General features: G+C 41.6%; 7 protein-coding genes across 11 annotated transcripts; 4 read left to right on the top strand and 3 right to left on the bottom strand.

Moving 5' to 3' along the window:
• The first annotated feature begins 33,593 nt into the window (after nt 1-33,593).
• jag1b (jagged canonical Notch ligand 1b) lies at nt 33,594-61,269 on the top strand. Its single transcript, XM_028604390.1, has 26 exons — nt 33,594-33,990; nt 34,287-34,592; nt 41,344-41,395; nt 44,075-44,326; nt 44,807-44,867; nt 47,556-47,686; nt 47,777-47,896; nt 49,654-49,767; nt 49,860-49,973; nt 50,065-50,178; nt 50,614-50,660; nt 51,155-51,328; nt 51,781-51,931; nt 52,856-53,020; nt 53,149-53,262; nt 53,390-53,503; nt 53,647-53,760; nt 54,212-54,328; nt 55,067-55,094; nt 55,474-55,559; nt 56,169-56,282; nt 56,371-56,480; nt 57,393-57,632; nt 58,264-58,395; nt 58,658-58,799; nt 59,400-61,269. Exons 1-26 carry the CDS (start codon nt 33,934-33,936, stop codon nt 59,873-59,875), a joined length of 3,645 nt encoding a protein of 1,214 aa, XP_028460191.1. The 5' UTR covers nt 33,594-33,933; the 3' UTR covers nt 59,876-61,269.
• Nucleotides 61,270-61,814: 545 nt separating this feature from the next.
• On the bottom strand, nt 61,815-94,935 carry slx4ip (SLX4 interacting protein). 2 transcript variants are annotated; one of them, XM_028604394.1, is made up of 8 exons: nt 94,658-94,935; nt 93,870-93,952; nt 85,605-85,694; nt 85,145-85,271; nt 74,500-74,577; nt 72,190-72,278; nt 64,015-64,121; nt 61,815-63,920 (listed from the first exon to the last, which is right to left on the bottom strand). In XM_028604394.1, exons 2-8 carry the CDS (start codon nt 93,894-93,896, stop codon nt 63,149-63,151), a joined length of 1,290 nt encoding a protein of 429 aa, XP_028460195.1. In that variant the 5' UTR covers nt 93,897-93,952; nt 94,658-94,935; the 3' UTR covers nt 61,815-63,148. The 2 variants fall into 2 exon arrangements, with proteins under 2 accessions (XP_028460195.1, XP_028460196.1); XM_028604395.1 differs by lacking the exon at nt 94,658-94,935 and adding an exon at nt 94,468-94,585.
• Nucleotides 94,936-95,148: 213 nt separating this feature from the next.
• Nucleotides 95,149-101,492, top strand: mkks (MKKS centrosomal shuttling protein). 3 transcript variants are annotated; one of them, XM_028604392.1, is made up of 5 exons: nt 95,149-95,224; nt 95,327-96,365; nt 99,839-100,020; nt 100,616-100,726; nt 100,815-101,492. In XM_028604392.1, exons 2-5 carry the CDS (start codon nt 95,384-95,386, stop codon nt 101,241-101,243), a joined length of 1,704 nt encoding a protein of 567 aa, XP_028460193.1. In that variant the 5' UTR covers nt 95,149-95,224; nt 95,327-95,383; the 3' UTR covers nt 101,244-101,492. The 3 variants fall into 3 exon arrangements, with proteins under 3 accessions (XP_028460193.1, XP_028460194.1, XP_028460192.1); XM_028604393.1 differs by having other exon boundaries at nt 95,155-96,365; nt 99,839-99,894; XM_028604391.1 differs by having other exon boundaries at nt 95,155-96,365.
• Nucleotides 101,493-104,989: 3,497 nt separating this feature from the next.
• Nucleotides 104,990-106,961, bottom strand: srd5a2b (steroid-5-alpha-reductase, alpha polypeptide 2b). Its single transcript, XM_028604285.1, has 5 exons — nt 106,687-106,961; nt 105,636-105,799; nt 105,401-105,502; nt 105,177-105,327; nt 104,990-105,056 (listed from the first exon to the last, which is right to left on the bottom strand). The coding sequence occupies exons 1-5, from the start codon at nt 106,959-106,961 to the stop codon at nt 104,990-104,992; spliced, it is 759 nt and encodes a 252-aa protein (XP_028460086.1).
• A 1,627-nt stretch (nt 106,962-108,588) lies between these two features.
• Nucleotides 108,589-116,557, bottom strand: memo1 (mediator of cell motility 1). The gene is made up of 9 exons (XM_028603604.1): nt 116,080-116,557; nt 114,604-114,685; nt 114,451-114,519; nt 114,168-114,280; nt 113,501-113,612; nt 112,513-112,655; nt 112,283-112,359; nt 111,755-111,859; nt 108,589-111,023 (listed from the first exon to the last, which is right to left on the bottom strand). The coding sequence occupies exons 1-9, from the start codon at nt 116,138-116,140 to the stop codon at nt 110,892-110,894; spliced, it is 894 nt and encodes a 297-aa protein (XP_028459405.1). The 5' UTR covers nt 116,141-116,557; the 3' UTR covers nt 108,589-110,891.
• Nucleotides 116,558-118,485: 1,928 nt separating this feature from the next.
• On the top strand, nt 118,486-122,897 carry LOC114571938 (spastin). Of its 2 annotated transcripts, none has more exons than XM_028603255.1 (16): nt 118,486-118,820; nt 118,914-118,997; nt 119,081-119,164; nt 119,258-119,421; nt 119,536-119,669; nt 119,787-119,880; nt 119,975-120,049; nt 120,183-120,254; nt 120,358-120,433; nt 120,533-120,624; nt 120,725-120,804; nt 120,896-120,938; nt 121,065-121,144; nt 121,233-121,303; nt 121,406-121,446; nt 122,091-122,897. In XM_028603255.1, the coding sequence occupies exons 1-16, from the start codon at nt 118,718-118,720 to the stop codon at nt 122,214-122,216; spliced, it is 1,419 nt and encodes a 472-aa protein (XP_028459056.1). In that variant the 5' UTR covers nt 118,486-118,717; the 3' UTR covers nt 122,217-122,897. The 2 variants fall into 2 exon arrangements, with proteins under 2 accessions (XP_028459056.1, XP_028459055.1); XM_028603254.1 differs by having other exon boundaries at nt 119,078-119,164.
• Nucleotides 122,898-134,837: 11,940 nt separating this feature from the next.
• On the top strand, nt 134,838-143,762 carry LOC114572525 (opsin-5). The gene is made up of 8 exons (XM_028604196.1): nt 134,838-134,985; nt 135,096-135,292; nt 136,827-137,037; nt 139,340-139,545; nt 141,615-141,714; nt 142,718-142,822; nt 142,916-143,139; nt 143,307-143,762. The coding sequence occupies exons 1-8, from the start codon at nt 134,838-134,840 to the stop codon at nt 143,760-143,762; spliced, it is 1,647 nt and encodes a 548-aa protein (XP_028459997.1).
• The last annotated feature ends 417 nt before the right edge of the window (nt 143,763-144,179 follow it).

The raw sequence follows: 144,179 nt of genomic DNA, 5'->3' as shown, positions 1-144,179 counted from the left end.
GACCCTCCTCCAGTGCACTTTGGAGGAAGGCCTGCCAAGAATCATCAGATGAGGAAAAATTGCCAGACAACAGTGGGACACATAAAGAGACTTACAATCAGTACAAACTATGATTACACAACCAGAAGCCGTCCCTCTGGTACATGATGTTCTCATCTTTAAAATTGCAGATGCAAGCAATCTGAATGACAGCCTAAAACTTGACATGACAAGTAGAAGCTTGTCACATTTGGATCCATGTGTACTCACCTTGCGGCAACATACATTGACACACGTATGGATAAAAAGCATGATTCACAAGCTTTAATAGGAGTCCTTTCTTGACACATGATATTCAGTGTTGCTTTGTCAAAATGATGAAAGGTTTTTTTTATGCCATTCATTCCACAATGACAATGTAGATGATGACGGTACTTTATGAAACCACAAACAGGTACCTCAGGTAGGCTATGAAGATATTGTTTCTTATTGAAAAAGTAAGAGTCTACTGCCACGCTAGCAGTAGGTATAATGTTTACTATGGTCACCATGCTGACATTTGCATATTAATAGGGCTGTATCGTAGCCTGGTTGACACCAGACCCTTCTCAGTTGTAACTGAGCAGGGTTCATCTGGGCAAGGTTCATTCACAACGCATTTCCAAAGAGGCGTCACCAACGGACGCTGCTCAAATGCCTCTGGGCGCAATTGGATAGTTCTTCAACCAATCAGACCAACGATCCGGGTGACGTAGCAGCGATAGCGGCATCAACGGGCCGTCATGTTTAATGTAAACAAAAAGCTGCTTGCTGTCGCTGCGCTATTGTCATTGTGTAACGCACGCCTAAACGTTTGTGATTGGTACCTCTATTTGGAAAAATTGGAAAGGGGCTTGAACTTGGCCAGACGGACTTGCAGAGCAAATCTTAAATTTGCCACAAGTTCGTCAGGGTTTTCCCAGGCTAGCTGTAACATATAATTTGAAGCTTCATTCATTCATTGGCTGAGGACATTGGTTGTTTGTTTTTTGGGCGATTTTTATCATTTTATTTTGCTAATTTAATGTTCTGCCTCCGAAGAACGAGCTGTGCATTGTTTCTGTTGAGTTTGACTGAAGTGAGTTTTATGACGAGTTAACAAAGCAATTAAGCTGCTCTTGGTTCAGAGAGATACTTGAATTTAGAAGGTGCTGGGTTGTATTTTTCTGTGACTAAAAAACAAAAGTGTCAACCTCATGGAAGCGTTAGACTGTAAAAAGTAAGGATCACCAAACTCATCAGTATTTATCCACTGGAGAGACTACGGATGTTGATGTTGTACAAAGTTTAATGGCAATCCATCCAATAGTTGCTGAGGTATTTCTGTCTGGACCAACATTGCCACCCTTAGAGCCATGCCACTAGTCAAACATAAGGTTTTAAATACTCTGATGTTGGACGATGTTTTAGGTTCAGATTGGTTGCTTTTGATGTGAAGAACATTTTAGGTTTAACATCTATAGAGCTATTACTTTTGACCAGAAAATTTCCTCAAAGACCAAATCATTCCTCTGCACTGTTTTTGTACAGAAAAAACTTAACACACCAATGCTCCATTTCTCTTAGGGACACTTTGAATAAAACTGAATTAGTCACGCCTAGATGAGCCAAAGAAATGTTTTTATTCCTCCGCAGATGCATGTAGACTTCAGAGTAAGTTTTTCTAACGTACACAAAGTTACAGCATGTTGAGATTACGAGGGATTGTGATTATAAATGAAAGTGTACAGCACAGGCTTCAAATAGAACATTCTAGTAAAACACCTCTATGAACACTGTTGTTTTACTTCTTTATTTTTTTTTTTAACATTCTCTTTATTAAATTTTTTCTACATTGGCACACATACATACACACACACACATATACAAAAAAAAATACAGTGTGCAAAAATATTCTTATTTGTAAACAATTCACATTTTAACACAAGTAATAATATACAAAGAAAAATATGAATAAAAGAAAGAGAGAAAAAAAAAAGTAAAGTTGGTAGTAGTAGTGGGGTTAAGGTTCAATTATTGCTGTCTTATTAAAATAATTTATAAAGGGCTTCCATACTGCATAGAAATGATCAGTCCTACTCTTTAAGGAAAATCTAATCTTTTCAAGTTGAAGGTGGTGCATAACATCTCTAATCAGGGCAGAGCAGCTTGGTGGATTTTTTTGTTTCCAGTTGAGCAAAATCAGTCTACGTGCTAAGAGTGTGACAGCTCCAAGTACCATACACTGTTTTTTAGACAACTTAACATTGTCACTATTGACACCAAAAATAGCCATAATTGGGTCCGGGTCCAGTGGTTTTCCCAACACCTCTGACAGTAATTGAAAAACTGAAATCCAATCATTACGAATATTGGGACACTTCCAGAACATATGTCCTAGCAATGCTGGCGTTTGACTGCATCTATCGCATAATGGGTCCACAGAGGAGAACATCTTGGATAGCTTTAATTTAGACAAAAAATGAAGTCTATGTAAGATCTTAAATTGTATTAAACCGTGTCTAATACATAAAGAAGAAGAGTGAACCCGTTATTGTGCTTCTTCCCATTGCCAGTCTGCAATATCTAATTCAAGGTCTTCCTGCCATACTGCTCTTACATGCTCCAGTGAAACATCACCTTCCAACTGTGATAATTTATTATATATGATGGATATTCCTCCTTTGATAAATGGATTCTGTAAAAACAGTGTGTCCATCTGAGAGGTTGATGGTTTATTAGGGAATGATGAAAAATTCTTTTGAACAAAGCTGCGAGCTTGTAGATATTTAAAAAAATGTGAGCTAGGTAGATCGAATATCTGCTGTAACTGCTGAAATGTTGGAAAGCATTTATTAATAAACAAATTTTGGAAGGAACGTATCCCTTTTTTGAACCAGGTCTTAAATATTGGATCAATTTTGGAAGGGAGAAAAGAATGATTCGCAGTTAATGGAGTTAAGATAGAGCACTCCTGCCATTTAAAATGCCTTCTTATCTGGTTCCAAATTTTGAGTGAGTTGGAAACCACTGGATTACTCAGTCAAGCTGGACGGGGGGTAGACAAGGCTGAATAAATTATAGCTGGCCAAGAGGAAGGTGAGCATGACTTATTTTCCATATCGCACCACTCTATCGACCCCTCCTGTATGCAAAATGAGAGAGCTCTTATATTACATGCCCAGTAATACAGCTGAAAATGAGGCAGGGCCATCCCACCCTTCGGTTTAGTCCTCTGTAGATACATCTTCTTGATTCTTGATTATAGAATATTTTCTTTAAAAGGGTAGAAAAACATTTAGTTATGGTGATTCCTAGATATTTAAAAGAGTTTACTATTTTAAACGGGAAAGAGGAAAGTGTTTCAAATTGGGCCTTAGGGTTGATTGGAAATATAACACTTTTAGAAAAATTAATCTTGTATCCTGAGATTTTCCCAAATTTATCTAAAATTGACATTATGGTTGGCACTGATTGTGAGGGGTTGGAGATGTAAACTAACAGGTCATCAGCATATAAGGATACTTTGTGTTCTTTTCCCTCTCTCCTTATTCCACTATAGGCTGTAGATGCACATAGAGAAATTGCTAAGGGTTCTATTGCTAAAGCGAATAGCAGGGATAAAAGAGGGCAACCCTGTCTTGTCGAACGGCTTAATTGAAAATAACTAGAGTTATTATTGTTTGTTTGTATAGAAGCTTGGGGGTGAGCATATAACAATTTAATAAATGAAATAAAATTGGGACCAAAACCAAATTTTCCCAGAGTAGCGAAGAGGTAATCCCACTCAAACCTGTAAAAGGCCTTCTCGGCATCCATAGAAATAAGTACCTCGGGCTGAGTGGGATTGGTGTTTGATGTGTAAATGATATTTAATAGCCTTCTAATGTTAAAAAATAAGAGGCGATTTCTGATAAATCCTCTTTGATCCGTGGAGATCACCGATGGAAGAACCTTTTCTAGTGGCCAAAATTTTGGCCAGTATTTTGTTATCAACATCAAGAAGACTGATAGGTCTATAAGAACCAGGGTCTAAAGGGTCTTTATCTATCTTATGTATTAAAGAAACGTTTGCCTGATAAAATGTCGGCGGTAAATAATCATCATTATAAACCTCTAGAAGCAATGGTGAGATTTGATCTCTAAAGGATTTATAAAATTCAGTAGTAAAGCCGTCAGGGCCTGGGGACTTTGAACATTGCATTTTGGACATCGCATGATTTATTTCATTAATAGTTATTGGCTGTTCCAAGACATTCTTGTCTTCCGTATTCAAGGACGGGACGTTAAGTGATTCAAAAAACTGCTCTATACACGATGGGTCGTTAACAGATTCTGAGGAATATAATTTGACATAAAATTGTTTAAAAATATTGTTTATTTCTTGTGGGTCAGATGTAGTTTGTCCCGTCTCGTTCCCATTTTCAGTCTTGATGCTGCCGTCTCTTTAATTTGCCGAGCAAGGAGTTTACCTGCTCTCTCTCCATGTTCATAATATGTGGCTTTTGCCCGCATTAAACGATCAGTAGTTTCTGAGGTGGAGAGTAATTGAAATTCTGACTGGAGAGAGAGTCTTTTCTTGTACAGTTCTGGTGAGGGAGAGACTGCATACCCCTGATCTAATTCTAAAATTTGGTCTGTTAATTTCTTTTTTTGTTCTTTACATTGTTTCCTAATCGAGACACTGTGAGAGATAATTTGTCCACGCATATATGCTTTAAATGCTTCCCAAATTGTGGATTTGGAAACGTCTGTCGTATTATTTGTCTCTAAATACAATCCTATTCAGCTTCGGTTTGTTCTACAAATGTCTTATCTGCCAATAAACTATTATCAAATCTCCATTTAAAAGTGTCATATTTAGTTTCAAATAATATTTGAAGAACTAAGGGGCTGTGGTCCGATAATACCATTGCCTCATAATCACAATGTAAAACGGCTGGCAAAAGTTTATAATCTATTAAAAAATAGTCTATTCTAGAATAGGAGTGATGGACCGGTGAGAAAAATGAATATTTTCGTTGGTTTGGGAAGGTAAATCTCCACGGGTCTATTATTTTAAGGCTTTTCATAAACGTTTGTAGCAGTTTGGCTGATTTAGGTAGGGGTACCGTTCTATTTGAAGATCTATCCAACAATGGGTCCAATACGAGGTTAAAGTCACCCCCCATTATCAGTTGATGAGTATCTAGATTAGGCAAAATGTTCAAAATAGATTAAATAAATTGTTCATCATCTATATTAGGAGCATATATATTAACTAACAATATTGGTGTGTTGTAGAGCTTTCCTGCTACTATAATATAACGTCCACTGGAATCAGAAATAACTTTTGTTGCAGTAAACTGTATGTTTTTCTTTATGAGTATTGCTGCACCTCTAGACATAAAAAGTTAAAATTTGAATGAAAGATTTGTTCTACCCACTTTCCATTTAATCGGCCCTGATCCTGGTTTCTTATGTGTCTCTTGTAGAAACGCAATATCTGTCCCTAATCTCCCCAAATGAGCAAGTACATTACCCCTTTTTATAGCTCCATTAAGCCCTTTACAATTCCATGAGACAAACTGAACTGAATTTTTCTTAACAGCATTTACTTTCATTCTAGCCATAATCGATCATTCAAAAAGTACTGTAAAGAACGGATTTTTAGAAGTAATATAAAAAAAATAAAAAAAAAAAAAAAAAGACAGAAAAAAAATAAAAAAGTGCCAATTCGTTTTCCTAAACAACATCAAACAACTTGAACAATAGCTCCATTTACCTTTCCTTAACTGAGAGTTACAAAAAAAGGACAGAGCAAGTTTAGAAGTCCCTTTTTGCTCATCGTATGGTACAAACAAAAAAGTTAGCAAACGACCTGACTTTCCATTTAGCTCCTTTCTACAATAATAATATACAAAAAGCTCTACATAGACTATTTACATTCTTTTGTTTTTTATCTTTAACATGGTAGGTGATTAAGTTACATTTCCTTTCCCGATGAACTTGACTAATATACTTAGAGTCCAGAAATGAGTTTAAAAGTATAAACGCCTTACGTGCGTGCTGAAAATGATAACAGACATCAGCTTATCATTTATTCTAGACTTACTGTTCGGCCTTCAGGTTTGAATCTTCTTCCCAATAAATCTCGGGGGTGTTCAAACGTGTACCTGATTCCGTCCAAGGTGATTGCTAGCTGGGCTGGGTAGAACAAACTGTAGTTTATCCCGGCGGCTCGCAGCTTGGCTTTCACTGGATTGAATGCGGCACACAGTTTGGCAACTTCTGGGCTCACGTCGGGGAAAATATGCACAGGGGATTCTTTGTAGTAGAGACGTTCTTTATTTCTAGACAGCTTCAGGATTTTTTCCTTGTCAGAGAAGTAATGAAAACGAGCAATTATTGCTCGGGGCCTCTCTCCCTGCTTCGGTATTGGTGCGAGAGTCCTGTGCGCGCGATCTACTGTCATACTGGAATCTCCCAAGTCATCACCTCCGAATATCTCCAACAGCAGGTCCTTGATGAATCGATTCGGATTTCCCGCCTCCAATCCCTCTGGGACACCAACGAATCTTAAATTCTGTCTCCGGCTACGATTCTCCAAATCCATACACTTTTCATGCATTTTCTTGTGTTCTTTGGACATGACTTCGTGGGATTGCTCTAGTGCCGTCACCCTTTCCATCGTGTCATTTAGCACTTTTCCCATCTCTGTGGTTTCGTTTGTCGAGTTGGCCTGTGCTTTATGCAGGGCGGCAAGCTCGGGAAAGATTTCTTCTCGGAGAGCACGCAGGTCTTCTTTCATCTCTTCTCAATTCTTTTGCACCTCCTGATGAAGGTTTTCAATTTGAGATTTAATATCCTTAATTACAGCCTCTCGGTGCGTATGCAGTTCCGTTCTGAGAGCACGCAGTGAAATTGGAGAATCGTCATCTTGCGTTTGTTCGTCCATTTTCTTTTCACCGCTTTCTGTCTTCGTATTACGGATTGTCGGTGTAACTTTTTTGCATGAGCTCGGTTTCATGTCGAAAGGTTTGTAACAACAATTCTTTGACAAAAAAATTGTAACTTTTTCCACACGATTGACTATAGTATATTGAGCAATAATCATGTATTTATTCGAGGAGCTCCCTTTTTCTGCTACTCACTCCATGCGGGCGGAAGCGGAAGGCCTTACTTCTTTATAAAACATATGGTCTCACTTTGCAGTTAATTATTAGAGAGTGTTACATGTAGTGTCATGTCCGACAATTAAGTCACATGAGGACACACAGAAAGTACAGTACATAATCTCTGTCTTGTTAGGGTACCAATCAAATGATCTGGGTACACCACTGGGTAATAATTGTCATCTGTGATTACTTACATGAACTCATAGTCAGTTTATGAATGAATTTTTCAGGGGAAAGCATAAGAAGGATTCAACCTTGATGTTTGAATAAAAGGAGTAACTGAGGTCACTATCTTGAAGAAAAAAAAGAGAGAAAGTCCCTCTGGTAAATCTGACAGAGGTGGTTATCATGAGGAGGATAGATAACACATGGGAGCATGTGGAAAGAATCACAATCACAGACTCAAACACACGCAAACGCAGCCACACAAACTTCCTGTAGCAAACACTTCTTCCACACACTTATACACATGCAAGATGAAATTCATCCCATCTAAACACCCATATACACTAGCACTTTTATATCCTGTTTTACCTCACAACTCGCCTCTAACACAAACAAACGCTTGACTGTTTCTGTAAGATGACTTGTTACATACTGTATGGTCATTTGTGCACACACACACACACACACACACACACACACACACACACACACACACACACAGGCCTCCTTTCGTCCTGCACTGGAGCATGGACAGGCCAAAGCTCACTTTTCAAGAGGGGATGCTTTGAGTTCCAGAGGGGTGCACATGAAAGAGCAGCAGAATATAAAGGAGTGCCCAAGGATACACTGCAGCGCTCAATGTGAGGACAATTTAGCTCTGATGGAAAACCCGGATCAAAGGCCTGGCCTCCATAATTGCACATTCCCCAACAAACACTGTGCCATTTGAAGAGTGGGCCAGACCTCTGGACTCCTGAGACCTGTTCCTGTGCACCGACACAGGCAGCCCCATACTTTCACCTTGCTATGTTCTCTATCTCAATGTCTCACTAAAAGATTAGAGAAATGCTTTCATTCCAAAAGTGCTCATGATTTCTCTGTGAATGTCAAGATACTGCCCGAGGCTGAGCCAAACGGCCCTCAAATCTTCTTCTCTCTTTTGTTTATCAAGTCGTGTTTATCGCCATGGTGAGTCATTGTTCAAAAGGACAACACTCATATTTACAGACTTATCAGATGCACCTTACTCGTCTTATAACCTCTTTGCTTTGTCATAAGGTGAACTTTAGGTTGCCATGTTCTAGCATCACCAACAAGGACACCTAAGTGATTTGGTTACATAAGCAGCTCACAAATTAATGACTGCACCCCTCTGCTAAGACTCCAAAACAAGTTCCTGCTTTCCTGACTAATTCTAATGATATTAGGATGATCTGTTTAAACACGTGGGTTCATCTTTATGAGAGAATCCGTTGTGTGGAAGATATAGCTCTCTGTGTACTTGCCTGTCAGAGACGATGAGACGGGAAAAAAAATGAAACTAAAGGTTTCTTATTCCCTTGAGTCCCGCCAACAGGTTTATTTTCTCCTGCATGCAGGTTCAGCCACCAGAATGCAGTTTCAGAGCGTGTATATCTAGTTTGGATATCTTCACTGTGCTGCAGGTGGGAGACCTCTGGGTATTGTGGAATGTCTTGGCTCTGCTGCGAAGGAAACCAACAATAAAATAAACTGTCTCTTAGAGTTGTAAGTATTACAAGTGTATATGGCATGGGTAATCTTCAAGTAAAACTGACCTATGCTTCTGTGTTTGCATGTCGAAAACTTACACGACCACACTTTGTTTTGTGTGTTAAATATTTTTCTTGTAGTCCAGTTGCATTTTTATCACCACAACTCATAAACTGAATGACCTCAGTGTTGTGTGTCCTCTTGTTGTTCTATTACTGTAGGATGCATGTAGTGAACTGGCTTCCTTTTTGCTCTGTCTCCATCCATTACAATACCATACAAAATGTTATGATGTCTGCACTAAATCTCTCCTAACTCTGCACAGGCAGCAGCAGAAAACCAACATGGTTGAGCAGACACTGACAGTTCTGTCCATGAGAGCCTGTGAGTGCTTACTCCAGGACTTCTGATGGTGTTATGTTGCGTCTAGACTTTAATAAGTGGTTGTGTTTTCCTGAAAGCACACCCCAAATATCCCCAGAAAGTCCTATGGCGATGCTTTGGTAATAAAATACTATATGCATGTGTTGTTGAGCCGGACTCAAATAAACATGTTCCTAATAGACCCGAGTGTGGCAAACCCTACAGAAAGTGCCTTGTCATCAGAAATATCACTGTGTGTGTGTGTATATGTGTGTGTGTGTGTGTGTGTGTTAATACATCCTTGCACATGCTTTGAAAAGGTTTTTATGAAGTAGACGCCGCATATGGGAATACTACAATGTAGACAACATGAAGAACGTGACATTTTTGAAGTCATCGTGGGAGCATGGGGCTTCAAAAACAAACTTGCAAATATTATTGATCAACTGAAGTTCTACCTCTGATCTGTTGTTTCGTATTGCTTTAAAGTGAGACAAAACTTTTGAAAGAAGAACTGACCTGTTCTTTGAGATGAAACATTGGAATCATAAGTAATAAAACACACCCTTGTTCTATTCAATTCATTCTGGTGCTGCTACATTCTTACTTGGTCTGGTTTGACCTAGGGGGTAAGCTTCAAATCTCCTATGGAGCCATTTTGATGCTACAAAGCGATCACCTCCCGTTAGCATTCCATTGACTGCCATTCATTTTGACGTCACTTTGACAGCGAATAACTTTACATCTGAAGCGTTTAAAGACTGTATTTGTCCATTGTTTATTTCTAAAGAAACATGACAATGTCTAAAAGGCTCCATTACCTTGTACCCAGAGGTGTCAAAAGTATTCACATTCATTACTCAAGTAGAAGTACAGATACTAGGGTTTGAAAAGACTTTTGTAGAAGTTGAAGTATCAACTCAAGCTTTTTACTTAAGTAAAAGTGTAAAAGTACTGGTTTCAAAACTACTTAAAGTATAAAAGTAAAAGTAATGTAAGGCAGAGATCTTCAACCAGGGGTCCTCAGAGTCATTGCAGGGGGGCCTCCAAATTATTGTACATTTTTGAGTCTTTAAAAAAAATAAAAATAAAATGCCTTAACATAATTCCAACATATTATTAGCAAATATAAATTCCCACTGATTATATGCTTACTGGCCTATAGGTAAGGTAGTCACTAAGATATCAGCCCACAGATACAGTTAATCCTAGATTTACTATGCCACATACAGTATGTCACATACGGTATGTAACATTAAAATATGATTTGTAAAATCATGCCAACAATTAATATTTTAATAGCTTATGAAAAAAGGTATGTAAGAAGGCTTTAGGTTACCCTAACAGTTATTGTAGGCCCAGTTTAATATGCAACATAATTTCATACAATATGTTGGGGGTCCCTGCTACATCTCACTTTAAGTTAAGGGGTCCTTGGCTTAAAAAACGTTCATGACCCCTGATGTAAGGGGGGGAAATGCCATTAAGGACAACAGCTTAACTCTAAAACGCGGGGACAAAATCATATGACTATAATAATGTTACAGTATATTAAAATCATACCTGCAAACTCAGAAGGGCTGAAAAAAGGTGACACGTAGGCTACATCTTTTCTGTGTTTTTCAGACAACGGCAGCTACAGTCTGGTGTCAGACTCCTCTCCAGTGAAATATAGACACACTTTTACACCGTTTAGCTCTCAGCATTTTATCATGTTTACTCCATCTTCTAGCTAACGCTAGGCTAACCTGCTTCCAACTGTAGTGTTGACTAGCGTCCCGTGCGGCGATGTTCAGTTCCCTCTAATGTCCGTTTTGAGCATCGCGCGGCACCTAAGGCACCGAAATCCGTGTTGCTATTCGGTCCGGTAGATAACGGTCGTTAAGGCACCGGTGGCGTATTAGCACCGGGTCTGTGCAGGTGTTATGGATCGCGTACAAACCAATAGGGTGTCGGAATAGCTATGTTTATACTTCTCATCCAACCACAATCAAATTCACTCTCTCCGGATGGAGCGATTTGGATAGGGTTTTTTGTGTGTGTTTTTTTGAACGATGACTGACGAGCTGGAATGAAAACAAGCCGAACTGAAATATGAGTAACGAGGCTATTTTTAAAATGTAAGGAGTAGAAAGTACAGATAATTGCTTGAAAATGTAAGGAGTAGAAGTAAAAAGTATGCTGTAAAATAATTACTCCAGTAAAGTATAGATACCCAAAATTTCTACTTAAGTAAGGTAACGAAGTATTTGTACTTCGTTACTTGACACCTCTGCTTGTACCTCACGTTATAGCTCCATAGCAGACGTTTTTGTAAAAATAGGCTAAAAATTGTGTCATAACCAAGCGACTTACTGTTGCATAGTAGAGGAATTACCATATAGTACAGGAGAAGCTCGCAGGCAGTGTTGACTTACATTAGCTGTTTAAGTTTAATTACTAATGTTAACTAGCATTTTAGTTAGCAATAATTAGCCTGTGTCCATGTTATCTCCTTACATATACCTACGCTCTCCGATTCTGCAAGATTGAGAATGATTAAGATTTCTCTTGGCACAGCTACCAGAAGACTTACAACTTTCAGACACGTTGCTCACGTCACATTTATGTCGTCTCTCTCAGTTGGAGGCTGCGCAGTAACGCTAATATCCTTCACTGGTCTCCGTCCAGAGCAACGGGATCTGTTGGTCCAGTTTATATCCTGTCTATGGGTTTGACCAGTAGCTTAAAGTAGCCAATGTTAGCTAGTGTTGGCAACCAACTTTCACTTGGCTACTGTTACAGGTTTTAGCATTATCCCATAATTGTCACTTGTGGATGTGTACTGTATAGTTTCGCTTTAAGGATAATTTTAAAGCAGCTCATTTTATGTTTTGTAGAATCAAAATGAATACTTAAGATATCAGAGATCAGACATCAAGCTTTGACAAATCAAACCTATTTTTGGTCATATGTATAAGTTTTATTTATGATATTATGTACTTTATTGTATGCTTGATCCAGCACAGTGACTATAAATACAAATTAGCTGTACCTCTGGTGCAATTTTGTATAATGTATGGTCAAAATGGAAAAAGCAGGCAAATACTGTAGCTGCCTTCTTCATCATAATATAATTCTACAGCCTACCAACACTCGCTGGGGCCATTAAGATCTAGACACACTGATACACAAACATCTACCATCTGTGGCTCACCTGTGACCCAGTCCTATTATTCATTTCGACCAGATGGACTATCTCCGGAGAATCTGAAAATGTATAGGCCTTAGTCCCCCATTCAGTGCTGACCTATCATTAACCTGGGAGGATTTTCTTCAGTTGTCAATGAAAAGCATTTGAGTGGGTCAGATTGAATTTCTCCTTTTCTGACATTCAAGTTCAAAGCAATCATGTGGAGTAGGTAGAAAGGTCCAAGAAAATAACAGAATTTAAGAGCTGGTTTGGAATTTTTTCAAAAGAACCACAATGGGGTTATGATAAAGCATAATGATCATTTCCTTACCGCTCTAAGCTTTGAGGAGAAAAGAAGAAAAAAAAGCTGACTGAGCTTCCAAGTTGTATTCCTTCTTGGCTTCAGTAAAACCTGTTGAGGTGCTAATAACGAGACGCAGACTGTCCACAGACTCGGTTTTGACAAGTCCACAGTCTCCATTTCACTCAATGGGTAGATCACTGTAGAGATGAAAGCAGGGAGGAGAAAGGGGAGGCCTTTGGTGTTAATCAGGTGCTGATTGGCATCTTGGGAGCCATTAAGAGTTTGGAAAACCTGTAGAGAAAAGGGTAATTATCCCTGAACACCACTGCATTTCCCCCGTTATTGTTGTCATTGGCTAGCCTGGGAAAACCCTTACTAACTTCCGGCAAATTTGAGATTTGCTCTGCAAGTCCGTCTGGCCAAGAGCCCATTCAAGCCCATTTCCAATTTTTCCAAATCAAGGCACCAATCACAACCGTTGATGATGATAGCGCAGCGCCGGCAAGCAGCTTTTTTTTATATTCAACATGACGGCCACCGAAGCGCAGCAACCCGTTGATACCGCTGTCACTGCTACGTCACCCGGATCGTTGGTCTGATTGGTTAAAGGACTATCCAAGTGGCATCCGTTGGTGGGGAATTGGCTGCAAATGAACCTTTCCTCAGTTACAACTGAGAGTGGGTCTGGTGTCAACCAGGCTAGTCAGTGGCAGTACTGAGATCAGGTGAAAGAGGTAATTTCATTTGTATCCTGTTTAGTTCAGCAGGCTAGAGAGGCTGCTGTTTTCTAAAAGTTTCTCTCATGTCAAACAGAAATTTTAGCTTAGAAATATATACAGCGCCCCCTTTATTAGTATATGTGTGCCTGAATTTTTTGTTCTTCTTGTTAACTGGCTTTGGAGTGGACATCTTAAGTTGCTTATCCACATCTGTGATTTTAGCACTGAGACTGTGCCGCTCTGTGTTCCTAACCTGACTCCACCAGATGGATTGCTTCGCATTTGCTCAGCATATCCATCTGGGAACTTTCCGTTGGAGAACTTTTGGGAAGGGGCAGAAATACTGGTTAGCTGATTGGATGAACTATCTGTCTATCACCTATGTTGGTGATAGATGGGCCAAATCAACCAATCAGATCCACGAAGCGTAGGAAAATACAACCACAAGCCCGCCCCTGCTGCTGCAGGCAAAGCATAGCTCGTTAGCTCAGCATGCAAGCAACATGTCGGTAAAGGATATTTGCCGTTTGTGTAACGAAAATTTAGGAATAAAAGGCACCATTTCAGGTTCCCTGACCGCTGTCTGAAAATACTGGTTAGCTGATTGGATAAACTATCTGTCTATCACCACCTAACCCATCTCAAAACCAACGCTGATTGGCCCGGTCGTTTGGCTAGCGGCTCCAAATTTTCTCTACCTCAAGATGCCAGACTGATCTGCGAGTAGAAAACTGGAGCTTGTGAGATCAGGACGGTCTCACGGGGCTACAGAGTTCCAAGGTTACAGGAAATTTTCTAAGAATCATTTATCTATGGAATATTTTGACAGTCTGGTCATTTATTACTACCATATCTGGGCCCATTAAAAAGAGAATGCTAGCTAGCCATTCTTTCTGTTTTGCAGGACAAACACAACGCTGAGTGTGCAGGATCTGTTAATGACTCAGCAGATGTTGAAATAACATAAATGAGGAGTAACATCTAGTGGGACTCAGTGCTATTGTTACTAGCTTCCATTTTGTGAGTGGAATACAAACTTAAGCTTAACAGAGTATGCAAATGTTGACTGCGGTAAAGCGACAGATGTCTTAAATCGGTCGAAGCTTAAATTGTAGTATTCGTAGGATATACCGTGTGACATTCTCCAGTCAATAGTGCACCACAGACATTGACAGCGGCCCCCAGATGTCAGTTAATTTACCATGGGAAACACGCACCCAAAAGCTTGAAGCTTAAACGCTGTTTCCAACTTTTAAATCCTGTTAAAACCCCCAGCAGGTTAAACAAATTTAAATTGGACTCTTCTTTCCTAACTAAAGCCCAAGGACTAAAATATATGTCTTCCTATGCTAAACCAAACTATTCAGCTTATCACAGTAACTGAACCTTAGCGGGGACAAGGAGATCTCACTCTTTCCTGTCCAAAAAAATCCCCTCTCCAATAAATATGTTCTCGAGATCTTTTAGGAAATGGGACACAAGTTGGCTAATTGGAGGGGTGGCAGGGGTTAAACACTTCCCTCAACATTTCAATCTGTCACTCCACACCACTGCATGCTGGGACTAAAGCCTGGACCAGAATGTGGGAGTCCAACTGAGCCTTTCCAAGGACACTAAACTGTAGACACCCCAGAGAGGCTGCCACTGCAGCCTCAGGAGAAACACACAAACCAGCTGTGTGCCACACACACACCCAATCCATCACCTCAGCCTTCACCTCCTTGCTCTCACTAAAGTCTCAAATAAAAATGTGATTTCCCAATCAAAACCCGACAAACTGGAACTCACACATTTTCTTAATAATTGCTGTTCCATTTCCGTCTAAACTAATGTCATTCACCTCAGACTGCCAGCCGAGAGTTTTCCTCTTTATGCTGTTGGGGCCTCACACTGATTGAAGTCTTGTTCTTGTAGCTTAAGTCTGCATGTTTAACCCCAGGCCCTTGCCGGATATAGCCTGAATTACATCCACACACCGCACTGCTTAGATTGTAATCTTTTGATAATATACAGCCAATTTCCACCCTGTTATATACAGCTGATTGGTGCAGCCGTCCACGCCTTCCTTTAGTATCACACTAAGTCCCAGTGGTACAGTATAAACAATCAAGTAATGAAGCTTCTCATCAAGATGCTCTGCATAGTTTTCTCCCACCCTCTCCTTTGTCTCACAGACTAATCATTGTTTCTTTTTTAATTAGGCTAACACAGTTATTTGTATACACAATTATACATTTGTAAATTACACTTTGAGATGAAAGCAATGAAGATGGCTAAGGAGGGAGGGGCCTGTCACATATTTGCTGCTGTCTTTCTACACTAAATGAGGGGTGTTTTCTGTCTTTGGCAGTTTGTTTAACCACTTATATGAGTGGATTGTTCATTAATTCTCATTCTGTCACGTCCCAGCATTAATCATTTTTTAAATGTGCATTTAAACCGCCACCCTCAACATCTGTCTAATGATTTAATGTTGACATATTAAACAGTGAGTTGTTTTTCTGCCACTGATATATTCTGATGCTTTGATGCAATGAAGCGTTGTAATTCATTTTAACCAAATTAGTGCTCCATGTCAGATTAGATTTCATATGGTGAGGCTCGGGCACATTCTGTGAATAGCGTGCCTGGAGAGTCAGTCCAGAAATCTGTGTATGGCCCTTTACAGTTTATTTTTTTGTGTTTTAAAGGTGCAATATGTAATATTGTGTGTAATACTGGCAGCTAGCGGTTAAAATAGTTGCTGCACTACCAATTCAAAATACTGGAGAGTCGTTTCCCCCGCCCCCTCCTGCCCAGACTCGAAGTTCACGGGGGTTGCCAGGTTGAGACCGCAGCATTCACAACAATGTTGCTAGACGCTTTTCTCACATAGCCAGACCTTCCTCCACAGCACAGCGGAGTAGCTAACGGTAGATGCTGGCTATATTGACAGTCATAAAAGCCTGTGCTCACGCGGAGCTCTGTAACCAACTGACAGACACACTTTTTCTGCTTAAAATTACAATATGAACCGCTAAAAACACAACAACCTCACTGTCCTCTCCACACGCCAGTCAGGCACACTTCCTCGGCTTAGAATTACAATACGAAACGCTAAAAATACCACTACCTTGCTGACGGAACACACTTCATTGGCTTAGAATTACGGCAACAATCGCTAAACACACTGCAAACTCACAGTCCTCTCTTTCCGATTTACAGCCCCCCTCTCGTGGCTTAAAATAACTCACCGTTGTCGGCTGCAGCCGCTGAACTACACGTTGTAAACAGCCATGGGCTGCATGCCTGGTCCTCCCGGTAACGTTAGCCGTTAACAGGGTTAGCATGGCGGCGTTAGCCAGGACCAGTTGGGATCACTTTACTGGCTGTGTCTCAATTGTTTTTGCGAGTAACCAACTCGGGTACTCTAGCTATATAATTCAATGTGAGTACACAAATGTTGAAATGACAAAAAATGCCCATCCCTAGTAGCTGTGATAAATTAGCCTGAAGCTAATGCTTACCTGTTCAGGAGAAAATAAGGCAACTCTGTGTCCTTTTGGGATCTAAGTTGTCTCCATCTTTCAAATACATCTCCAATATTTACCAGGGGGTTGTTACGTCTCTGGTCACGCAACTGTTAGAAACATGCTGTTTTCTTTTTTTTTATGTCATGTAGAATCTATCTCCGTTGATCCTGTTTGTGTGTTTGCTGCTTTCATGGCTGTACTACCGTTACAGCTGTAGCGTGCTGGGTTTACATTTTTAACAGGTATAACTGGCAACCCGGCCTGCCTGTCAAACGGGGCCGTTGATAACAACACACAGATCAAAACATAAACATAAATTCCGTCACGGAATGTAAATTTCAATTAGCATTGTTTTCAGAAAAGATAGTATTTCAGTTTAACATGTTTCCTTAATATCTGATGAGGCATTGGTGTCATTTTTCGATTTATTACAGTACAAATATTACATATTGGACCTTTAAATGACCCAAAAAATCATTGAAAGCCAAAGTAGTCTTTATTTGTAGGAAACCCAACGACGAGCCAGACTGCTTAGTAAGACGTGAGAATGTTCAAGATCCTTATCATTATTATCATTAGCTCTCCCCCTCCCCTTTCCCACCACAACCTATCACTTATCTTGATAAACTGTCAACTTTGAATTAGCATTCAGCATGAGTCCGAAATAAAGAAATTACAATCTTTGCTGTTTTTTTTCGCTTCGTACCACTTTCTGCATGTGTTATAGTGCTATGATTTCCCAACTCTGCGGCCACTAGCCTCAATAGCCACAGCCCAGCTAACTGCTGGTCACCACACCTATAGGAAACACCCACAGGACATGCTTTATGCCTCAAAATATTGAAAACATTATCCACATCCATGTGTTGGGTAAACAAATATTTCACTGGCCAAAAAAATCCATTAACTTATGTTAAACATTCAGAGGCTTTTGCAACAGAATTGACACTGGCCTTGCTGTAACTCTGGTGAAACAAAACAAGAGAATGAAGGCCTTGCAGCTCTGCAAATCTTTGATTTTGCAAGTTTACTTTTTGCTGAACATTAGCTCCTCATCTTTTCTCCTATGAAACGTACAAACAGTGAAAAATCTCACCACGTTTCTCTGCAAATCTTTTTTGTGTGTGCAAGTTTACATTTCTGTAATATGTAAACTCTTTGTCCTTTCAACCAGACTAGCATTTCCAGTCAGGTTTTCTTACACATTTGAAATGCTCATAAAACAGGTGGAAACTCACTCCATTTTATGACCAACAGGGGAGTTAGAAATATACACACAGAGTCACAGAGGCACAGCACGTTAATGTCAACTCTGTCTCCTAAATATTACGTTCATAATCAACTAATTTGCATTGCCATTTTGTGGGAAGCATGCTGCGATTACATGTTTTATTGTCAAGACGAAATCTCAATGGTATAAGAATGTTACACTTCGGAACAAAACCTAGCCAATGAACACAAATCAAATGGCAAATAACTGTCTTCTCATACATATTTGGCAATGGTTGATAATGTATTATAAATGATGTTCATATTTTCATTTATAACTACTTCACACTTGCTTGTTCCAGCTTTAAGACCAGTATATGAATGGTTTGACACAGTGGAAGGACGGAGGCCAGCTGTGGTTCTGATCCAGCCGTTCACTTGTGTGGGTCCAGACAGATCAGTGTGAGGGAGGGTTTGCTGCTGTGAGGCTGCTCCACCTAATCCCAGGCTGCATTACTCAACCAGTCCAGTCAAACAGCACACAGACGCGGGGACTTCCCCTTCCCTCCAAAGACGTAGAGGAATACTGTATTGCCTCATGCACCACTGAGGTAATATCATTACTTCAGCAAAGTCTAACCTGAATATCGTCTAAAATGTCCAAACCACATTGTGTGAGAGTATATGCAAAGACCAATTTGTTCTCAGAAATTTTGAAGCATTCTCTATGAAGCAAAGTTTTCTCTGGTTGTAACATTAGTCTGCTGAAAGTTCTCCTACTGCCAGGAGTATCAAACAATGCTTTTAGTTATTTTCATTTTTTTCCCCGAATAGATACCAATCAAATCTTCGTGAGGGGAAATCCATCACATGGGTATGCAGCAGATCCACAAGGTATACTCTCTTGCACGCAACTCCAAACTGCAAATTAAATTACTGCTATCCACTGTTCCTGGCACTCTTTCAGGGTGTTGAGGAGTGTCATTTCTAAACGGGCCAGAACACTGTGGGTAACAATGTTAATAACTGTTGGATCATGGCTCATAAAATCCCCCACCTCTCATCATATGCAGTTCACAGGGGTATAATTGTATGTAAGTATGGTTCTTTAACTCTATTTTAGCTTAAATGATGTGAAAAAAGGTGAGGAGTCACAGTTTGAACAAAATCTGATATGTAATCCTTTTCATTAAGAAATTTGACTCTTAGCCAAACTTTTAAATCAGATGTTACTGTGTGTAACAAAGAAACAGGCAGGTTTATTCCTCTTCAGTAGCATAATAAGGGGAAGAGACTGTGTAAAAAGTACAATCTGGATCTGCACTGACATATTTCCCTCGATAGATAAATATGAACTCGAAGCAAAGCGTTGGGTCTATCTCTGAAAACAAACAGGGCCATATATTTCACTTGGAATAACAGAGATCAGCTGTATCAACACTGGTCCTCCTACTGCAGCCAGCCACCTCAAGAGAGAAACCATCGAGTCTGAGAACCGTCCTCTGAGTGCATTTAAGCAGACATGAGGCAAAGCCATTGTCATTCTGCTGAGTGGAATATTGAACTAATCAGGGTTTGATATCAATGATGAAAATCTGGTTTAATGACCAATCTCAATTTAAGACAACTGTCAACTCTTGAAAAGTGTTCAGACAAAATAAAAAATAAAAAACCTACAAAGAGACGCAGCTGAAGAGCACTTTATGGCTGTTATGATTTGATGGCAGCATTACATTAGCGAGGCCTTCCTAACTTTTCCCTCACAAATAATCTGAATGCTGTTTGCACTGGCACAGCTGTTTGCATTGCCTTTGTTCAGCTGTCTGTGCACTCCCTCCCTTTTCCCAGTTTGATAACATAATACTCTGAGTACGTTCCTAAAGGGTAATAAAATGAGAAGGAGCCGCTATCTGCTCTGTGATTGAGCAACACCAGACTTAAACACATCCAATGAACCTGGAACATTTTACCAGCCAATGTTTTCTCTCTCTCATACATCTTGAAGACGTGGAGCGTGCATCGGAGCTGAAAGGCTCAGAGAATTATTTTCTTTTTAAGGCAGAAGTCACCCTCAAAAAGATTCAGATTTGTTAAACCTTTGATTTCGAACGTGTCATTTTATAACAGCGAATATAGACCACAACCATGTCAAAGGGCTACAATCTAAAAACCTACAATTCAAATCACAGATGCCTTCGAGGGACACCTAAACAATCGTGTTGACTAAAGTTTCAGTGTCAGATATTTTTTACCAACATAACAAGGAACAATTTATATTGAACATATGTGCAATCTCTCCAATTTCAACACAGAATTTCACTAACTGGGTGCCTATTAAATGAGCTAAATGTGTACAAAAAGGATTTGTAGCAAAATTACCTTTTTTTCTGTGGAAAACAATGATTTTGCGAGACTGCTTAGCATAAAGAATATCCAACTTTTCACTGTGAGTCAGCAAGATCCTTATCGTTACTATCATTACGTCTCCCCTCCCCCTTCCCACCCCAACACACCACTTATCTCAATAAACTGTCAATGAATCAACATCCAGCATGGGGCCGAGGAATGGGCATGCTAATCTTTGCTTCTTTTTTTTTTTTCTTTGTACTGCTTTCTGCATTTATTATCGTCTCATGATTTTCCCAACTCTGCGACCACTAGGCTCAATAGCCACAGCCCAACTAACTGCTGGTCACCACACCTTTAGGAAACACCCACAGGACATGCTTTAGCCCTCGGAATATTAAAAATGGGGTTAACAATAATTACAGTGGCTAAAAAATCCATCGACTACATTTATATTCAGAGGGAGTTGCAGAAAGGCATTACTAGCTTTTCTCAAACCCTGGTAGATGTTGCTCCTTCCCACTTGTCCGTATGTTACTTTCTTGAATTGCCTTGACATGACAAATGATGTCATCTTGCCGATAGGGGACCTGTTTTGTTGTTTAATCTGTAGGACTGAAATGTTCACACCACACGCGTTCTCAGTGCCTGCAGAACGAATGCTATTTGTTTTCCCTACAATATCTGCTCCTGGCTACCAAAGCATAATACACTTATTAATAATAATGTTTAAGCACTTGCTTGAGGTAAGGCAAAGATCATGTTCTCAGTTAAATACATAAAAAGCCAGTGCTGATGTTGAAGCATAATCTTAACCTTTAGTGTTTTAGTAGGCTAAACCTAACAACACATGGGACACAGCAGGACTCCAAGTTACCAGTGCTATACATTGTACCACCCCCCTACAAATTCTGTGCAGTATAAGAACATCATACTTCCTGGATTTAAATAAAAAAACATTGCCAGTGAATGCAATCCGAGTGTGGCAGAGCAAATTGTAGTATATACAATTACTTTGAAGGAGTGGGGGCTGCTCCTAAATGTCCTTTACTGACAGTGAATGTGGGAGATGGGTGAGATAGAGCTGATACACAAAAATGGCTTTTTAATCTCATAGAAGGTCAAAGAATTGTGACCCGGCAGATCCACCTTTGACCTCACAAAATCATTGTCATTGTCAAGACTGTCTGGTCTTCTGCGTGCCATCAGTGAAGCTGCTGCAACAAGTGTTGATTGATGACAGTGGACTCTATATTAGACTGTTGTTTGTAGCATTTGGAGTGAGCTGTTAATGTACATACATCTAGACTAAACACATACAGGAAGAAAAGACACACAGATACTCAAAAACTTTGGGAGTTGAGGCGCTTATACAAGCATGACGGCGTGCTTAGTCACAGACCTGCAGGCTATGGTCTGGGAGGACTCTGTGTTTTGTTTCAATCATCAAAGCTATTGGGTTTTGGGTCTCCTCTCTGTGCCTATCACTCAGCAACACTCATGGCCACTCGGACCCTGAAATTTTACTCCGGGCTGCTGAGAGGAGCGGGCGGAGGGGGCTGAAGAAACGTCTCCCTGGCCTTGCTCTGCACTGCTGGGGGTCACTCTGCCATTCTTCTGTTACACAAAAGACTTCTTCAAGTGCCTGTGTGACAATGGCCTTTAGATCACCGGAGCGCAATGATTGCTGGTTAACGTGAAAGCACTCCGTATCAATTGAGCCAGAATTAATCTGAAGTTTTAGTGTTTTTTATGAGTTGGCAAGGAAACATGTTAATGCGTCCTGTTACCATGACTAAATGTTCATTAATTAATTTTTTTGCAGGATAGTTAAGACTGCACAGATTGGTCCCAGACTGGGACTCATTCTGAGCCTGTTAATGAACACAACCTCTCACTTTCAACCCGAAGAGATAACATAATGTCACTCGCAAGCTACTCATAATGAACGTGCACAAACCACATGTCCACAATAGCAGTGAAGCATGATTTCACAAGGCAAGCCTTAAACTTAGCACAAAGGAATGTCAAATGTGCTGACACAAAAGATCTCCCTTTCCCCCCCTTGATTTACATAAAGCATAATGCACTGAAGGAGATGAGACTTTCAAGCATTTGCACACCACATTTAAAACGCATTTGGGGATTCTGATTAGGGAAAAATGAAAAACATTATCAAATAGAAATAATTAAAACAAGGTTTGGAGTCTATGGTTTCCAGACTGTTTTTGTTTAGCCGTCATCATAAACAGAGTTAGCTGTGTCTGTCAGTGAATTAAGAAAACACTGGGCCCCTTCTGCTGCGCCGACCTCGATTCACAGATCCTGTGAGACTTGCCAACGGTTTGCTTTCTTTCAGCACAAGTCGACTCAGCCAGTGACAGACAGGCACCGTCATGTCAAAACACTGTCTGCTGTTGCCAGCCTATAGGCAGCCCCAGATAGCAAGCAGCACAGTTACACTGTCACCTCAACATCACTGACATATTTATGTATACAGTATGTTCTTGTGCATGACAACATATGCAATATATTAAAAGAGCAATAAGTATCATCATTGTAAGGCAACAAAGCAGCCAAGCCTCATCATTAGTCATATATTTATACTGGTTAGTGGTTTGTGAGGCTACTCCGTGCTCCTCTGCTCTACAACCTTTATGTTTTAGCTCCTCTTTCCAAAACTACGTTCACTTAAAGGTTTAATCTGTTAATTTTAAAACTTTGAGTCAGTCTAACATGTGCAGCCTTGTCAAGTTTTGCCTTTGCTCATCAGTGTTAAAATTATGATTTTTTTCTCTGTCCCATTGCTGCTAATTGGAACACTTTGCTTTTGGTGTTTTGGACCATTTAGTCTGGAGCAACCACGAGAGGACAGAATCAGGCAGAGATGCCAGTTTGTTGCAAACTGACACCTCTTCAAAGAGCCGCGAGTCTGCCAAGCATGCAGAGGTATCCTCTTTCTGACCTGAGTTCAAAAGGCACATCTCTCACACTTAAAACTTGTTTAGCTTGACAGTGCTATAAAGAAATAAATAGCAACATGCTTTATACATTTAGACATGCTTGAATGTCTACTTCCTTCACGTCTGTACTTGGCTTAATTCAAGATGAATTAATAGAGCAGAATACTGGAATAAATGTGCAGTCTCCATCTTTTTTTGTACCTGTGCACTTCGAAAGCAGCCAAATAAATGCAACTGGGTGTCTATTTTATTCCCACTTCAACCACTGGAATGCTCTGAGGTATAGGAAGAAGGAAATTATGAGCTTAACCATTCCCATTTCTCACTTTTCATAGTGTCTTTGATGCAGCGGCTGTTGTGCACAGAATTTCCCCACCTTCATGTGATGTAGGAAAAAATATGTAGCCAACATGTTCAACTGCAGAAATATGTAGGAATTGCTTAAGGACATAAAAGAATTGGCAATTTTTTTGGCCATGGGGGGGGCACCAGAGGGGGGGTGTCATATTTCAGGGGGCGTCGGTGCCACCCCGTGCCCCCCTTCTAGCCCCGCCCCTGATCCCCTGATATTAGCTAGACAGAATTATGTAGATAACTGGGATAAAGAGTGTCTGTACTTTATATTATTTTGTGCATGCTATGTTTTAACCAGCACCTGCAAAAAAAATTATGGATGTGCATTTGTCCTCTAATGATGAGCTTAAAAGGTAAAACAAAACAAAAAAAAGTTATATTAACCTATGATTAGCTCTTTGACCACATGACTTATGAATTGAACTTGTGTATGATTAAGTAACTATAACCTTGGACTCATTTAGGTTTAGCTCAGCCAATGAGATTGACGAGAACAAGACAGCAACAGCAAGAAAACTGTATGTAATGTAATACTCCAGATAATCTAACCAGCTAGTTATTTGTTATTTTCTCCTACACCAACAAAACAAGCAGCCTGCAGACTCCAACCCAATGAGCCAAACTGATAATTTGAAAAAGTTTTACACATTATAGTACAGTATGTTGTCTGTATGACACACACGCATGCTTTGCCTACATGCTATTTGTCATCATGCTGTGTGGAAAATATTGCTCCCTCTGACAGCTTTATGAGTACTTCACACAGAATTTTGAGAGGCCATGGCCAAGAAAAAAAAGAGATGGCAATAAAACACTCCTGTTGCCTTTTAAGCTATAGTGCAATTCAACCATACTGAGGTTTAGCATTGATCGTGTGTTACAGCTCCTACTGTACAGACTCAACAGAAGCATGACATTGTCGTTGCATTCACAAACTGTCTGAAGAAATATCTAACTTATCTACAATACTGGATACAGTAATGACATATAAGGTCTAAGCCTGTCAGCTCAAGTAAAAAAATAAAAAATTAACACTCAGATATACAGTAAGTATTGCAGCTTCCATAGCTTGGCCCGAGGCTGCCCATTATTCAGTTGCAGGTTTATTTAATGTATTTTCCTGTCTGCAAACATAGTTTAAAATAAAATCCCTCATTGGCCTGCTTATCATGTTAGGCCGTCAGTCCATATTAAAACCAGATTATAATTGAATGAACAGCATTATCAATACATACAATACATGCATATGCAAAACTATGCTCACTGTATCCTGAAAGTAAGTGTGCTAGCACTTCAGTGGAGGAAGACAAACACACACACTGAGCTGGAGAAGTGGTATCAAGCTTCTCATCTAACTCTTGCCAAGAAAGTGAAAGTTTGGACAAAGGAAACTGAGGATCCAACACATACAGCAAAAGTCAGCTCTGTTCTACCATCAATCTTTCTGTGTCAGACCTTTTAAACTAGCAGCACACCAACAATGGGAATGAAAGTAGGCTCATTAGTTTAACATTAGAGCTTTAGTGTGTAACTTTTTGATATTAATGAACGTCCGTTACAGTCAAGCCGTTGCCAAATGAGTTGCTACAAAGTTAATTAACACTATCAGCTCCCCAAAACTCTCTGTGTATTTCTCAGTATGGCTATGTAAAGAAGATTATGGCGTCCAGTGACTTAACGGCGCAGTAACTCAAGTGAAGATAATTACCTCTTCTGAAGAGTCCATCATGTTTTGTCCTCCTTGGCTACTAGCAACTGTGTGAAGGGGGCGGTGCGCAATCACGTAAGGCTTGTATCATGTGGACGCGCACACAGTTTTGTTGTCATTACTTAGAATTCTTCATGGGGGCGACATAAACTATGGACTATAGCTTTAACAGGTAGTTGACATGCTCCAGTGAAGTGGACCTGTCCAATATTCAGCTTTGCCATGTGTCTTGTAAGTGAGCTGTTCCCACATCTTTCCATGTTCTTTGTGACTGCTCCACTTCTCATGCAGCGCAGTCAGACACACATCTATAAACAAACTTAATATTGTCCTTCCCTTGTTAGTTGACACTGTATAATCTAATTGTCAGTATGTTGACTCACTAACTGTTGGCGTTGGGTCTAAGCCCAGCACTAAATATGACAAGAAATTAGTTTATTGTTGTATACAATTAACAGGGACTTACCTTGAACTATATTGTAATTAATTACCTTGAGGAAAAGTGTAAAGTAAACATTCTGACAGGCTTCTTCTATTGCATTTAAATCTCATATTGGTCATATTTTTACTTCCTACAGTAACACCACATATTGCTTTTTAATGTCATACATCCAGTTTCCTGAAATAACATTGTGGCTTTCAATCTGCAAACGTACAAAAACAACATAAATTCAAACCGCCTCACTTATGAGTGAGAAGATTGAATATGAAAACATATATCAGCTTGTGAATGCCTGTTCTATCTCAAGACTCATTCCTGGTGTGTGATCACACATTCTGTGTGTGTGTGTGTGTGTGTGTGTGTGTGTGTGTGTGTGGGAGAGCCGGTGGATTTTGTTTACTTTAGAGGAAAGTGAAATGCCCGGGGTCGCCTATATTAAAACGGACAAGCCCATTTGGAAGCAATCATCAAATGTGTCATGGAAAAAACGCTACGTCATGCTGCAAGGCACGTCAAGATTTTGCCAGCATCAATATTTTCCTTCAAGGCTGGCAAGGTATGCTGTTTAGACCGGGCTTACAGTATGTACATCAAGTTCCTCTCGACAAGTCTGCAGGTCTTAGAGTGTTGCAACAAGAGGAATAATTGTCTCTCTTTCTTTCCTCTTAACAAATGATCCAAAGTGTAACGTGATCGACAAAGAGGAACAAAAGAGAGGATGAGTTTTATCAGTATCACCTCCTCCAGATAGGAAGTTTGGGTAATTAGCTGCACTCACCTCAAGCGAGGGCCAATATCCTGTTTGAAGAGAGAACTGTTCTGACTCACTGATCCTGAGGGCAACACACACAGGCCCTCCGAACTCTAGGAGACCACCTTGGATGGTGTGATGGGCAAAGGACCTAATCTTCCTGCCTGAATAGTTTGCATCCTCCCACCTGACAGATTGTCACATTGATCAACGATTTAAGCCGTGAACGTCCCTCAGCATACCAGCTTGTTCTCAAACCTTTTCCGCTGCAGAGACAAATCTAATCAAACACACTTCTCTCCACAGTGAAAGTCCTGTGCTATGACATATTGCGCACTCACACACACACACACACACACACACACACACACACACACACACACACACACACACACACACACAGTATGAGAACTGGTATTGTTAGCCAGGTGGAAATGCTGCGCTGGTGAGTAGTAGGCTACTAGCCTAAGCAGGGATAATCTGATTTGTCTCACTGACTGCAGCCCTCTGGCCTCCCCTCCCCTCCCCTCCCCTCAAACACCTCCCAGGCCATTAAGGATGTGTGAGGACACACACAGACTGATGATCCATTCACAGGTTCTGAATGCAGGGTGCTGATCCAGTCGTCTCTTATGACGCTGTCAGTGTGCACGCTCAAAAGTAAATCCCTGTAGTTTCCCAGTGCCACTGACATACACTGTACTACTTTTGGAAGAAGAAAAAAAAACAAGAAAGAAAGACAACTTGAATAAACATGACATAACTGAGTCACCCACACCATCACCACAGCAATTAGGCACAGTTTGAACCAATGGAAATCAAAACCATTGCTCTTAACCTTACCCTCTATAATCCAATTTTTACTTAACCTCCACATAGCAGCTGGACTCCCCGCGCACTAACCACATTGAGGTACTTACCACAAACACACTCAGACATCAAAATACCATCACCTCACAGAACGGGCTTTCGAATAAATGTTGAAAATAACAAAGCGGCCACCTTTAACAGTGGAAAATAATATTTATCTGAGCACCGATTGCTGATACCATCTGTAACACGTTCTGTAAAAGCAGCTCCCATAAACACACCATGTAAACACTGATACTTTTAAATGGGACAAACACTGAACTAAGGAGAGATCCTCTCTTTCTGTAGTGGTCTGAACACTCACGTCCTCCTCAGATGTGCTTCTTCACCTCACACATTTTTCACTCACACGTGGATAGACTGACTTTACTACAGTAACCCACTACTTTACTTTATTTCTTTATGCCTGCATGTCTCTGACTTTTCCACCCATTTTAGCGGTTGATCGTCATTACACCAACACAACACCAGATAGATGAGTCAAACATTATCAGGCAATGTCGTGCATTTACTGTAAACCTAAAGTGATTGTGTTTACAGTATATTCCTACATTCTCTTTGTGACAAAGAATGGCAAATCTGGTGAGGATGGAGTTTTCACTGGAAACGACTTTTCTAGACAAAATATACTGTATACATTCTCAGTATTACTGCAATGGTGGAAAAGGTACCTGGATCTTTTACAACTAAAATATGTGCATTTAAAATCCTAAAAGGTACAGAAATATTATCATCTTAATTACAAGTAAAAATACTTGTTTTGCAGAAAATCTGCCCCTGTAACTGGTATAGCTGGTCATGGTGGAGCCAAACTTTTTCACGTCAAGGACCCCTAAACTGACACAAATTAGGGCCACGGATCCCCATTTGATAATATTTCGTCCTAGGGGCCCCCATCTGATATGAGTTTTGCTATTAGATGTTTTATTACAGAAAGTGTATGAAACCCATGACCAAAATAGTCATACATTCATTGTGTCATCAAAATGTAATCTGCTCTTTCCCCTTCACTGAAGAATCCAAAATCTATGAATATGCAATATAACATCAATATAAACATTCTCTCTTCTGTAGATACATGTGAAGACAACCTTTTAGTGTCAAACTCTACACATACATCATTCTGCACGGTGAAGCTCAAACAGCCAGATGAAGCAACACAAAGCTAAACGCATGTTTGAGTGGAGGGGTCCACATTGTCTTCACTATCAACAGTCTCGACTGGAAGCACAAAAAAGTTTGACATACATGTCACTTCCGCCACTCCCTGATGCCGAAAAGTAAATTTGCTGTTACTCTGTCACACGGTGCATTCTTGTTTCTCACTGTTGACTGTCCACAATAGAAGTCCTTGTTGATGCAACATAGCCAAATCACATTTGCATTCAAGAATACGGGAGGAAATGATTCTGTCATGGGAGCCAGACAATAATGACATGGAAAATAAATGGGATAAAGTTTAAATAGAAGGATGGAAGTTGTAAATCTTTTTAGGGGAGAGTGGACCACAGATTTTAGGAAAGGTAGGGGTGAAAGGAATGCTCACTAAGCACCTAATCCACCACATTCTTGTTAGGGGTCCGAGTTTGAATTCAGGCAGGCTTCAATGCCATGCACTGCGATAGGAGGGGTTGCAAAAGGCTGAGGTAATTGGATTGGAATACGGCACTGAGTGTCAGACAACAAAAGATATCCATCTCTCTCCTGGCTGTTCAGCTCTTTTGTTGCTGGCTGGAATTTATTTGGTCATTCACTCTACTCTTCCAAGCCCGGCGAGGACAGAAGAACAGGGGCAGGCCACCAGGCCACTCAGTCTGGTGGTCTCGTATGCGGGCCAGTGGAGTCACAACGCCTGTGCAGCCGATGTGTGAGGATGTGTGAACCACGGATCCCCCAAAGCCCAGGGGTCATTTGTGTGATCATTACCATAATCACATTAAGGCTGCAGGAGATTAGCACCATGGCCTCAGAGGAGATACCCTGTCTGTGCTCCATGACGACTACAGACCATACTTATAGGGAACAGTGAACATGCTGCTTAGATACCTAGTAGCTGTATGATAGACAGGCAAACTGGCAGTCAAGTGGAAAAGCTGGATAAAGCAAGGAGGCATCCTACCTTGGCTCGTCCTTTGTGCAAAATGTAGTTTTTCAAGAATTGAGACATATGACATATGACAAAATGCCAGTTTTTAAAATTGTGTATGTGATATATATATATATATATATATATATATATAGAGAGAGAGAGAGAGAGAGATTTTGTATATATTTTATAAATGTTGAAACAGAGGTAAATATCTTTTTGATTTATTTTGTAGTGCTAAAACTCTTGGTCTGTACAGGCTGTAGAAATGTATCTGTTTTGCTGACCAATAGATTAATTCAACAGGATTATATCATTGACGTTCAGTACGACCACCACTGTCTCCCACCCCTGTCATCATCCCAACACAATCATCACCTTTAGGCAGGTCATGGGGGCACGGTAGATGGGATCTACCCTACCCCCCCCCCCCCCCCCCCAAACCATCTACAACATCTAGACTCAATTTTGACTTTTGCCATCAAGGGAAAAAAAGAAAGCTCCATAGGGTTAAAAACCTCTCCCATTAACCCTAATTACCCAGAGAGAGCATTTCCGTGAGGCCTGTAACCTGAGATGTCTATCAGTTCAGCGACTGAGGCGGGCGGGGAGGAAGCCGTACCTTTCATCTTGAAGTTCAACCACAGGAAATGTGACATCTGAATATTGACAGCAGTGATTTAAGATGCTGGAAATAACACTTAAAGTGGACATATTATGCTTTTCCGTGTTTTCTGTCATATCTACAATGTTATAATGTTGGATTTTCATGTTAAACATGATCAAAACTTCAAATAATGAGGTATACGTATTTTAGACAAATCCCTGTGAGCTAAAACGTTTAAAACTATTCTCAACGCTCCGGTTTCAAAAATAATTTCTACTCTCAGCTAACTCTTACGCAGCTCTCAGCCGGCCTGCTATGATTGGTCATCTGCTCCAAGTAGGCAGGACTGGAGTGTTTTTTCTTTTCAAGCCACTGCGGTGTTAACATTGTCGCATGTAACTAGCTACATGCAAACGACAGTAAACAATGTCACCTTGGCTGCCAGCATCGTTACATTCTCCCCAAGTCCAGGTCACATTACTCCTGAAACATTTTCTGTTTATGTAGCTAGTATTTGGTTTAAAAGCCTTTGTTTGCAACTTTTGACTGTAGAAATTGCTGCTATATTCTATTTGTGTCAACTGCTAACTAAAGTAGCTACATGGCTAACGGCAGAAAACAATGTAATCTTGGCTGCCAATGTTGTTAAATTCTCCCCAATTCCGGGTCACATTACTGCTGAAACATGTCCGATTGGGCAGTGTTTGGTTCAGAAGCCTTTATCTGTGATTTTTGATGGTATAAAGTGCTGCTTCGGTGCGGCCTCTAGCTCACCCAGTAAGAGCGTGCGCCCCACGTAGGGTGAGTCCTTTGCAGCAGCCCGGGTTCAAATCCGACCTGTGGCCCTTTGCTGCGTGTCATCCCCTCTCTTTCTCTCCCCCTTTCCTGTCTATCTACTGTCACTATCAAATAAAGGGAAAAGCCCCAAAAAATAATAATAAAAAAGAAAAGAAAGTGCTGCTCGTTCCACTACAATCTAACGTTAGCATACTGCTAAATATTAAGTAGCTACATGCTAACACAACGTAGCTGTAATCTCAGCCAATGCTGGTCATTTCTCCCCAAATTCCGGTCACTTTACTGCTGGGACATGTCCGGTTGAGTAATATTTGGTTTAGAAGCCTATGTTGGTGATTCACGGGACAAAGTCCTACTATATACTCCGTTGCAGTAGCTCCAGCTTCAACTAGTGAAACACGTGGCGGAGGTTCCGGACATTCCAGGAAGCGCGCTGGCCAATCAGAGCAGACTGGGCTTTTTTCGGGAAGAGGAATTAAAGAGACAGGCGCTCCTACAGAGCATCTCATACATAGGGTGAATACAGATGCTGCAGCCATGGGCAGTATGAGAAAAATAAAGTTGTTTTTTTTAACATTAAAGCATGAAAATGCTATATAATAGTTGCCCTTTAAATTCTCCCCAATTCTGTTTATGTAGTATTTGGTTTAAAAGCCTTTATTCTATTAGCTTAGTGTCCACTGCTAACTACAGTAGCTACATGGCTAACGGCAGTAAACATTGTCATCTTGGCTACCAATGTTGTTAAATTTGGTAGAAAGTGCTGCTTCGTTCAATTACAATCTAACGTTAGCATATTGCTAACTATTGAGTAGCTAGCTGCATGCTAACACTGGTCATTTCTCCCCAAATATTGGTGATTTTTGGATATTTTATATACTCTGTTGCAGTAGCTCCAGCTTCAACTAGCTAGCTAGCAAGTGAACACTCCTGCTAGTCAGACTGGGCTTTTTCGGGAGGGGGGCTTAAAGAGACAGCGCTCCTACAGAGCATCTCATACAGAGGGTGAATTTTTTTTTTTACATTAAAGCATGTAAACTAGTTCTAGTACAAACACAAAATGCAAGTATAATTCTGAAAATGCTATACAATAGTTGCCCTTTAAAAACTTCCCTCCTTGTATATAAACATATTTTTGCCCAATACTACACCAACTACTATGGTATTTCAAGACAAATACATAAAGACATTCAGGGCTATCCCTGAAGTTACCGTACAAATCTTTGTGTCACTGAGGCATCGAAACTAAAGATAAGAAAAGCTTTTTGCTTTGCTGCTTTGGTTTAAACAATGAATAGTCCTTGGTTATTTTTACGGTTTCTAACAAAAATAGTTAGAAAATGCCAGAGCTTTCTGCTTATCAGGTCCAAACGCATATATGTGAGATGTGTGACACCCTCATAAACAGCTATAAAGTGTGATGGTGAAACATATAGTTACTGATTAATACGGTCCTGTCTAGGCAATGCCACAGTTCCCAACTGTGTTTCCTTGATTGTGACCCATTGCATGACCTGTGTAATTGGTCCACACAAATCACTAACCACAGGGGCAGAGGGGGGTTCCCATCCTCTCATATGAATGTGTGTGTGTTTGTGTAGTCACTGATCCAGTTCATAGATTACCTTCGTGCAGAGGTACACCCAGCTGCCATTGCCCTTCGACACCAAAAGGATACCCGGGAAATAATATCTTTCACCAGTCTGTCAGCCAATTCCTCCGTGTTTAAGCTGTAGATCTGGTCAACAGGGGTTTCACACAGACTAATATCCATCCAGGCATTATGTATGGCTATAAACTACTGGTTGGTTGTTTGAAACAGCCTTTAGATTGCAAGACATTTAAAATGTGTGACATTCCTTAGGCAGGCATAAAACCTGCAGGTTTGCCACTCTGGGGCACTGTTGTGTGCACTCCTGATAACATCATGTTGTCAGCTTTTACATTCAAAGTTTAGTTAAAATAAAGAAATGTAAGTAAAAGTATTTTTGAAACAGCAAAATATGCTGAAAATGTGCAAATACTGAGCATTTTTTCTACTATGGAATTTAATATTCTTTATCCAAGGCTGGCATTACACAAGGAAAGATGTCTAACATACCATGCATTTAACAAAATGCCCTTGACTCAGCCACTGGCCTTGATGCACACTCATTTTGCAGTCCACATGATTGAGCATGTTACCTAATGGAACAAATGTAGAGGAGAGTAAAACCAGCTAAAATCGGTCTACCCCCCTTTTAGGCTGACATAAATCTTTATGAGGTAAAATAATAGTATAAATTGTGGTGAGTGTAGTATGCAGCTAATGCAGGATGTAGGAAGATATGGCCTGGTAAATTGATGCTTTTCTGAAAATCCAATTCAAATGTTTAGGTTTGTGGTTGTGATGACTTGTGATTATCAATATGACTGCAGGTCATAGTTTATTTTCAATTATTGTTTTTTTCAACACATCACTGCCAAAGAGTCCTTACAGCAGGCAATCTTGAGTGTATGATGAAATTATCCTCATGAGATGGGCGGGCCCACTGCTCATGAATATGGAGGCTCAGGCTCCACAGACATTCCCTCCCTCTTGAACTTGTGTAGCCAGCTCCAGCTCAGGCCAGCAGTCAGTCAGTCAGTCAGTCAGTCAGCAGTGGGCTCGGCTGCCGCATGGCCACTGTGTAAACTTTCTTCAACAATAAGGGGAAACTGTCGGATAACGAAGAAGAGCAGACGCTCGGAGAGTTTGAGGAACATAATAGGAAGAGGTCTTCTATGAATCGGGAACCTGTGCTCCGCTGATCAAAGTGTTGTTTCCCACTCGTGCATGTTTTAACCAGAGGAGAGCTCTGGTGCCGTGTGTCGGCCAGACGACGACTAACAAACGAGTGGCAACAGCAGTCCGGAGGCATGATTTTGAGACGGGGCTCAGTCGTTGTTGCCTTTTTACTCTGCTTTCTGGCGAAGGTATGTGGATCATTTTCGGGGTAAACAGCGGGAAGGGTCACTCATTCAGCTGTTGGGATGTACTTGATTGCATGTGTGTCGCCTTTATGTTCGGCTATGCTAACATTACATGTAACCATGCCTCATGCAAAATTGTGTCCAGTTAGCCTGCTACAAGTGCAAATAATGTCAACGGCATAAAAGCCCGTTTGGTATTACAATTATTATTATTCTTTTATTTTTATATATATATATATATATATATATATTATGAGGTCAAAGTTTTCCCATTGCATTCACTATTTTGTCCTCAACAGGTGTCAGAGGGAACGGGACAATTCGAGTTGCAAATCTTATCGATGCACAATGTTAACGGAGAGTTGCTGAACGGCATGTGTTGTGATGGCACACGGAACACGGCGGATAGAAAATGCACACGGGACGAGTGCGATACGTTTTTCAGAGTTTGCCTGAAGGAATACCAGTCGAGAGTTTCTGCTGCAGGGCCCTGCAGCTTCGGATTGGGAGCTACGACTGTCCTCGGAGGGAATACCTTTTCTTTCAAGAGCTCTGTCAGGAATGACAAATCCAGGATAGTATTGCCCTTCAGTTTTGCCTGGCCGGTGAGTTGGAGACTTAAAAATATGTATACTTTTCTATGTTCCCGGGGCGCTTCTTTCTCTCTTCTTCTGCCTCGGGAGAAAATGTTTGTTTACAGGGCAGTTATGTGCAATCACTGTCCGTCAGACATTCTCACTCCCCGACAAGTGGCTCTTTTGGTAGTTAGCTCTCTGTGAATTGTCCTTTTTAGAGGAAGGACCCCGTGGTCTCCTCATTATCTGCACCTATTAACCAAGTGCAGGTATTTTTCTTCTTTAGGCCTACACGGTCTTTTCTATCTAAATAGTATTAGGATGTTTATAAAACTGCTTTGCATGTTAGATCATCATCATCAAACCTCACTGTTCAGTATGCATTGGAAAATCTAAAAAAGTGAGTAAATTATGACCTACAGTTACAAACCACTAGAAATCCATCAATAACATTAAAAATCAAATATTTCAAGAGATCCATTTTAGTTTATTCTCTCCAACATAAATCGGGTTGATACTACTTATAAACAGTGCATTATTGACATGTTCCTCGTAAATGTTTCCCTCCTTGTCTGACTTGATTCAACAAATGAAAAGTTGAGAGAAAAAGTTGGGTGAGCTGTATTCTCCCAGATTTCCTCCTCCTCTGCCTCCCCAGCAGCTGCTCATGTTGCACAGTTCACTAGGTCTAGAGTAAAATCCCACTTTCTGGTTTCCTCAAGTGTCAGCTCTTCTTCATAGAGTAAATAAATGTGCCTGACCGGCCTGTGGGAGAGTTGTAGCTCTGTGAGAGATATGATTCGCTATGCTGGAGCACATTTCGATGGAGTGAAAAAAGTAGGACTGTGCACACAGACTGACTGGCCCCACAGCTTGGCCCGCAAACTCCTCCACTGTGCCTGATGGGTGAAATGCACAGTCCGCTGGTATGTGTGTGTCCAATTACATCAAGGCTATTTTTACCTCAATCTTGATGGAAATTCTTGTTGTAATGTCAAGCAGCGATGGGTTCAAAAGGCCCGAACTGGAAGATTGTGTGTGATTTTTCTTTTTAAGTTGGACATTTTTATGTGCGTTACCTGTAGGGCAGAACAGGTCATTTAGATTTGTTTTCCTATGATCTGATGGCCAATAAAACAATGTTCTCAGCAGGGTAGCATGTAATTTAATATGTTCTGTACTTTTATTTGCTCTCCACTTAGACACTGGCGCCTCACACCTTTTTTTTAAAGACAAAGGTTTCTGTTTATGTTCACGCCATGGCAGCACTAACAGACCCAGATTAGTTTCATCTTACTGGTTGAAAATCCTTCCTACTTTAAAACAGCACTTGTTGACATTGAAATGAAACCTAGTGCCATTGAAGTTTTAGGGCTCTACTTGCTTTACTCCATTTCTTTTCTGACATATTGATAAAATGTTTACTAATGGCTGACATGTCCTAAACCTAATGAAGGATGTACTGTCATTAAGGGCAGGATATCTGTGGAAATGCCAAAACTAGGGGGTTATATTGCCAGCGAAACTTGTAGAAAATGTTGTTTTGTGTAGTCAATGTATCAATTAAGAAATGTCATGTTTAGATACATAGATTTGATAAAACTCTATTGTAGAAAACAGGAGTTTGGAGCAGCTATGCTGAGATTTTGGAAAGAACAGGGTCGCTCGTTAGATTCTCTCATTCTTAACTTCAAGTGCTTTACTTCAGTGCACATTAACAATTGTCAGGTTAGGTATGATATTACTCTTTGTCCTTTTCATCAGTTGATTGGCTGTTGTGGACAGATGGCAGTGTGGTGCAATTGGGTTGTTGGGTACTCTGAGTTCATGAAGCCCCCCCCCCCTCATCCTCTCTTGTGAGCTGCATGAAGTTGGCCTCTTGTCCAGGCCAAGGGCTTTGTTTAAGTCACGCTCGGTTGGACCCCAGGCATTTCATCGCTTTAACCTTGCCACCCACAGTAACTGCTGCACTTAATGAGGCTACACACATGTGCTTAGATAGACCGACAGGTAGGGCGAGAGCCAGGAATCCATCTGAATGCCGTCGGCTGAAACATCTTTAACATTAGCACATTGTTGTTTTAGAGCCCTGTATAGATTCGCCAATGTCACTCGTGCTTTTATTCCACAGAGAAGTGAGGGCCCTCACAGTGTATCAAGCAGGGACAATGGTGTGCCCTCAGTGACTACAGTGAGGATTACAGAGCATAATAGAGGCAGTGCAGCTGTAATGCCAGTGCAGGGCAAGCAACAGGAAGCAGTTGTAGTAGACTCAGCAGTGATGAAGTTGGCTCTCAGGCAAACTGACCTAACCTCTGTGGCCACCTCAGCACATTTGCCCATGTTGCACTTATACAAGGAAAGAGAAGACCCTTTTTAATTGGATTCCTTTCATATCTTAGATTGAGCTTTTATAAGCATGTATCTTCTCACTTCCCAACTGGTTTCTTTCTTGAGTAATCTCAAGCCTGATTTGACCCGGCACCCCTAATTATGCTCAAATCCGATTTAATTATGCCCACATTTAATAGCATCATTTTGCTCCCTCTTTGACTTAACACAATGCTAGCGTGTTCTCTCAGACCTGAGACATGCAGGCATCACTGTGATTGATTTTTTTTGACAAGTCAGGGCAGTCTGAGAACTGAGATCAGGTAAGTCGCAGAACAATAGTCAGCTCAGCCTAGAGGGTAAGCTCTGCCAGCAGCTGTGGGGGTAATGACATGTTTGTTTTATATACTCTGCTCTGATGTGGCAGTTAAATGCAAATTACTCAAGTGAAAGAGGGAAAAGAACATGTTCTTTCTTTTTTTCCCTCCCTACCTCACCCTGTCTTTGACTTTAGTAAGGACTTTTTCAGTGTACTTGCAGTGTTGTCAGTGTGACGTTACATAATGGCTTCGGAAGCTTCACTGCTTATCACAGTTGTTCCAAGCTGTATGGAAACGTGACATGCATTTAATTTGTGATCACCTATGCCCTGTTTTTTTTGCTTAAATGGTTAGTGACCCTTGCGAAAGACAATGACTGGCTGCTTGTTTAGTTAAACGCTTGATATATGACTTTAATTCCTGGTCCCGGGTTCATGTTTTGATCTTGTTTGCCTTGCGAGAGATCCAAATTCTATTTGCCATGTCTGCTGTTTTAGTTGGCAAATGGTGAGATTCTTCCGTCGGGGTGAGGTTTTGTCCTGTCCCTGGGCTGATGTACCTCTGCAGGTTATTTAATAAGCTGTTGATTGTACAGTCTTTCTCTTACTCTTGTTGTGATGAAAATCTCTTGCGAAACAATGCATTCCTTCATTCCCTCCCAGTCCACCAGTGCAGTCGGTGATTATGAGAGTTGTCTTTTCATGACTGAGCTGCCTGGCTTTTTGGCAAACAGGGGTGTTACCTAGCAGTCCCAATCATTGGTTGGATCTCAGTTTGATACAATTGAAGAGATTGACTCAGGGAAACTGATACAGAAGGTCAACATCCCTTTGACTGGACTATCTACATTTCCTGTGTGCTGATTGTAGGCCTAGATCAGTCTAATCTGTTGTGCCTTGCCTTTATTTAGACCTTTGGCTTTTGCCTGTTATCCCATGAGACATACCTGTGTGTGTGTGTGTGTGTGTGTGTGTGTGTGTGTGTGTGTGTGTGTGTGTGTGTGTGTGTGTGTGTGTGTGTGTGTGTGTGTGTGTGTGTGTGTGTGTGTGTGTGTGTGTGTGTGTGTGTGTGTGTGTGTGTGTGTGTGTGTGTGTGTGTGTGTGTGTGTGTGTGTGTGTGTGTGTGTGTGTGTGTGTGTGTGTGTGTTGGAAAAATTCCCCTACTGAGAGGATTCAGTAGTTTCTTTTGGCAAGTCATTGTGATTCGAACTGGAATGATCTTTATCGCTAATGTTACTTGTCTGTTGGACAGTGTCTGCTTGGCCAGGAAAGATAAGACATATGGCCACACTTATTGCACTTGGATGTGTGTGTGTCTGTTTGTGTGCTCTGTAGTTCAAAGAGAAGCTGGGAGCCTGGGAAAAGTGAACCTGGCAGTGGCAGACGGTTCCAAGCTGATAACCGCCAGAGAGTTATGGAGTGTTAGTGAATGAAGAGTCAGGCAGTATCTCACTTTCTGGAAACAGTTATTTGGTCTGGAACTAAACATCCCAATAATGGCAAGGCTTGTACTTGTTAGATCAAGCCAGTATGACCTTATTGTTGGAGAATACAAAGCCTGTGGATCATCGGCTGTAGTTTATGCGAACCTCAACTTTCAGACAGTAGGTTGAACCATAAACATTGGTATCCAAGGCCAAATTTTGGTTTAAGTGTTTATGGCGTGGGACGCCCTTTATCATGTTTATGTAATACGTGATCAGTCTGTGGTGATGATGATGCTGCAATAGCTTCCATGTTGAGGCAAGTCCAACTCGCTCAAGACATGGGTGTGTTATGTTGTTGTAGACCTGCCTTTAAAGGAATGAGTCAATAACGCATTAAACGTCACGCCTTTTTGACAACAGTTCCACACAAAGTGATTTAATGAATTTCTTTGACACAGTGTGAAGTTTCGTTGTGTAGCAGGTGAAACAGGCTTGTTGAAGTTTTCACTTGGCATTGTTGCTCCTAATGTAACTGCCTGTAAACGGATAACGTGCTGTTTAAGAAATGCTCAGATTGTTTGAGGGGTCACTAAAGGTCACTGAAAGGAAGACTTTACTGTAGTAGAATGCAAATTCTAGTTAAGTTGTTTTTTTTTCCAGCTTTCTCTACTTCTCATTGTGGTCACAGCCGCAGGACTTTTGTGTGTGTGTGTGTGTGTGTGTGTGTGTGTGTGTGTGTGTGTGTGTGTGTGTGTGTGTGTGTGTGTGTGTGTGTGTGTGTGTGTGTGTGTGTGTGTGTGTGTGTGTGTGTGTGTGTGTGTGTGTGTGTGTGTGTGTGTGTGTGTGTGTGTGTGTGTGTGTGTGTGTGTGTGTGTGTGTGTGTGTGTTCAGGGATGCTGCATTTTGAGTTCCTGTTTTTAGGATGAGCTCACCACGCTCTGTGTCATATACGTGGGATATATTTTGTGTGGCTCTCTCAAACACATTTGCCCCAACCCAAACATGTTTCAAAAGTCGCAGCTACTGGAAAGATGCATTTAAGTGCAGTTGCACAGGCTGGAAAAATGACTCCCCTAATGGGAAATTAACGGTAAAGCGTTATACACATAAGGTGACCACCAAAGTCAGAGGACTCTTGTTCTTGGTGTTAATGTAACTAGCTGTAGGTTGGGTCATAGTAGTGGGTGAGTAGTCACATTACCACAGACTCACTCACTCGAGTTTTGTGTCAACTGATCGCAGCCAATTGTGAGTCAGGATATACTGTAAAGACTGCATTTCAAATAATAGCTGCCCTGATTGCAGTGAAACACTGGCACATGGTGAGACAAATGTCTCCTGGAAAGATGGGAAGTTGAATGGCTGACAAAACAAGGTAAAGCCATGAGGAACGGTCCAGGAGTGAGTCATACTGCCTCTTTTTTTTTTTTTTTTTTTTTTTTTTTCTGTGGAAAGTGAAAAGGGGGTTTCCTTTGAGCAAGGTTTGTTTACCATGAAGTCATTGCAGCAACGAGGGCTATAGCGGCAATGCAGAATTTCTGAAATGCCTCCACGCAGTGCTGCTAGGGGCAAGCATGTGTGTGAATATAACAAGTAGGTGTTTTCTAGTGGATGCTCGAGCACTGTAAGTGGATTACACTTTCTCACAATCACATACTTTCTCTCTGACTCTGTCATGCGCGCTTGCAGACACATTGTTCGCTCCCTCATGACTGTGGCACAGGGCAGCGCAAATGTGTAAGCTGATATTGGTGTGAGCGCTACCGACCCTGAATCGGACAAAGCGTTTTTCGGGAGTGCTGAAATCAAGACAGGCCCTCCCGAGTGTAGCACTCTTTAAGTCTCTCTCTGCCTTTCTGCCTTTCTTCCTCACCTTCACATACACTTTTATTGTGTCTCCATTTTCTACATTCCTTGACTTTGCCTATAAAGCAGTGTCCTTAAGCACTTTGGTCTTCATTAATTTACATCATTCATAGCAATCACCACTAGAGGTTTATAAATGAGCAAAACCTTTAAAATCACATATTAGCCTACATTGTAAAACAGAACTGACTGTGTGCTTTCTCAGAACATTGGAAGTCATCCACTGACTTCTCTCACTGCATTTTGTAAATATGTGGAAACATGTTTCTAAAAAGTGAAGTTAGCGTATATAGACATATATTTTTGGCATTGCAGGGTGAAGTATCCTTTTCTACATGCTATTTGTTTTATTTTGACTCCCTCTAGTCATTAGTCCAGTGCAGCGCTGCTATATCTGGCTGGTTTTTGGTGCATCAGACACCCTCCTGCTGGGTGGGTGTCCAGCTAGACCAGACCACTGTCCATGTGTCTGTCATTCTAATCTTTGAGATGCAGAGAGCTCTGCACCACCGCGAGCTTATCCTCTCTTAATCAGATCAACAGGACCATTGTTATAAGTTAACTGTTAGCAGCTTCTGTCCCAGGCCCCATTGTAAACTAACTCAATGATAAGCAGATGAAACTGGCAAGGCTGGTGAGGTCATGGGAAACCGGAAAGTTGTGGATATTTTCTTTTTAGTTTGCATGGTTACTAGAAAAACAAAAAGCTGTCTGTGGTTCTCTGCACAGTAAGTTTTTGTTTTATCATTGAATGGCAATGTTTATGGTTTCTTTTATGATACAGGGATTGCTTGATGGCCCTGCTAACACTTGGCTATCTCTATCTTGTCTTCCTCAGAGGTCCTACACTTTGATAGTGGAAGCCATGGACTGGAGTAATGAAACCAGTGGTGAGTATTTGTCCTTGTCTGGCATCTCCATCTTGCCTTCCCCTCTCTTTTCTGCCCACCTTCCTTCACGGCACTGACTGGGAGGAGTCATGTTGAAGGTCAGAAAAGGAAGTTTATTCTTCCTGAACCCCCTGCACTCTTTGTGTGTGTGTGTGTGTGTGTGTGTGTGTGTGTGTGTGTGTGTGTGTGTGTGTGTGTGTGTGTGTGTGTGTGTGTGTGTGTGTGTGTGTGTGTGTGTGTGTGTGTGTGTGTGTGTGTGTGTGTGTGTGTGTGTGTGTGTGTGTGTGTGTGTGTGTGTGTGTGTGTGTGTGTGTGTGTGTGTGTGTGTGTGTGTGTGTGTGTGTGTGTGTGTGTGTGTGTGTGTGTGTGTGTGTGTGTGTGGTGTTGACAGGTGCCTGTAAGGCGGGAGAGCAGGACAGGGAAGCGAGGGGGAAGAAGTGGGGACAGGGCAGACGGAGGGGGGAGTGCAGACAGAGAGAAGGAAGTGTGGCGAGGGGAGGAGTACAGAAGGGGCCACGCTGCCCCCCTATGAAAATGTTTTTATTTGGCCGATGACTGATGGCAGGTGCTGCCAGCCAGGGTTGGGGTCACACTGTCTCACTGTCACTGAGGCGTGAAACACAGAGTTCACTATTCGCCCAGCCCGGCGCTGCAACTAGCCCGCAGTCACAATGCGGGGGGCCAAGGCCCCTGAGCTATCCTGTCCCGTAGGTTAAAGTTACCTCTGGTAAAGGTGGGCTGCTGAGTTCAGAGTGGAAGACTTTTTAGTGTGCTGCTCGAAAAGACTGTGGGTGTTCTTCCCATGAACGTGGGAAGTACGCGGTGATAACATGCTGGATCTAAATTCTGGTTGTTAGGGTTTGGTTTCTGCTGTTAACAATGCTGGGATTCCTGCTGGTTGGAGGTCAGATTGGCGACAGCGTGGTGATTCCAGGGGAGGGAGGGCCCTATCCCATGCTTGTTTATGCAGGTCCGTTCGAGGTCAACAAGGTTTCGGTCATTTCTGCTGTATTTGCCGCTCCCAAGAGAGCTATTAGGGCATTGGTGTGAAAAGCACCCTGAATGTACATAGTCAATGCTGGTTAAACCCCGTTGAGCTCCACCAGGCTAGCTCACAGCTCTGATAGCTTTATATGTTTTGACTATCCTAACTGATGCTTAAATGCCAGCTGATTCCTAATCACAATTAAAAGTGTTTTTAATATTAAACTTATGTACATTTCATGCACTTTAAGCATTTTTTTTTTTTTTTTAATTCGTACTCCAGAGCACTGTTCCATTAGTGTATATCCAGGGTTTAAGAAAAGTATTTTTTCAGTTTTACAGCTTAAAATGTAGAATTTCTCAATAGAAAATGAATTTGATGCTGGAGCTTGACCTCTCTAAGCTTTATAAAGCTTGTCTGATTTATGTTTAGCTCTGAGCCAGGCAGCAGGTAGTAAGGATGTGCTACTCCTGACACTGCAGGTCAGCAGTTGGTAGAGAAATGCCACACAACCGAGCTCTGGATTCCAGACCACTGCGAAATGTTACCGGGCACTGTGATCACCCCCCACCACCACCACCACCACCACCACAACCATACACACCGCAGCACAGTAAATAAATGACAGCAGGCCATCCCCCACTGCACTGCATTGCATTGCATCATACTACACAGAGGAGCGATTCACCCAGCGGTCAGCCACCTATGCTTGTGTGAGTGTGCACAGTAAATAATGGCGTTGACATATTTTTCATTCTCTCCCAGGTGGAAGATTTAGATATCAAGTAGCGAGTGCTACATGTGCAGGTGAATGAGTGGTGCTAATACTAAGGGCTTGTATGTATGTGTACAGTGTGGTGTCTAGAGACTGGGCTGAGCCTGTTTGCTCAGTTTTAGTGAGTTTGCTCTGTGTGTGAAGCTCATTACAGCCCTTGGCTCCCAGGTCAATCCTTGCCCGTTTGACAGAGCTGTGACCTCTTCCATGTTTGACGTGAAAATAAGTCTGTTTCTGGGTCTAGGTCTGTGTGTTTTTAAGTCTCCTTTGGTGTTGCACAATCACAACATAGGCTGGACCTTTGCTTCCCATCTGAAGTACAGATAGATACTTGTAAGTGTGTAAAAAATAATTGCTGTTAGTTCAATAATTTATGCGAGAAATAAAATTGCTGATGGCACATTGGCAGGCTTCCCAGCAGTGACTGCAACATTGTGTCCTCACGTTATAATTTATGGCGGCTGCAGTTCTGTCCTCGCCTGAGCAGATGCACAGGGCAGCATCTGAGACGGTAATATCCTCAAGCTGTAAACCTGAGAATCAGAAAACCAACCAGGGAGAGTTGGAGAGGGAGCGTGAGAAAAAAAGCAGTTAAGAGTGTTCATTACAGGCAGCCTTTTCCTTTTTTTTTCTGCATTTCCTCCTGTACTTTTCTTCCTCTTCAGTTGCTTTAATTACATATAATCTGCTATCTAAGAGATCTTCTGCAATTTGTGTTCAAATTTTTGGGTTCCCACTGTATGATCACGGAAAACATTGCAACTCCCAAATGTGTAATGTACTGTAGGATGCTGCATTCCGCGATTCTCTCCTTGGCTCTAACATTTGATGAACACTGACATAGTTGAGGAAAGAAATGTCATTTTGTTATGTTGATTGTGTCAAAATGTTTTTTTTTGTTTGTTTTTTTTACATGCAGATTGGAAGTTGATAGAGAAAGCCTCTCATTCTGGCATGATCAACCCCAGCCCACATTGGCAGAAGCTGACTCACAACGGCCCCATAGCCCAGTTTGAGTACCAGATCCGGGTCAGCTGTGACGAGCACTACTATGGCTTTGGCTGCAACAAGTTTTGTCGGCCCAGGGATGAGTTCTTCGGGCATTACACATGCGACTACAATGGAAACAAGACCTGTCTGGAAGGCTGGTCCGGACCTGACTGCAACACAGGTAAGCCCTGCTGAAAAGGCAGCATGTAGTGATGGGTGATGGAAACGCTGATCAAGACAGCAGCTCGAGACAGCCGGATTAGTAGTTATGACTATGAATGAGTCTTCTCAAACTAGCAGCCAGGCTGTAATCTGTGATTCATGCTGATACACTGTCTGCTAAGTGGTTTGCATTGAATGGAAGGCTTTGTTTCTTAACTCTTGCAGCCTTTTTTCTTTTCTTTTCTTGCTTTTCATTGCCTATATGGCCAGAAAATAAGCTTTGGTCAGTAGTCACTTTTTTTATTAAATATTTTACTGTGTTATATGGCAAGGCAAACTTGTTTTTTTGTCAACAGTAGCCTTTGTTCTTGCAGGCTGAAATGTCATAGCGGGTAGTAATTATAATCATTTACTGCTATAATTAAAACATGCTAAATAAAAATTGGAGCTAGGTTTGAATCTAGTTACCAGGCAGTGATTGTTCTTCTTCCTCCTCTAGCAATATGTCGACAAGGCTGCAGCACTGAACATGGATCATGTAAGGAGCCAGGTGGATGCAAGTAAGTGACCGAGGCAGCTCTGTATGATTTATTAGTCTGTTATGAATGATTTTACTGCCTTTTTACTATGTAAAATGTCAAACACGGTTTGTTCAAGTGTCTTTACTTATTATGGGGGCTGGGGCCAGAAACCTGTGGTGTGGATCATTCCAATATGCAGGGATTGTGTCAAAGCACCGCTTTGGTCATGGCATGGCTCTTTCCTGGTACGTGCTCTGTTTTCTGGCCAAGAGACTATCAGTACCAGGGCTTTAACAGAGATGCTGGCTGAGCTGCTTGTAAATCTCTCGTGCAGCTTTGGATCGGAGCTGCCAGTCTGAGAAAAGGGAGAGAACCAACTGCCAAGACTTCCGTGTTGGAAATGTAGGCTATGCGTTTGCCTCGAATGAGGCAAGTGTTATCAGTCAAATCGTGTGTAACGTTCGGATGAGCCTTAAAGTGTATTGTTTGTGTAGCTAATGGCTTCCTAATGCTGTTTATGCACACAGCCAGAGGAAAAGCCAGGCGCAGATGGATATCAGAGCTGGGGCATTGTGTGCAGTAAGAGTTGTATCTCATCCTCATCCTGGAGGGGGCCCTGCACTGGCTGACTCTTCCCACAGCTCAAGGCATTGGTTGCTTTCTTAGTTGTCTGATTTGGCTATAGATCAAGCACAGTGACCATCAGGTTTGTTCATTTTCTGCTGCAGCTTTGTTGTTTTTCCCAAGCTTTCGACATCATCAGGTTTCTTGAAAGTGCTTGTGTGGCCACTGGCAGAACAACAGGTCGAATTGCTTTAGTCTTTGCACAGGTGTGGCCATATTTAAAGCTCTGGGTTTAACTCTGTTTATATGCACTCTGCCAACAAACTCTCCTAGCCAGCTCTACTACTGTTGTAGTCGGGGAGTAGTTTCCTGTTGTTGGGCTGTTGCAGAGTGTTAAACAACAGCAGTACATAGCAACATTGGCTGCAGGCTAGGGTAGCCTCCTTGTCACTACCTCGATCAGTAGTAGATTTATGATACTCCATGGGATTTTCTTTTAGCCTTTAGTTTTTAATGATCAGCTTTCATTGTTACTAATAGAGTAGTCTCCCTTTGCCAGACCTTCCTCCACTGCGGTGCCGCAGAGGAGGGTCTGGCAGGTCCCCACAGCATTCCGGGATGGGAGAAAAACGTGCTCTGGGGAAAAGCCACGGTGCCGCTGCAAAATGGCCTCGGAAGGAACTTGTTTTGGTGGAACATGTGTATGTTTAAAAGTTGTTTTAGTCATGCAACAGAAAACTTAGATTGGACAGATAGTCTAGCTAGCTGTCTGGATTTATCCTGCAGAGATCTGAGAAAAGGTTAACCATAGTCCTCATAAATCGTCCGGAGTTTAAAATGCCAACACAAAGGAAGGCCCAAGGCGACGGATATCCGGCCTAAATGTGTGAAATCCGGCGGAATTTCCGTTGGCAACGGAGCAATCCCAGAAGTAGAATGTCAAGGATATAGACTAGTAATAGAGTAATACCAGTGCAACCGTGGACCAAGATTGACACTGTAGAAAAATGGTTTGAAAAGCATTAACTGAACAGCCACAACATACAGATTTGACTGTTTACTGTTTTAATGTTGAGGGTTAAAATCTTTATGTGCGTCAGCTGTGCTGCGCAATATAATGTCACATTCCCAAGTAATTTGGCTGTGTAATAACTGTAAATGATTTGAGATCCTGCTGAGGAACCCTGCTCTTCTTCTCATGGAGAGGATTAGCACACTTAAGAATAGCCTCTTTAATCACAGACAGAGGTTTACTTAACCACCGCGTTTATTTTTACAGTCCGTCCGTTCCTTGGGGCTAATCAGCGCGCTGCTCTCCCAGAGGGACACTATTTCCTGTCACTAGGCTCCACAGCAGCAACTGTATCACCACCTCGCCACCTTTTTGAGGAGCGGACTTATCAGTCAGGCTGGATTTCAGTCTTAATTATAGAGCCCTGGAAGAAAAGGGCAGCATTATCGGAGTAATTATGGACCTGGACATTTCAGTGGTCAGCAAGCTGCGTTCCCCTCCTCGGCCTTGGGGCACAAGCCTGCCTCCCGACTCATGGGAACCAGGATGAGCAGCACTGTAACAGCCGAACACTCCTCTCTGCAAGGATGTCTCTGCTGCCAAGCCACAGGCGGAGTGTTGTTAAAGGGAGCGTCTGGCCGCATGCTAATGTTAGCTGTGCTACAGGTCCCATTGGAACTGTAATTTAGTGTTTTGTTTTTTTCTGTTTGGTAAAATGCTAAATAGTCCTCTGTTTCCCTGTCCGCGAGTATTGTTCAAAAGCTGTTGCATAAACACCCTGCTACTTAAGATTCATTTGTGGTTTTTTAAGACGCAGCCCAGTGTTGAGGGCTAGAATACTGGCTCTTTGTTTTTTTTTGTTTTTTTTGTGCAGCTCCACGCTGTATACGCTAAGGTGTAGTTCATTAAATTCAGATTATTGGAATAAAGGAATTTGGAATAAACAGAAGATTAAGTGTGTGTGTGTGTGTGTGTGTGTGTGTGTGTGTGTGTGTGTGTGTGTGTGTGTGTGTGTGTGTGTGTGTGTGTGTGTGTGTGTGTGTGTGTGTGTGTGTGTGTGTGTGTGTTCGTGTGTTCGTGTGTGTGTGTGTTCGTGTTCGTGTTCGTGTTCGTTCTGAGGCTGACGGCATGGCTCTCTGTGTGTCTTGCAGGTGTCTGTATGGCTGGCAGGGCCAGTACTGTGACAAGTGCATCCCCCACCCTGGCTGTGTACATGGCACCTGTGGAGAGCCCTGGCAGTGCCTGTGCGACACCAACTGGGGCGGCCACCTCTGCGATAAAGGTTAATTCCCATCTCTAATTTCAGTTGCTGTAGGAGCGCCCTGTGTTGTGTCAAAACTAGTTAAAGCTGAATAAAACAATTCTTTTCCAGACTTGAACTACTGTGGTACTCACCAGCCATGCCTTAATGGAGGGACATGTATCAACACAGGGCCTGACAAGTACCAGTGTACCTGCGCTGAGGGCTACTCTGGTGCCAACTGTGAGAGAGGTGAGTGTCCGTAACCTTCTGCAAGATAATCTCTAGCTGTCTTTGTTATTGCTGGCAAACTTTTAATGTGCACTCCACTGATAAAGTTTACTTGTCATGACTACTAGTCAGTCTGTGAAAAGCAGGTTAATGTCCTCTTTAGCCCTGTTAGCAGCATTCTAAAGTCTGAGAAAATAACCTTGGATTGAGCCCATAACTTTAATTTTTTACCATTATGAACTGGGGTTGTGGTGTTAGAAAGGTGTGGGCAATAACCAGGTGTGGAAGTGTGGATCTAATGAAAGAAGTTATCATGTTGCATTGTGGGAAACGTAGGAACCGGTCTCTGTAGCGGTTGACTCATAAGAGGGACTAAAAGTCTGAATATCTTGTACCTTTTTTAAAGCTACTTACGTTTTTAGTGACTGAAGGAAGTCATATTGCTCTGGCTAAATCTTATTTTTTACATTTTTCGGCAAACAAAATAGAGGCTTCAAGATTCCCCAGAACCTTTTTTGTATGTGTTTTTTTTTTTTTTTTAGTTTATAAGACAATCTACATTTGGAACCTAAAATCAAAATATAAAATGTAATCTCATGGGGTCTTAAACTCATGCTTGCATTTATAATAAGTGGGTAGGTTCTTGTCTTTCTGAGCTTACAGACAAAAGGTCAAAGGTGCCTTGAGTTTGTAATCAGAGGAGGTGGTAACTTGGCAATAATCTTGTTTCCACTTCAGCGTGAGTGGCCCCCAAGTCAGGTAATCCACCAGTTTGATCTTCAGGGGCCGGTCATCCCTCTGCTCCTCAGGCACTCGAGACAGATGGGTGTGGTGCTAAGGTTCAGCTGCTGCGAACACTTACCATGGAGATGATGGTTTTTTCCTCATTAAATCTGAGCCTTGCGGGGTGCTGACAGCTTAACTGCAGAGATGTCAGGAAACCGTGCCCTTCGTAACAGGAGGTCCAGCGACCAGGGGATACGTCAGGCTATTGTAACACGGAGGCCCCAGGGTGCAGCGCTTCATCCTCTTCCTCCCTCCTCCCCACGGCATACCTAAAGCCGTCCACTGATCACCTCCAACCACCTAGTTATTCCCAGAGTGAATCATTCATTTTTGATTCATTTGGGACCCACTCATCCTTAACCCGTCCATAAAGGAGAAACTCCAGGGCAGAGCTCCCCCTGCCCGTTCGCCCTCCCGCCAGTCTCTCATCTTGTGCCGCCTCACAGAAGAAGAATGGCGGGGAGTCAGAGGGAAGTCACGGTGCGTTGGTCAGGTCAACTTAGCATGAAAGATGATTTCCTGGTGGTGTGGTCTGCCGGGCGGGTAATGAGAGTGAGATGGGGGGATTTTGAGCGGGCTTTTGGGACATGGGAGGGGGAAAGGAGTAGGTGATGGGTGAGGGAAGTCGACCCCTGGGTATGTTCTGCTGACAGGTCCCGGGCAGAGGAGTACGTGTGTTTTTTTTGTTTGTTTTTGTTTTTTTTGGAATGAGAGTCGGGAGCTGAAATGCATTTTTGCATCTGATTTGTTTTTCTTGTGAATAATTGGTCAAATGTAGATTACATGATGTCACAGTAAAATATTCTCATGTCAGCTACAATAGCAGAAAAACAATATAGTGATCTAGACTGAGATTGGCCAAAAAGGGTAAAATTACAAAATAAGTGTCATAAATTGAAAAAAGGAAAATCCAAGAGTAGATTTTTCCTTTTTTAAAAGTGACTCATTGACTGTGTGTGACATGTTTGCAAAAACATTCTTTCTCTTTCTAGCGGAACATGCCTGTCTGTCCAATCCATGCTCTAATGGAGGGAGCTGTTCAGAAACCAGTCAAGGCTACGAATGTCAGTGTGCACCAGGCTGGAGCGGCCCCTCCTGCACTATCAGTGAGATTGCACTCTACCTTTACCCATTAAATGTCAGTATTCCTCACAGAAAAGATCATGTTGAATAACCAGAGTTGACTTCTTCTGCTTAGATGTTGACGACTGCGCACCAAACCCCTGCAATCACGGTGGAACCTGCCAGGATATGGTCAACGGTTTCAAGTGTCACTGTCCTTCACAGTGGACGGGGAAGACATGTCTGATAGGTGAGCCACACAGCCTCTTTTCCTCTTTCCACCACGTCACGCCTGTCAACTGCACATGCAAATGCCTCTAATCCCTTCTCTCCCTCTCTAGATGCCAACGAATGCGAGAGCAAGCCTTGTGTCAATGCCAACTCATGCCGCAACCTGATTGGTGGCTACTTCTGCGAGTGCGTCCCTGGTTGGATGGGGCAGAACTGCGACATTAGTGAGTTGAAGGCTGTCAGCTGCAGCTGTGGAGCGGGACACCTGTTTTCCCTCCTTTTTTTTTTTCTTTCTTTCTTTCTCTTTATTCAGTACAGGCTGAATAAAAGCTGTAATATGAAGGCGTAAAGCAAACCGTTGGACAAGTGCAGCCTTTTTCCTGAAGTGTAAATTAATCTGCCATATCATTATTAGCCCTGTGTGTGGCCAAGGCTGTGGGGACAATCCCAGGACTAGTTTCACTTGGCAGCAGACAGGATTGCTCAATACTCGTGTGTTGCTCTGATTCTGTAGCCACGTAATCCAGCTCTCTCTTAGCTCTGACAACGAATTTTAAAGGCCCCTAGCATGGGGAACATAAAGCACAGGCTTGTTTTCAAAGACAGACTATTCAGTCAAGCTGTTAAGATTTAATCCACATATTTGTTTTTCCGTGCAGATATAAACGACTGCAAGGACCAGTGCCAGAATGGGGGAACTTGCAAGGTACGTGTCGGGTCAAAAACCGCCTCGCTTTATCTGGCTTCGCTGCTCTGTTTGCCAGCTTGTTTGTTTGTTTGTTTGTTTTATTGTGTCTTTTTGACGAAGACCGAGACATTTACAGATGTTGTATAAATAGCTGCTGTAAACTGTTCTCTCCAAACCGACAGTGGAATTGTTGTGGAATTCCTCTCTGAAATCAAATCTGAGGGGAGTGGGTTCAGAGGAGTTTCAAAGGGAGGGACACAAAAGTTCCTTGACCACACTAGATTGAATTACCATAAACATTATTGTGTTGAGCCCGTGCCAGGAAAATGTGTTGTAATAATTGCGGAGCTGTGATAATGTCCCTCCAAAGTTGGCATGCCCCCCCTTCGCTGTTCGCTCTGTTCCCTGGTTTGACAGTTATTGTTTGGACCCCACCCTTTCAAAGCAGTTAATCAAAGTTTTGGCTGCATGAGGTTTACCCTGGTTTCTGTCGGTCTCTCTCTTTCTCTCAGGACTTGGTAAATGGCTATCGTTGCGTGTGTCCCCCTGGCTTTGCCGGCGAGCACTGTGAGAGAGACCTCGACGAGTGTGCGAGCGCACCGTGCCTGAACGGCGGCCGCTGTCAGGACGAAGTTAATGGCTTCCAGTGCCTGTGTCTGGCTGGTTTTTCAGGAAATCTCTGCCAGGTGAGACACAACTCCCACCACTATCATGAACAAAATGTAAGCACACATGCATGCATTCCCTCTGCTATAATTTAGCATCTTAACCCCTAAGCCCACCCCCTCCCCAGCCCCCTCTTCCAGCATTGCTGTATCTTTGGTTTCGTTGTAAAGTTTTCCTGCCCCACCCTCCTTAAATGGCTGTTGTTCCACAGTCCTCCTTTTTTAAAAGGGAGTGCTTTGTTGAAGCTGCTCCTGGCTACAGCGGGATACATTCCTCAGTGCTGAAGCCCAGACTCGGAGGACGGCTCCTATGTCTCTGCCTTGTTTTTCCCCTTTCCTCCAAGTGCTGTGCGTGTGTTGTTTCCTGGCACAGCCTGTAGGGAGGATGCTGTGGGTTTTGCTCTGTTCAGTGTAGCAGAAACCATGTCGGCTATCAGGTTCACCACTCTCTATTCAATACCTTTCTGCCCTAGCTGGATATCGATTACTGCTCCCCCAACCCGTGTCAGAATGGAGCGCCCTGCTTCAACCTGGCCACAGACTACTACTGCGCTTGCTCAGAGGACTACGAGGGCAAAAACTGCTCTCACCTCAAAGACCACTGTCGCACCACCACGTGTAAAGGTACGTCTCCTCCTGCCTGCAACAACCGCAGGCTTTTCACTCTTTGTCTTTTTCCAGAACATTGCTGTAAGGTGATATGCATAGCGTGCTGTAGTAAAATGCTGAATAAGAACAGGTCTTCGCCATTTGCCTGAACACTTTGCCCACATTTTCCCAGGAGGGCAATACCTATATTTTAGTTTTTGTGTGCTGAAGTTTCCTGGCCAAGGTGAGCAGGATTTTTTATTTTTTTTTTGAGTGTAGCTCCCTTGATGAACGCCCCCCCTCCATCTCCTCAGCAAAGCTTTTCCAATGATTCTCCCCTCCTCTGAGTTCCCTGAAAATCTGGCAAAAGGCTGATAGCACTGTGTGTGTTCTTCGTAATGACTTGGTGGGCTACCTCTTCTTTTCCCCCCTCGACGACTGTGCACATTTTTCTGTGTGTGTAATTAAGTGAGTGGACCAACCACGGAGTCAGATAACAGACGGTGAGATTCTCTCTGCTCTTGGCAAGAATTAAGTGATTACAGGGGAGAAAATTCACCCTGTTCTCCTAACCTGATCAGACAGGGGGAAAGGAAGGGATTTTAGTGCAGAGTGAAAAAGATCACTCTGAATTGCTTATGAAAGCATAACAGCTTATCGCTGCTTCCATCATTCCTTCTTTATCACATTCTTACACTGATATGGTTTTTCTCAGGGGATGGGGATTTTTATCATCAGTAGAGGCCTGTACATCAGATAGATCTTTCCTAATCTCTTCCTTTCCCCTGCTCACTCTTTATCTCTTTGTCACTTTTTGGCTCTCCCACTCATTTTTTAGAATAGAGTAGCAAGCGGTTGTTCTCATTTGAATATCAGCAGTAAACTAAATTTGGAATGAATGTTCATTTAAACCAAGGTTTGTCAGTTGTTTCACTGTCTAACTGTCTCTCCTCTCCACAGTGATTGACAGCTGCACAGTTTCCGTGGCGTCCAACAGCACGCCGGGAGGAGAGCGCTACATTTCGTCAAATGTGTGTGGACCTCACGGCCGCTGCCGGAGCCAGGCCGGGGGCCAGTTCAGCTGCGAGTGCCAGGAGGGCTTCAGAGGCACCTACTGCCACGAGAGTAAGACCAGACTCCACACATGCAATACAGAATACAAGGCACAACTGATCGTGATATATCAGATAGGCCTCTGCAAAAGCACTCTCAAACTCACATTGTTCTGTTCTTTCACAAACAAAAACAATCAGATATCAACGACTGCGAGAGTAACCCATGCCACAACGGAGGCACCTGCATCGACAAAGTCAGCGTGTACCAGTGTATCTGCGGCGACGGTTGGGAGGGCGACCACTGCGAGATCAGTGAGTAGGACTGCTCAAACCCACACCTCCCTCATGGGACTGTTCAATCCATGTTTCAACAAACAAAGTGTGATGATGTATTTGATATGCTGCCCATGACTCACACTCTATCCGAATTCTCCACCAGACATTGATGACTGCAGCACCAACCCCTGTCATAATGGAGGGACATGTCGAGACCTGGTGACTGATTTCTTCTGTGAATGCAAGAATGGCTGGAAGGGAAAAACGTGCCACTCCCGTAAGAGACCTTTTTTTTTCCACACCCATGTAGTCTGTCTGTGCAGGCTTATGGTATGTGCTTATGTCTTTTATAGAGTGTGTGTGTGTGTGTGTGTGTGTGTGTGTGTGTGTAAACCCTAACATTTGAAATGCTCTCTCCAGGGGAAAGTCAATGCGATGAAGCCACTTGTAACAACGGAGGCACCTGCCACGACGAGGGTGACACGTTCCAATGCAAGTGTTCCCCAGGGTGGGAGGGTACGACGTGTAACATAGGTGAGTCACACAGTCACTGTGGTTTGGTTCAATGTTATATATTTACAGACAGAAGATTGCTTTGTGGGAGAGCTCAGTCTTGTTTCAGATATTAATCAGATCTGTCAGATCAGCGAGGTCCATAAACAGTTTTTATCCCTTCACTCTGTCAGCGCTCCCTCTCCTCCCATCTCCCTGCTTGCCCATTTCTCCCTCTCCCCTGAGTGCTGACAGATATCCGCTTAAAATCCCTGATTGCACTGACAACACACTTCAAAGTCATGGAATGCAGATTCCCTCAAAGAAAACGGAAACCCGTCAGGAAAAAAAAAAGAAGCCAAACCAACAGCAGTCCCCTGTGACAGTTTTGAAAGTTTATAAGCACTGATTTTATTGGTAATCCTCTTTAAAGTTGGGGGGGAAAAACTGACTGACAAAAAAAAAATTTCTTCTTCTTCTTTCTCTATTTCAGCCAAAAACTCAAGTTGTCTTCCAAACCCGTGTGAGAATGGAGGTACCTGCGTGGTGACTGGGGAGTCGTTTACCTGCGTCTGCAAGGAAGGCTGGGAGGGTCCCACGTGCACCCAGAGTAAGTGCTCGTTAAATAGTGGCTGGGATAAGGGTGGACAGCTATTGCTATTAAATGATGATACACCTCCTGCTACCTAGTGCAGAGGTAAAGTCTTGCATCTAATTAAAACTGACTCTCCCATCCCCTCTTGATCTGTAAATTTTTTATATATAGATTTGATGTCTTTCCTCTCTACCCTGGCTGCTGCCAGCCCTGAGAGGAGAAAGAGGAGGAGGAGGGAGAAAGGGGCTCAGGAAAGTGGAGACAGATGTTTCTCCACCTCCCCCTCCTCCTCCTCCTCCAACACACACCCGTCTTTCCCCTCTCATCGTTCTATTCCTGTCCAAACAGTGACATGTCGGCTCGTTCTACAGCCTTGCTCCATTTCCCTGGGATCCCTGCCATTGTATGCATGTACCCCAAAACATAAATTTTCTCATCTTTTGGGGAGGGAGAAACAGTCGGGGTGGGAGTCTGGGCGTGGAGGTGTTGGCTGTGGTGGTGGGGGGGAAAGCTGGAACTCCATTTTTTAGGGCGAGAGTCCACTCGATTGTTTGCTCTGTGTTGTTAATAAGGCAGAGTAAATCAGGCGGTGCCCGACCGGCCCAACACACCTTTGCACACACAAGCTCAGACGTGCTCTTTGCTGTCATGTGAATTTAACACTCGTACATTAGAGAGAAAAAAAAATACAACACTCACTACTGTTTGTCTCTCTCTCCCTCCCTTCCTCTATTTTTTTTTTTTGTCTTTCAGATACCAACGACTGCAGTCCCCACCCATGGTAGGTGGAAGCCAAACATTTCTTGTAGATTTAGACAGATGTAAACAGGGTGCTCCTCCTGTATCGTAGTTTCTCACCTGCAGGCATTCTCTCTCTCAGCGTCTCAATGCTGAGAACCAGGCGTACTCCCTTCACTGTCATTCCTGGGATGCAATCAGCTAAATCTTTTGTGAATTCCCAGACACAACTCTTATTTAACCACATACCACTGGAGCTCACTCCCATATGCATTTACACTAAAAAAGAACAAGTCTGATTGCCATAATTACCTTTTGAGAAATGACTATTGCTGAATATTAAAGCTTGAATAGATGTCAGTGTGTCAAACAAGCCTGATATACAAACTGAAGTCTCACCCTTTTTTTTTCCCCCCTTGCAGCTACAACAGCGGAACCTGCGTTGACGGGGATAACTGGTACCGATGCGAGTGCGCCCCAGGCTTCGCTGGTCCAGACTGTCGGATCAGTGAGTAGTAACCCTGCCTCCCACTCCTCCCTGATCCCTGTTTGAGCCATAAGTTAGAGCAGGTCCCGGGTCGCGGGACCATCGCAGTCGCTGCAAATGAAGGGTCTAGCCGGCCAATTATCTGTGCATTGGGCTGCAGGCCAGGCCGAGCCATTTCAGTGTCACTCCACCGGGCCCTGCTGCTGTCCCCGGGGGAAAACCGGCTTAGCAGGCCAACAGCTAATCAGCCATGCTCTCTGACACTGATTACACAGATTGTTTTCCCTCTTAAAGGCTTTCAGATGGCCACATTCTTTCCCATTGCAAACCCTTTGTTCTGCTAAGTCCAGCCTTTAGCTCCTGCATACCTGCTAATGATGCTGCCTTTAATAAAGCTGCATGGGGCAAAAAAAAAAGAAACCGTCCAGGAATGATTTAAAACATGTTTTTTTATTAACTGGTGTGCATGTGTATGTACTGTTCAAATGGCACATGACCTCCAGTGAATTTAGCCTAGGAATTAGATTTATGTGCCGACTGCTTAACCCAATGTTTGTGTGCTGTCTGGATGTGCTCTTTATTCCCAAAATGGAGCCATTTCTTACCTCTCGCTCTTCTCCTCTGTGACAGATATTAATGAGTGCCAGTCCTCTCCATGTGCCTTTGGCTCCATCTGTGTGGATGAGATCAACGGATATCGTTGCGTGTGTCCACCAGACAGGACTGGACCCCACTGTCAAGAAGGTAGAAGTCTTCACGAGATTATAAAGGACAAATCCACATAACAAACGCACCTTTCTCTGACCTAATGCTGTAATTGTATTTAACACAGTGACAAGAAGACCTTGCTCGGTCAATGGACACGTCACCCCTGATGGACTCAAATGGGATGAAGACTGCAACACTTGCCACTGTTCTAATGGGAAAGTTGTGTGCACAAAGGTATGTCCAAACATACTCTGCCTATACACGAAATGTGGAAGTAAGAAATGTATTTATGATGGCTCTGGACAGTTTTGAAGCACAATTTCATAGTTTAATGACTGAAGAATGGCTGTGGAGAATAATTGTGTGTTGAATTGGTTATATTCTCAAATGTTGCGTGGGCAGTTGCATCTCACTCCACGGTATTCAGAGATCTCAGGTAGGGCCATGTCGGGCCACAACAGCACTCTGTGTCACAGGGTGGAGTTTGGCTTGGGAGTGTTAAATTCGATACAGAGATGATGCACTTTGTTTTGAGAAAAAAAAAAACACATAATGGCACTGTTAGAAATGGGTGTCAGATGCCAGCCAAAGTCACACTGAGTGAAGATTAGGTGATATACAGTAGTGGCCTGAAGTAGTGCTATCATTATCCTGCTCGTCTAACCACCAGATGAACAATGGCGCCTCACTGATACTGCTCCCTTTGGGAAGCAAATGCATCACGGGGTGAAAATGATCTAGGGCTGTAAGGTACAGGCTGCCATGTTGGACATAGTCTGATATGGGAACACAATTTCTTCGTGGGTTTTTCCGTACTTTTGCTAGTAGCTCATGTGTTTCATGCGGATCACAGAAGCGTGTCCCTTGACATGCAATCGTCACAGAGACACTATTATCCTTGAATGGGAAAAACTGGTGCCATTGATTATGTTTTTTTTTTTTTTTCTATTCCGTTTACAGTCCAGTGTAGGGCTGGGTATTGTATCTCTGGTGTTCAGTAGTTTTTGAGATATTACAGTCAGGACCAATGTGGTGAGCCGACAAACCTTCATGAGCCCTAGTCTTCTTTATACTTGTTTATAAAAATAGAAAAAAGGTCTGTGACATTATCTAACATCGTTTCCCCCGTCATGTTTTTCTCTCCAGATGTGGTGTGGCCCTACATCATGCCACCTGGGTGCCAAAGGTCGAGGCGGGTGTCCCTCAGGCCAGAGCTGCATCCCCATCAGGGAGGGCCACTGCTTTGTGAAGCCCTGCCTCGGCCTCGGAGAGTGCTGGCGCTCCAACCCTCCCCCGCGTCCCACCAAATGCCACCCCAGCTCCAGTTACCAGGACAACAGCTGCGCCAACATCACCTTCACCTTCAACAAGGAGACCATGCCTCCAGTGAGTTACCTAGACACCAGGGAGGGAGAGATTGAATTAAAGGGTTTTGGGGTCATTTTTCATGCCCCCCCCACCCACCCACCACCACCACTCTTAAATGAATGGGGGCAGCAAAGTGTGAAAGATCAGGTTTTCAGAAGTGCTCAACCATCTCTCCCGGGCAAAAGGACTTTTAGTCTAAGACTCCTAAACAATTCAGTCATGTATTCAAATGTGTTCCAGGAAGAAAGAATGTGGGGATATTTTCTCAGCGCTCTCCCTGTTTTCTGTTGACTCTTTCCAAGTTTTGGTGTTCCTGAGAATCAGGCATTCCACGAATCCATGCCAGTCCCCTCTTAACCCGACCACACTGCAGGATTAATTTCAGGATCATATGGATTTGAGCTAAACAGGACCACTGGCGACTCTGTCACCACATAGGATCATCCCTCGCCAGTTGCCTAACAAGCATGACAGCAGATAGTGACAAGCATATGAGCCTGCGGTCTTTAATCTAAATGAGGTGGATCCCAACCAGATAGCATGTTGAACTTGCCAAAATGCAGGCCTGGAGGCCTAGAGCTTCCTTTTTCGTTCTATTTTTTTTTTTCCATCTGCATTAACATTCGCTTCTTTTTTTCTTTGTGTCCAGAGCTTGACTGTGGAGGATGTGTGTAAGCAGCTGAGGCGCTTGTACATAGTGAAGAATTTCTCCTTGGAGCATTCTGTGTCCATAACCTGTGACCCCTCATTCTCAGCCAGCAACGAAATCCACGTCTGCATCGTAAGTACATCCTCCCACTCCGCCATATGTTTGTCTCTCTCTATTAATGCATACTCAAAAAAACTCCTCTTTGATTTATAGCCTGCAGTGTGCATTCTTAGCAGCATTAAGACATGCTGTAATGGGATATGTGGTGAATTGAGGCTTGGTTGTTTTGTGTCAACAGTAGACTGCATGTTAACACGATTTAAAGGCAGACCAGATGGAACTTAAACTTAAACCAACAGATTTCAAACTTCAATTTTTTCTTCTTTACTTCTAGTCCACGGAGGACCATCGTTTGGACCGGAGCCCCATTAAAGAGATCACAGACCGGATAATCGACCTGGTTAGCAAACGCAACGGGAACAACACCATCATCACCGCCATCGCAGAAGTGCGCGTGCCAAGCCCCAGCAAAACTGGTATGAACCGCCTCCAAACTCTTGTTGTTGCCTGTGCTTTTCCCCCAGAGTTGCACACAGTGGGTGGGAGGATTTGGCTTTTTATTTATTTTTTTTATTTTAAAGAAGATCAGATTAGATCGAGCCAAGCCCTGAATATGACAGCAACGCCAAGCACTAAAGAAAAACGTGCGTGTGTGAAAAATAATTCCTAACCCTCACGCATAACTCGAGCCGCCCAGGTCTGCCATCTCAAGGCAGTTTTAATGGAGCATAGAAAGAATCTAGCCCGGATGAAAAGAGCAGAGCTGCTTGGCTATGTGGCTTTAGGTTGGCTCGTACTGCGACTGGCTGGACTCGTAGTCAGACTCCCACATGTGTCCGCCATTCATCAACAAGGTGACAGCAGACTGCCGCCACGGCCAAATAGAAGCAGCCTCGTCCCCTGTCCAGGGCTCAGAGGTCCGGTTGCACTGGCAAAAGCATGCTAATAATTTAGCAAGCTTGACGTAGTAATATAAACAAACCTTTTTGTGAATTGTTTAACTGGGACTTACTTCTTTTAACTTTTAGATTTGTGGCATCTCTTTGACCTCGGTTTGTCTTCTTTTCTTCCGTCAGACTACCTAGTGCCCCTCCTCAGCTCCATCTTCATTGTCATCTGGGTCCTCGTGCTGGTCTTCATTTTTCTGTGGTGCATGCGGCGGCGACGGAAACAGAGCAACCACAACGGGACGACGGCCACCGGCTCCGAGGACAACACGACCAACAACGTGCGGGAGCAGCTCAACCAGATCAAGAACCCTATAGAGAAGCACGTGGGCCTCGCGGTGGCCATCAAAGACTACGAAAACAAGAACTCCATCATTGCCAAAATAAGGACAAATCATCCCGAGGGGGATGAGGACGACAAGGAGAGGCACTTACAGAAGGGCCGCTTTGCCAAACAGCCAGCATACACACTGGTGGAGAGGGACGAGAAGACGCCCATCTCCAATCCCAACTCCACATCCAAACACCCTAATTGGACTAATAAACAGGACAACAGAGACTTGGAGACAGCAAACAGCATAAACAGGATGGACTACATTGTATAGCAGACAGCTGCGTTGCTGTGCAACCAAGACTTATGCCTTCACACCCCGGTGGTGGGTGAGATGGGGGAGCTTTGGCATGTGTAGTTAGCAAACTGTCGTGTCAGTGGTGACCCCACAGTATTTTCAGATATTCCCCGTGTTAATTTAAGTTTTGACAAGCTGGCTTACACTGGCAGTGACAGTTGCTTTGTTTGGCTGGAAACACAAGGCACTGATATACATTTCACTGTAGAACTAGTTGCAAAAGTGTCCTCTGCATTTCATTTCCCTTTTTGTTTTTTAATTTAGCGGACACATCGAAGGGGCTCCTGGTGTAATTGTTGTACAATGACTAAAACTACTCGACGTGTTCAACGCTAGAGCTAATTATTTTTAGTATTTGTTTGAATTCTTTCTAGTTCCGTTTAGAGAAAGCTTTAGACTTAAGCAACTGTCAAATGAGAAAAAAAGATCAACTTTATTATTTATTTTTATTTTTTCGGGCAGGTGGGGATAGGGAGGGATGGGTTCAATGTCAGCAGTTGCTGCCAATATGAAGAATTTATGTCAATTTAGAACATGTAGATATGTAAATTTTTTTTTATTAATCATTGTGTATATTTGATTTATTAACTTAATAATCAAGAGCCTTAAGATATCATTCCTTTTTATTTATATGTTCTGTCTAGTTTAAAGGTTTTGATAGCCGTGGAAGCCTACCATTTCTTTCAATGACTTTAATTTTTCAACGCATTCTATAAAAGCCAAATTTCAAAGAAGACAAAGGATGGGCACTTTTGGCCTGAAACACTTTTCTTTTTCTTTGTTTTACCACACATTTTGACATTTCATTACTTGTTGCCAGGACCTTGATTGAAGGCAAGTGAGGTTAAGATAACAAAAAGGATCAAGGCTGCTGCGAGGGATGGACATGGTGGCAGACATATTGCTTGCCACTAATGGATAAATACTTAAGGGAACAAAAATCCTTCAGCAGCTTCAGTTTAACCCATTGACATATTTCAAAGGCGGTCAAAATCCAACAACTTGCAAGGCAAGTAGCATCAATATGACACGCAAGAATTCCCATCTGCTTTAGTCAGCATAATATCTTAGGCTATACCATGAATACTTGAACAGTAGGGGGGCAATGGGAACACTGTAGAATCCGGTAAAATCCACTGCCTTGCTCTGCAAGTGCCTGCTTTTGTTTCTGTGCAAATTAGTTTCTTTAAAAAAAAAAAAAATGAGGCTCTTAAAGACAAACATGTTTTATCTCATTTGTTAACCCTTTGAGATCATGGCAACATTTTGTTCTATTTTTGACTTTGTGTTATGAACTTGAGAATTATGTGTTGATCTGGCAATATATTTTTGAAAGTCATATTTATTAAATATTTTGTATGAAAAGAGAATTAAAGTTGTCTTTGTTCTGGAGAGCGAGTAAAGAGTCTGTCTGTGATGCATCAAAGCCAAACATGTCGGAGCATATGAAAGGCTTCTCATGCAGCTGGCGTGGGAACCGCTGCTGGAGAGGCATCATAGTCTTGAGCAAGATCTCGGTCCAAATGTGTTTACAGCTAATTACGTTGTAGCAAGCCATCCTCGAATGAAGTCAATCCAGGGGACAAAAATACTCTTGCTCCTCATGATTCTCAGACAATGTTGCCCTTGTTGGTCTGGTTTAAGTAGCAGGCTTAACTAAAATCTTTTCAAATTAGCCTACGTTATAGAGAAACTGATTTTAAGATTTACTCCTCCGCAGAATGTGTTTAAAAGGATTAAATCCCAAGCGAGAGATTATTGACACCTCTTGAGAATGACCTTAAACCATACAAGGATTTAAAACAGTAGGGTCAATTCCACTAATCCACCGTGTTGTCTCTGTCTTGATAAGAGCAGAATTGGTTCCTGCGAGTGACTCCTCTCAGGTTACACCCGCTAATACAGATGGAGAACGGCCGCGAAAGACTGGTTTATTAGCAACATCACTGTTGGACAGACCGTCACTGTCAAATTGCCATGAGCTTCAGCGCCTGGACTGTGTGGGAGGAAAACAATGTGCAGAGCTCTACATGCAGTTTCATGCTGGCTGCTTCCAGAAGATAGTGTTGACTTTGGATCAAATTGACACGTTTTCAATTTTTCATATTTTCAGAAAATATGGGACGTATAAATAAGCGCTGAAAATGTGTAGAAGAAAATGTAACAATTTAAAATGTTGGAAACAAGCAAAAACAAACAAGGGTTTAAACAAAAGGTTGAGGGATTGCTTTTTTTCATGGGAAAAACAAATTTCTTTATATCATAAAATGTCTTTCCAGTCCAATAAAAAGAAAATCGGGAGTAATGTATTCAGGCAACATTATGTCATCAAGTGGAACATCTTGGGCTTTACATGGGGGTATGAGTGACTGTTGGCCGCTAGTTGCCCTATGCTCTCTGGATTGCTCAGCTGGCCCCGGCCCAAACAGCCCTGTCGAGTGTTGGGGCGACGACAGCAGCTACATTTTAACCTGTGATACTGTAGACGTCCTGCTACTCCCAAATGAAACCACTAATAATTCAATACTGCTCATAAACCCACACATATTTGGTTCAAGTTCAAAATAAAATCTGCATAATACCCTCAAATTTAAAGATACATTTCAGGTGCTTAGCAACTTATTATTGAGCAAATTGTATATGAATGAAATCTAACTACATAAGTACATTTTTGAGAATGGGGTGATGAAATAAATCTGGAAACAGCAATCAATCACACCAGAGCTTCAGCGGGGAAACTGGACAGTTTTCAGACACGTAGGAGCCAGTATTTCAGACTGAAAGCCATGACGTACTGCATGGCTCCTGCCTGTCTGAAATCCCCAATCTTTAACACAAAACCAAATCTAAACTCCAATTAAAGGTTTTTGACTTTCATTTGCGAGCCTCTCTTGACCACCACTACTTATGGGTGGAGGCAAAGTCTGTTTCAAGTGTTTGACAAAGCGTAACTCAAATGCTCATGTATCAATTGCCATAATGTGTTCAGCATTTGATTTGTGAATGTGTGTGTGTGTGTGTGTGTGTGTGTGTGTGTGTGTGTGTGTGTGTGTGTGTGTGTGTGTGTGTGTGTGTGTGTGTGTGTGTGTAGTGCATGTACAGCACATGTGAAAAGAATAGATATTATATAGATAGTAAAATGTGACACGTGTACAAATGCATGTCATGTGAGGGAAACATGTAGCCTGACACAATATCATCTCTATCTCTGTGGCGTCAGGCATCTTTACTGTAGCTCGTCTCTCCCCCTCAGGACCTCTTCAGTCGTCGTAATCTAGAGGTTCTGGGCACATTTTCACTCCCCTCCTCTCCGAGTGTGGATCTGGAACTAATAGAGGAGCCTGAGGATGCAGGCTTGACAGATAGGCCCCTCAGACTTGCGGCCGGGCTGTTTTGGTTTGTCTGTGCCGTGTTATTGCTTGTGAGGGGGAGCCTCTGGGCCCGTTTCCCTGGAGTAAGCAGCTCTACTTCCAGTGTGGTTTTCTTGCGCTCGGAGACAGGGAAAGCCTTGGACTCTGCCTTGGCTTCGACTAGGGGAAGGGGCGGCAGAGGAAGAAGGTCATGCCTGGATGTTTGTGTGGAGCACTCGGTGGATTGGGTTTGCATTGTGGCTGGAGGTCTTCCAAGGCACGTCCTCTTGGCCCTCTGTGTGCGAGGGTCTTCCCCTGCATCGCTCGACTTGCACCTCTTGCTCTTTCTTGTCTCCTGACTGATTTCATGTTGGCAGAAAACTACTGAGGCCCCATTTGGGCTGATGCTGTCTGGAGGACTGTTCTCAGTCTGCTGCTCCTGGGTCAGACCCTGCTTTTGAGTCGTCCCAATCTGAGCCACGGCTTCATTTAAAGTACCGGGGCAAGGCACTGTGTGGTCTGCCTCTGGGACAGCCTTCCATCCAGAGCTGAATTCTGACTCTCCGGCTTTAAGTTCCCCTCTTTGCTTTTTGGGACAGGCGCTCTGGTCCATCTGCTGCTCCCCCATTCTGGAAACATAGAGCTCTTGCTGGACACTAGCTTGTTTGGCTCTGAAAAAGTTAAAGGATAGGAGGATATGAACAGATACTTAAGTATCCTCTCTGACTGGTGGGGTTGGAAAGTTTTGCATTAGATCATACTTACATCTTTTGAAGCACAGTCTTCTTTGTTTTTGCGGGGCAGTTTAAAGGCTCTTGGGTTTCTCCCACTCTGGAAAAATATTCCGATCGGCTTTGTTCGCTCAATTCAGTCTAGAAAACACAAACAAAATCGGTGTAAACAAAAGATATTATTCCTGGCATCCACTGGAAAGATTTGGCTCCACAGCAGACTGCTGTCATCATCTGGCATTGCCGGACAAAACAAAACATGCACTAGACTGCATTACAAATGAGAAGATAGTGAATACAATTAAAAGTCAAAATAATCCAATATGATAAAAAGATAGTTTAAATACATTTATCCTAATTCTCTGGAATTCCAAATAGTGTTGCCTCCTCATTATTTGAACTATGATACAATTTTCAATTCAATTCAATTTATATACAAGCATCTATAATGCCTTTAGGGACACTTAGCAACACCCTAGCTGGCACTAATAATCAGCCCCCAACTTCATACTGTCCACAGCAACCACCTCAAAAGCTTTAGAAAATAACCACCAGCTTGTCATAGTGTGATGTGTGTTTCATAGTCTCTGCTATCTGAGGCTTGGAGTGATGCTCGCAGCCTGAGGCAGGATTACTAAACAGTGAAACCATGTTGAAAAGTTAAAACAGCGATAAAAAGGATCCTTATTAAGATGATGGAGAAAGACAGAGGAAAAACACAACTGAGACATGTGAATGGAAAAATGCTAAACAGAAAAAGGGTAAAAAAAACATCTCAGAAGACAGAGGACAAGACAAAAAAGTATGAGTGAATGTAGCCTTGTATTTAGTAGGCTGTAGCAGCACTTTGAGTTGCAGGTTTAAATGCAGACTACCCCATATGCCACTATGTTTGAGTACATTCTTAGTTGGCTAAAATGGGTTGAAAGTTCAATATAGCCACATACTAAGGGGACCCACTGAGGCAGAACAAGGAACGGGCCAAAGATTGGATCTCACCAACGTGTGCCCTCAACAGGCCACTAATGAAGGTTAATCACAGGTCTTTTCCTTGGCTGACCTAGAACAGACTCCGGATTTATGAGAGAACAAGAGACGCTGGTGGTAAATTGAGCAGAACTTAAAAAGGTTGAGAGCCCGACAATTTATTGTGAAATTAATTGGGAAAATACCAGAGTAACTCTGGTTTAGAAATTGAGTATATTTGTTTAACCAGAATAAGCAGCATACAGGTGAAGAGCTTCATGATCTGAGTGACACGCTGTAAACTAACAAGAGTTAAGAGTCCACAGAGACCAATCTATTAGGCTGTACTTAGGGACAGCAGTGCTTTAAACTTGATCATAACATCAGCATGCTCACAATGACATGTTGATGTTTAGCAGGCATGATTACTATGTTCACCATCATTGGCACGGTAGCATGCTAACAAATGCTAGTTAGCACTAATCACAAGGTACAGCTGAGGCTGATGGGAATGCCATTTGGTAATAAACCAAATACATTTTGATCTGCTGATGGCACCAGATGAAAAATGAAGGGATTACCAAAAGTTATTGCAATTCATCCCGAATTCCATGAATGCATGTACCACGTTTCATGGCAACAATCCAATAGTTGTTGAGACATTTCACTCTAAAGCACAAATGTCAACCTCATGTTGGAGCCAGAGGAAAAGTGAAGGGATCACAAAAGTCAGTACGATCTATCCTCTGCAAACCATGAACGTTGACACAAAACTTTGTGCCGATCCATCAAGTACATGGACCTGCTGGTGCACTTGATGATAGGTCATTAGGATTCATCCTCTCACCACCATGAAAGGCTGCACCTAATTTAATGGCAATCCAGCCAATATTTATTGAGATATTTCAGTCTGGACCGACCGACCGACCAGTGGTGGACCGACCGACAGACAGACATCCCCATCCACAGAGCAATACGTTTAGCATGGCTAAAGACACTCCGTAGACTTTTGCGGTGTGAAAATACAACCAGACAGAAAATTTGAATTTGAGGTTGTGGCCACTATGTTTATTTAATATCAGACATTTTTCAGATCATGACTATTCCATAAACTGGTTGGTAAAATGATCAATGTGCACTCTAAGATGAGGGAAGCCAATGTGGTAAGCTCTGGCCTCCATCAGCTGCTGTGAACACAGAAAAAAATCATTAATGTCCTCTTCCATATGCCATACCAGTGACAACATGTGACCCTACAGAAAAGGGGGAAGGAGTAATTGTCCCAAGCTGCAAGTGCAAGCTGGGGCATTGTGGCTTTGCACTGGGTGTTGAGACCTAGCTGCACTTTGGTCTGTGGTGTGGCGGATGGAATAAAGAGGCCAGCCGGAGGGAGGGGAGTGAATAAGGAGGCTGGGCAACAAGGAAGTAGGCGGAGACGACAAGAAATAATGGACGAGATACTACAGAATGAATTGGAGAAAGAGAGAGCGTTAAGAGGGGAGTACAACAAAAGAAGAGGCACCCCCGAGAGTCCTATCGTCTGACCTCAACAGTCTCTCCAGCATGCCCACAAACACAAGAATCCTCACACAGGAAGTTCTCCACAGGCTGCCCTTTGTGTAGAGATGGAGTCATGCTTGAGTGTGGGCAGAAGTTCACTCTTTACTTTCTCACATATCCAGAGCTACAGCTAGCCTTGGATTGGATTTGGGACAGTGACACACATACAAACTTGCATTCGCCTACGCACTCACACACCCACCCCAACAACAACAATTGTGAGAAAGATGTGGGTGCCATCATTTGCATCGTAATGACTTGATATGTATTCTCCTCTGTTTAATATGAATAAATGCTGTTTGAAAATGAACTTGAAAGAAAAATCAACAAGAAGCCAATGGGAGGTTCTCAGAGAAAGTTTTGTGCCTTTCTGTTCCTGTCGGCACAACTTCAAAAGAGCAACAGAGAGAGAGAGAGAGAGAGAGAGAGAGAGAGAGAGAGAGAGAGAGAGAGAAAGAGAACAGAGTGATGGAAAGGAAGAAGCATGAAGAGAGGATGAGGTTGGATATACATAGAAAGTAGAAGGAGAAAGAGGGATAGAAAGTCAGACAGAGAGAGAGAGACGGTGCATGAATTATTATCACCAGAGGTCCAAGGGTTGGACATTCTGTATATAGCAACTAGAGAGAAGAAAGTAAAGAGATTTAAGATTGAGAGAGAGAGTGAAAGAGAGAGAGAGAGAGAAAGAGAGAGAGAGCGAGAGCGAGAGCGAGAGAGAGAGATGGTGCATGAACATTATAATTATCACAAGCTATGTGGATAAAACACTAAGTATTGTGTGGGAACCGAGGTGGCCTAATCTCGTACGGAATGATGCAAACTCCCAATAGTTGGAGAGCGTCCCACGAAACAGAAAGAACATCTACCCGCCGCCACCACCACCACCTTTCCCTCAGCAACAAGGATTTAACCCCCCAACCGCCAGCCAGTCTACTCGCCCCCACACAAAGCTGCAAAACACTTCTCGTGATGCAACACGTAGGGCAGACCAACAGTGCCCTCCCTGGCCCTGGAGCCTCCAAAACAACATGGCTTCACCATGGGAGCTGCAACAAGACAGCACATCTGGATGTCAGATTATAGAGATAAGCCTGGCAAAAGGTTAAGGAGAGCAGAGTGAATGAATCATTTGGTTTAAAAGGATATCAGTACAGATTCTCATAGCTTGCCCCAACTTTGAGTGACTCCTGGAAACAACTTCAAAAAGATAACCAACTACAGGCTCCATAAAATACAGGGAATGAACAGTTTCTTCTCAGCCTTTTAAAGATAAGGTCACACAGATAGGAATATTATGTTGGCTATCTTTTAAGGCAGCTGCACTTGAAAATAATGTGCTGATAGGGCCGAATAGTCTCTGAGTAGTCTAATACTCCACTGCCATAGGATGACAAAACCTCTCTTGGTATGCATTTGGCATCTGACATTTCTTATTCATTATATTATGCTATGTTAACATACAGCAGGGTTTTGCTCTATATAATCTACATAAATGCCCATGGTCATTCATTTGTACTATAACAATTTTGCTGGATAAAAAAAAAACATTCAGTTTTTCAGGAACAGAGAATAGCTAAGAATAACAGTTTTTTTTTGCAGCTTGACAACCATGCATTTTTTTGGTTTATCCAATGGGTTTTGAAAGGATTTTTAAAAGCCAAAGAGGTCAGAGATCTTTCTCGACCAATCATGGAGGCTTTGCAAACTAAAACATAAAAATTACCAGAAAAACAAAACAAAAACAAGATGACAAGTCAGAAAACAGGTCACCGTGGGAAGCTCCGATCAACCATCAACTCATATTTGCTTGTGATCTGCCAAAGTTTGTTTTTGGATTACTCTAATGTCTTTGTATCTCACACAACACACACAAAACCAGTGATATGCAATCCTATGAAGCCATTATTCATTCATCTGTCAGACGGTAATGATTCATACCACTTGTAATGCTTGAATCCCTAAAAGTATTCAAGTTATAAAAATGGAATTATTCTTTCCACTGGAAAGCCTTTGAACAGTGGCACAACTAAGTATACAAAATCCTCAAACTGGCACCAAGAAACAACAACACTATTTAACTGTCAGGGCAGAAATACCTCCTGCAGAGATCATTTGTGAAACTAGTCCACAAACCCCTCTCCCTCCTCCCACTCTGCTCCCACAGAGGAAACATGCCCTGTTTGTCTAAGCTCATCACCACATCTTCCCTGAAACAAAGTCAACAAACATGCATGGGTACATACTTGTCTAAAATAGAGAACTTCTTATCCCTGAACAATGACAAATATTTTTGGATCCACCCTTGTTCAAGGATTAAGACAAGCTGTTAACAGTTGGGACTCACTTTGTGCAAATTAATGGACACAGCTTATGACAGGATGGAATGAAGGGACATGATTGTGTGCTGCAAAGAGATCATAGCCATGTATTTCGGCCTTGGTGGAGAAGAGATCTGCAGACAATGAAGGCTTGGGAAAGCGCTGCTTCTATCTGTTGCGAGCTGTGAAGAACAGAGGCGTGCTGAGGTCATGAGTAAACACAGGCTCGTCCATAGCTCAGAAGAGAAGGGGGGGGAGGGGTAGGGGGACTGGAAACACATCTGCTCTGCCTTTGATCCAAACTTCTGCGGCCCAGCACGCCACTCACCTCAGCTGCCCACTCTGTGCCTGACTAGAAAACATCGGCCACAGTCCTACACGATAGCTTTTCCTTCCCATGCTGCCCTCCTCACTGTTGGTGATGACTCACAATAGCAGCAACTTTTTATGAGGGACTTGGATCTTCAAATGACAAGAAGAAGAAAAACATTGTGCAAGAGATGCCTTTTGTTTGCTTCCCATGCAAACGCAGTAATTTCAATGGCCCTACCTCTGCAGAGCAACAGTCGGTTCTAGGTTCTAACAGACAGAGTACATCAGGCTGATATTATAGTCTCTAAATAGATCAAATATCAGACCGTTACTGTCGCCCCTATAGATGGGATGGATGTCAGGATTCATTTTACTCAACACCATGACTTTAAAGGCGCCAGCCCACTCAAACCAAAGCACTTCCTGATTGTCGAACAGCGTCTGAAACCCTCTCTTAGTTTCCAACATCAAAATCGGGCGCAGCGAAGACTGGTTTTGAGCAGACCTCCACCTTAAAAACAGCATTTGGCCACTTGGGGCAGCAAAAGCAACTTGTAAATCAGACATTGACATATTATCACCTTTTAAGTTGTTATGGCAAAAATGTCAGCAAGTTAGCAAGTCCAAAATTCCTTCTCCTTTCAGCTTGGTTGTTATGTCGAGCTCTTAAAGTGAACTATCTCTTATTTGCTGCTAAATGCTCCAGTATGTTCACCTGCTAGTCGCTAAATTTGAAAATGCTGGAAACGGTGCTGATGAGAGCTATGGGACTGAACCAAAACAGCAAAGTTGGGGCTGTAAAACCAAAGCAATGCACTGACACTCCCTAGACAAAGACTTTGTAGAGTTGACTGCAGAGTTGGGTGATAATTCTCGGTAGGTTCTTGACAATGAGCAAGCCCTTTAACGTTACGTAGTCATTTGAGCCATTGTTGATTAAAAAAAATAAAGATTGATTATTGCATCAAATTGAATGTTTGTGTTAGCATTGAGAGTTTTAATCTCCCCTTATGGTCCCTAACGTTGTTTCAGATAAGATGTGGTAAATCTGTACAAAACATCAACTGTAGTCTCAACCAAAATACGTAGGTTTCGTGATTGAACTTTGAGTACCGAAAATCAATAACTGGTATCCTAGTTCCCTCTTCACTGCAGGAAATGACTAAATCTCACCATCTCCTCTTCTACTGTAACTGAACCACAGCTGAAAATATGACTAATAATAATAAGAGTGCACAAGATACAAGAGACTAGAGCATGCACGAGCGTGGGACAGAGGTTGGCTTTCACAGAACAAAAGGCCAACCATGATGTCACCTAAGTTCCCTCACAACGTAACCCCCTGACCTTGAGAAGTGCTAATTTGATGAGTCTACATTTCCACTGTGGTTAAGGATTTTTGTTGTCACACAAACATGAATCCTAACAACAAAACCGAAACCTCCCTAAATACATGGGAACGTGGAATTTTTTTGGGACTAGCAGGCTCGATCTGTCAACAGTTGTGGAATAAAAGACCCCTTTTTGAGCATATGACCAACTTTGACATAAAACTCCAACGGCCCCATTATTTTTAGACAGCAACATTATTATGCCTTACATCAGCTGTGACTCACTGCATAAGCGGTTTTTTGTTCATTTAGATTTTCAACTTTCTTGGCAACCTTGAAATTGCAAAAACATAAGTTTCTGACAAATCAGAACACAGCAAAGGATGTAAACAAATAATTGTTTTTGTCATGTGAAAAACTTTAGCCCTGCTGTCTGGTATCTTTCCCTTACAAACCACGTTCGAGGTTGGACTAGTGAGAGCTCCACCACAAGACTCCCACCCTCCAATTCCCTCTGCTTGTACTGTATGAGCCCAGAGAACCACATCCTGAGGAGAGGAACGCAATCGACAGCAATGCCTCCTTGAACTGGAAAATTGGTTACACAATATGAACTTTTCACTGACGACTGTGTTGCTCCACTAAAAATATTACAATCACTGCTTTCATTGGAAGCCAAACTGTGGAGAGTGCAGAGACATTTCAAAGGGAAACAATAGCAAAAGCCCCACAGAAAAACAGCAGGCCACTGATCATGGGATGTGATGGGAGAGATGTCTGTCCTTGATGTGAGTGCCAAGGTAAGAGGCTCCACCATTGCTTCCCAGAATACTCTTGGGAGTTTGGGATCAAATGAGCACTGGCCAGATGATAGTTGTCCGTAATATGAATGGACAAAAAACAACTACAGAAGTAGGTATTTCATGGGCAGTACACATAATATACACAGCATGAACTCCTATAGGGAAATACCCACTGAACCCAACTTTATCGGAGTCCCATCAATCAAGGCACATGACTGCACACAATCACATTAACTAAATTCTCCCTTAAAAACCCAAACAATGTACCAGAATGATGAAGAGTGTGGCTGTAGTTCTCTTGAACCCAGAATAACATGATGTAAAAGGGGAATATGCTGTATTAATGATTGTGTATACTAAGATTTTACACTTGAGAGAGTGAGGTGGTTAAAGGTTAGACAGAATCCAGATTTTTATGTAAGATGAATATTATGTTCTGACAATTTCAACATTGACTGCAGTGCCACAATGAGGTTTGATAAAAGTTGAGTTCTGGAAGTATCTACACTTTCCCAAGAGCTAAAATGTACAAAATTAGTTTTGGCTATATTTTCAACTACCCTCTAAAGTTGAGGTTTACAACAATCCCACATTTGAGTTTGACACAAAAAAAAAATGAAATTGTACAACTGGGGTGAATTGGCAGAATGTGGGAGAAGGGGTGACTCTGCACCTTTTGACCCCACCTCACTCCATCCAACCCCCTGCCATCCTCTCTTTAATCCTCACAAGGTCTGTGAAAAGCCCTGGCAGGTCCACAGCCCACCACCCCCTCCCCCACCCCTCACGTAACGAGGATCAGCATATATGAAGTGAGAGCACAATTTGGCAACACATCCCTATAATAACACACAGACCCATGCAGGACTTTTCGCCAGGCGACTGGAGGAGGAAATAGAGCAGTATAAACAGCACTTACCGCGGCCAGACTCGGGTTTCCATGGTGCGCTGAGGCATCCTCTGGACAGCTCACACACACAACATAGCGTTCAGGAAACACACGCAAATCTGAGTAAGGCAAAAAAAACAACACAGACCATGCTAGTTAATAACGTAGGCTCACCTCTAATTACGAGTCAAAGTCAGACAGAAGGAATTGTGGTGGAGGTTAGAATTTACATCTACAAGCACCAACTATTTACTATCCCTCAGAGCAAGGAGAAAATGGCAGTTTACAGATTGAGCTTTACGGTTGAGCTATATGAGCCGCGTAAACAGCATGAAATATTAGAACATTTTGTGGTAACAACGGCTCTTGGGGGTAATAGGACCGTTCCATCATCTTCAAAGGCAAAGACCATTTACAACAATAATACTCTACATGTATTTATACATCATGATAATACATCTAAATGTCCGCAAGAACTACATATAAACTGACTTCAACATATCACCTCAACTGGAAAGAAAAATTGGCCAATACCTGACCTATGGCCTGTTACATAGCCTCCTGTATGTAAATAAAACTTCATTTGTTTTGTTTTAAACATTCTTTTTTGGGCTTTTATGCATTGTAATTAGATAGTACAGATAGTCAGAAAAATGGGGGAGGACAGAGAGAGGGGATCACACACAGCGAGAGGCAGCGGGTCGTATTTGGACCCAGGATGCTAGAGGTTGCCCCTGAAGAAGAAAATTACTGATGAAAAAGTAACTTCCTGTAGGAACACATTACACCATACTACAGTATTCTTCATCTTGCATTCTTGATCCACTTATTACCACCCTCTGTTCAAAGGGTTCACAGCTGTGGCAAATTTAGTCCGTAAAAGCATCATATTCCTCCTCAGTGGCCATTTTTTAATACACTGGTTTTGCTTCACTTGTGTGGATCAGTGGTTTATAAACACAGCCAATACACACACACACACACACACACACACACACACACACACACACACACACACACACACTTTGGTTAAGCTGACACAGAACATGCGTATATCATACACTTGCATTAGTGCACTCACAACTTGTGAAGGAGGATGTCTAAAGATGACTATCTCGGTGGGTAGTTTTGGATGTCGATTGATTGCTCAACAACTACTGTACTTGGCAGATTACCATGAAATATGCAGTAGAAATTCTTGACCTTTGAAGATGAATTCCCGGGCAAATATCAGGCCTAAACTTTCAGTCATACAATGTGAAATAAAAATCTAACAACTAACAATCTAACATAAAAACTCTCACAGAAAGAAACTTACAGAGTAAATTTGTGCTTTCCAGAGGATGAGCCCTTGATATTCCAAAATCTTTTCTCTTGGGCCACCCCATCACAGTTAAAATTTAAAGTTTACTTAATTTATATCTCATAATCTAATATGCAGTTTGCCATGAAATTTGTTGAGCAAATATATCTAGAGAATGGAGTGACCCCCAGATCCTGATTTAATGACCTTATGGCTGTCCCTGTAATGCTAACCTCAGGTTAAACTTTACAGTTTTATCCCACTGATAATAGTCTAAGAACAGAAAAAGTGCAAGTAAGTCGTTGGTTTGTGTAGTGGAGTGAAATGAAAGTAAGCTAAATCAGAAAATGCCACTGCATTCTGATTTGCTAATTATAATAACAGTTTATAAAAGTCCCACTTTGTTTTAGCCCCGTAGTCTTCCTAATAGGATTTAACTTGCCATTTTGCAATGTATACAGTAAATATCAGCATAAAGACGTTTTAACCATCTGTTTTATAGCTGAATGAAATGTTTTACATGACCCGACCACTATGTACAGCTAACTCACTGGACCGAATTACACAACCTTTGACCTCGGGAGACTGGGTCTAATTTGATGTGTAACGGACCTGCTGAGAGAAGCCGTCATCTTAGTCTGCAGCAGGTCAGTGCTGCCTTAACATCCAGGCCCCCAGGGAACAGATATTAACTTTACTGACAGGAAGAGAGCCATGTTGGTCCCATGAAAAAGGTGGCCAAGGGTCACAGGCACTAGATGGGCCATGGAGATAGATTCTCCCTGCCCTCCAATCTTTCTCTCTCCCACTCTCAGTAGCCTCTCAAGGGAACCACTTAATGGCTGCCTGTTCTCAACAACACCCTGAGCAGGTAGGGACAGGACATAAAAACAAGTGAGGGGGAGAAAAATCAACATGCAGACCACAGATGACTTGTTTTTCTGTGGGAAATTTGGCTGAGTACGAGCCATTGAGACGTCTATTTCTGATTCATTTAACTGGGAATTGATTTTTTAGAAAACATGGAGGATACGTACCCCCATAGAGCTGCTTGACAATACATCTGAGGTTTAAGTGCCGCTTCAGAAAATTGGCGACCAGGTTGAAGTTCTTCCCTATAAAAAACAAACAAACAAAACAGAAAAGCAGTTAAAAGGTAAAAGAAGAGCAGAAAGACACTGAAGAAAAAATAGTGTACTTGTGACACTATTTCCAAGGCTTGAAAATAAAGTAGATAAAGTGGTTAATCAAAGGACACACTATGCAAATATTTTTTTTAGCCAATATAAAACCCTTCATTTGATGAACTCCACAACTGGCACTACTTCCATCACATACTGTAGAAGCACACTTGGCTAGGCTATGCTGGACTGGAAGTGAATACAGGACTTGAGATCAAACTTGAACACAGCAGCTACAAACAACAATGCTCATTCCTACACATTATTGTACCGTTAGCTTTATATGGCTGTATGTGCTTAAACATTTCCCATCAGTTTCTTGCTAACCTTGATCTCATGCTCAGTCCAAGGGCCAGCATGCTTCAAAACCAGCTAACTGATCCATGGAGTAAGAAACTACTCCGTTTTAATTTAACTGACCTCCCAGTTTGGAACAAGCAGAGAAACCATGGTCCAGGCCTCTGCTCGATTTGTCACGGAATGTTTGTTATGGTATGTAAGATGTGCTGGGCAGAAAAAGACGCCTGTTGCCTAATGTGGTAGGAATTTGTTGACTTAAAGCAACGGTCTTGCTAACACGCAATCCAGTTCTTTGTAAACAGGACAACAGTTCTGGAAGCTAACAGAGCCTGCTCAACTTTCTTAGCACTCTTTTCCTCTTCTTGAAACGGTGACTGTAAAACTATACCTTGTTTTCTTTACCACCAGTGCCACATCTCTCTTTTATTTCTTTTTCTGATTTGGCATTCTTGTCCTGCTGTTGCCATGTGAAAACCTCATTAACTGCGAAGTAACTGGGGGTATTTTAGTATTTTAACATCAATTAAAGGATTACATGTCTTCCATAGTTTGAGAAATTCCTGACCTCTTGCACTCAAGGCTGTTACAGAACTCCCTGGATAATGTCAAATATGCATCAAGTTAAAAAACGAGGCTGACATTTTGGAAGTGGGGAGGTTTTCACCCGTCAGCAACAACACAGACAGTAGTCTCCTCTAAAAGCTGATCTTCAACTAGGACAAATATGTCCTACATGGTGAGTTAGCTACAACACAGAGCAGACAGCATGTTAACAGCACAAGACCCAAGAGTGAGGGGGCCTTTGAGAACATTCCCCTTTCTCCGTTAGCTGATGTCATCTCAGCACCAACTACAAGCATTTCATTATCGTCTTCAAAAAGAAGCCGTCTCGTGATTCTTTGGATAATGACATGCAATCACAGAGACAGTGTGTCACAAAACTGTCCCAGGTATACACTTAAGTCCACTGGCCAGTGATTAATGGCACCACCACGGCTTTCTTTTTCCCTGTGCTTGTGGCTGAATTATCGACCAGGGTCACTACTTGAGCAAACACAATTTGTATATATGCAAAACATATACACATGTACATAAATAAATGGAGGAATAAATGACAATAGTCAATCAAATCTATTTCAACCCAAACAAGCCCAATCTGTGAACTAAAAATAAATCCTTCCAGCTAAAAGTTAAGTCCAGGTAGGAAACTAAAGTGAGAAATCAAAAGGGCTTTCCAAATACGGATACCTGTTTGTTAGGACAATACTAAGCAATTACAATCAATGATTTTTCTTAAGATAATAGGGTGAAATTTGTACCTAGGGGACTGGCTATAGCACATGTAAGTTTAGCACCTATGGGAACGCAGCTAATCCTCAAAAGCCATTAAGTAGAAATATAGCCTACAGCAAAACGTTAGACAACTTGTTCAAGATTTGTGAACATACATTAAAGTCTCTCAAAGACAAAAACTAATCTCTAATCTGCACAATAACAAGGAGGCTTCTCGCTCAGTGATTGTCACTCTGCTCCATTATTTTTCATTTTAGCCAGCTAATCAGGGACTGACTTATCCCCAGGGCACCAACTCAAAGCATTTACCTAGCTCTGAAAATACAAAACCTTGAGCTTCACATTGGGAATCCCTGTCCTGCCATGCAAAGGAGGGGCTATGAGACAGCTTTAGGTAAATGCTAAATAGGAATCATTTTAAATCCTGTTTTGTTAACCAAGGTTTAAGGCAACTCTATAAATACAGCACAGTCTGTAAATATAATGTCAATGATATAGTTTTTTCCTGTATTGGCTCTGTACCACATCACAGTGAAAGTGTATTGCATTGCAAGAAAACAGTGACTAAGTGCTAACTTGCTTTAATTTGAGGTTGTTAACATCCATGTTTGATTCATAATGTAGCAATTGTCTTTTTTTGCCGATAATGCAATTGAACAAATAAACATAAGACGTGCATGAAGTAAAGTTTTGACTGCAAATAATCTGCGTAAGCAACATACATCAGCTTGGTTACTTCTCTAGTAGTGCTCTTTCAGGGCTCTAATGCAGCCATCTTCGGTTTTTGGTTGTTTGGGGGGCTTAAGTCTGATCCCCAACAAGTAAAACGCATGTTGGATTGAAGTCAGGTCATTTACATGGCCACTCATCAACATAAATGTGTCCAAATTCTTATGGACTGTATTGTACAGGCTGGACGAGACATGTTAGTAATAGATTCATGAATACATACCCTATTGGAGTACCTCCCTTACTGAATTGTCTTTAGAGTTGATTTCCTTGGAAGTGTATCCCTTTAATATGTGATGTACATAAAGTATGTAGTAATACTGGATAAGCCACCAAGCTTTAAATAGAATGCTTAATTAATCCCAAAGGGAAACTGCATTAACACACTGTATGGTATGTTGAGCATGCTTGTAGTTAACAATAGCAGCATTCCTTTATTGGAAAGAAATTCAGATATTCCATTATACTTTAAATAGAAAAGCATGTCTACCAAGAGAGGAATGCCGATCTGTATCTCGGTTTTGTTTTCTCTGCCCATTCTGGGTCCAGGAAGGACCAGGAAGCAAGCATCTTTAATTGCACATTCATTGTTTTTAGAAGCTTTGAATTTGTTGGTTGGACTCTTTGGCCTCATGTCTAGCTCTACAACTTTTCTCATTGCTTTCCCTAGTGGGCTGAGCTTACCAATTCCCAGGACAAGTTTGACAGGGATGTCTGGACACAGAGTTGGGAACCAGTACAACGCCATGGCCCGAGACATCAGCTCAGCTGTTGCTCCAACTTTTTAATGTCCTGCACAGCGCAGAGTTGCTTTTGGCCCTCCGCCCGGGTTCTCTCGTGCTATGCTTACATTCATGTTTCTCTCTCACAAACAGTTTGCTAGAGCCTCCTCTGGGAATGAGTGGCCCCTTTCTGTGGCAACTGTGGCCCAAAGTGGTGCAATATCCAAATCTGCAGAGAAGAGACTTTAAAGGGTTTCATTTGTACTTCCTGCAAAAGAAGATGGTCTCGCTTAATTGTTTTGAAACCCGATGCACAACAATATTATGACAGGTCAAATCAAACAGTAAACAAGTCAGCATGCCATGTTTTCAGAAATGGGGTAGATAATATTGTAACCGCTTGTATGGAGATACTTATACCATCTTCTAATATACCACAAGACAACTGCAGAAAAAGACTGACTCAACAGGGGTGGTGCAAAATCTAGAATGCTGTACATTCGACACACACACACACACACACACACACACACACACACACACGCACGCACGCACACACGCACGCACGCACGCACGCACACAGCTTTCACCGCTTCCTGGAAAAACAATGAGCGGAAAGAAAAGACAACAAACCAAAAGGCATCCAGAGTGACTAGGACTGTAAAATGGAACAGACAGGAGTGAGAAGCATTCAGATTAGGGTCAAAGGTAAGCCCCCATGGAACGGACTTCATTAACTTCAGTTATATCCTGAGGAGATCATTAAAACAGCCATAGAAAACATAGCCTACTTCTTCTCGCCATCCGAATTCCTGGCAGCCCATGCTGTTGTGACTCCTGCAGAAATCCATAAGAATTTCTGCTGTGATATGAAGGATTTCCTAGCAGGTCCTGGCCATGCCTAAGCCTGACCACAGTGGGTGCAGGCCACTTAACAAGAATACTACAGTGAATGTCCTCTCTCAGTGCTGTTTAACACAGCTAGACATCTGCTGGATGAAACCAATTTCTTGGCCATGTATATGTTAGCAGATGTAAACGATGATACTTCCTACACGTAAGGAAAGTATCATGGCATGGCAGCAGTCTCAACCCACGGAAAGAAAGATGATAACGATGTAGCATCTCAGTATGCAAAATATTTAAATCAAAAGCCTTAACTAAAATCAAAACTGAAATAAGTCTGAATAAGATGAATGGTGGATTCTTTTTAAAAGATTCAGGCTCATGTGCATAATAAGGAAAGAATGAGTTGCCTCTCAGTCAGTTAGTCCAAATGTTTCCACCAAGAAAAGAAACTCTTCAGGCTGCAGTATTATATATCATTAATACACTCAAAGTATGCCAGCACTGCTTCAAAAGCATGGCACTGAGAAGGAGAGAAATCTGATTACCCACCAGCTGCATGCAAACGCTGGGTTTTACAGTAACCTGGTTATTGCAGTGCATGTGAAGGCATTCTCCGATTTCCTGCCGTAACCTGATTTCTCCCATTAACCATGTTTCTAGTGTGCATGTAAATGTAGTGACTGTGTGTCAGGAGAACTGCAATTCCCACGCAACCCCTTTGTGAACAGGAGTTGAATCAGCAGGACAGTCAGACATCAGTGCCTGAGAATCCTTCTATTTTGACATCTCTGCTTTGATGTGGACCCCCTCCCTCTGTCCTCAAGTGTGGGTGGAGAGTTGGGGCTTAGAGCGAGAGAGAGGGGTGGAGTGGTGAAGGATGAGAGAGCATGAGGAAGTTACCCATATGTAAGTGGGGGCTTTCCTGGAAGGACATCACTCTCTGTGTGTAACTGTAACTACGGCTGTAGCAGAGCACTGTGCCTTATCATCCTGCACAACGTCCACCTGAAACAATATTTGCACATGAGTGTTCAATTTAACATTTGGGTGACCCCTTCATCGCAGTTACAAAATACGCCGCAGCATGGTAGCTCAGGCCAACCCATAATGCAGCATGTGACTAAAGTGGTGGGGAGCATTTTGGAGCACAGAGCAATTATCAAGGGAAAAAAATCTGTTTCTCAGAAACATAATCGGATGCGAGAAATGCAGTCACAATACAAAATGTCATATTTAATCAACATTATATCTTAATTAGCCTAAGAGGCCACAAATCTATATTAAAGAGCATTCAGAATGAGGAGGATGCAAACTGCTTATTTTGCATTAAGCTCCTTTGGATTAATGTTGTGCAGAGCAGTTTGTGGACTTGAGTTATGCACTGTGCTGGCCTTTTAAATCACAGATCAAGGTCTCATTGGAAGCAGGCTCTTTCTGCCTGCATGGCCCTCCGCAAATCTGCTAGCCTGTGTTTATAGAATCCAAATAGGTGAACCATGGCACACATGGCAATTCTATCTAGTTTTTGCTACCAATGACTAATGATAGCAGAGGGGTAAGGTCATGCAAAAAAAGAACATTCTGTGTTGAATTGACTGACGTTCTGAATTTGATCTTATTTCATGTAAATTATGTAAGACACTGACCTTATGCAAATGAAAGGCCTGGAAAGCATTACAATTAAACTGTGTTGCTTTTATTAAGGCGAAAGCACTACAATGACATCTGTCCACAGGAAAAACCACAGAGCTCACAAGAGGACATGACACGGGCCGGTTTCTCTCAAAGTGAAGCAAAGAGCAGAGAGAAACAACAGCATCCTCTGAAACGTTTTAGTAATTCCTAAAGCAAGGCATTCTGCTCTTGCTGAACACTTAGTATGAGTTCAAGAGAGTGTGTGCCATCTCCCAGACCAGATTGTGGTGAATGGGAACAGTCACATGAATGTGATCCGTGCTCAGGCTCAGGCCCTAATTATATGGGAAAAGAGTGTGGTGTGACAGCTATGGCGGGGATTGCGGTTGTGTCCTAAGAGACTGCAGCTGACCCTGCGGAGAAGGAGAAGGAGAGAAAGTGAGAAAACATAAAGAGACGACATGAGGAGAGCAGAGAAGAGCAGACATGGAGGGCACAGGCGAGAGAGACTAAATGTGTAAAAATGCAAAGGACAAGGAAAAAGAACAAAAGTGTGTGTGTAGTGTGCAATAATAGGAAGGAGGGGTTAACATTGGAGTCAGACTGTCCTATGTGTTGCTGCTGAGTAATGCCAGGGGCTTACAGGAAGGATTTAAAGAGCCACAGCAACACCACAAAGCACCAGGAGAAAGGGGGTTGCCCAGCAGGGGCCAGCGGAGGAAGGGCGAGCGGGGAGAGGGGGCAGGCTGGCTGGAGTGGCTACTCTGATCAGGATCCATTTTCAGCCTGGGCCTTGGAATTCCTTTGTTCCTGTCACAGGTCTCCGTTTCCCCCTCGCCTTAATCCCAGCCTGCCTCACGCCCAGTAACACAGAGCAGGGCAGGTAACTCTGCCACAGGCATGCCTCTCTATTTACAGACCAGTCCCCACATAACAACCACTCATATAAATAGTAATAGCTGCGGTAGCACTGAGAAGAAACAAGGTGGGTTAATACACGTTGTCACTACAAAAGTACTTTTTCTTCTTCAGAAAAGTGCTGAAAGGTTGGCATGTAGCAATTCTCCCTGAAATACGACATCCAACACTCATGTAATGGTTTATATGATTTTTCCATTTTGTACACAGAAAGTCTTTTTGACTTAATAGCTTTTCCAAATTTGATCAACTGTTCCGGTCTTCGGCTACAGGCCTTCAAAGAGCCAGAGAAGCCAAACGAAGCTAAATCTATGACAGGGCAGTGCAAAAATGAACCATCTCCCCTTTAGTCACTACACATCCTCTGCATTCTTCATTGGGAGGGAGATGGTCATTTCTAAACGCATTCTCCAACAGTAAAGCTATCCAGCAGCACTTGTGGTTTTCCCGCAATGGCCGTGGCCAGGCTGCCTTAAGCCCCCTTCATAGGGCTGCCAAGAGGAGTCAGTGGTACACTGTGCAGCACTCGCAAAGCCCTCTCCCACGGCTATTAGTGACCATTCATCTGGGGAGCCTGGGAAAATTTCTCTCCAGCCTGCCGTGGCCATGGGGAAACAGGCTGGCAGGTGTTCCCTCCCCCTAAGCCCTGGCACCTGTGCAGGGAGAGGAAGAAGGAACCAGCTCTGCCATGGGCTAAAATGGACTCTAGGTACCACTTTGCCAGGGCTCTTCTAACTCCTCTGACTGGCAGGAAGCCTCTCAAACACCGGGCTATACTATACCAGAGCTCTGCCTCACATGGGGAGATCAATGTGGCTGTATCGATACTAATAGTAGACGTAAGACATCTGGTAATGTCCTTTGGCAGTTTGAAATGGCATGTCAACTAAATCCCTGTAAAAAATGGGCCGTCTAAGTTTACACTCTACACAACCACACAAATATATACAACATTATGGACTACAAAAATCAATATCCCCTTGAGGTAAAACAATACTAGACCAAGAGCAAATGCAAATCGCTTGGGCTACTGTACATGTTGTGTTGTCCAAGAGGGCCATGTCTGACGTGAAAAGGTTTTCTTTCTAGGCAGTGGCATCTTCTTGAGGACAACTGTGACACTCTTGCTGTCGTAGAGCATAACCACCGGCTTCCTTACTTGAATATCATGACAAAATATCGAATGACAAAAATGTATTCCTCAAAGCACGGAGAACCTATTATCCACTCATTTTCAATCTGTAATTACTCTGAGAAATGTGGGTGTGTCAACACGGTCTACCAGGGAGAATGCAACAGGCCTCTCCCAAGCTCCCCTTCCCTGGGCTTCTAAGTCTTAGCATGTCCATTCTGCTTGCCCAGAGCCAGGCTGTTTGGTGGGAAAAGTTCCCTCTGTTCATCTCTCTAAAAACATAAATAAATCACATCACTATGAGCTAATCATGAAGTTTCAAGTAGCCTGGGTAAAAAAATGAAAAAATTGAGGGGGGCTGAGGGTTGACAGTTGGAAATTGGCCTCTGCAGCTGAGATACGAAGAAAAGACTTTAGATACAGATTTATGTTGGCAGAAGATATGGGATAAGCCCCTCTACGACATGTTCACTGGGTTCTTATATACACACACACACACATATGCACCCAACACAGCATACATACATAAATGCAATAACCCATAGAGATAACTCAGATACAAAACACTTGCACTGAAAGGCCTTGGAATGCTAAAAGCTGTTGATGGCTCATTTGAAGTGCCAACAGCTGAGGCTGCTACGCTGTTCTTACTGCTGTCTGTTGGCGGAAGCCCCTGTGATTTCACACTGGCACCAGCTCAAACACCGCCTCATACAAGACCTACAATTCCCCTCCCATACCATCCCACACATTGCACCACACTCTATCCGCCCTATTCTTGACCCAGACATCAGCATCATCCCGCCTGACACCTTTGTCTATGTGCAACAACATACATGAGCACATGTACCATGCACATGTCTCACTCTAGGATATCCAACTTAATTCTGTTCTCACACACACACACACACACACACACACACACACACACACACACACACACACACACACACACACACACACACACACACACACACACACACACACACACACACACACACACACACACACACACACACACACACACACACACACACACACACACACACACACACACACACAGGTCTTCTGTAGGTCTTCTGCTTAAACAGATAAGTGCAGAAAACCAGCTTCCACTCCCAGCTATGGACAGTCTGAAAGTCCTGTGAGGATTAGCATGTTAGCATTTGACCTGCTTGCACAATTGGCGACCCTAATACTTAATACCCACCCTGAGGTTTTCTGGGCTTCCCTCCCTAAGCCTATGGTCTGTCCTTCCCTTTTTATGGCTCCTGCCTGCCTGCTTACTTCTCACAGTCACAGTCTCCACCTTTACTGCTCTGCCGCCTCTCTCACATGGGACAATGAAAAGACCAAGAATGTGATTACACTCACTTAAGACATTTAATAGGACTAGAGCACATGAACTGTGTGGGCCTGTTTGAGGCGCGATACCTTTTCATGTTCTGAAGAGGGGAAAATTCTCCAGTATGGTATGGAGTCAAGTTGCACTGGTTACATTCTTTTTTGGCAAAGCTGCAAGGAGCTTAATCATTTTTACATGCATATTTCACTGCTGAAATACTGATAGTCCCCTTGTTCACACAGTGGAGTGAATATATGTGTGTGGAGCCTTAGTCTGTGATCGCCATCATTAGAGATGTCTGTCTCTCCTCAGTCTGTCATGGGGAATATGAGACAGGCTTTTCAGTAACCGTACCCTGTCAGCCTGTTCACACCTAACCCAGGGGGAGGATATATCTCTCCAACACACTGTCGCTCCTTTGATTCTCACTGGGTCGGATGTGTATCAGCGCCCATGTGCACGTGCACGCACATGCATGCAACCAGTATGTCTGCTTAGGATGACTATATGTTTATCAAGTTGAATAACATGCACACATGTATCTGTGTATGACGACAATTGCACACATGAATGCACAGCATAGTGGATAAAAGAACTTGTGGAGGCGAGTAGCGTGAGAGGGAGAGCTGCAGCCACAGGAGAAACTTTATGGAGCCAAGTGCCCTGTAATTCCACTCTCAGAGTCAAGCCTGCCCTGCTGAGTGAGCCCAGTTTAACTGCCCTTAACTGCTACCTGTGACAAACCTGTCTGACTTACAACACGCAGCTGGGGGTTCCTCTGAAGCTAGGCTTACAGTGCTTCAAAGGCATGTGTGTCGGGGGTTGGGGGAAATCTACTTGCATTGGATAAATAAGAGATGAATTGAAATGGCCTATTATCGGTGGAGCATAATTTATAGATTTTTCTCATTGTGCATAGAGTTGTATGGTGTCATCTAGCTACAAGTACAGACAAACACAGTTGTGCCAACACCACATTAAAGACATGGGTAACAAACATTAGCCATTTAAATTGACTTATGTTTTGTGCCAAGTTAAACACGGCAACACAATATAAAAACTCCTATCAGCTTCTGACTTCAGGTCGCACCCTGGGCGTAGAGAGCTACCGTGTCCCAACTAGTTCTGATGTCTTTCCTCCCACACTCTCCAAAAAAAGGTAGCCATGAAATACTTTTGAAACTGTTTTGTAACAACAATCCCATCCTCCTCAGAACTCAGTGGCCCACCTCCATGCACACAGCCCATATCTCTCTCTGCACTGAGGTCCAAGTGAATAAATAATAGTTTTGAGTTGATAGCCAAAGTAAACAATTTTGCTTATTAAAGAGTTGATGATAGACACACCTAGACATTGAAAGGGAAGACAAAGACTACATTCCAGATGACCAAAAGTGAAATCAAATCAGAATACATAGAATGTGTACTCCTTACCAAATAACAATTTAAACTAATGCTCCAATAAAGAAGCAACGTTACACACAACAATGGACCGTAAAGCAATACATTATAGCATAATAAATACTGGACTTTTTGGCTCTAGGGCAGTGTAATGAGGGTCACAAGATGGTGCGTTACCTTTCACAAAAAAAGCTGAAGCAGATGCCAGCTCCTTCTTCTGTTTGGGCTGTCTTCTATTGTGGAGGGACTCTGTGTGCTGCTTAACCCTCTGGTCCACAGCATCCCGAACCAGGGCTGTAACCTCCTACAAACAGATATTTCAGTACAGCTACATGTTTATGAACTGCTGAGTTGAAGTTATTTTATTATAGTTTTATAAGAAGAGATTAAGGAGCACAGGCAGACAACAGGACAGTAGAAGTCTCAAGTGAAAGGTCAGAAAGGCATCTCCACAGGTGGCTAGGTGGAGAGATGAGTTTTGCAACAATGAAAGCCCCTAAGAAGAACAGACAGAAGGCTCAAAGTCATTTTCAATTCCATGCTGCTGCTGACTTTTGAAAAGGCCCCCAGCAGACCAGAAGCCATATATTCACACTCACACTTATTCACACGCACGCCCTTCTCCCTGTGTCTGTACCTCGATGTGGTCCGTAGTAAACCAGCTGGCGTCCTCTTGGCCGCCCAGGGGCAGAACGTGGAGATCCACCAGCACAGCAAAGTTCCCACACTGTAACACAAAGAGGAAGGACAGCCACAGGTTTCTGAGGGGCATTGAGCTTACAGACAACAAAGGAAATCAAAGTGTGGGTGATTGACAGCGAGACAAACCACAAGGACCTCCTGTGTCCTCAAACATCACCCCAGGCCTCTCATAGCAGTCCCCTCCATTCTGATTCTCCGTCTAGCCATCTCTTTACCAATTTATTTACAAAAAAAAAAAAAAAAAAAGGTATGGCACTGTCTGTCTCCTTACATTTCCCCTGTCTCAGCATAAAAAAGTATTTTCTTGTTCTATAAGCTTTAGCAATACAGTCCCCGCCTCAGGCTGCACAAGAAAGTCTAAAGATGTACCACATAAATTAGGATTATCCTAACTTTGCATCAGAGTGGTGGTAAAACTTCTCACATCTACCCTAAAGCACTCCACATGTTTCTGCACTACTTTTGAGTTCTGTAGAAAGCTGAGTAGAGGGCTGCAGAGTGGATTCCTGAAGCACTACGTCATTGTGTGTCAATGACAATAAGCTACAAGGGACAGGGAGGCCAGAAATGCCGCGGCTGGTTAAGTTGCCGTTACATCTTTCTCAGGCTAGCCTGATTATGGTTTACACATGAGTGCAAAAGCTGCCCGCTGCAGAGAGAGCAAATGGATGTGGGTCTCGTGTGAACTTTGCCTCTCCCTGGACAAGGAAGTAATGGATGGACTGAGACCATCCACAACATGACACAGAGGAGCAACAAGTACTGCCCTAAAACCCACAGTGACAATGCAGCAAAAAGCATTGAACTGAATGGGGTAGCAAAAACAAAGTCATATAAAGACAAAACCAGACACAGATTTCAGGCTCACCGCGTAGAACTGGAAAAGAGTGTGTACAAACAGAAGAGGTTATTCATTTAGTAACGGGGAATACTTATGCACACTAAAAGCTTTGTTTTGGGCCAGGCTCGTCCCCTGGGCCGAAGCATTGCAGACAGAATGACTAAACTCTACAACCCAGACTTGAGGGATGTTCCTACGGGTCTCGCTCTCTGGATGACGCGACAGAAAGAATGAACCGGGTGTGCAGGGGAAGGCCCCGGCTACTTAGGTCCTACTTCTAGACACAGGCCTATACTTTCCCACTGTCTCCAGTTGTCTCCTCCTCTTGTTTAAAAGGGAGTCAGGTTAGCTTATTTGTCAAAGAAGATTGAGAAAGTTTAATTCACAACCTTTTTTCAAATGACATCAAAAGGCTAAATACTGGCTCTGAGCAAATCAAGCTGACATATATTTGTCTTTTTTTTTCCCCCATGAGAGCATTTTTCTTTGTCATGGTCTGTCTGCAAAAAATAACTGAAGTGAAGCTGCTTCCTTAACTCTACTTGCAGGTCAACTAGAGGAAAGGGCGCCCCCCAATGACTGTGAATGTTGAGCTCAATTTCAGTCATAGCTTGCACTGTTCTTCTGCAGGATGTCAAGTCCTAAAGCCCTAATGTGTGCCTTGTACTCTGCATCGGTGTTACCAAGACTAATGTATGGAATTCTAAGTCTCTCATGAAATGGTGGTAATCTGTGATCCTCTGACTCATAGCTCCATATCTTGAAAATATGTGAGAACAAAACAGAGTCCAAACATCAAGACGTGATAACCACAAATGGAAAAGTGTTAAATACTGAATAGCCTCTGTAGAAACTTAGTAAATAAATAAAAGTCGCAATACAAAAACATGCTTTCACAAAAGACAAGAATGCCATGGACCAGAACAGAGCCTCACTTATGTGCAAGCTCCTCATGTATAAAATGTATGCATGTTGCCTGTCAGAATCAGCTCGTCCCTACATATCAGTATTCTCTCCATCCTCTGCCCTTTGTCTCACAGCGGTCCACGGATGACTGGTGGCCTCAGCTGACTGCCTCCAACAATTACCAATGTGTGGGAAAGCCTAACAACAGAGGGTCAGACCTTGTCACTCAAAACACAGGGACAGACTAATGGCTGAGCCCCACAGTGGTTTCTTGGGAGTTGGACTTGACACACGCTAGATGGGTTTTTGTATCCTGACTTTAGTCCCTGACTTTTGAGACCTATGAATGGCTTTACAGATGAGTATAGCAACTCTGCCACTATGCACACCAGTTTGTCAGGTATAATGGCCCTGCAATAAATCATGCAAAACTAATAATATTGACAATGTGTCAAAGAAATGTTAATTCTGTTTTGGAATGCTTTATAATGACATTTGTTTCTATTATTCTGTCATCTCCATGTGTTTAAATCCCAATAGGGACCACAAGATCAATCTTCTAGGGTGCATGTCTCAAAATTACACAAGCTAATGCTAGCTCAAAAGAGCGACACAAGGTTAATTTGGCACGAAGGGAGCAGTGTAGAGACTGGGGCCCTTATGGAGACACAGCAGGGTGAATACCTTAAAAGTAGTTTGTGAGCTTCTGATTGAGTCTGTGTTTTGGGTCGAAAGCCAGACATCTAGCAAGCCTTGGACTAACGTCCTTTTATCACATTGGAGCAGCAGACAAGTCTCAAATGGGAACTGGACATTAATGACAAACATTGATCTCCCCTCCCACACACACACACAAAAACACAAAAACGGCATGTGATTCCCTGGGCTTCTCAGAAATGGGGGATTTTGTCAGGGAAGCAAACTAATGCAATCACACTAATAAGAACAAAAATCTGTTTGCTCAGCAGAATTTGGTGGCGGCCCAAATTACCTGCTGAAGTGTCAATCTTTGAGTCAAGGTGGCGCTGTTTAGGTGCAGCCATCAGAGCTTTTTTACAAAAGGAAGATTGTGTTGAGTGTGGCAGATAAGACACAAAAGCAGCAGAATCTAATTTTACACAAAGGCTCTGACTACAATTACACCATGTGGTCTACTACTTTGTCAACTCCCAGAACAAAGAGTGACCGGTGGATCTCTACGCTGAACTCTGCCATGAACTATGACCCCAGCTACGGCCCTTCTTTAGGGAGATCTCTGGTGGCAGCCTAATACTATTGTAGACGCAGTAATACGGACCACAAAAACATTGCCTTCCTTTGAAAGTGCCTAAAAGAATGCAGTAAGCTCACTGAAAGAGTAGAAATCACCATCTCTAAAGCACCATCAGCAGGACCCTAAAGGATTTCATTAGGCTCACATATTCATTTATCAAATTCATGAGCTCTCCTATTTTGTGTACTTTGCTTTGAAACATTTAAAGCAATACTCTACGCAACTGTCGCTGTTGTCGGAAAGAAAGGTTTGATAAAGGGCCTAATTCTAGAGGAAGTTACTCTTGTAATACGTACTAAAGTGGGCCAGCACTACTTTGTTCTCCTTCTTGCACAGGCTTTTTTAGAGTTATGAACAGAGGCTGAAGGCTGAATGAGAGGCGGCAAGGAGAGCTACTTAATACCAAATCCTTTATTGTGCCATCTTTTGTGTGCTGTCACACAGTGAATGAATAGGAGTCTTCCTGCAGGCTAAGCTCAACTTCTCTGTCCTAATTCTCCCCACTGGCAATCTGATAACCATGACCTGCAGGGACAAAAGGGTTAACAAAAGACAAAAAAAACATTAGAAACATTTAAGACCCAAGCTGCCCACAGTTCACAGCACAACGCGAGAAATTTCCATCATATTTCTGTAAATAAACAAATCCTGATTCAAAGCCACCGACGGCTCCTTTTCTTTTCTGGCCTTCAGGGCTCTGGTCTATATCACTCTCAGTTCCCAAAACACCCTCTACCTTCCCTTATCTCTCTCCCAGACCTGGCTCTCCATCCTCCCGCCTGTGCTGCTCCAAGTTGGGCACGGGGCCCAGACTCTTCGAGCAGCTTCACCCGCCTCCCCACCTCGCTGCCCTTTGCCATTGCTATCGCGCCGTATAAGAACCAGACGTTCTCGGACTGCACTTAGCTCAGAGGCTAACACTAACCAGCCGCAGATGTTTACATTGGGAGAAGGGGCAGCAGATGCGGTCTCACTCAATATAACTTACATCTCTCCCACTCTCCCTTTGTCTCTCTCTTTCTGCAAGTCTGCAAAGAACCCAGGGGAGCTCTTTAGATCTGTGGGTGTGACAACCTTGCTCTCAGGCTTTATTTGCCTCATTCCCAGCTCTCCCTGTGCTGTGAGTCACCTGGGTTTCCCCCTTCTTCTTTTTTTTTTTTAAATGGCAAAAGAGACAATTCTCTTTTCCAATTTTTCAAACTGCCAGATACCGAGCAGTGAAGCTTGAGACTTGATTATTACTGAGGCGAATGTTATTTACAGATAGTGAGCAAAAGTGTTTTGTGTGCAAAGCTCCCTTCAATCAAATGAATGTTGGCACACCTGAGTCCTCTTTATTTGATGAGAAAAAGAGACAACCCATGAGTGGAATTCCAGTAGCAAGAACAGACAGGAATAACTCCAGGTAACACTCAGCAAACAAAACTCAAACAGACACATCCTTGAGAAATTGGTAGATAGAGAGAAATAGCAGGCTGAGAAGGGGTTGACCTGGTTAGGAAATGTGAATTCTGTACCGCAATGTAGGGCAGCGCTGAGATGAAAGAGGTTTTTTTTTTTTTTTATTCTTGTCACCTTCTCTTGTGAAAGATTCCCCAAGTTGGAAAGTGTTAAAATGTTTCTAATCAGACTGCAATGATTTTGTACAGAGGCACGATGTGTGGTCCGATATGAGCTCATCTGTAGAGTGACAACACCACCAAACAGCACATAAACCTCTGACATTAAACTGCTCTGCGATACCTCAATGTTTTTACTCTTAAAAAACACTCTCTGTCTCAAACTACTACATTAGATGGTAAGAAAGTCAGCAGCGCCTATTGCTAATATAAGGCAGATTGCAGGGCTTTGCATCTGTAATGTCCTGGCAGACAGCAAGCGCTTCAGTAGATCAGTATTTTAGCCTGCAGGCCCTTTTCGGGAGGTCTGAGAAGTGGCAGGTCACTATATAGTCTAAGCCTATTTAAGAAGGAGCATACCAGCACCTCCTGCAGTTCCACAGACCAGGGAGGGAGCTGCTTTGAAAACATTTTAGGAGAAAGAAATCATAAAACACACTGCTGAACAGCCTACTAAACATGGCATGGTGAATCCAACCATAATTGCTCCAATGATCCTTGCTCTCTGTGCGAGCTGGCAAACAGACTTTGCAACATGCCTTTGTTAAAAAAGCAACGTCTCTGAGCAGATTTTTGTTCTTTAATATTCTAAAAAGGTAAGTGGGTAATTCATTTATTAAAAAAACATAGTGGTAGTGGTATTTGTTTTGCAAAGGAGGAGCCCAGGGTAGCGCCTTGAATGCTATTGTTTCGACTGATCCCTTCTAGCATACTTGTTTGTGGTTAGCTGGTTAAGCATGGCAGAGGCTGCGTGCATTTTCTCAGGCAGAGTAACACAACAGTATAATAATGTGCCCAGTGGGAAGGAACCCTCCGTGAACCTCCAGGGTTTTACTCTCCCACAACCAGCTAGGGGGGTAGCCTGTATGCAGGCATGCATATGAAACAAATAAAGGGAGTGAATGCAATATCTGGTCAACTAGGCACACATGGCATTATGGAGGATGTGAGAGATCAGTGCAAATGTCTGCAGCCCTCATCCAAAACTCTCAATAAATGAAACATCAACAAAAGAGAAACCGGCGGCTTTTCCTGCACTTAACAAAAACATCTGATGTGCATTATTCCTGACAGAGCATCAGACGGAGGATGAACAGCTTGGCTTTTTAATAGAATGAGTTTCCTCTGCTCTGTATGGCTGTGTCCATTAACAAAAGGCTCTCAGGGAGGCAGACAGTTGAGGTTTACAAAAGGTGAGCAACAACTCTGAATAATGTATTCTAAAGGATGAATAACAACATCAGAATGTGGAGGCCAGACAGTTAAAACATGGATCTGTACTTCCCTCTAGTGGCCGACGAATTTGCTACTAAGAAGCATACACAGAAACATAGAAAGGGTATAAAACCAACATAGAAGGTGTTGTAACAAGATATTCAACTGTAAATGTGAGATAAGCAAGCCATATTTTACCCTACTGCACAACAGCTGTTTTAACATAGACCATAATAACTCGCGCCACTTGCTGGAACTAGCTTCTGTAGCAGTTGTTTGACAATAATGGAAAAATTGTTGTCTATTATGAACGCTGGCAATACAAGCTGAAAAGCTTTAATCCAATGCAGATTTAACTTATTCTTTAGTATATTGTGTGCATTTTATGTGGGAAAACATTTTTTGTTTTAAAGGCATAATATGTAGTCCTCCCCGGCTCAGGGAGAGAGAGAGGGGGAGAGAGAGGGGGGAGAGAGAGAGAGAGAGAGAGAGAGAGAGAGAGAGAGAGAGAGAGAGAGAGAGAGAGAGAGAGAGAGGGTAGTTGTGCAGGTTAGAGAGTGAATGAAAAGAGGGAGTGCCAAACAAAGCAGCTTGACGTTATTTTCTGATTGTTTCACAGCGGTAACCTTCTAAAGCACAAATAAATACACCCACACCTCCGCGTGACAGTGCTGCATAGCCGAATATGAGTGATGGGAACAGGGCGATGGGGAAAGAGAACGGGCGGCACAACCTGCACGCTGTTTTGACAGGGGATTAAACATGCACGTGGGCCCCAGGGCCCTTTTTTGGTGGCAATAAACATTCTCTGTTTTAGCTACAGAGTGAGGCATCTCACTTCTATTCCATCTTTGTTGGGAGACGCACATGCGCAGTAGCTAGGTAAGGACTACTAGCCAGTCAGAAGCAGAGTATGAGGGCGTGCCACGCTAGCAGCTAGGCGAGCATTATAACGTGTGTTACAAAGTGACGCAGGTTCGTCACAGAACTAAAGGCTGGACTACAATAGAGCTGTTTGGAGCAGTTTGTGAACAGTGTTTTCTGTTGGAGATGGTAAGTCCCTTTGGGGTGGACTTTGGGCTTTTTCAATTTGTAAACCTATTACATGCACAAAAAAGATATATAACACAATAAAGGAAAGGGAAAAAGCCAAAAAGCATAATATGAGCACTTCAATGAACGTCCGTTACATTAAAGCCATTTCCAAATGAGTTGATACAAAGTTAATTAAGCTCCAGAAAACTCTCTCTGTATTTCTAAGTATGGCTGGGTTTAGAAAATGGTCTCATCTGGCAATTTTTGCGCGCAGAAACTCAAGTGAAGATAATTACCTCTTCTGAAGAGTCCATCATGTTTTTTTAATCCTCCGTGTCCTCCTTGTCTACAAGTAACTGCGTGGAGGAGGGGTGGGGGCGGTGCGCGATTACGGTACGCTTGTATCATGTTGATGCAACAACAGTGTTGTTGTCAATGTTTAGAGTTTCTCATGGGGGTGACAACTACTATAGCTTTAATGAGTTCAGATAATAACCTTTTATTTTTGGTTACCATTTTGTGTGATTATTAGACCATCTACCTTTGTTAAATGTGTTCATGTGAAACTGGTCACACAGAATTACAATAAATAGGTTATAATCAACACAATCATTCCGGACATTCTCATCACCAAACTGGTCACTCTCTGCCTCCACCCTCTCACATGTGCCTGGATAAAGGACCTTCTCACCAACCGGCCCCAGACAGTGAGACTCGGCCCCCACCTCTCCTCCACTCGCACCGGCAGCTAACCCGCACGGCATATCACACTGTATATAAAACCATATTTTTTTATATGTATATAGTGTCTAAAATCGGTGCACCTTAACCCCCCTTTTTTTGCACTACTTATTTTATTTCATGTTGTTATATTTCTTTATTTTATGTACATCTTGGCACTGGAAAATGAGTTGCTTTTAATCTCATTGTACATATGTATAGTGACAATAAAAGGCATTCTATTCTAAACTCAGTTTACAATGTAACATGGCAAAAGCATTGCACAACTTTGGTTCTGAGCAAATATAATTTAAAAAATCTAAACTTGAAAGTTACAGAATTTGTCCAAAACATACTTCAAACAGACAAACACATAAATGTTGAGTTAAACAAAATACCTTATCTTTAAAATATGTTATAAGCTTGTTATGCCATTTCCTCTATGTACGTTTATTCTCATCTTTATTCAAATGGAAGACTCACAAAACTAATTTAAAGCCTAAAACACAATACTTTTTATTATAACACTACAATAACAGTATAACACTGCACTACAGAGGTCTGTATGCTGTATATTTTATTTTCACTTACCTTAATGACAAATTTGAGAGGAGCCATTGCAGTGAACACAGCAGTTAGTACACAGCAGCTATGCAGCAGTCAGCTAGTTTCACCTAATACAAGTGGATCATGGATTACACAGGGCATACTGTAAAAACAACATAAAGCTGGCAGCAGGCTTAGTTTATCACCTTAACAAAATAACATCAACGATGGCTGTCTTAGACATTTAGTGTCTATAATAAGATAGCTAACGTTAGTCTGCAGGAGATCAATAGCACTTGCAGAGATAACGTGGTGGTTTGGTAATAATTAAAACAGTATTTAATTTCATATTATATTGTCACATTAGGTTAACCTAAACACAATATTGTAATCTTAGTCCAGCGCTGCTTAACTTTACCCTAAAAGAGTTTTGATGGTAAAAGTTATATTAGCTAGCTAGCTGCACTGGTTAGTTAACGTCATATGTTTTGACCTTCATTCAACTTAATCAAGTTGTGCAGACCAACGTGGTCTCTTCAAATGTAGCTAGATTAAAGATAAAGCATTTTCGCCGTAAAATATTTAGAGTTTAGCTAAATAGTTAACGTTAATTGTAACGTCACGTAAAGGCGTATTGACTAACAGTTATCGGTCCAACTAATCTCTCTCACGAGGCGAATGATTCAAGATGTTAAGAAACAAAATGCTGGCTCTAACGTTAAGCCACCATTATCAAATTACACGTTAATGACACTATTAGTTAAATAAACTAATTTGGTGTAACGTTATATAACGTTGTGTAAGAAGATCAAAAATAACAACAGATGTCATACCGCCAATAGTTTTGAATGTTGTCAGACGATGAGGCGACAGGAGATGACGTCACCCTAAGTTTGTACAGTGTGTAGTCCAACAACTGCAAAGCCACTATGAGTCGGAGCTTTTGGCGAATTAACCATAGGAATTAACAAGGTAGCAAGGCAACTGTCCACATCTGTGCGGGGTAGTGGGCAGTTACTGAGTTTTAGATTAGTCACGACAGCAGTCACTATAGTTTGTTTATCGAATACGATCGAATATGACCAAGAGAAGGAATTGGACCCCACCAGGACCCAACGCTGTGCGCTACCATGGAAACGAGTTGCGTATTGAAATAGCCTGTTTTAACCTCGATATTAATTGTCTATGATATTATGTTGTCTAATTGTATCTAACTATTTTTCATCATGAAATAGCCACTGTATTATAAAATCAACATTGTTTGATTTGTTCAGTGTACTATATAAAGGGTGTATCCCCAAATGTGTTTAATTTTCGTCAGGCAATTCAATAAGCCTCACTATCCAAGTCGTGGGTCGTGGCAAGCAAAGCTGATTTGGATTTAACATGAAAGCAGCAAAGTAACGTTTTCTAACAGTCTAAAAGGACACCGTGATAACAATTCGTCGTACCGTCGCTACTCAAAAAGCTAATTTCGCTATTTTTTTTTTCTGTAACATTAGGTTTTCGACATTGGTGAACCTGCTTTGCCAGTGCCTTGAGAAATTGCTGCTTCAGTGATGTCTCGACTCGTAAAGAAATCTCCATCGCTTTGTACGGATCTACCACTGGACAACACTGATATTTGTAACAGGCTCCATTTGCTAAGACAGCTTTTGAGATCTTGTATTGGTCCGACAGGTAGACTAAAACAAGTTCATAACAACATTGGAGGACACGTTATAACTACCTCAACCTCCTCAGTCCTCCTTCCAGCCATTTCCTCCTCACAGCCTTTTATAAATCTGATAAAAACCTCCATTCTCAACCACGTATCTCGTTTCAGTGACTGTGGTTTGTTTGCTGCCATCCTTTGTTTGTCTCTTATTGAGCAAGCAAAGCAGTCTGGTCTCCGAGGGAACGTGGCTACCAGCGTGAACAAGCACTTGTTGGGTCTGTGCACTAGTTACCTACAACAAGAAGACTGTGGTTGTAAAGTGAAGCTCGACTTCTGCAGCAGCCAGAGCTTGATCACATTAGCTCGCAGTATCATCTCTAGCAAACCAGCATGTGTGCTAACAGAGCGAGAGGCACTTCACATCAGCAAGTTGGCTGTACAAGCTTTTTTGCTGACTGTTCCCTGTAACAGCCCGGGTATAGTCAGTCTTGGCAAAATAGTTACCGTCTCTGTTGAAGGTCATTCTGTGCTAAACTCTGCAGTGTTTCCAGGTTTACTGGTGGACATGCCTGATGTCTTTTGCCTCAACAAGGTAGAGAACCTGCATTCAAATCCAATGCGCATGGTGTTGTTCAGTACATCTCTTGCTGGAGACCTTTCTGACCTGGGAGGGATAATTGAGGTGCACCCGGGTGTAGACACAGACTCGCAGATACTGGATCAGCTCCTAAAGCTCGGCAAACAGGTGGTTAAAGATGACGTGAAGCTCTTTATATGCCAGAAGGTCATACACCCAGTCCTACAGCAATACCTGAGGAGTCATGGCATCATAGTGATAGAGAGACTGGGAATCACTCTCATGGAGCCACTTACGCAACTGACAGGTAGGGGTCTGTACTGTATGTCTTAAAGGTCCCATGACATGGTGCTGTTTGGATGCTTTTATATAGGCCATGTGGTCCCCTAATACTGTATCTGAAGTCTCTTTCCAGAAATTCAGCCTTGGTACAGAATTACAGCCACTAGAGCCAGGGGCAGAGCCAGACGATATAAACATTCGGGGCTTAGCCCAAACCTAGGGGCGTCTGGGGGCATGCTCCCCCGGTGGAGATTTTTTTCCCAATTACGTCAGCTAAATGCACTATTTTTCAGGCTGTTTGAGATAATAGAATGCCTAAAATTCTATACACTATCTAGGAAAATTATGATAGTTACTCAGTAAAAAACAAATCACCCAGTAGAGCCTACAACCTATTTTGTATTTAATTGTTCTCCAGCTGTAGTGAATCCAAAACACCAAAAATTTTAAGGATGACTCATTTTCACCCCTGGCAACTAAAAAGAGGCAACCTTTATCTGACTATTTAAATAAACTTTCTCATGTCTTTCTGATCTTCTTTATCACTATATTTCTCAATTAGTCTCTCTTCTTATCCCACTAATGTGCCGAGATTAGCTGTAAAACATGCCCTGAGATAACTTAGCATTTGATACAAGCTGTGTGTTTCGGTTTAACGAGTGGCACATTAAAGATAATGTAATTATTACACTATAGCACTAAGAACAGAAAACCCAAACTACAACTAAAACCTGACCTTTCTGGCCTTCCTTGATCAAAATCATCAATGATGTCATCGTATGTAATCTGCTCCCCTATTGGGTGATTGATATTGATGATGGCGAGGCCAGTGAGCCGTTCCTGGGACATGGTGACCTCAGGTATGACTTGATCAACTTTAGTTTGGAAAAGCTCCTCTCTGCTTGAGCCACAGTGGCTGACAGGGACGGACTGGGACCAAAGATCTGCCCTGGCGTTTTGGGCCAGACCGGCCCACCACATAAGATCACAAATAAATAAATACATATGTAGGTTGATAGATAGATAGATAGATAGATAGATAGATTTGTATTGATCCCAAAAAAATGGGAAATACCATGCAGCAGCACAATATCAGACACACTGCACACACAGAATATAAATGAAATAATAGGATACAATATACATGAAATAATAATAGGATAGAATATAAGAACAAATAATTGAAAATATATACATGTTGGGAATAAAACTGTAAAACTGTTTAACTAGTATTGATAAAGCTGTACCCGTTCTTGCGCTCCCCTGAATATGTATACCAACTCCTAAAACTACTAACGCCATGTAATGAGTAAGCAAGAATTAGAGTTGACATATTAAATACTTCAACAAAGTGCCATTTATTAATACACTAAAACTGTATACTCATAATAAATTATAAAACAAGCTCTATATATATATATATATATATATATATATACACTACCGGTCAAAAGTTTGGGGTCACTTAGAAATTTCCATTCCACTCCATTCCAGACACAATACCTGCTGAGATCAGTTGTATTTTTTTTTTTAACCAGGGCAGCAGTTTTCAGATTACATTATGTGCTTACATAATTGCAAAAGGGTTCTTGACTGTTGTAGGAAGAAGTGGCTGAAGAAACACTTGAAATTCATGCTTTTTGGTCTAAACGTCATACCCAAATTAAAAGTGGTACAGCTCCCATATACTTTGACACTCAGGGGTGTGCCTGATATCATTGGAAAGGTGATTGATGTGGGTTTGTTTGTGTATTTGAGAAGTGTTGTATTTTGTAGTTTTTTGGCTTTTTTATTTGCACTTTTCAAATAGAAATAAAAAAACGCACAGACATATTTGTAGAAAGGAATTCATATAAAATCCATTTTTGAGTCTTTTAGCTTCTGAATTTTTTTCTGTAGTAAGCTGAGACGTGGCTAATGCTGTGTTGTCTGTCACCTGTCAGATGTGTTTACAGCAGTGTATTTTAATAATTTTACAGATTTATAACTTGGACAGAAATAAAAAATCTCCATTCTAGCCTCTGTAACTCTGTGTCAGTAAGGCCTAGAATCACCCTGACACTTGTAACAAAAACTTGAGAATGTGTCCTTTCCAATGATATCAGGCACACCCCTGAGTGTCAAAGTATATGGGAGCTGTACTACTTTTAATTTGGGTATGACGTTTAGACCAAAAAGCATGAATTTCAAGTGTTTCTTCAGCCACTTCTTTCTACAACAGTCAAGAACCCTTTTGCAATTATGTAAGCACATAATGTAATCTGAAAACTGCTGCCCTGGTTAAAAAAAACAATACAACTGATCTCAGCAGGTATTGTGTCTGGAATGGAGTGGAATGGAAATTTCTAAGTGACCCCAAACTTTTGACCGGTAGTATATATATATATATATATATATATATATATATATATATATATATATATATATATATATAATTTCAAGAGGCCCTATCCTATAATTTGAAGATGTCTATCATGAGTTTTTGTCTGTCAATGCAGATAGAAAAGCATCAATTCTCGATAAGAAAGTTTGCATGATGTGCAACGTTTATATAGGCTACTAATGCAATCATATAGTAAAGCATGCCTACGTCTTTTATTGTTGTAGTGTTATCATCAACAGTTTGTCCACCACTCAGTTTTATCAAGGGGTTAAGTGTTTTAAGGGGAGCTGTGCTTACCGCAGGATGTAGCCTCACTCCCTCATCTCTGTCCCTCTCCTCCTTTCTCCGTCTCTGTGTACTTCCCAGTTCTCCTGTCACTTTGTGTTTATCTTTTGCGCTGCGGCGCACTGTTACAGACTAGTCCATTTCATTGTGAAAGTGGGGGGTGTTGACCTCTCTCAACAAGCAGGGCGCCTGCAGCTTCTGGGGGCGCTGATCTGCTAATTCCCCACACAGTGAAATTATAGAAAACAGAAATACGCAGAGGATTTTTTTTTTTTTTTAAGTTCTCGTGCCGCCCCCCATGTGACATGAAAAAACACGTCGGTAATAGAGCTTTTGTTTCATTTTTGCCGCTCCAGTCAGAAAGACAGAGAGGAAATGAAACAAAGTTGAAGTTATTTTAAAAACCTAAAAGATTCGGGGCTTTTGACAAAACATTCGGGGCTTAAGCCCAATTATCATTATGACCTCATAAGGAGCAAGATTCCAGATCGGCCCATCTGAGCTTTCATTTTCTCAAAGGCAGAGCAAGATACCCAGGGCTCGGTTTACACCTATTGCCATTTTTAGCCACTGGGGGACCATAGGCAGGCTGGGGGTACGCATATTAATGTTAAAAAAAACTTCATAAAGTGACATTTTCATGCCATGGGACCTTTTAAATCCTGGCTGGATCGATGCATTATTTTCAAATTAATATGAAAAAAATCCATTTGAAAACACAATACTTTTAAATTTGTGTCAACCCCCCAAAGTTTCCAAATACCCAAAATATTGAGTTACTTTGCACTGTGTGAGGGTGTGTTTAATTTCTCTCTCAATTTAACGTATAGGGGCTCAACCTGTGGCCACATTGCACACCACAATCCCAGCCAAGGCCTACGGGAAGGTGAGGGATCTCAGTATTAAACAGTTTGAATCAAAGATAATGCTGCATTTACAACCTCCTGGGGATTCTGCGATCTGCACCATGATCCTCTGCCACAGGAACGAGACAATGTTAAGTGAGCTAAAGGTAAGATGCAGTGAGGATGGTGGAGACTGTAGCCTACTGTTGACTCTTAAAGCGTGAACCCAATGCACGGAAATGGCAATCCATGTGCCTGTTACACCATAGATTCACTCCTAAACATCAGAGGGATATCTCCCTCCCACTAAGATTTGCGTCGCCATTAGATATTATTCCATAAAGCCACGTACACATGATCAGAGCTAAAACCACCAGGTAGGGTGCAGAGCATATTGCAGGCACAGAGGTAAAGAGCAGCCTAGATATACATCATCATTGTTTCTGGCTTTGGTTGCGCCTTGAAAGGTCAGCGGCAACAAGTTCAAAGCTGAAATAATTTTAACTTTGAGTGCAAAGCTCGGCGGCAATTCTGAGCGGTGCGCAACGCCAAGGGTAGCACTTCTTCCGAGTTGTCTCCACCGCTCTCCCCATAGGAAAACAGTGGCATAGCCAATGCAGAGCGGTTTTACTGTGGATCATGTGTAGGCGGTTTAAAGCAGAAATATGATACACACAGACAGATCAGATCAGCTTGGAATGTTCATTAATGAGAGGCAAGTTTGACAGATGAACTGATGTGGTAATATGTGTCCTTTTAAAGGTGGTTTGCCAGAAGACTGAACACGTGTTGAGGCTCACCCTGAGGGAACCATCTGCCTTACTTGGAGGTGGGTGTACTGAGACCCACTTAGCTGCCTACGTAAGACACAAGGTGAGATCCAATATTTTGCCTAAACCAGTCCAATTTGATTGATTTCACATATCTTCACAGTAAACTCATGAACATATTTCTGTCTTAGAGCATGGATAAAGTCACAGAGACAGTATCTGTACTAGGGTGCTCACAGACAGAGTACCTTCGTGGCGTGGAGGGATTTTGCCGATCTCTGGAGTCTGTGGCCGCAGCGCTGGAGCACGACAGTGGGAATTCTTTAATGGATCTGACTCATGCCCACCACTGGAGTCACCCTGCAGATGTCATGGAAGAACGCATGGAGGATAGCTCAAGCGTTTGTGGCTGTGGACTGGTGGAAAGTAGCACTAATCAGAAGTGGACTTACTTAAACACTAAATACCCACAGTTCTCCCCTGCACCTCTTTTTAGAGTCCCTACTGTGCAGCCACGTGTGCTTGACTCCTTCACTGCTAAACTCAATGCATTGCAAGTTGCTGTAGAAACTGCTAATCTTGCACTGGACGTGCGATATGTAATTCAAGATATGAACTAGCAAAATAAGCATTTTATCCAGTGTGGGACTCTGGTTTATAATGATGAAAATAAGAAATAAATGCAGTTTTTATTATTTTTTTTTTTTTCAGTTTAGACAATAGATGTTAGTGTTGCCTTGTGGGAAAATTGAGTGAATCCTGGTGTCAGTCAGTGAGAAGGTCTTGCCTCTGTCTTGTGATTTACCTCTTTGTTAAGTTGTGGACTTAAAAAAGAAAAAAATATAATATTAAAAATACTTATTGCTATACTAGTTGCTACTATTAATCTGTATTTACCAGCCTTGCTCTCAGCTCACATGTGCCCTCTATGTTTGGTGTAACAACCTTTTCTCCGTACACTTTAACGTTTCATATTCTCCAGCCATCTACCACCACTTTCAGATAATAACACTTGAACCTTAAAAACTTAGTTTTAAACAATATTTAAGAGTGTGTACTTTTATTGAATGAATATAATTCAGCTCCTATCCAATTTATCAAACCTTTACTATGGACATTTTGACTTGTAGGAAAAGCAAAGCTGAAATTGATAACTTTAACGATGGCTCAGTTCCATCCAAGTGTCCCAGTAAGCTATTCCAGTGAGTCAGCATGCACAATACCAGGACCTCTCCTAAGTGGAATGCAGCCATCATTAATGGTTTTGAATACACCTGTGCTTTTCCTACTACGACATGTCAACATTTCAGCATGTTTCTGCTGCAATTGCCTTTAGTCAGCAGTAGGAGGTGCTGCAAGGTTGCCACAAATATTTTTTTTCAGCCAACATACAGTAGCACGAAAACAAACTACTAGCTATTGGCTGGCGGTAATTTTCCACCCTTTTTACCCTTTTGTTTTACATTCCATTGTTATATAAAAACTGTTACCAGTCTAAACCTGCTACTCTGTAACATAAACTCGTTACCAGCAAACACAAAGACTATTAGGCCGGGAGCCAGGTCCACTCCTCAGGATGTTTTTTGCTACCTTTTTTTCACTATTATTTCCTATTATCTTATACATTGGGCCATCACAAGTTGATAATGACCACCCCCAACTCGGCCCCGTTTGGTCTCAGGGGCCAAAAAACACCCTTTTTGGGAAAAGCTTTTGTCGGAATGATGTAATTGTGAATATTAAGGTACTGCAGCTACATAAATGGTCATATAACCCTAACATTTTGCATGGTGTATCCTGTCACATAGGGGCAACTAGCAGAAAAAGATTCTGGGGATTGTTGCCTTTTTGCTGTCAAATATCCCCCTCAACATACCCCAAAAGACAAAACAATGTCTGTCTGCCTGACAAATTGTCATCAAAAGGGATCATTTTCAAGCATTTTATTATAGACATAACTGCCTCAAATGTACATTAAAAACTTCCCAAGTTTATAAGCTTCAATTTAAGTCCAAGATGACCTTTCTATCTAGAGGATTATAGCTGGTATAACCAAAGTTCTCCACTGTACCTCAAATCGAAGAAAACAGAACTTTCAAGCATTACCATTCCATATGGGATTAAGCATATTTTTTGCAAGAGTTGAGATTTGACTTATGTAGCCTATTGCTATACTAGATGAAGTGAATTACCTTACAAGTGAATAATATTAAGCCCCTTGGTGGACTGGGGTCATGGTGTAAGATAAAACAATGGTAACCCGGTTAGACACATAAACACGCTAACCAACCAACACACTAACCCAGTGGTGTAGGCTAATGTATTGTAGTTGGTATACTGTGCCGTTTGGGGGGGCATATCAAAGTGTGGGGTCTGGGTGTCCTCTCCCAGGGTTATTTTGAGCACCAAAGACTACTGCATTCTAATTTTTTGTATATATATATATATATATATATATGGTGGGAATACCTTTATTTATCCTATGAGAAGGAAAACACAGATGATATTCAAAATATATCAAAAATATAATGGAATATAAAGCAGTAAGGGGGCTCACAAAAGTTGACCCCAAAGCAACTAGGACAAAATTAAATAGGCAACTTATATTTGTCTTAAATGTGGTGATGCTGGTGTTTGTGTAGGCGGAGCATTGGGACCAGGTTGCTACACACACACTACGTACTACACACACACTACGTACTATACACACACTACGCACTGCGCTCAGCGAGGAGCGGGTCAGTGAAAGATGAGAGAAGTCTCTCTGCATGTTCTGCAGTGTTAGTTTTGTTTGCTTTCACATTACTCAACCCTGTATTTGTGAAAACAAATATTAAATATCTGAAGTGAAAGTCCTGTCACAAACATATATGTTGTTGCGTATCATTGTACATTTTTAAGTGGGTATATGGAAATCCTGGAGATTTCTTAGTGGTTATACTGCGTATACCTGTGTATCACGTAGACTACATCACTGCACTAACCAACCAACACCCTAACCCTTCATGTCACATCCTGAAGTTATTCAGCAAAGACAATTTGGAGGTAAGTTTATCTATTTTTCTGGTTATAGAAAGATAGTGATTCTATTGGGAGATTGGCGTCCTATACTTTTCTACATGTAAGGCGCCCACTCTACTTCTAGATTTATTCAAGTCAAACTCAGGGTCTGGGACATATTCTGCTGGGATCTGTGGAATAACAAGTAATTATGAAGCAAGTGTCAACGTCATATCCTGACTGCCCATGCCAAAAGAGAGTTTGTAGAAGTGGCCGAGGCGAACATACAGAGAAGCACCAAAGAGATCTCAGACCAAGTGAAATCACTCGGTCTGAGGAGCAAGTGCAGCAAACAGTACAAGCTTTCCAGAGGTTTATCAACCCATTTCAGCTTGAGACTTCTCAGCCCTTGACAAGTTTGAGTTCAGGAGCAGCTATGCCAGAAGAGGTGCGCTATGATGTGCTGAATGCCCTGAAAAATGGCAAAACTCAAAAAGAGAAGTTCATCCGTGATCTTATAAACTTGGGAAGTTTTTAATGTACATTTGAGGCAGTTATGTCTATAATAAAATGCTTGAAAATGATCCCTTTTGATGACAATTTGTCAGGCGGACAGACATTTTTTTGTCCTTTGGGGTATGTTGAGGGGGATATTTGACAGCAAAAAGGCAACAATCCCCAGGATCTTTTTCTGCTAGTTTCCCCTATGTGTCAGGATACACCATGCAAAATGTTAGGGTTATATGACCATTTATGTAGCTGCAGTACCTTAATATTCACAATTACATCATTCCGACAAAAGCTTTTCCCAAAAAGGGTGTTTTTTGGCCCCTGAGACCAAACGGGGCCGAGTTGGGGGTGGTCATTATCAACTTGTGATGGCCCAAGGTATAAGATAATAGGAAATAATAGTGAAAAAAAGGTCGCAAAAAACATCCTGAGGAGTGGACCTGGCTCCCGGCTGATAAAGGCAATTTCATGTTCCGCTTTAATGCCTTCCTGTTTGCAATATTTTGATATGTTGACAGACAGACCATGGTGGGGGAAATCTCTGAGCCAAGTTACAATCAGTGTAATGAGATGTAAAAAATAAACATTTATCTTATCACAAAATCTAATATGTGCACCAAATGATTGTATCAATGTATTTATGCAAGTTTGTTCCAAAGCAGTTTGTATAGAAATAGTTGAACAATGAATCTGTGTATAATTGCTTTGAACAATGACTGCAAGCTAAAGCCAAACAGATTTAGAAATGAATGTAATTTATTTAAAAAAAAATACAACGAGAGTGCTTGTCTTCAGCTGCTGCTGTTTCAATTATTGTCTGCCCTTTAACAAGATGGCAGCCAGATGCTTTTTCCTCTCAGAAGAAGAATGGAACCAAAGCCTTTCGTAACTTGGGATAGTCTTTGAATTTCTCTTGGTAAAACCTGTAACAGAGGAGCAGAACACAACAACTGTCACTTGGAAATAGCATATGGTAATGTAGGTAGTTTGGCAGGTGAGTATTCATGTACTGTGTCAGGACTTTTCATTAGTGTTTTAGGCACCTGTGATGGTGTAAGGCTCTTGGTCCAATAAAACACAGGCTAAACACAGCAAACGAGAGTGCTGAAAGGGACCCGGTGGCTACAGCATAGCCAAACCACTCCACTATCTCTCCTAAGTAGTTGGCACCAGACACGTGTTCAAACAGACCTCCTGCAGGAGATTAAGAAGAGCACAAGTCACTGCCAGCACGGAGTGGATGAGAGCTTATCCAAGTGTGCCTTACCTTTAGGAATCTTGTAAACGACTTCCCCTGGTTTCCTCAGGCTGTGTAGAATATAGTCACTATGTATATTGATGGCCATTCCAATGTAAAACAGCAGTAAACCTAGAAGAAAATCCTACATGTATATTATTGTCTTTTAAAAAGCAATCATTTTAAATGCTCACAATGTATGAGGCACACAAAACGATACGTTCCATTTGGCCATTTTAAAGCAAAGCATGAATATTGCTCCTACCAGTTTTATAGCGATAGCCTGCTGACCATTCATCGTGAAACTGGGCACAGTGCAGCAGGTAGTGTCCCTGTAGGAATCCATTTACAGAGCAGAATAAACCTGCTGCCACCATCACACCCAGTGGGTAAGGCCTTCCTCTGGTCAGTAGTGAATAGACAAATGTCCTATGATTGGTGAAGAAACAGTAGATACCGCAGGTGGAGAGAGGAAGGGGGGATAATAGTGCATGTTATCCATGCAAAGAACATGTTTTACAGCCAGGTGGAGAGATTTTGTATAAATGATTTAGCATTTCTGTGCAGGCAGAAAAGGCCTGCCATTAAGCCACATTCTTCATGGGAGGTTACCAATGCATTCCTCAGTGTTTTGAGATTATAGCAGCAGGAAATCTTATTCCCAAAGCTCATTTTTCAGTGTCTCAACTGAAAAAAAAAAAAAGTATTTTACGTGGCTCGTGCTTTTTACTTACAAAGTGGCTGAATACATACTGTACATCTACTAGCTATACTGTATGTACACTGGCAAAATGACAACATATACTAAATATTTTGCTGTTTTCTGTCAAGAAGTACAAAATGATAGGTTGCAATCATTATTACTGTACTGTATTACTGTAATTAGGCTTTTCATGTTTGGTCAGTGCTTTCATAAACCATTATATAGAGAAATGTTTCTTTTAATAAATACATTGTATGTAGTACATACTGTATACTAACAGGCTAAGTAAATATGAGACAAATATGACAAAATAAGTCAATGTAAGAAATGCAAGATGTAATAATATACTTTATAAGTAAATAAATATATCAGTAAATAAGAGAAAAAAATATAAATCTCAAACGTAAGCAACAGAAATTGTACTGAACTAAAATCAAATGGAAAATATCTGTCCTCCTATACAAATAATCCTGTATAGTTTCTTGTATTTTGAATGAATTAGGGTCTGTACCAGCCTACACACAACTCCAAAGATGATGATGAAGTACATTTTTACACTTCCCTCTACATACACATTAAATGGCTAAAACTAGGCTCCTGTCTTTGCATTTACCTTTGAAAGTAGTGCATGCAAAAGGTCCCAAGCAGCAGGTACTTCCCCACACTGGAGGGTTTGTGCGAGGTGAGCATTAAAAGCAGGGGGATCAGGAGAGCTGGCATCTCCTGGAGGAACCAGGCTAGTCTGGCTGGGACCATCCTAGCCGGAGAAGAGAGCCTCATGTGGCGCCCATAGGAGGTCTGCGTTGTCCTGTGATGGACCAAGTGCCAGAGTCCTGCCAGGATCATCCCACAGCTGAGATAGTTGACCAAGTCCCTATAGCAGTGCATCTCACAGTAATCTTTTCCTCTTATAACTAATCATAAGCATCTGTATGAAGTCAAATGGATTTTAACAGCCTCTCTTGACTCCTCCCAAAGAAAATAGAGGTGTGTCAGCCTGCTGAAATGCAACTGCTCCTTTTTGTGTGGTCACAAACATTGCTTGAAGTGATGTTATGATTATCCTTTCCACCTTGGAATGTATGCGCTGTTTTCAAATAGCTGCATTTCCCAAAGGTACGATTTGATTGAACGGATGCATGGAATCTCTTTTGATGTTCCTCTGCCTGTCCATCCTGTTTATAGACACACACAGCAACATCTGCCCCAATCTCAAATTCTGTTTGTTTTTACAGTTTTTTCTGTGTGCCAGTTTAAACTTTTCCAGTGGTTAAGTTAGAAGTTCAGACATGGACCGAAGCACTTAAAAAAGGAGAACCGACTAAACTCACCCTAACTTCACAATAAAGTCATCATGCTGCTTAGATTATTACCATAACTGTGTCTTTAGCTTTAGGACTCATAACCAGACATGCCTGTACTACATAATCAGTAAGGGAAGGTTTAGTACAACATTCAAACAAGTTTTTAAATTCTCATTTGCAGTTTGAGATGTACTACTCAGTGTACTTTTAAGCTACAATTAGAGAAGAACAGTGACGTTAATATGCTCCACTCAGCTCAACGATCTCAGGCTATATAGGACCATAGAAATATTAGTGCCACTCTTATAATTAGAACAGTAACATGTTCTTCCTTTTTCAGTTGCAGTACACATCTTTAGTAAAATCAATTATTCGGTTTGATCTGTAATTTGATGTGTTTAGAACAAGAAATGCTGAAAATAAAAGGTCAAATTTACAAGTTTACAAGTTAGTTTTTTTGTTTGTTTTGTTTTGTACACTCAGTTGCCAGTTTATTAGGTACACCTAGATAAAGCTAATGCAGTGTAATACAACAGTCCTGCAGTAAATCCTACAGTACCTTCATGAAAGTTATAATGTTCAGATTTGGTTGAAACTGTTCATTTTGGAGGACGTAGCTGGTGAATTGTATTGTGTTATACTAACAGGGGTTTCTATTATTTCATCCAACCTATTTATATCAATGAGGGTAGGCTATATAACAGAAACATCTGTATAATACAATGCAAAACATAATACTAGCATCTGCACATTCTTTAGTTTCTAATATGAAACCGTAATTTTAATATATTCATCCAACCACCTGGCTCACTCTGCTGGAGACATTTGTTAATGTCTCCATTGTAAATTGACAAACATAGTAGAGATAAATAAACACTATATGCAGCACTGCAAACGTGTTACCATACATGTATGACAATCATACAAGGTTGAAAATTGCAGTTTACAACCATACATAATCTGCTACAGTGCTAATAATCAGAGGCTACTAATCCATTGCCACTTTGGAGGAATAAACACCTTCATTAAAGCCAGTGATTAAAAAATGAAATCAGGTCAGTAGTTGTGATTGCAAATACTTGAAGAACAAGACACCAGAGCAGACATGCTTTTAAGTACATTTTACTTGTTTTGTAACATGAATCCGCGGCTTTATCTGAAGAGCCTTTTGGGATGCTTTGTCAGTGGAACCTGAGATAAAAAAAACTCCATTCAGGGAGCAGTTAAGTAGTATATTTTAGGTTTGTGACGTGTAAGTTCCCATTTTCTAAGCAAGAAAAAAATAATAATACAAAAAAACATTTCTGAAAGACAAAGATCCATAAAACAGAAAATGAACAGTGCTGAGGTTCAGCCATTTGTCTCTCTGCAGGAATGAGGTGGAAAAAAGAGAACACCACTCCCTGCTGGATAAAGGAGATAACAGTTGGTGCCATTTTAGACCAACAGATGAGGGGGGACAGGTCACACACTCCAGGAGTGTGAGTGGGAGCTGGATACATTGTTGGGCACTCGCCCAGGAGGAGAGTACATGTGGAAAAACAAAAACTGAAAGTACACATTCTAAAATAAGCCTAAAAGTGAGAATACACTTTATATGTATATGTGCAACAGTGATAAAAGGCACAATAGCAGTGTGTCATGCTTCACTAGTTTCCCTTAAATTAGCATCAGAGTGTAAGTGAATCTGAGGATTCATCTCTTGCCCACTTGGTCCAACCAGACATTGTAGCTTAATGCTAAGTGCGACGCCTCTTATGGTGCCGAGAGGGACGGACCAATGTTAAGAGGACTGCATCAGTAAAAGTCAGTCAGTGATACTCAAATACCAAAACGACAGGACAGCAGAAATTGTGTGCTGCCTAGATCTTAAATTAAAAGACTATACTGCCATTATGAATCATCTGCTTTTTGTTTGTTAATCTATGAAGTACTTCAGACAGCAGGACTACATAGCATATTACTTTGAAAAAGAAAGAAACCTTTGCTTTTCTTTTGTGATCCTCGTGTTTGACATTTCATAAAGTAAATATTAATGTTATGATTTTTTGTTAAAAAATACAGCAGGGAGCAACATCTGTCACTTTTCTGGGTATATTCTTAAACCTTCTAGCAGAACATTAACACTTTGTGCTGATCTTAAAACTTCTATCTATTAGTTGCTTTAGCTAACCTTGTCTAATTGATACTCCTACTGCCTCGAGAGCCATTTTGAATTGAATTCTCATACACGCAAAAGCAACAACACTGGAAAGAAAACCTTTAAATAAGGATGACTTCTATCTTCCCAATAACGTTTGGCATTCTTAAATAAAAACATATTAACACAAAGATTTGTAAATGAATACCTAGTGAACAGATTCAATAACAGTTCCAACAATTTAAGCAGATCATCTAGGCCTTTACCACTTTATTCAGGCCAAAACAAATGCGTCGCTGCTGTTACAGAACTGAATGTAACAAAATCATTTTCCTACTTGTCACTCCAATCTATTACTAATTCAATAACCACAGAGATTAAAGGTGGCAGTGTAAACAAAGTCTAGAGGTGTCAGTGTTTGGTAGTAATTCACACAATATCCAGCTTTGATTACAATTCTGAAGCACAACCGGAGTCTGGCCCTCACAAAACATATCTGTAATGCTAAAGGCATAGACTTGGAATCTGGAAGCAGTGTTGCACACACTAATTTATTGGGCAAACCACGTTGATGGCTTTCAAACTTGACCGACAACATTGCTTTTGTTCAAATCTACACACTACTTGAGTAAATACTATCACATCTAATAAAACTACTAAAAAAAGGGAGAAATAAAAGGAATAAAATAAGAATAAATGCTAATAAACAGGGTATTAATGTTTTTGGTTTTATACAGTAGGGGGGTTAGTGAACTTTGTTGGGTGCAGCCCTTTGTTAGCAACTACAACAAATGTTGAGAAATGGTAGTAATTACCTATGAGACTGTTTTCAAACGTTTAAGTCACGTGTAGCTTGAAGCAGTCAGTCAAAACCATCATCTGGCAGAATTTTAATAAGCTCTACTAAGATCTGCAGTTTTATTTTCATTCCTTTTTTAGAGGCGAATTACATGAGCACAGATCGCCAAGAGCCCAAATGTAAAAAACTGCATGTCAGGAAAACAAAACGGGACTAAACCCAAACAAGATTTCCCTCCCCCTTTCAACATTTACTCCGAGCCAAAATAATACGCTCTCTTCCCATCTCCTCCAACCATTTGCTCCGACATGATCTCAAAACTGCACTCCAAGCTAAAATATTTGAACCAAAACTGAGACGCACTTCAAACTGAGAGGAGGGTGGAGAAAGGCGGGAGGAGAGCTGAGGGAGAGACAGAGAAAGAAGACTGTATTGGCTTTGAGTGTCTAGGTCCTTTCTGCAAATAGTGGGCGTAACTGGGGACAGGGCAAGAGGGAAGGTGTCTGGGTCAGGTTATGGCGATAGATAGTAAGGGCGGGGCAGCGGTGCTGCAGTGGCCCTGGCGAAAGTTGACCTCAATGAGCGATGAGAGCCCCGGCAGCGTAACTCACGGAGCTGTCCTGCCAGTTCCTGCACTCACTTGATTGGGCGTAGTTCAGGAAACTGAAGTTCATTTCTAAACCAGACTTCCTCAGCTCAGCCACAGCCTGCAAAACAGTAACAAGCACAGAAGCATACGGGATGGTTAAAACAGTGCGTTTTGTCTGCTTTAATGTATGCTGCAATTGTTAGCATGTATGGATAACTAGCTTACTACCTAGAGTAGTAACCAAGCAGCACTTCCAATGCCAAGAAGGATGTTATTAACTAACTACATTAGTTGGAAAGCTATACAGATGTTAACCTTAAATAACAGTCTGTTCTTTTTCTTTATCATACTTGAAATAGTGGGACCAACACTTCTCTGACATACCTCTACACTGCGATACAAGAACAATCCTGTTTCTTTACTTTCATGTAGCCTGTATGGATCATCAACTGGTGAGAATGTTAACTTTTTGCTTGGGGCATGCAGCTTTAGCTTTTTAGCATGATTTGCCTGAAGCCATCGAGTGCATATTTAGGTAAGGATCCCCTATAGAGTTCCCCTTTATGTTGCCACAGTTGTAATTTCTGCCAGCAAACAGTTGTAGGCTAGAAATGAGAAGCTCCTTTTGTTGACTTCTTTCTGAAATCAAGGACCCACTGTTTCAAAGAGTAAAGATTTTTGGGCAGTAAGTTATCATTATAAACTGCATGTGCGAGAATGGAAAGCTTGACATAGCGGCGTACTAACCGTAAATAAGGGAGGCGGGGCTTAGCAAACAGTCAATTGAACACCTATCAACATGTCTACATAGCGACACACTTGGGGAGGCTCTTCTTCTGTGGTACTTACATTTAGAAGCACTCCAATCGGGTGACGCCCACAGATGGTGTTGCGGTACTTCTTCAAGTAGTTGGTGAAAGACATGGGATCCAGCTGTTCTATAATGCCCATCCCCTTCACAGGCAGAGAAAAAAAAAGTCATGTTTTGAATTGTTTTGTTGTTATGGCATGTTTTTCAATATATTTATGTTCATTTTTTATTTATACTCAGTTATTTGATCTCTAGAAAGCAGTTATTTCTGTACGCTGTGTATTCAAAATAAAAATAAAAACTATCCATATCCTCTCTGCCCTTCAATACTCCAACTTTCCCTTAACATGGTGTATTCGTAGCAGGTGCATTAAAGTTAATAGTCACATTAAGAGCACATGAGGTAATGAAAATGACACTATTACGAGTCTGGCTCGTTGTGTCATTATGTCTATTTAATGTGTACTTCATTTCCATAACAGCTGTGCATGTGGCTGATGATAATATCTTCACATATTTCATTTCATGAATGATCTTACATTGGAATCAAATATCTCAATGATTACCATTTTATCAAGATGCTCGATAGACCTATAGATCTCCCCATGAGATTCATCATAGTATGTGTAGCGGAACCGTTGACCTTAAAATAAGAGAAAGTCAAAGCTGGAAACAGTCACGTAACAGTCATGACATTTAGGCCAAATTATCCTTAGATAACAAACTATACTTTTAATTTCAGAATACTCTCGGAGAATGAGTGTCATTTCCAGTGCTTTTATTCGTCGATACCTACCCCAGTGGCAGAAGTCGGATGAGATAATGAAAAGGTTGGAAGGGTCTGCCAGGTATTTGCTGAGCAGCTTCCCATATTCCTGTTCCTTGGACTCACTCAGGGCACCCACAAGCACAGGGACGATGCTAAACTCGTCTTTGTGGCTGCAACACCAGATTATTGAATTAACAACTTGAGTACAATAACTGCCCCTCACTGGCAATATTCTGTCCAATGGACATGGGTGGAAATAAAATCTGCATTAATACAGTTTTATTTTCCACAGAGCATCCATCAAAAGCTAATGGGAAACTGCCAGCCCGCCACATGATAAGCTGCAGCTTTGTACCCTATATGCAACACCTAGGTTACTAATGTTTCTTGTCAGTCAACACCTCAGGTTTTAGTTCAACTTGAAAGTTTAATATGCATTGAGCGTGTACTCTGTTCGCTTCATACATGCCTGATCTGTGCTTTTCTGAACCAAGAGAATTCCTTTGACTCCTACCAACCTAACAGAAGGCTGTATCAATTAGGTACTGTATATCCCACTTCATGTGTCCCTGTACCAATGTGATTCTAGTATATATAGAACGACAATGAAAAGAATAAACAGAACTAAAAGAGCACGATACACACTCCTGCCAATGGTCTCACACGATTGCACTGATCTACAAGTGACAGTAACATGCCAAAATATGCTGCAATGTGCTAGCAAAGACAGGGAAGAAGACGACTGCTAGCAAGTGAATATGGATTTAAAAAATGCAGGATTTAAAATACTTAAAAAAAATGTTCTACGAGGAAGGAAATGCATTCAGTACATTTGTTAGAGCTCAAGGAAACACTGCGTTTTGGTGAGAAACACTGAATGTAAACACAACTTGTTTGTGTAGAACAAAACTCCACAGGGCACCTGAGAAAAAGCTTCATTCCATGGGACCGTTCCCTCTGTAAGTATATAGTGTTGACTCTTTGGTTCAATGAATGCCACTCCTATGTGCATTACCTCTCCATGGCTTTAGCAGTGTAAGGCAAGTGCATTTCAATACTGTGCTCATCTTCATCTGTCTGCAGACTCATCCGCTCAAACAACCCAGTTTTCCAGAGGTCAGCATAAACTGTAAAACAGAGGTGAGTTTCACTTTAATTTGTGCAAGTTATGATGACCATGTCTCCTGATTATGTCATTTTGGGGCTGCACACTCATTTAAATTGGGTATCGTTAAAGTGTCTAGCTGACAAAAACCTCATCATTGACAAAGAATTTATCTTAACAGTGAGGGAACTGTCTGGTCCCTGGTGGATGATTAAAAGGGTATCACCTCCCAAGACTGCTTGAGGTCTGCATGTTGGAGCTCCAGTCGGACTACAACAGTCACTATGAGGCACAGGTAATTTTGTGTGATCTTTTTTTCTTTTTCTTCTTTAGTGTTACTGAAAACAGGTGTTGTCTCATTTGGTTTTTGGCATGAAACACGCACTACATTCTACACTTAACAAACCTAAACTTCAATCCAAACTGTGGTTACATTACTATCTCACAAAACCCCTAACATACCCTTCCTAAATAATTAACCCATTAGCATGTGTTAAAATCTGAGATTGACAGACGAACACGCACACACAATGAGTAAAAAAAAAATCACAATGTCATGAGTGAAAGCGGTGAATACCCTTCTGGTCGATTCTCAGGTCATAGAGAGGTGTTCTATAGATCTCTGCAGGTGACAGGGCACAGCGGGAGAGGGGCACATGGTGTGAAGGTCCCAGGATGAACACCCTACGACTGAAGGGCAACAGGATTTTTATCTCACTCGCTCTATTCACAAAAGGCACATCACCACCAGCACTATATTCTACTATCTATCTGTTCACTCTGTGGGAGGGAATTTAAGATAAGAAACAGTCTTACAAAGCATTTTCTTATAGAATACAGATAAAAACTGAATGACTTACGTAACAGCGGGATCAACCTGCTTGTAGGCATGTGCTGCACAAGCGCCACAGTAGGTATACCCTGCATGCCTGCAAACAAAAACATGTCAAATTAGAATGAGACGGCATCAGATACCTTTTGACATGTTCAGATGGTATTTGACGTGTGCTTACGGCGCTATGATGGCTCTAGCAGGTCTGATTGTGGACTCTGCTTTGGACAGCCAGCTTTCTAGTTGTGCGTTCAACTGGGATCCTGAAAAGGTAGGTAAACATTTTCATCAATTTCAGATCACTGAATTAAAAGGGGCCGAGTCGACTCATACTGCTCTCTCTATACTTCATTACTAAATACTACAATCAACTGAATGCTTCCTTACAAGACTAAAAATGACAGTGGGCCAGCACGAAAAACATTGTCTGATCAATACAAACAGGATTTGATAGACTCAGCAAAGCTACAAGCATAGATCACTAAAATCAAGTATATGTCAATGTAATAATCCCCAAGGGGTGAAATCCAAGTGTGGCATCAGTGATTAACTTAATCTTGTCGTGTTGTGTTATTTTGGGTAAGAAATGGAGATAAACTACAATGTCCCTTTAATAAAACTATAATAAAAACACTTGCTAATTGCCTATACTGGAACACACTGCCAGTATTACTGTGCAAACTGCTTGGTATTTACTTATGTCCCAGCTACTAACGTGATGTCAACATTAATCAAGCATAGCTGACTAACTTAAAAATTAAATCTGCAGAAAAAACAACCAACCAGTATAACTGTTTATTCGTTTTGTAAAAATGAAAACGGGCATCGTGATCGGGGTATATTAACGGCAGTTCTGCCTTCAGTTTATGCTTATGGACATATTATTGTTTATATGCAATACACAATCGTTAGTGTACTGTATATTCTGTCGAAAAAGGTTATTACAAACAATGAAAGCTTAAAAAGGATAAACAGGCAGGCCTTTGGGGTTTAATAACAAGAAACTAGCAACGAGCTAGTAAGATGGGGGAAGGGGTGCAACATGAACCTTCAATGGTCTGCCCTGCCCTTCCAGTCTTTTGTTTCATGGCAGCGACTATTTCTGCACCTAACTTTAGCGAGTCAGGGCCAGAGACCAACAAGACCATAACAATACTAGCAGCTACAGGGAATGTCTTATTCTAGCCAGACATAAGGTGACGTTAGGCCAGGGAGTTCTGCATTATTTACCAAGTTAGCAACCGTTAAGTTAAAAGCTTTGCTTCCTTGTCAAAAATGCTGAGCAGCAGATGTCCGTTGGTTTTGGAAGGTTTCCATCGACCATCCGACGAGGAGAAGCGCTGAATAAGCTCAAACCAACCATGCACCAAATAGGATAACAGAGATAAAGCAGTCCATGCCAGCTAATGTTAGCTAACGTCAGTCGACTTTATATCAGATGGATTAGCTTCAGAAGCCTAGCTAACGTTAAAAATCACCGTCTGCTGTAACAAGACATGCATTTGACAGTTTTTGATCTCAATACATTAAAGGTTATACAACATAAAAAGCCAACAAAACAAATAAAACAGACTACCGTGATTAAAAAAAAACAAAACAACAACTGCTAGCTAGCATAGTAGCTTGCTAACTCGGACGGTGCTCTGTTGACAGTTACCCGAAGCAGAGTACCAGCTCCCGGCGTGACTTGCTTCTCTGCACACCACTCGGTTCGACATCTTGGTTCCCAAGCCGCCTATCTTGGTTTGCTTAACTCTTGTCAGGCGAAAAAAAATTACAGAAGCCAGTGACAGCTAACCAAGAAGAGAAATAATGCCAGCTAGCTAACTTGCTTGTAAAGACAAAGGGCAGTTCGACTGGAGAGACAGCTGGGCTAGCTGCTGCTAACAAGCTCAGTGTTCCGTCAGCTGGCCGTGGTGTTGTTACCGGTTAAGCCGGAGAGAGCAGCAAACGTCAGTCTGGTGTAATTATCATGCAATTTGGAAAGGCACAAAATACAAAATCTTTGTAATGTGCCGATATCATACAGTCAGAAGACCAATTACAGTAACAACCGCTGTCACAGTCGGAATCAGAGGATTACTGGTTTGTCCGTCGGTCGAGCCCATTGACATAAATATAAGGTCGAGCCAGGTAAGGGGCGTCTCTGGAATTGTTATCACAGTGACGTCAAAGCCATTTGATTGGTTACTTGATCAGCCAACAGAAAGTGATTCGTGGAAAAATCCAGGAGGCGTAGCCGTTACTAAAATTATCGTTTTATTATGAAATTGCCTGCCCGTCAGGTGAGCGGGTTCTGTGTGACAAGTATTCATCTGTTTGCTCTAAGAGAAAAGTTTGGTATTATCTTAAAATGTTGCGAAAATTATTTTGTACTGAATAACGGGACACTGCCAAAGAATTTTATTCGCATATTAAAAAAAAGATCTTGTGAACAATAATCTCACTGTTTTAAGACTAAAAGGGACAACTGCATTTACTGTTTATCATATGCCCTGATGTTTGAAAATTTATCTTTTTGCAATAAAAAAGGTTTAACTGACACGTGGAATGGGAAATGCAACATGATGGGATGAGATGGGAAAAGATAACATGTCAAGTAAAAGGCCCATTTTACCATTGTATCATATAGTTCAGCATAGAAACACATCTCCAAAGAGATATTGAAAATATGTCATCAGTGATCAACTTAGTAGACGGGGTTTGATTATTCAATTCAAATCTGTTTGTCATTATTGTGGACATCGCTGAGTCAGACAACTCATTAGACATTCTACCACTCCCCACTTATAGGCAAAACTTCATGGACTAAAAGCCTTTAAACAAACTAAGGCCACATTTAATGACCCATATGTACCCCAACGAGCTAACAAATTGCTCAAAACCAAATACATACAACAAAATACAATTTTCAATCATTATGTCCATCAAATTATTTAATAAAAAGAGATTAAACAGTGGCCATAAGAGCTGTGTATTCAACAATGATGACAATAAGAGGTAAATTTGTATTTGGTCACAGACATGATTGTTTCTATTTTACAAGATGATTGATCATTTTCATAAGAACAAATTTCTCACCCCATATGGGTGGTCTTTTATTTTCCTCTAAGCCTGAGAGTTATGCACAGTATTGTAGCTGTTCCTAGAGCTGTGCTCTATTGGACTCTGGACTAATGAAAAGGATCTAATATGAAGATGGTACAGTAATGGAATAGTCCCAGAAAGTGGGAACAATGCAACATTGCGGATACTCAGAAGAAGTACACCTGAGTCAGAGACTTAGATTGTCTGTATTTACAGCAGAAGTAGTTGCTATTAGAAGTATTAGAAGTTAAACTGTTAGAAGAACTATTAGAAGTAGAAGTAGTTGATATAGCTTAAATATACAGGGTTAGATAATAACATATAGTTATTAGTTATTAGTTAGCAGTGGTGGCCTAATGGTTAGAGATGCATGCTTGTGACCAGGAGGTTGTCGGTTCAATTCCCAGAGTGACAGGATAAAATCTGGGTGTGGAAAGTGAAAGAGCAGTGCTTGTCCCTCCCCTCATTACCCCTGCCGAGGTGCCCTTGAGCAAGGCCCTTAACCTCCAACCACTCCAGTGGAGCTGCTCAGTGGCCAGCAGATCAGACTGTGGTTGTACTGGGCAGGTATGAATGTGTGCAGCTGTGGGAATGTGATCAGGGTGTTCCTGCAAAAGAGAGGCTTCCTCTCAGTGAACCTTCCCTGAATAAATAAAGGTTAAAAAAATATTATATATATATATATATCATGTCATGAATTACTTAATATTTTTTTGGGTTAATTTGATTTTGTATTTAAATATAAACATTCTGTATATTGGTTTTATGTATGTATATGTGTGTTATGCTTTTATGTTATGTTTTAAATAAATAAAAAAATAAAAAATAAAATAACATATCATTTGTTTTTTTGTTTAATCTAAGAATGTAACCTGAAGTGTATGAAGCGGTACAGTAGGTGGCGATATGCACCTTAACACGTTGGTTTGCCACCCGCCATGAATCAGAGAAGAAGAAGTAGAAAAAAAAAAAAAAAAAAAAAAAACACTGGAAAGCGGAAGCTAGCTGTAGAGATGTTTGTGTATTGATCTAATATGTCACATATACTGCAAAGAGATTGTTCAATAAACCAAAGACTTCGGATTGACCCAGTTATAAATGCGATTTGAAAGCTCCATTTGACCGTGTCCTCTTTCAAAAGTGGCTAACTCTGAGTTACAACTGAGAACAAGGAGACAGTAACGTGGGATTAAAGTCTGCCAAAAATAATGGCAAGTAAAAGCAAAGACAGCGGTGAAGTTATTAAAAACTACCATAAACAGGCGTTCGAGTATGTATCGAAGGCGTTACGGATCGACGAAGATGATACAGGTTTGTTTCTTGTGTTTATGAGTTATTAGCTTAGCTATGTGTTGTGGCGTGAGGCAGCTTGTAATAAACACCCCCTCCTCCCTGTGGTGACAGGAGATAAAGAGGAGGCTGTGCAGTGGTACAAGAAGGGTATTTCTGTGCTCGAAAGGGGTATTGAAGTAGAGATCACGGGGCAAGGTAAATATGCAAACAAACATCCGGATGTACACAGTGTGCAGTGTTGACATGCTTTAGCCTTATACCCTGTGCTTTGTTAGCAGGAGAGCAATATGACAGAGCAAAGAGACTTCAAGATAAAATGGTCACCAATCTCACCATGGCAAAAGATCGGCTCGCTCTGTTAGGTAAGTGTCATCGGTTGTTTGCAATAACCGAAATAATATTGTCATCTGAGCTGAAGAGGGATGCTGAAGATGAATACTGTTCTTGTTTCACAGAGGCAGCAATGGCAAATAAAAGGAGGAGTGATCCCCAGAAGACCTCAAATCATGCTCTTACACAACCAAAGCCTGTGCCTAAAAGCCAGCCTGCAGTGCGAGGTGTGTCCACTAACATCAGGCCCTCCACTGTTAGAACCCCACCCAGACCCACTGATCAAAAGGTGATTCTTAAATTACATTTTGTTGTCCGGTTGAATGTTATTTCAAGATGTCTGATTCTGATGAACCGTGTACTGATTTGTGGATATTTTTGCTCCTGTTTTGCTCCTGTTAAGGTGACGCCACGGGTGGCAAAAACTCAAAATGGAAAACCTGCAGCTGTGAAACCGCTCCCAAAGAGAGATATGAAAAACTTCAAGAATGTGGACAGCAAATTGGCCAACTTGATTATGAATGAAATTGTTGACAGGTATTTAGAAGCAATGCTATCATATTACAACACCTGTACTTGTTGCTGTCTGTGGAATGAAAATGAAAAAAAATAAACTTTTGCTGCAGTTAAAGTAGCATTCTGTGTTCTTTGCAGTGGAGCGTCTGTATTCTTTAAAGACATTGCAGGACAGGACCTGGCCAAGCAAGCACTCCAAGAGATTGTCATCCTCCCTGCCTTAAGACCAGAGGTGATCACTTATGAACATTTTCTCTGTGCTGCTTACTATATTTCTACTTTTTCAGATTTACATGTAACACTTTTTCACATATTTTGTCATTTAGCTCTTTACTGGCCTGAGAACTCCAGCACGTGGTTTACTTTTATTTGGCCCACCTGGAAATGGGAAAACCATGCTGGTAAGTTAAGTGTTATTTCCAACACAGCAGACACATTCATTCGGATCAAACTGTGCTTTTATGATTTGTATGTACCTGTTTATAGTCTTGCTTCAGTATTATCAATTGATACTCCACTACTTCCTCTTGTAAGGCCAAAGCAGTCGCAGCAGAATCAAAAGCCACATTCTTCAACATCAGCGCTGCCAGTTTGACCTCTAAATATGTAAGAAAACACTTTTAGTGCTTTTTATTTTGGTCTGGAGTAGGTCTCTACACTACTATAAATTTAGTTTAGGTTTTAACCTTTCCTGTCATCACCATTGTAGGTGGGAGAGGGTGAGAAGCTTGTGCGAGCACTGTTTGCAGTTGCCAGAGAATTGCAGCCCTCTGTGATCTTTATCGGTTTGTATTACTCTTAATTATAGACTAAATGTGCCCCGAACAGTAATTTTGTACCCTAATTGCAGCTCATAAATTTTTTTATATATATATTTCATTCAGATGAAGTTGACAGCTTGCTCTGTGAAAGAAGGGAGGGAGAACACGAGGCCTCTCGTCGATTAAAAACCGAGTTCCTCATTGAGTTTGATGGGGTAAGAGCAGCCTCTGAAATTTGATCATGAACCGGCTTCGGAGTGCTTATGTCACAGTTATCTCAGAGAGCACCGGTGCAACAGTGCTTTGTGGTTTCAGGTGCAGTCAGGAGGGGATGACAGGGTGCTCGTAATGGGAGCGACCAACAGGCCTCAGGAGCTCGATGAAGCAGTACTGAGGTACGTGATACAACTCAACACCCTGCACAATTATTATGCATTTCTTTTGTTACAAGCTTTCAACAATTTTCTCCTTGTGTTAATCTTCCAGGCGTTTTGCAAAAAGGATTTATGTGGCATTGCCGGATGGGGAGGTATTTACATTGGAACCATTATAACCGTTCATTACTATGATCAGTGTCTTTGTTAGCTGTGAAATGTGAATGGTGCAGCAGTTGTTAAGTTCACAGATTTATAGGATGTAACTCTCGTCCCTTCAGACAAGAGTCACGCTGCTGAAAAACCTTTTGGGAAAGCATGGGAATCCACTGAGCAAAAATGAGCTTTCCCTTCTCGCAAAGTGAGTTTCACATTTACATGCCATACTGCTTTTTCTGCGATTATTTCTGCGTGTATATGCATTAATTCCTGGATATGTAACTTGATAGGAAGAGTGAAGGATATTCAGGAAGTGATCTCACGTCCTTAGCCAAAGATGCTGCGCTCGGGCCTATCAGAGGTAAGACGTCTTCCTCACGTTAGCATATGGTTCTTGTATATTTCAGCCTCCATGACCAGCTTACTCTGCTTCTTTTTCTTGTGAACATCCTCTCTTGCACAGAGTTGGGACCAGATCAAGTTCGAAGTATGGCTGCTAGTGAGGTAATGTTAAAGTATCCCAATACTACCTACTTGACGTAGGTACTGGCATTACAATTGGAGTTGGTTCCTGGGCACCGGACTATGGCTGCCCATTGCTCCTCGTTAGTTAGGATGGGTTAAATGCTGAGGATACATTTCTCATATAATATTTACTTGGCAAATAAAGGATATATATTATATATATTGTTAAAGGTGCTCTAAGTGATGTTGGGTGACGGCACTTCTTGTGGACCTTCGGACTATTTTCAAACAAAACGGAGGCTAGCTCGCCCCTTCCTCATTCCATCCCCTCCCTCCCTTTCGTGCTTCCGTGCACTAACTCCCCCCCAAAAAAAACAAAAAAATCCTTCTTGTCAGTTATTGGCTGGAACGCTGGAAGACAGTTTGTTATGTTTGGTGCAGGTTGGCAGGTTTGTTTTTATTGCCGCGTGTGGAGCCTGGGCTCTCTACAGAGACTGCGTTTTTTACAGTGTGTTTAGGGGACAGGCAGCTCACATATAGTGAGGAGATGTTTGCTGTATGTGACAAAAAATGTTGTAGCCTAAAAAACGCGTGACATCGCTTAGAGCACCTTTTAAATATCATTATGTAACAGTATTTATTTATTTATCTTTATAGTAATGCTCTTTTGTCTGTATTCACAGGTACGTAACATCAAGATGAAAGACTTTGAGGATTCCCTGAAGCGCATTAAGCCCAGTGTTAGCCCAGCAACTCTTCATATGTATACCAAATGGAACAAAGATTTTGGGGACACAACAGCTATTTGAATTTTGAACTTTTCCCTTTTTTTTTTCTTCACAAAACCAAAAAAACAGTTAATTCCTCTGTTTTCATCTACTGGTACAAGATGTCATTAACATAAATGAACTTAAAAGCCTGGAACAAACCCTTTGTAGGGTGGTAAAGCTATAATGTATAAATATTATGAAATTAGAAAACATTTCCTGTCATATGGGAAGGCTTTGCTAGTAAGAGTTTCTTTACTGTGTTTTTACACTCCTTAAACACTGTCTTGCTATTTGAAATTACATTATTTATTCTTAAGAATGTCCTGTAAAATTACAATTGATCTTTCTCTTAGCTCAAGAGGGCAGCAAGTTTCTGTAAATCCTGAAAACCTCACTGATTTTGATCATTTTACACATCCATTATTTTCCTGATGCGTTGACATGTTGATGGTATTGATCACCAAATGCTCTCTGTACTTGTACATATGCAAGATTGATAATAATTGGCAGAATATCTGCCAAATTGGGTGAATTTGTATTGCATTTGTTTGTTTTTACATTTGCACTTATAGTTTGTAGATACAAATACTTTTATCGTAGTTGAAAGTAGGAGACCTAATGAATTGTTGTGATGGCCAAGAAGAGTTATGATTTAATTGAGCAGAACTGTAATGGCTTCCTACTTTCTTCAAGCATCAATAAATACATTCATTGAAGTTTCTCCAGCTTTATTTTTTTACTTTTCTTTTAAATCTAACTGCTGTATCATACACAGACGAGTGCCCAAAGAGCAAACATGTCACTCCCTTTCAAATAAAAGAACATAACATGTTTTCAATACCTCCTCTCATCTGTAGGTAGATGGTGCTGCTGTTCTGTTGTTGCACAACTCCTTGTGGCTCAAACTGCATCCAGAATCAGCCAATATTGTTTTGCCTGCAACCACATATGTGTGGAATGCAGTAAATTGCTATTAATGAAAATAAAGCCCATGTTCTGTTGTGTTGACTGTCAGGTTGAGTGATAGATCGGATTGAGTTTGCTGTTTTGGGTATGTTGGATAGTTACACTTGTAGGAGTCTCAGCCTTTTCATGTACCTGCAGGTAAGTGCTTCAGAGAAAAGGTCACGGTGTTTATAAGTGAAGTTACATTGTGCAGCTCTGAGGTGAACAATCCCCCATAACAAGCCACCACCTAATAACAAGGCTGCAGACTCGGTTGGATGAGACACCAGCTGTCGGGGAATGGAAATGGCTTAGTAAATGCCTGTGGTCAAACATAGAGCTTTATTTCAGTGCACACCAAACTCTTCCAATGGAAAAGCTTAACTTCAATCCCACCTCTCTCCCAAAGGCCCTTCCTATGGTCAGCTGGTGGTGTTGCCTGTGGTTTATGTGGCCCGCGGCAGCTGCATCATCTCTTCCTGCAAATGTTTACAGACTCTGCAAATGCAAATATTTTCTGTAATTAATAAAGGTTTTTCTCTCAGTTTTATTTCCACACCGCTTGACGTTAACCATGAGAAGAAATTAAAAAAATAATGCAAACCACTCGCCCCCAGAGCTGCAACCACACCTAGGACGACTCTCTTTTCCTCAGGGGAGAGTTGTTAGATGGAGTGTGTTTTTTAACCTGTCATGACTAAAGAACTTCTTTCATGATGCCAGACAGGAATGGAGAGTGTTAGGGATTAGGGTTTAGTCATCACCTTTTCGTTTGCCCTTCCCTGAGAGCATCCTGCACAGTAAACAAATGTTCTTTATGACAGACTAGTTGCAAGACCATTTATTTTCACACTTTCCTTTTACATGTTGGAATATAAAATAGATGCATGCAGGTGGTAAAGTGAGCTAATCACCTAATTTTAACATTCTTACAAGTAATTACTTCTAAAATAACCTGTAATTACAGTAGAGAGCAATTATCATATGTACACGTTGGGTTTTACATTTTCAAGCTGACAGGACAGAGCATTATTGAGGTGGTTTAAGCCTCGGAGATGATTGACAGCTTCCCTTTTTTTGTTGCGTGTCAGAGACCTGTGCCTCCACAGTGGCTCATTGATGCTTCGACCACTACACCCACTCAAGGGAAAACAGAATAGGTGATCATTTGATACCTCCAGTGAAATAGCCCACCCTGTAGAGAGTAGAATAATAGTCAACACAGTGAGGACCTCTGACTGACTGAGCAAACAGTGTGAGTGTTTCTTCAAGTGGCCCATTATGAAAACAGTATGTGGATGGGAGGGTTTTGTTATAGTTAAGGCACGTGTCTCACTTCAAGGCTGCTGAGATTATTTTTGAGTTTGTGGCGGTATTAACTATAAACCTGACATACATTTTTTTCTGCCTTAGAGTAGTACATTAGATGCTAAAAGACTGACTGTATGCAGCACTGTGTTGGAAAGTGGCTGTGAGCTATTTAAAAAAAAGCCTGATTGTAAATTATTGAGCTGGTGGAAAGGGATTTCCTCCAAAATTTGGGATTTGGCCCTTCTATCACCCTTAGTTTCAAGATGTAGTTCAGGTCTTAGGCCTACACAGTGGAAAGCCTTCAGAGCTGAGTTTGTCCACTCTCCAGCACTGGCTGCTACACCCAATACCAACTTCTTTTACCTTGGGAGGGTTATCTTTCTCTCTCAGGGGAGGCTACAAGCCAAGTCTAATCTTGTATCCAATGGCAACATCTGTCTTTTATGAGCACATTTGTTTTTCTTGCTCGTTGTTTATTTATGGTGGGTGTATCGCTGGGTGTTTGAGAGAGGAAAAATGTAGTGTTGGTATATATATTTATATATGTACGTATATGTGAACATGGGCTTATTTATACCTGGTCAGCTTTAGCTCGGCGCAATAAGGAAAACTGTGTTATCTAGAAAATGTGAAGTTTACACTTAAAAAATGTTTAAAGGAATATTTCAACTTTAAAGAAGAAGAAGAAGAAGAAGAAGAAGAATTGGTTTTAACCAGGTGATTTGACTGAGCTACATGCTACATAATTTTAAATCTAGATGATGGTCGATGACATAACACCCTGGAGCATTGGGAATAGCTTCAATAAGATAATATAAATAACAAGTGTGTCATTCACTCTCAGTTCCAGACATGAAACTAAAATGAGAGGTACCCAGAGATGTTTTTTTTTGCTGCCTGATTTGTATTTGTGGAAAGAGTTTACAATCACCACCTGACTGTCTGTCTGTTCAATTTTCACTGTTGCAGAGTGATAGGTCTGTGGTAAGGTCAGTAATAGCTGGTCTTACAACCTCACCTTCTAATTTGAGACGCCAGCACCTTTTTACAAGGTGTAGAAGGAAAACAGCTTGTGGAAAAGCAACATTAAAAAGAAAGTGTTGTAGCATGTAAAGTATAAAGATAATTGATCAGTAGAGGGAGTGGATTATTTTAAACCACTGGTGATTTTAAATAAGTGTTTTGGAAAAACAACGAAAATCTCTTGGAGCGAATTCATCAATGTCTGCATACCTTGGAGTGAACCCATGTAAGTTTATGTATTATCTCTCACACTGCAGCCTGCAGCCACAAAGCTGTGAAAGACTGAGGTGGACAGAGGAGAGCCAACACTGTCATGCCTGCACATGACCTGCAAAGCTATTAATCTCAGTCACCAGTTCAAGAGCCAAACCCTTGCTTTTCATTTCATAGAAACTATGCAGATGAATGAGATTTGAGTCAGTGCAACTTGTCAACACAAAACTCCAAAAGGTCTGTTTTCAGACTCACATCCGGATGGCCCTCTAAACAAAAAGGTTGTGTTTAATGTACAAGAATAGTGATGTCCTTAGCATGGACATATATTCTCCCCAGATGATGCTCAGGAAACACATTGGCCTTGGACAGAGGGGGACATGTTGAGACGTGGGTTTGACACAGGGATGGGTGGGGAAACGATGTTGAGGGAAACAGTGCACTGTCACGGTGAGCTGTAGGCTGCCCCGCGGTGCATTCCTTCAGCTCGTGTGCAGCCAAAACACTTGATGAAAAGTGAAAGTGCAGTGAGGGCTGAGCATTTTCACAAGAATAATGCTCTGTCTGTCTGTAATACCGCTTTTCTCGCTCCCATTGTCCTCCTTTTTTTCCATATCTTTGTTGCCCTTCCCTCGGGTCATTCATGTGAGGACAGGAGTGATGATTTGGCTCCACCTCTGACCCCGGGCAGGTTCACTGTGCAGCAATTAGACAACCAGCCCATTCTCATCTCACACTACTTGGTTAGTATGAACCCTGCCCTTAGAGTTTTAGAGATTAAAAACAACTAATATTTAAAAAAAGGTGATCTTATGATGATCATATTATATATCATGTTATATTTAAGGTTAATATATAGTTACCTGGCAAATAATCAACAGTGATGGTGAACTTAAGCTGCACTTTGGTGAACTCACGCATGACATTGTTAAGAGTCCTTAATCAGGTCAGGTCAATCATAGCCTTGTCCAAATTTCACTCCCTATTTTCTATTAGTGCACTACATTTATGTTCCGTCATTTTATTTTAGTTTCAACATTTTGAGTGTGTAAATGTATCCACTAAATAATGCCCTCAAAAGCTCCACAATGCGCTGAAAAGTAGTAGAATGTAGTACTTTCTGCTTAGACCCTTACGATGCAATGTGCTGCACCTTTAATGTGCGAAAATATCCATTGACTCTACAGCTAATGATGCATAATGATGATAAGTAGCCTACTGCTCAATTGGGTAAACTGTTGAGTGCCCACTATATAGGGAGCAATAAATTAGTGAACAAGGGGGTGATTATGGTGCCACAGCCATAAACTACACTCTACAGTCATGCTAGCAGCTCTGTCAGGCTGTACTTTAGCACAGTGGTGCCTTAAGCTAAATGCTAACATTAGCATGCTAACATGCTCACAATGGCAATGCCAACACGCTTAGCATGCATGTTTAGCAGGTATAATATTTACCATCTTCACCATCTTAGTTTAGCTTGTAAGCATGCTAACATTTGCTAATTAACACAAAACACACAAGTACAGTTGAGGCTGATGTGAATGTTGTTATTTTTGACTATTGGAAAAAAGGGGACTGAGTATATAAAGATACTATAATAAATAGCTGTGGATGCCGTGAGGGGTCCATAGAGAATGCCTATGTACAGGGTCCAGAATTTTTAGCAAAGATGAAAGCAATTAAATGTAGGCCTCTTAAATATGATTTGCTCTGGCAGGTATTGAGAGAGTTAAGCAAAACACACATTCCTGAATTGGCATTAGCAATAGAACAGGACTGAAGCAATTTGCAGAGTAACAGGTTTGCAGATCCGAACATGTTGGCATTTATACTGTAAGCCTCCTTCAGTGATCTAAAATAAAACATAGAAAGCAAGGTTATTTATAAATATGAAATGTGACGTGTAATACGACTTCAGTCCACGACAACAAAACCAAAGAGCAAAAGAAATGTCTCTTTAGAAGCTCAAACTTTTCACATTGTACATTCCCTCATCATGCGCGTCATGTGATCACCAGTAGATGATCATGTGTGCCTTTTCATCATGATTCATTCAACATACTGTATTTTTAAGCATTTGATCACACATTAGTGTCCATTTGTGCTGGACATCAAAATCTATCAAAGACGTCCTGGTGAAAGAGCCCACGGAGAGGTTTAGTTTCGTCAGGATGATTCTGATTAAAGCAGACTGTCTTGGCCACAGGCCCAGGAACAGGCCTGAAGCTCTTTCATCTCTGTGTCCGACAGCATCACACAGCGTCTCACAGCACAGCCGGCATTTTGTGGTATTGTGTCACTTTGGCCCTGTTCACACCTGGCATTAACATGCGTCTTGGGTGATCTGACCATCACAAGTGGACAGCTCTAGGTACAAGACGCATATGGCCCCACATTCTTTTAGCAGTGTGTACGCAAATGTGTCCTGGGCCACATTAAAGGACCGCCGACTCAACTGACGTCCCCTAAGCATGAGTACGTACTCATTCACATGCCACCAAATGCGTCATATTAAAATGCAACAACTGGCCAAACAACAAGCAAAGTGGATTCTGGTGGATGGAGTACACACATAACACACTGTCTACTTCCATTTGGGCCGAAGAGTCAGTATGACGAGTCAACGGAAAGTGGAAGATTTTTATCGCAACTGGGACATTGAAATCTGCCCCTGAATACACCAAGGAATAGACCCAGTCTGTATTGTTTAGATTTCTTCTTTTTCTTCTTTTAATTTCCGGCAGACTAGGCACTGGAAGTGCTTTGCTGCCTCCCGCCGGTTAAAAACAACAATGCCTTTGGTCTTTGTCGGAAATAATGTATGTTTATTTGCATATAGAGCAGGGAGGTGAGATCCAATCACAAGTCGTCACTCATGTGCAAGTGTGAGCAGTGTGGGGTAACGTGATTTGAATACGAATATTTCCCATTTTCATGCAAACATATTTATATTTGCTTTGTGGAATGAACTCTTCAGTTTGTATTACAAGGAATAGCTGCCTGCAGGATCAGGCTCTGTGCTTGAGCCTGAGCTGTAAAACAGAGGCCTCCTTATCCACAGCATCAGACCATGATGTGTATGCTGGGGGATGGGGTCCCTCTGAGATGTTGTTTTGAAAATCTATCACATCATCTTTCACAGTGATTCAGGATTTAACTTTGGGGCACAGTAAACATAGACTGAGTTAAAAAGCAAACTCAACTTTACACATACAGTATAGTATGTCACTGAGGATAAATATATGGGCTGAGTCACAGATAAAGCTTGATCTGGAAACTACTTTTTAACTGATACTATTTTGACTACCTCATGTGGTACTGGAAGAAAAGATCAACTAGTAAGTGACTGCAGTGATTATCAGGTGTTTAAGTTGTCGGTTTTGATATATCATAGGTTAGCGCAGCACGTAGGATTATAAAGTTTAATGTGCACTATTGCAGCAACCTGTGTAAATCACTGTATAATTAAAGTAAAGTGTGAATTAACCTCTGCAATGTGCCCAGTGGCACTACTGATAACTGGCATCATATTGCATAGTCACTCAAGCCTGGCAGTCATAGAGCTTGTTACCACAGTGAGAGGTGTATTTAAAAATCTTGAAAGAGCATTAATAAGCATTAAGGAAAAGCACTTGTGTCACACATGGCAGTTTTCTGTGATTATGAGGATTTTCAGAGCATTGAACAACAATTTGACTATGGGTCACTCGTAGCGGTGAACCTACAGAGAATCATCACCTGAATCTGCAGCTCCACTCTGAGCTTAAGAATGAGTTTTAGCTCATTGTTTAGCTGTACGGGCCGTAACTTACTGTTTTGGTTCACTCTAACTGCTCTCATAGTGTTGGGCTACAGCAGGCAGTTTTTTTTATAGCGAAAAAGCTCTAAAAACACACTGTACACTACCTGCTCAGCATCAAAGGGCACACAGACACAGTTAGCAACTAGCTGGTGAACATAGTGAAACATCTAGCAGCTAAAGAGCCAGATATTTCTCTAGGAGTTGGTAGAGACCAAAAACAGAGCTGAAAAAGGGTGAATATTGGATTTCCATTAACCAGGTGGCTAGAAACATGACTCCAAATAAATGATAATGTTGCTAAGTGACTGCTGGATGTGTGAATAAGCAACCGTTTACTTACAAGTTTGCCATATCAACTTAAACTTTTTGTTTTACTTTTATGAACATATTGTTGACAATTGCATATAACATTTTGTTTTCACAAATTTCTGATCTAAATGTGAGGAAAGTGAGCTAAGTAATGAAAATATATCAGCTATGAAGTTGTATCTGATTTTTACATTTACAGTTACTAACTGTGATCAGATTAATAACTAGGCTGATGTAATACCAGGAGGCATTATTTATTGGACATACGCCACTGGAATCCTGAAAGGATGAGGTAATTGATTCTATCCTTCCTCCTTCTCCTTTCATCACTCAGATTTATGACAGCTCAGATTTTTATGTTGTGTTACTTTCGCGATTAATGAGACAGGTAAATCTGGACTGGGATTCAAACCAGATTGTGAGAACTGATTAGACAGATTTTAATTGAGACAAGGGAGATTAGTCGGAGTATTTGATCTGTTGGCTCATCAGTTCTATCAGCATCAGACACTGTTAACATACAATACCATGTGGCTGGTATTTTGAGTGGAAGCCCAGATCTTGCCAGGTGTTCTACAGCTGGGCGTTGAATGCTTAAGTGAGTCACTATACAAACCATCTGGTATGTTGTCCAGGTGGTCATGGAAGCACTTCCTTTCAAGTAAGACCAGGCTCCGGAAGATTTTCCTTCACATATGGAAATGAACTATAGAGAAAAAGGCTGAAAAGACGAACTTGTTTCCCTATATTCACCATGTGCATGTGCATCTATCCATCTTTGTACCACATGCATGCACATTTATTACCTGTTCCCTGTGCACCTCACCTGTACATATTTATCATGTATATATACATCATGTGTATATGCCGTGTATGATAGATCATTTTGAATTTAGGCTTAATATGTCCTTTGGTTGTGATTGTTTTTGCATTGTTGTCACTGCTTTGTATTTTTCTAGTGTCTATCGCTGTCACTGTAATGACCTATTTTCTCCACGGGGATCAGTGGACCTTTGTGTGATCAATAAACAGAAATCCAAATGTATTTGGTTTTCCATGACGACGTATGTTCTCATTTGCTTCTAGACATGTAAGTCGGGTAGACTTAACATTTTAAAAGAATAGTTTGATACTTGCTGAGAGTTAGATGAAGCCAATCTTCTCATCTAACTCTTGAGAGTGAATGAGCATATTTCCCAAAATATTAAACTATTCCCTAAATGACATGTTATGTGTTTGAATAATAACTGTCTATTCAAAGCCTGCTGGCAATACTCCAGTCCTCTGTGACCCTAATTGTGAATAAGCACAATGTGTAAATGAACAGACTTTCTAAAAGCATGAATAGGGTGATTCAGTTGGTTTGGTGCATTCACATTTCTATAATGTTCTTTTGATAACCAGAGGCTTTAAAGGGGCCTTGAAGGGGCCACATTCACCCAGCAGTCAGCAGGTCAGTTTGAAAATGGTTGTGTTCCTTCTTAATTAGGCTCAAACAGGCATGTGTCACGGGTCATCTGAGTGTCATCTTTAGAGATAACAAGTTTTTGCTGAGGGAGAGGATAATGGTGCAACCCACTAACCTCCTATCACACCAAGGTCAACTCAGTGACCCTGATGGGGCGTCTGGACTGCTGAGAACGTCCAAGTTGTTAACAGGGTCACGCTTTTTTAAGGAGATTTGAAATGCTTGTGTGATGTGACTTTGATCTTGACTGACAGTTTCAAGACTGTTTACTCCTTCTGCCATTGACAGAGGCGCTCATGTGTTGCAACGCATCAGGCTGGGGGACAGGTGGGCTCCATAGAGATCTGCAGTGTAATAGCTCAGTGTGTCAGGCTCCTGCATCTGCAGCTCCTCAGTGCAGCTATAGGTCACTAGTCTCGCATTGCTAGACCTATACCTTCAAAGCGCTGGGTAGGAAGATCTGGCTAGTCCACACCGCATTCCAGGATGGGAGAAAAACATGCTCTGGTTTCTTGGCATTTCTTTAAACCAATCACAATCGCCTTAGCACCGGACGCAATAACGCTGCCTCTGCAAAATAGCCTCGGGAAGGAACTTGTTTTGGTGGAACATGGAAAGATAGTCTAGCTAGCTGTCTGGATTTACCATACAGAGATCTGAGAAGCAGTTAACCATAGTCCTCATAAATCGACCGAAGTTTAGAATGCCAACACAAATAATGCATGATGGACAAAAATGAGGGACATCCAGCGGATCTTCCAGCGGCACAGGATCAATCCCCTAAATGAATCAGACCATAATCGCGGGTTGTTTGGAATACGATCTTTTATTTTACAAAAAATAGTTAACCGAAACATGTTTCTGAAAACATTTTAACTGAGAAATAGCCCATGCAGTTGCTGAATCTGTCTTTATTTCAGATCAACAAAGCCGCTCCTCATTTGCATAAAATTGGCTGGATTAAACTTTATGCAAATAAAACTCGAGGCCCCGCTTCTCCAAAGTCCCCACGACGCTACCAGAATGCATGACAATGGACACACACACCATGAGAAGGTCAGAGGAGAGTCCAGTGTCTGAGCACAAACCTTTTACTCACACCAAGGAAGCTGATACAAAGAGCTCTCTCCAGGGTGCCAAGCAGTTTTCTGTCTGTCTGTCTGTCTGTCTGTCTGTCTGTCTGTCTGTCTGTCTGTCAGGCATCAAAACAGTTGGCCAGGCAGAAAGGGTGTCAATTAAAGATCCCTCTTTCTATCTCTGAAGGTATGAGTGTGTGCTTTAGTTTTCCTTTGGAAAAGACCTTCTGTATTAAATTGTTTCCATATCCTAACAGGAAGTAGAGTTTTGTCTGCGGATTTACATTTCCGCATTCATATTTTGGCAAAATATCCCTTCGTGTCAAAACTGATGTGCAGACCCCTTCGGGAATGGCGTGTATTCAGCCCTCAATAAGAACTACTTACATAACTTACCTGCTTAAACAAACAGACTCTGGACAAGAAATTGCAAAGTGGATGCAGTGCCCAAATAAATGTTTGCATGTGGTTTAGAGCCAAAGATCTTGAGCCACAAAACCAATCCACATCGCTCATTGGGCTCGACACAGAGCCTGTGTTCACTAATTTGCTTTTAAATGCATACTACGCCATTAATCTATTATTTTCCTATTGGGTTTATTATGGGGTATTATGCAAAAAGCATGTGAGATAACAGTGCAGCCACTTTCTCCTGAATTTAATAGTGCTTTTCCTGTGTTAAAGTTGTAGACAGCAAAACAAAAGCTTTTGTAACACCATGCACTTGTTTTCAAGTAATTATATTTTAAGCAGTAACCTCTGCTGCTGCAAGCTTGCTTTGTCAGGGCAGAGACCTGTTTTGGTGCAGGGGGTAAAAGGAAACACAGTCCAGTCTTTGTACTTGTGGTAAAGTCACTGCATGAACTGTGCGCTTCACTGAGGGATTTTACAAACTTTTGACTTACGAGTAGCATTTCAAGAATCTCAGAGCTGTACCATGAATCTCCAGAGTGGGTTTATCACACTGTCCAGATCTTACCTTACATATAAAGTCTGACTTAATAATTCAAAGGAATGTAGACTTTCCTGTGGACTTTGTATGCGCAACATCATGCATTTGTTGTAATATTGTATCATCAAGCTTACACATTAACATGACGGGTTGTAAAATAACAACAATTGGGCCCACTTCTGAGAACCAATGTTACTCCGAAGCGATTCAAACCCTTTGAGAAGAAGGTGTGAACATGCTGTGGGCAGGCAGAAGTGGTTTATAGGATTTTGTTACTGGACCTATGCCATCTTCACCTGTGAGCCAGCTGGATGTTGCTTTAAATTAGTCATCCTGTTTCTGGTAAAGGTACATTTTATTCATTTTTGTATTTTTATTTTTACATCAAAACTCATTTAGAGCAGATTTGAGATCCTTATGTTAAGAAGTAACAAGTCTACAAGCCTCTATAGAGGCAACAAAAAAGACCAGATTTGGACAGACTTTCTCTTGACAACTGGAGGCCATGTTGGCCAAAATATTGTGTCTTTAAATAACTGTGAACTAAAAAGAAGTATAGAAATGTTACTGCTGTAAAGGACATACTTTACCAATATCATGCACAGATTGACCCCAAAAATGACAGGCAAGCCATTTACTTCCATACTGTGTGGAGCCTTCATACAAGCAGTCCCTGTGTGTCTCGTTCAGTGACAGGGAGAGAGCAAGTGTGTGGACCTTTTTGAGCAGATCCTGTATTGGTCTCTTGACCTGGTGTAGCCTGTGTCCTCTGTGAAGAGAGGCTTTGTTGCCCTCAGACAGCTCGTAGCCTTTAACACACACCTTCATAATAGTATGTGTGTCTGTGATTTTCCATTTGGAAACGTATGAGCTTTTAACCTCACATCCCAGGCTTCGCTCCACACACAGAGGGAAAGAGAGAGAGAGTAATCATTATAAGCCTAATGATACAGTGGCCCACTGTGGCTGCACTGTAATCGCCAAGCTTCATACACACACACACACACACGCACACACACACACACACACACACACACACACACGCCACATCAGTTAAGCAAATCTTGATGTCTTCCCGTAACATGCTAACACCTGAGCATTGTACAGTGTACAGTACGTGTCACTGCTTTGTGCTTAGCTTTGCAAACCGGATATGTAAAATGTTTAAAGACGGATGTTTGCCAAAAAACAGAGCATAAATGTCTGGACGACTATGGACTGATTGCTAGATCCTGCCTTAACACACTTGTCTTATGTTTGCTGTTGAAGGTCACAGATTTCTTGCTGCTGAGTGCAGGTTCCTCATTGGCCTTTGACCTGTTAATTTAGCAACAGTGTAATCTCAGTAGCAGCTGTCTTCAACACTGACGGCACGAGAAGCGCTGCACGCTTGCTGCCAGACTAATCTAATCTCCTCACTTTCCCTGTAAGAGGATGGCATTCTAAACAACTGTAGGTGTGAAGATCATTCTTCAATTACGTTAACATACTTTTCTTGCAGTAAAGTCTAGCACCTCAACATCTGGCACTGTGAGTAGTGCCATGAGGTTTATGCACGATGCCTCCCACAACCATTATCACATTATCCACTTTAACCAGAAGACTCATACCACAGAGGCATCAGAAACCCCCTCTCAGGGCTGCATACAGGGATCACTGCAGAGCTGAAACTTGTGTCGTGTGGCGTCTCTGGGTGCTGGGTGAAGGTGGGAGTGAGTGATGACTGGATTCAGTGTTTGCTGCTGGACGGGTGACAGTTGGGGTCAGAGGTTCATTTTCCCCTCAGCTCCATCACTCTCTCCTAACTGGCTTTCAGAGGCTCAAAGAAAAGGTTTGATGAGGAGGACTCGGAAGCATCGAGGCATCTGGCAGCAGCAGCAGCAGCAGCGGCTGCCCTTCCCTCCACATCCTGAGGGCCAGCAGAGCTGCTCTGTGGCGTCCAGAGGAGGGAAACAAGGTCCACACTGTGATCTAAACACAGACCGAGGGGAGCGGTTCAGGTTACCCACTTCGGTAGGTGTGTTGCCACAGAGAAGCTCACTGTGAAGAGGAGAAGGCTGGAGGAGGGGAGATGTGGTGCAATTCTAAGTTTACACACAACAAAAGGTTTTTAATCAATAAAACCTGACCAGCATTTGTTAGTGAAATCCACAAACTCTCTTCTAATAGATTCTTGTTTCTGACTGTAATACTGTAAATCATATGGAAGGCTTTCACATGCTCTCACACTGACATCAGAGCGCAGTGAATATGTCAGCACGCACAGTTCACACTGACTTCATTATACTTCAAATGATACTTCTGTCCTCAGTTTACATTTAGATGAATGTGCTCTACATTTTAGCTAAATGCAGTCACACTGGCAGGTCTAAAGTTATCACCTGCATGACCCTTTTCTAAATGGAAGTGATTAGTGAAAACTAGAACATGTCTCTGGAGAGGAGGTGCCGGCTTGTAATCACTGGTGCAGGACTCTTTCGCAGAGATTTTCGCAGTATAAAGGGATTGTTTTGAATGTTTAGGATGACGTAAATTGTTGCCAGACTGAACAGCTTGTTCACCAACGCTGTTACACACTGCCTCCAGACAATATAAAGTGACAAGATGTTTCCCAATGCTGGTCTGTAGGGCCTTTGAACATACAATTTATGAATATTTCTTAAATTAAATTGTTAAGAATATTTGTGAGATTTGGAACAGACATTTTGGGATACGCGCTTTTAGGATTTCTTGCAAAGTTAGCTGAGAAGATCGATACGTGTATTGTAACTATGAGAATGTTTCCAGTCTTTGTGCTAAGCTAAGCTAACTGGCTGCTGGCTTTAGCTTCATATTAACATATCAATTAAAGTAATTTTTTAGAAACCCTAATATTTATATAATATTTAATGTTTATATAAGCTGAGCTAAACTCAGATAAAACAAATTTGGACATTTCATAAACTCCTCATTGGGCACTTAGAAATAAAAGATTTCGTTTGAAAGACAATGTTCAATGTTTTTTGTTTATTAATTAATGTTACAAATGGATTTGGCGGAAAGTTGGACATACTGTATAACTTTAATCCTTATTCTGTATTGATGTCTTGATGGAAAAGTTCAACATCCAACTTCCGAGTTGACTATTCAACACAATTGCATTCACATAAAATATTCTTGGAAAACAGCAGCAGGAAAATAAACGATTAACAAATATCAGCATTTGCAAAGGGGGCAGTTTGTAATTTATTAAAAAAGTTCAGCAATGGTAGACTTGGACTCTGCTGAGGACTTTAAGGAGTCTTTGTGTGAGATGATTCTCTAAGGACTTTAATTAATTTAAGCTAAATGAAGTCCCACCAGAGATAATTTCTATTAGTGGTCCATAGCTGACTAGACATTTCCCTGTTGGCTTGGATTTCCACCCAAAATCTTTATCTGCTTAGTTTCTAAGGACTAGATAGGATTACAGGTGCAATCATTTGGACAGTGAGTGGTGAGGTATTAGTGACTGCGTCTAAGCTGGATTTAAAACGACTGACTGGTCATTCCTTTGGGTGAAACACAGTTGAAAGCAAGGGAGAGCAGAGCTACTGTACAGGACAGCAAGGATTCATGCCTTGGCATCAAAACTCAGGCCATGGAAATAGCATTGAAGGGTTTTCCTGTGAAGGTCGTAAATATTCCATGGAGGAATAATAACCTCAGTACTCTGCATACAGAGCCCCCTCTGTCCGAACAAGGAGAGACCATCATTGGAGTCTATCTGATACTGTTGGGTAAGTCAACCATTATACTGGAATATAATATAGCTTGAAATGTAAGGTTGCAGCATTTGATTCATGAAGAATGCCCATGCAAAAAATATTAATCATTGTACATTATACTACTGAAACGTACCCTAGATTAATGTATATGAAAGAGCATATATATAAACTACTGACAAAATGCTTAAAATATTTTCTTTTAGTTTCAAACTTGTTTTGACTTCCATAACTATGTAGCACTGACTGTAGCACAAAACCCTCTCAAAATAGTTTTGTCCTTTAAATCCCTTAGGACGAACACTAGCAAGGAAGAGTTACACATTATTAAGGAGTCAATGACTGTTGTTCCTCATGGTTCCAAAGGCCAGTGCACCACTGACACAGACAGTTTGGTCCAGTTGGTCCACGTCAACTAATGCAGCTGAGAGATTTGTGTAAGACAAGGGATTCTCTTGGATTTTCGCGGCTGCAGTTTAACCCCAGAGAAGTTCCACTATACCGATCTCTATTCTATAGGCTTATTATTACATTTAGTAGTTTAGCAGCTAACACAATGATAGATGTCAGGAACTAGAAACAATGCAATACAACATAATATAACAATCTACTCTACTTAACTCTACTCTACTATGCCCCACTCTATTGCCTCTACTTACTCTATACGACACTGTAATATACTATACTATACTATACTATACTATACTATACAGAATGAATAAATGCATGAAATTTGATTGTGTCATGCATACTGTATAACTATGTTGTGCTGGTCCTGGTACCCTGCCAATGCCTCCATGAATTGACAGAATGGGAGCAAATCTATGAACCTGCAGCAAACATCGTCTAGCTCTACTCTGTATGGTTTGTACAATTTTAGATTCTTTTAAGCACCATATCCCAACAGCACAGTTCACTATACCCTGCAATACTCTACGCTCTCTACAATGTTCTGTTCTGCTCCTCTCTACTCTACTCTACTCTACTCTACTATACAATGGAATTATGTGGTCCACATTTGTATATTATACTATACAACACTGTATACTGTACATACACGTCTCTGCTCCACTATACTAAACTTTAAAAAGACATGGTTACAATTCCAGGTGCTACAATCTACTGTATTATTATTTTGCATTATACTATACTATGCTATAATATAGTATGATAACACTTTTCTACGCTATTGTACTAAACTTCAGATAAATCAGATTAGTGATCTTATATATACTATACAAATCTATTACTATACTATACAATTCTCTACTCTGTTGTATTTTACTATACTATACAATACTCTACCCAAATCTGCTACTATACTGTACTCTACACTCTATAATTTGTTCTACTCTTCTCTACTCTATTTTATTTTACTGTACTATAAAATGATGTGATCCACATTTGTATACTCTACTTTGCAATACAATACAATTATCTACATAAATCTACTATCCAACTTTACTATACTATACCATACTATACTATACAACACTATACTATACCTTGTTCTACTCTACTATACACAAACTAAACTATACCATACTATACTTCACTATACCTTACTATACTATACTATACAATACAATACCATACCATACTATACTAGAGATACCATTCCATACTATACTCTACTATACCATACCATACTATACTACACTATACTATACTATGTTCTACTCTACTATACTCTACTCTACTATACCATATCATACTATACTATACCTTACTATACTATACAATACCATACCATACCATACTAAACTACACTATACTATACCATGTTCTACTCTACATACTCTATTCTACTATACCATACCATACTATACTACAATATACTATATATGTTCTACTCTACTATACTCTACTATACCATACCATACTATACTATACTATACCTTACTATACTATACAATACCATACCATACTATACTAGAGTATACCATTCCATACTATACTCTACTATACCATACTATATTATACTATACTGTACCATACCTTATTATACTATACAATACCATACCATACCATACTATACTAGAGTATACCATTGCATACCATACTCTACTATACTATTCTATACTATACCATACCACACCATACCATACCATACCATACCATACCATACTAAAACACACCAAACCATACCATACCATACCATACCATACTATACATACTATACTATACTATACCATAACATAACATACCATACCATACTATACTTTACCCTACTAAACTATACTATACTATACTATACCAAACAGTATGTGGGTGACTAAATATTCACTAAATATGCTGTATGTTTGTCTCTTTGTAGGATGGCTGTCCTGGTTTGGAAACAGTTTAGTGATGTTTGTCCTGTACAGACAACGGGCCTCGCTTCAGTCAACAGATTTCCTCACTTTAAATCTTGCCATCTCTGATGCCAGCATCTCCATATTCGGCTACTCCAGAGGGATCCTAGAGATATTCAATATCTTCAAGGATGATGGGTATTTGATCACTTCCATCTGGACATGCCAGGTAAAAGCCACGCCAAGAAAATGCTTGATATAGAGAGTTCAATTTAAAAGAGTCACTTATTACGTTATTATGTAATACTGTAATATTCTATATGTATTTTCCACCAAATCTTACTGTATATTGTGGTGCATTTTGCAGCATTAACAATTAGTCAAATCCCTGGAACGCTGGTTTGAAATGGTCTAAAAGTGATGACTGTGCAGAGTTGCAAGAAACTCATACTTCTGCTCTCTTGGGCCAATCCCAATTAATGAAGCACATTAAAGGAATCTGTGTGTGTGTGTGTGTGTGTGTGTGTGTGTGTGTGTGTGTGTGTGTGTGTGTGTGTGTGTGTGTGTGTGTGTGTGTGTGTGTGTGTGCGTGTGTGTGTGTGTGTGTGTGCGTGTGCGTGTGCGTGTGCAAGGGATTATGCTAGTAGCCATGTGGGCTGGAGGTTAAATCTGTAATAAGATTACCACTGTGGAGGCCTTTAAATGGAGGAAACTCTTCAACCAGTGTGGCACCTGTCAACAACCAAACGGGAAGCAAAAAAGAGACATGATTGCATGATTTAATCATATGTTCTTATGTTGCTGAATTTTGAAATGTAATCTGTATTAAATAAACAGATGAGATGTGTGTAATTTCTAAGACTTTATGTTTTCCTTCTTCCACAGCCTCATCTTGAAATTAAATCGTTGTCATACTTTAGCTTGGAATTCATCCAGGGTATTTTTCTTGCTCAAGGCAAGCTGTGGTGGAAACCGTGATATCCGCAAGTGAACGAAAACAAGCTGGTGTAACTAGAACATTTTCAGTCTCAGAACTGTAAACCCCAAAATCTGAGTGAGAAAGATATTTTAAATTGCAGACTGCTGCTCTTAAACTTCAGTACAGCCACTGAGATCTCAAGCGTCCAATCTCAGGTTTTCAGTTGAAGAAGAAATATTGGGATATATACAGTACGCCCCTCTCATTTCACCTTCCCCTGGGAGAGGTGGGCTCATATAGGGATGTCAGAAGTAAATGAGGGGCAAGTCAGAGGTGACAGAAATAGAGGAGGGGAGGAACAGGAAGGTGAAGGAGACAGGCATGTGAGAAGCATTAGCAGATTACTGCATGGAGCATGATAGGACATGACCAGTTGCAAGCTGAGCCAGATCCCTGTGTTTTAAACCCTATGGGACAGGACATATGATAGAGTCTGGGACCATTTGATGTTGCAAAGGGGAATAGAGGGAAATGATTGACAAAGCAGTGTACAAGGTGTATAAAAAGTACTCTGATTTTAAGTCATTACTTTTATGATACTTGTTCTGTGATCCAAATTTCACATATTTTCTCTTGAACCTGGATAGAGTCAGAGGTAAGACACTATGAACTGTGAGATGATCTGGGATGATTAAATCACATAATTTCAAGAAGCCATCGTCCTAATGTCCTTGTCCTAAATTCTTATAAAAAAAACAAATATAAAATGTCCTGAATGAAAATCATTCTGGTCCCGACGTTCAGTCCAGTAATCTGTCGAATGTGAGCGTGTAAAAACGTGATGACTGACAGTAATGGGATTAGTACTAAGGAAGATCAGAGCCCTTAACTGATCCGTGTCACCTGGAAATGGCACAGTAGGGAGCTGGGTTTTGCACAGTTGGAGCCAGACTGAAACACAGTCGCATAATACCTTTTAAGGAGAGCTGTGATTAAAAGATCATCTTCCCAAACAATGGATGTAATGCTAAAAAAGCTGCATGGTTTAATGCATTGAACTTTTTCTCCACCAGATTTTTGTGGACATCAAAGAAAATGTAATAACAGCTATAATATAAAATAAAATAAAAATGTCCCATTGCTGATCGTGCAAGTTAAAAAGCTTGCAGTTCATATCAGAGGAAATGCTCTGGGTCTGAAGCATATTGGCCAAAAGGCAGGAAGTGAGATAAAGTCCAAAGCAAAACAAACTCAGCAGACAAAGGTCTGGAACCATTAGGCTGGCAATGGATCAATGCCAGAGGCTTCAATATCCACTCAAAGACATTATAAAGATGTGAGGTCATGATTCACCAACCACTCTCTCTCTTTTCTTCCAGGTAGATGGCTTCCTCACCTTGCTCTTTGGCCTTGCAAGCATCAACACCTTGACTGTCATCAGCATCACCAGATACATCAAGGGATGCCACCCAAACAAAGGTCAGATCAAACTTCCCTGAAATTCAAATTAGAGGACATAAAGAAAGCTTCAGACCAGCATCTCTGCCCGCCTCACATTCCAGCAGTTCTTATCTGACAGAGAAGTGTGTTTTTCATTGCTAAAGAAACCTTATTACCGACTTTAGCTGTGGAAATTACTACCACTTCTCTCCAGCATTTACATTTTGCCAACATGTCATTAAGTTAACTTGAGGTGATCTATTTTCGGGTGCAACTGATGCCGAAGAATGTCTTAATTATATGGAAATTAGGTTGAGCAACCGTTGTCAGCATGGCATACAAGTTTTTACTGTTTGTGGCTGTAAAACACAAGCTATAGAAACTGTGTGTGGTTTTCTTTTTACATTGGTGGTTGTGCTATGAACATTGGTGAGATATCAAATGTATTATGTGCCAGAGTACAGCTGCATCTACTGCAGCGGCAACAGATATTGATGTAAATCATACAATCATACAAATGCAAGAGGATTTTATGTCCAAATAAAAAGGATTTAGGCCAGGTAAACTTGAGTAGGTATCCAAGCAACAACATAAAGTAATTCAGCCTAACAAAGCTAAGTAACCCATAGCAACAAAGGCGCTGTATGTTACCAATCCTTTTTCATAAACTGTACTGCTTTTCTTGTGTGGTTTATTGACACAAGATACATGAGCGTTGCTCAGAAGTTGATTTTCTTTCTCCCCCTGAATACAAAACAATGTGTACTTTGTCAACAGAGGTTCTTTTCAGTCGCAGATGTTTGCAAAGGCCGTTCTTATAAGAAAAGGCATCATTGTTCAATAAATGTCACAATCTTGACATTCATAACAAGTCAAGAATGCTGCATCTTTAAGTGCCTCTCACTTTTTCTGTCGTGCGTTCGTCAAGGTCATAACATTTAACCTTTTCAAACTACTACCACTACTACTACTACAAACTATCACACAATCTGTTCCATAACCTGGGAATATTATGTTGTAATCCTGCTGTGTGTTTCTGCAGCTTACTGTATCAGCATTAACACCATTGCCTTATCGCTCATCTGCATTTGGACCGGAGCGATGTTTTGGTCTGTTGCTCCACTGCTGGGCTGGGGCAGCTACACAGGTCTGTTCTCGCACACTGTTCTAACAAAAGAAAGGCGTATACGACTTTTACATTCAAAGCCTTGATCTGACCTCTGTGTCTTCTGTTCCTTAGATCGAGGTTATGGCACCTGTGAGGTGGACTGGTCCAAAGCCAATTACTCCACCATCCACAAGTCCTACATCATCTCCATCCTCATCTTCTGCTTTTTCATCCCTGTGATGATCATGCTCTTCGCCTACGTCTCCATTATCAACAAAGTGAAAAGCGCTAACGCCATGTCAGCTGATGGTTTCATCACCACCCGTCAAAAGAGGGTGGAGAGAGACGTCACAAGGGTAGGGGAAAAAAATTCAAGTTTATTTCCCAGGTTTTTATTAGAGAGACTTGATTGGAAAAGTAAAATGAGACTCTTTAAAGCTCTGCTTAAAAGTGTCCTGTCTGCAATAAATCTGCTCTAACTATACTCACGTCCTGACAATTGTTCCCTCATGTTTCTCTCTAGATTTCCATTGTAATCTGCACTGCTTTCATCATGGCCTGGTCCCCATATGCAGTGGTGTCTATGTGGTCAGCCTGGGGCTTCCATGTGCCAAGCACAACCAGCATCATGACCCGTCTCTTTGCCAAGTCTGCCAGCTTCTACAACCCGCTCATCTACTTCGGCATGAGCTCCAAGTTTCGCAAGGACGTCTCTGTGCTGCTGCCGTGCACACGAGAGCGCAGGGACATGGTCCGTCTGCAATACTTTCAAAACATCAAACCCAAAGCTGGGGGCACGCCCCCACATGCATCAATTCCTGTCCAGAAGCTGGAGGCAAAATATGCAGCATCCAATGCTGAAAGCGACTCAGGGGTCAACAGCCCATCTCAGACTCCTCCATTTAACCCACAGGGGGTCTTCCACATTGACCTGCCCTCACACATTGAAACATCACAGTACTGGTGTGACAGGCTCTGAAGACATTTGACTTGATTACAAGGGGAGATTAAGAGTATTTTTTATATTTTTTGGTCTTACCCGTGTTAATAAATAATGTATGTGTAACAAATGTTAATAAATTATTTTCTGAATCTCACGTCGCACTTGTTGAAATAAGAGTTTTAATTTCCAGGTCTTACAATGACCATTTTTTATTAGAGCATCAGCACCGACAGCGGCGAAAAGGCCGATTTGATCTGATCCACTTCAAATTTGGTCTGTGCCATCTTAAGACCTTAGAGATGAAAAGTTAGTAAAAGAAAAAAATTTCGTCATAGGGTATGGTCGTGGCGGGGCGGCCATTTAGTGCGTTTCGCCAACGAAACAGGAAGTGGGTGTAACGCAAGTGTATATTGCCCAATCAGCTCAAAACCTTTCAGGATTCATAAGAGTCCA

The sequence above is a fragment of the Perca flavescens genome, chromosome 17 (genome assembly GCF_004354835.1).
Source record: "Perca flavescens isolate YP-PL-M2 chromosome 17, PFLA_1.0, whole genome shotgun sequence".
Lineage (NCBI taxonomy): Eukaryota > Metazoa > Chordata > Actinopteri > Perciformes > Percidae > Perca > Perca flavescens.
The sequence above is the reverse complement of the archived record's forward strand: the minus strand, read 5'-3'. Positions and strand labels throughout refer to the sequence as shown.

Coding starts and splice junctions, on each gene's coding strand:
- jag1b (XM_028604390.1), top strand. CDS start 33,934: ATGATTTTGAGACGGGGCTCAGTCGTTGTTGCCTTTTTACTCTGCTTT. Junction 47,687..47,776: donor CGGCCACCTCTGCGATAAAG/GTTAATTCCCAT, acceptor ATTCTTTTCCAG/ACTTGAACTACTGTGGTACT. Junction 57,633..58,263: donor ACAAGGAGACCATGCCTCCA/GTGAGTTACCTA, acceptor CTTTGTGTCCAG/AGCTTGACTGTGGAGGATGT.
- LOC114571938 (XM_028603254.1), top strand. CDS start 118,718: ATGGCAAGTAAAAGCAAAGACAGCGGTGAAGTTATTAAAAACTACCAT. Junction 120,050..120,182: donor GAAATGGGAAAACCATGCTG/GTAAGTTAAGTG, acceptor TCCTCTTGTAAG/GCCAAAGCAGTCGCAGCAGA. Junction 120,805..120,895: donor CTCGATGAAGCAGTACTGAG/GTACGTGATACA, acceptor TTAATCTTCCAG/GCGTTTTGCAAAAAGGATTT.
- LOC114572525 (XM_028604196.1), top strand. CDS start 134,838: ATGCCTCCCACAACCATTATCACATTATCCACTTTAACCAGAAGACTC. Junction 137,038..139,339: donor AGTCTATCTGATACTGTTGG/GTAAGTCAACCA, acceptor GTCTCTTTGTAG/GATGGCTGTCCTGGTTTGGA. Junction 141,715..142,717: donor GGGATGCCACCCAAACAAAG/GTCAGATCAAAC, acceptor GTGTTTCTGCAG/CTTACTGTATCAGCATTAAC.
- memo1 (XM_028603604.1), bottom strand. CDS start 116,140: ATGTCGAACCGAGTGGTGTGCAGAGAAGCAAGTCACGCCGGGAGCTGG. Junction 114,520..114,603: donor GCTAGAGCCATCATAGCGCC/GTAAGCACACGT, acceptor TTTTGTTTGCAG/GCATGCAGGGTATACCTACT. Junction 112,656..113,500: donor ACTGCTAAAGCCATGGAGAG/GTAATGCACATA, acceptor CTGGTGTTGCAG/CCACAAAGACGAGTTTAGCA.
- slx4ip (XM_028604394.1), bottom strand. CDS start 93,896: ATGGCTCCTCTCAAATTTGTCATTAAG. Junction 85,272..85,604: donor TTACTACGGACCACATCGAG/GTACAGACACAG, acceptor ATCTGTTTGTAG/GAGGTTACAGCCCTGGTTCG. Junction 74,578..85,144: donor TTCAGCTTTTTTTGTGAAAG/GTAACGCACCAT, acceptor TGTTTTTTATAG/GGAAGAACTTCAACCTGGTC.
- srd5a2b (XM_028604285.1), bottom strand. CDS start 106,961: ATGCACTGCTATAGGGACTTGGTCAACTATCTCAGCTGTGGGATGATC. Junction 105,800..106,686: donor TGCATGCACTACTTTCAAAG/GTAAATGCAAAG, acceptor CACCAATCATAG/GACATTTGTCTATTCACTAC. Junction 105,328..105,400: donor CGTTTACAAGATTCCTAAAG/GTAAGGCACACT, acceptor AATCTCCTGCAG/GAGGTCTGTTTGAACACGTG.
- mkks (XM_028604392.1), top strand. CDS start 95,384: ATGTCTCGACTCGTAAAGAAATCTCCATCGCTTTGTACGGATCTACCA. Junction 96,366..99,838: donor GCCACTTACGCAACTGACAG/GTAGGGGTCTGT, acceptor TTTAACGTATAG/GGGCTCAACCTGTGGCCACA. Junction 100,727..100,814: donor CTGCCTACGTAAGACACAAG/GTGAGATCCAAT, acceptor TTTCTGTCTTAG/AGCATGGATAAAGTCACAGA.